The 127,599-nt window shown below is 34.7% G+C and overlaps 2 protein-coding genes across 3 annotated transcripts in view; one reads left to right on the top strand and one right to left on the bottom strand.

Annotated features, from left to right (window-relative positions):
• Positions 1 to 38,772: 38,772 nt before the first annotated feature.
• On the bottom strand, positions 38,773 to 87,594 carry LOC149065770 (GTP-binding protein Di-Ras2). Of its 2 annotated transcripts, none has more exons than XM_089253707.1 (4): positions 87,239 to 87,594; positions 42,874 to 43,056; positions 42,494 to 42,783; positions 38,773 to 40,186 (listed from the first exon to the last, which is right to left on the bottom strand). In XM_089253707.1, exons 2-4 carry the CDS (start codon positions 43,009 to 43,011, stop codon positions 40,012 to 40,014), a joined length of 603 nt encoding a protein of 200 aa, XP_089109833.1. In that variant the 5' UTR covers positions 43,012 to 43,056; positions 87,239 to 87,594; the 3' UTR covers positions 38,773 to 40,011. The 2 variants fall into 2 exon arrangements, with proteins under 2 accessions (XP_089109833.1, XP_089109834.1); XM_089253708.1 differs by lacking the exon at positions 87,239 to 87,594 and adding an exon at positions 49,627 to 49,790.
• A 23,704-nt stretch (positions 87,595 to 111,298) lies between these two features.
• LOC149065769 (uncharacterized) overlaps positions 111,299 to 127,599 on the top strand; it is an 18,487-nt gene continuing 2,186 nt past the window's right edge. The window contains exons 1-3 of the mRNA XM_089253857.1: positions 111,299 to 111,664; positions 114,812 to 114,933; positions 122,854 to 123,885. Coding sequence (XP_089109983.1) covers positions 111,499 to 111,664; positions 114,812 to 114,933; positions 122,854 to 123,861 — 1,296 coding nt within the window. The 5' untranslated portion in view covers positions 111,299 to 111,498 and the 3' untranslated portion in view covers positions 123,862 to 123,885. The remainder of the gene's footprint in view (positions 111,665 to 114,811; positions 114,934 to 122,853; positions 123,886 to 127,599) is intronic.

Raw genomic sequence — 127,599 nt, 5'->3', positions numbered from 1 at the left:
AGGCCTATTTTTCTTCAATGTATTCACTGAATTTTCTTTATTCAATGTATGGAAGTAGCGTATGGGTCTATAAAATTATATATAAGGGCCTATTTCAAATTATATCCGTCGAGGTGGATTTATTGAGAAGGACGTATTACCTGATGGTGTGGCAAAATTTATAAAACAGCTACAGGGTGATTACACATAATTCCCCTTGTTGCATTTTACTGGCGAACCGTTGATTTTAGAGCCATACTTCCAATTTGAAAAATTATCTAAATGACGTGAACTCAGATATGTGATTCATGCTGCAAGGGGTTGTATAGTTCATTAAAATTTAAAAAATATATAACTGTTTATACGAATACCCTTTCTTCAGAAACCCAATTACAATGTTGTTGCCCTGTCTCGCCACGAAAAAAAGGTCGGTCCTGTCTCTCAAAGAAAATTCCACTTTTCTAAATGCAATATTCACTTAGATATTTGAATTAACAATTGGAGAAAAGTTGGGAAAGGACAGCATATATAAGGGAAAGCTTCAGACCGGAGGTAACACTTCTACTTGGGAAAGAGAGCTGACGCTAACGCACCAGCCTCTCGATGAGCGATTTTTTCATAGAACTTCAGAAATTTCTGAAATATCTCTAAAACTTTTTGAGACATTCTAAGTTATGCCCTCAAAATTGGTTCATTTTCAGTACTTACGCCAGACATTTTACACTGAAAACCACACCATTTATTTGAATAGTTTGATACGGTATGCTGCTATGGATGTTATCTGTATAATGAACTAAAGGTTTTAAGATAAAGCAAAAGGTATAAAACATACTGAGAAATGGCATTTTCCATGAAACTATACATGAGAGAATTTTCAAAAAAAAATTCAATTTTTTTTATTCAAACAGCTGCAAAATATTAAATTCTAAACATATGATCAAGAATCTAGTTTGTTGCACAGCTAACGTTATCAGGAATACTATTAAGAAAATTTCATGAGAATATCTTGCATAGTTGTTGAGAAATTTGGTTTCGCGTGGAATAAAGTAACAAAAAAATGAATTTTCAAAAAACGCGTTTGAAAATTGTTTGTTGGCTTTGAAACCATTGTTGCAGATGATTTAAATCTGACATAACTTTGTTTTTAGTTATTGCATATACAAGAATAAAATAGTTTTGGATTCTCTGTAAAACATTCTTGCAAATAAATTTATCAAACAATTTTCGAAAAAATCGCCATTTGAACGAAGTCAGTTGCCTTAAAAGGTTGAGAGGAGTTCTCACTCCGCTAAAGATTAGTTTTTCAAGAAAGAATTTATGGGCCACACTGTCAAAAGCTTTTCAGATGTCAAGAAAAATAGCTATTGTTTTATAAGAATTATTAATATTTTTAAAAACTGTAGAAGGAGAATTACAAAAAGGCCGATTCTGTACTTTTGTTAGGAAGAAACCCATATTGATTATCTGAGGAAAAAGTTGGATTGATGAAGAAAAGAAGTCTATTTCTTGATTAATGTTTCAAAGATTTTAGAAACAGAGTTCAAACTGAAATAGGTCTATAATAATTGAAGTTATCAGGATCACCTGACGATAACTGTGACAGTTTTTAGGCTACCAGGGAAAACACCATCCAAAAAACAGGATTAACCAGTTGAGGCATTACTTGAATCGTTCTCAATGGGAATTTTTTTTAGAATTAATGAATTCCGGACGTCAGAAGGAGATGATGATGGTAAAGAATCGATAATTTTTTGAATTTCATTATTGCTTGAGGGAAAAAAAAATGAATTAACACTACTAACCGAGACAAATTGCCTAAAATCATAAGTTAAGGGAAAATATGAATGAGTAATATTAGTAAAAAAGTATAAAATAATTGACAAGTGATATCAAGTTAGTATTAGAGAGAAACTCTGATTGTTTATCATGAGTACCTGTTATTTTGTTAATAAACTATCAACGTTTGGACGGAGCAGTTTATTAAACTCGGATGAGTAGTAGTTATGCTTTGCAATCTTAATCCTGGATCTCATTACTGAAACAACATTTTTGTAAGAAGTTAATATAAAATTATCATATGGAAATCTTTTCGACTTGAGGCAGAGTTTTTGTTTTATTTTAGTGGGATTACGGAGTTCACAGCCAGTAAAAACCAAGGATTTCTTGGTTTTTTTTTCATAATCTGATAATTTTGAGTATGATTCTTCACTATTGTTTTGAGCTTAAAAATGAATTCATCAAACACAAGACCTGTAGTGTATGATGAAAAATTTTAATGTGTCAAGTATGAAAAGAAGGCATTGTAATCTACAATTCTAATATACTTTCGAGTGTTTAGTGTCTGTATGACTTTTGGTTTCGGCTTAGAAAACATCAGATGGCATAGAACTGGATAATGATCTGTTATATCGATAGAAAAGATGGCTGAATGAACATTTATAATATGTCTTGAACAGCGACTAAAAATATGATCTAAGCAAGATTGGGGAAAGAGGGTCTGGTAATATTAGTAATTAAGAGTTCAAGTTCATTACAAGCGAGCAAATCAATATAGTGTATATTAGCACTTGTTTCTGTTGATAAAATATCAATATTAATGTCTCCTATTAACACAAGATTTGGGGTTTTTATATTTCTTAGCACATGATCAGTAAATTGAACAACAGCGTATGCATGTGATCTATAAATTATTTTGATTAACAATGGTTTCTGCCGAATGCATAGCGATATAATCAAGTTTTGTGAATTGATGAATTTGTTTGTGTAGACAAATATACCTCCCGAATTATTATATCTCCAACTGGAAAACAGATCGAAACAAGGAATTTTATAATGGTCTACTTTTCATCATCATAAACCCAAACCTCAAATAAAACGATAACGTCAATCATGTTAATAGAAGAATTCAAATAGGTTAAACGGATATCGAAGTTTGATCGTACGCTACGGATATTAAAATGAGCAATGTTAATTTTCGTCGAATTCTGTATGTGGTCATGATAATTTGGAGTGCAAAAATGTATCAAAATCTCTACGGCAGAGGTTATCAAACTGTGCGCCTCCAAACTTTATCAGTGGCGCCACGGAGCGGTGACCCTGACAAAGTTTTTTTGAAAATATCCTTTGTTAAACAGCTTTGGGGAGTCGGCGGAGTTGGCGGATAAGTATTAAATAGGGAAAAGAGGCACCGCGAGTGGAAATAGTTTGAGAACCCCTGCTCTATATAGGGTGTTAAGAAAAAATTGGTTTATGTTAGTATTAGTAGGCATTGCTTGAGATTTTTATTTAACATTGAAAAATACACCCCAGAGGATAAAAACGGTCATTACTGGCTGTTTTAGATTGGTGGTTAAGTGTCTGTCTATCTCACAGCTTAAGCAATATGGGATATCGTTAGTGGTAAATATATCAAAATATATATACAGTATTAAGTTCGGAAAAACACATTGTGCGTGGATCAAAATAGAAGTAATAACAAATAAAATACACATATATTAAATAGTTGAAGCCATTGATATGAGTTATACTAATAATAGTGATGAATAATGCCCGAGTAACAATACTTATAGCGATTTTTATATGATCAGACTAAAATTCAAAGTATGCATGCGGTGTGACAGAAAATAAAGTGAGTCAAATTCAAAATATTTTATACTAGCTATAATACCCGGCACTACCGGGGTTTCCTACAATTACTGAGAGTATTGGAAAAGTGACAAACCATTATAAAGGAACAAACTATTTTATTCATAATACTGGCAGCATTAAAGAAGTGACAAACCATTGTAAAGGCATATGCACGTCCGAAATGCATTGCTAGGGAACCACAGTAATAAAAGTAAGCATTTCGAAAGTGGTTTTTGTGGCCCAGGAACCATTGTTGCCCGACAGTTTTCTGCCCATTTCAGGCATTTGAACATTTCTGACGAACTTTTAAAGTAATCTATCGTTCAAGTCTGGTCCCGTTTGGTATATATGCGAAATTTCGCGACGATAATCTAAAATTGTAGATTTGTATAGAGAACATATATATATACACACAGAGAGAGAAAATCAATTTTATATACATATAGATGAACCAAGAATCGAGAATGAGTATTAAATTCGGTTAGCACACACAAGACAGTTGATACTGAGAGAGGAGATAACTTAAGTATATAAATTATAAATTTTTTTTTACCAGGACACACAGATTTTTATTAGCTTTCAAATTAACTAGATAAATAATTTAGATTGTCTATATGTCTAATTCTGTGAACCCTGGAATCTTCGGATTTTCGTGAATATACTCGCCCCCTCTCGAGTCCAACAGAAATTAAAGTCATTCTTGGTCTTAAATTTTTTGCAATGAAAAAATAGGTGGAGAGTGAGATGTCCATTGAAGAATATATTACTCGACCGGAGGCGGGAATCTATATCTATCAAATTGAGTTTTGCTTTCCTCGCTTTAACTAGGAAGGTAAAATGGATTCATGCATGCCATGGTATCATAAGTGGCACGTGAAGACTTTCTTAATCCCCTTAATGGCATTGACGAGATATCTCGCCTGCTTAAAAGCCTTTTATTTTAGCAATGACAAGCTCAGATTTTTTGAAAGCTGATTTCTCAATGGAGAACACATTTTTCTATTCCTCCCCTTACTCTGCACCGGCTGAAAATAGAATGAGATATAGCATTTATTATAGCAACCGACGGATATAGCATTTTATAGGGAGTCTGGTGATTTCTGCTAAAACGTTAAAAGGCTAGAAAATACAATTGATTCTATTTAATTTTCTACCGAATGATTTCTCTCCAATTTTTGAACGATCCTTTTCTTATTAATAATAGTCTCGTAGGCTATCAAACCTACATTTGGTATGGTAGGCCTTGTTAACAATAACTAAGTAATAAAATTTTTTTAATGGACTCAGTGAGGTTCCGGCGCTTATGCACAATATACAATATATAACGTAATTAAGATGAATTTCAATCGATATGGTTTGCATTACGATGGCCAAGTTGACGATTCAAAACTACGTGTTATTATTATTATTAATAAATGGCAAAATAAGCATTGTTATGAAAGTGATTTGTATGTTATTTGATTTGCCGAATGTTATTTGATGAAAAAATACGATTCTGTCTTGCAAAAATGGTACATGATCTTGATGTTAAATTTAGAGAGTGGCACGATTTCAAAAAAGGTTGGCCACCCCTGGCCTATATAGTTGTGACTTTCTAGAAAAAAACAGATACACTTTGGCTTCCTTATACAGGGTGATTCTAAATTCAAGGGACAAACTTTAAGATGCGATATATGACGTCTGAACTAGCGTTTTTGGTCAAAGAATGTATGGTCGAATCGCAATTACACAGGCGGTAGGTGGGGGGGGGGGGTTAGAAAGTGCACAACGACACTTCACCAGAAGCAACTATCATATTTTTCCGTTGTGATATGTGCTATCAGCCATTCGTAGGTGTAGGGGGTTGTAATGTGGTATCTCTTCTAATGTGCAACCCGAGTAATGCAGAATCTACTACTTGTAACCCATCCTACAGCTTGTTGTCTGGCACAACATGACCTTGATGGTCCTCGCATCAATAAAAAACACACAGGCATAAAACATCCGACACCTTCGGATATATAGTATCCTGTATCTCAGCAGATCCGTCAGAAAAATATGATATTTGGTTTTAGTGAACTACTGCTACTCTCTTAAAACACCCTCTACCGTTTTTGTTATTGCGATTCGACCGTACATTATATGGCCAAAGATGCTTGTTTTGGTGTCTTATATTGCCTCTTAAAGTTTGTCCCATGAATTTAGAATCACCCTGCAGATTGATTTATTTCATTTAGTCTCACCATCACACATACATTTTCAATCATCTCAATAAATCCATTCAAAAGGATTTCATTTGTGTGTGTGTGATCGACTTATACACTTCTCAATGTATTTTCATTAAGGTACAGTTAAACTACAATTTCTTTATACATCAATAATATCCCTTTACAACATTATTAGTTGCATTATTGTATTTTATCGAAGCATTTACCCTTCATAGTTCGAGATTCTCCGATAAATTCTCTAAGGATTTCGATTCCGGTGAAATTAAATAAATGAAAGGAAAATCCGATTTATTCCCTCTGCGTATAATCTATTTTTAATCTCTATCTCAGTCTATTTTGTGATAATCCATTTGCTACGAGACAAAAAAAAAAGCTACCGTTTTTTCTTCTCTTTGTTATTTTGATCTCAATTCATCCAATTTCACGGTACTGTTGGAGATTATCCCATGGATTTTCCGTCTGTTCCCAAAATCCTGAAAATAGGCTGCCCTGTAACCTAACAGGAGAGTTATCATACGGAAAAGATTTACCAAATATTCTTTTTATGATTTTAACGAAGTTCGACTTATACCTATTATATTTTTAGAAATCAAATTATATTTATTATATGCACATAAAACGTTTGGACAGACGGTAACATACATTGGTTTCCATAAATTAAGAAAAATCGTAAACATGACGCTAACTAAACTTTTTGTTAAATATTGATTGAAGGTTTGAAATGTAATATATATATATATCCGGGTTCGAACCCCGCAGTGGTGGTCGGCTGAAGTTGGTTTTCTGCGGTTCCCAACTTCAAGGCGCAAATGCGAGCCGATCTCCCCGTTAAAAAGTCTCGCCACAGAGAGCAACAGTCCTACAACGATAAATCATTCAATCATAACACTTCACTCATAGTTAGAAAAACTGGTGGCAGATGGCAGCACTACACATAACAAGCATTACAGAGAAACAAAAAAAACTTCACGTCAGGTTTCAGTACACGCACATTCCCGCATGTACCGATTCGTTGGGGGTTCCGCGGGGGGGGGGGGTGTAGCAGTAGTAGGTAGGGCCTCCAAAAAAAATGGCTCGGGGGATCCATGATGTTCTTAAGTCAGCCACCTCGTTGGGCAATTTGCCTGTTGTGGCGTTGTATTTGTATATATAAACTGAAGAGCCAAAAAAACTGGTACAGGCATGCGTATGCAAATAAAGAGATATGGAACCAATCAGAGTACGGCGCTGAGGTCGGCAACGCCTATATGACACAACAAGTGTCTGGCATAGTTGTTAGATCGGTTACTGCTGCTACAATGGCAGGTTATTGAGATTTAAGTGAGTTTGAACGTGGTGTTATAGTCGGCGCACGAGAGATGAGACATAGCATCTCCGAGGTAGCGATGAAATTTGGATTTTCACGTACGACCATTTCACGAGTGTAACATGAATATCGGGAATCCGGTAAAAAATTAAATCTACGACATCGCTGCGGCCGGAAAAAGATCATGCAAGAACGGGACCAACGACGACTGACGAGAATCATTAAACGTGACAAAGACGTGCAACCCTTCCGCAAATTGCTGCAGATTTCAATGCTGGGCCATCAACAAGTGTCAGCGTGCGAACCATTCAACGAAACATCATCGATATGGGCTTTCGGAGCCGAAGGCCCACTCGTGTACCCTTGATGACTGCACGACAGAAAGCTTTACGCCTGGGCCCGACAACACCGACATTGGACTGTTGAGGACTGGAAACACGTTGCCTGGTCTGACGAGTCTCAGTTCCAATTGCTTCGAGCGGATGGACGGGTATGGGGACAACCTCATGAATCCATGGACCCTACATGTTAAAAGGGGACTGTTCAAGCTGGTGGAGGCTCTGTGATGGTATGGGGCGTGTGCAGTTGGCGTGATATGGGACCCCTGATACGTCTAGATACGACTCGGACAGGTGACAGGTACGTAAGCATCCTGTCTGATCACCTGCACCCATTCATGTCCATTGTGCATTCCGACGGACTTGGACAATTTCAGCAGGACAATGCGACACCCCACACGTCCAGAATTGCTACAAAGTGGCTCCAGGAACACTCTTCTGACTTTAGACACTTCCGCTGGCCACCTAAATCCCCAGACATGAACATTATTGAACATATCTGGGATGCCTTGCAACGTGCTGTTTAGAAGAGATCTCCACCCCCTCTTACTCCTACGGATTTATGGACAGCCCTGCAGAATTCATGGTGTCAATTACCTCCAGCATTACTTCAGACATTAGTCGAGTCCATGCCACGTCGTGTTGCGGCACTTCTGCGGGCTCGCGGGAGCCCTACACGATATTGGGCAGGTGAACCAGTTTTTTTGGCTCTTCAGTGTGTATATATATATATATATATAATATTCAAAAAAATAGAGAAAAATAAATACAGTGTATATATACACACAATATTCTACTCTAGGGATCACTTGATCCGTCCAGAGTATACAATATAATTTTTTTCCGGGGTAGCAAACAATTTCATTGTAAATATCAAGTAACATATATCATATATAACAAATATCATAGTAAAAACAAAATATATACTAATAAAGACAAATATTATAAAAAACTTGGTGTGACAACTCCTGCATACTGAGAAGTATTTTATTATTATAACAAAAGAATAGTTTTGAAAACTCTTAATTTATTTTCATATTTTATTTCATTTGGCAGGTTATTAAAATATAATGGAGCCAAATATATGACTTGCTTTTGGGCTATTTTTTTCAGGTTGTTCAATATTATATTGAAAACCTCGATGAAGATGCGCATTTTTTGGGCATTGCCTGATTACAAACCAAGTAGGATTTTTATTAATAAACACTAGAGTTTTTTTCGTGATATATATATATATATATATATACACATACGTAGGTTTTTGTTGTTTTTTTCAATATTAAATCTATATTCTGATTTATAATTATTTGCAGATTATGTAGAGTTATGAAAAGAAATAATATTTACAGTTTTTATCAAAGCACTTATTAAAACACATAATCACCTCCCCAAACACATATATCATAGTGAATAAGTGAGTAGAACCAAGCAAAATAAAGCGCATGAATAATTTGTGAAGATATAACATTTTTCAAGCAATATAAACGAACATTCGTGTATTTTCTTTTCTTACTAACTTCAGTGTTACATGAGAGTTCCATTTTAAATTTTTGATTACAAAGTGACTCCTAAATATTTAAACTCATCAGTTTCCGAAACAATCGGGCGAAAACATTGGCCATCAGAACATCCCAATTCATGGCACCGAATTATAAGTGTTTCAATATTTCTATTATATAATTGAAAATTTATATATTTAGTTTTGTTGAGATTTCAAAGTTAACTAATTATGCCTCAACCAAATGTTAACTCTTGTTAAATCTTCTTTCAGCATGGTATATGTTTGTACAAAGTAAAGTATGTTGTGTATAGTGAAGTTTACATGGCTTTAAAACAAGTTGACACATAAAATTGCTATAGTTGCAGAAAATTAGCACATTTTATGAAAATATAAAATTATAGATGTCAGTTTGGGGGGAATAGAAAACGTGTCTTCAATATGAGGAGTGAATACCTCAAGTAGCAGCAGTATATCACCTATAGCGATGTTCTATGTTGTTAATTACTGTGTCCACAAGCTTCATAGGGATTAATTGCATTAGAAAGCTGCTCCAAGCAAATTGAGGGGTCGAAGAGAGGGATTGAAGATAGCAGCACGTCTTCCCAGAACATTCCAGACGTGCTTAATGGGATTCAGGTTAGAAGATCACACACAACATGGCTATCCTATACGCTGAATTGTTTCCTGTCAAAGCTGGAATATTCTATTCTTCCACCGAACTGGTTCTGTGTAGTCGAGTCGAGCGTTGTCGTCTCGATGGGGGAAATTGTCACTCACTGCTTCTGCATAGAGAAGTACATATGCATCAAGGTTATTGTCTCTATACACTTGAGCTGTTACGGTTTTAATTGTAAAGACGTTTGTACGCTCATCTAAAGAGATTCCTCTTCCAACACACAGAAACTACCTCCGTCAAACAAATCTGTTTCACGGATGTTTGATTGATGATAGTGGGCTCAAGGTTCTCTCCAGATCAAATCAACGCCTACTGTTCTTCTGAAAACTATACCTAGACTCATCCGTGTAAAGAGAACAACAGTTCTCTATTGGTTTGAAATCCAATTAACATGAAGGCGTGCCCACTCTAAACACGTTCCTCCTGTGTGGACACCCATGAGACTGAAAAATTTTTCCGTCAATGAGAGATGCCCGTCAATAAATTAGGAAGTACAGGGAGTTCGGGCTAAAGGCATCCAAAAGTAATGGCTTATACTGAGAGAATCGCATATGTTTATTTATGAAAGTGCTGCAACGTCGACAGGGGATTAGTCCAAGTTTTCTACCAAAGTTGCGCATATGTATTGCAACCAGCTGTTGTGCTGACTGCCACCATGGGGACGCCGTGGTCGGCTGAAGTTGGTTTTCTGTGGTATTTCAACTTTACGGCACAAATGCGAGCGAATCTCTCTCATTTAACAAAAAATACCCTCACAGTGAGCACACACTTACAATCACGTCTACAACATTTGAAATTCCCGCATAGCACGTGATAAGGGAAAATAAACTGATGAGTTGTTTGCTTCCGAATTTGGAAGACAGATGGCAACACTTCTGGATCACGTGATAGGCATTCCTCAGAAACAAACTGAACGATGGTAAACGAACAGAGTGAAATTTAAAGCCACCCGCGTGATTTGAAACAAAGTATTTCTGCAGCAGTTGATTTAATAACACCTCAAATGCCACTTAGCAAGAGATCGAGGACCTTTTAGCGTTTAGACACCTGCAGAGCTACTAATGGTGATCACATTGAACTTCATTAATCTGCAAATAAAGTTGAGGTGTTGCCCTTTCCAATGAATTTCCTAAATTTATAGATAATCATAAGTGGTTCTTTGACTATATAAGTCGATACTTTCAGATTCCTTTAGCCTGGACACACAGTACATTGAAGCCTTATTCCACGGGATTTGAAAAATGTCCGCTAACGGAGAGTAGTCTGTTATGCTATGTTTCTCTGTAGCTGCTATCCTCGTTTGAACGGGCAACATTTTCCAAATAGTCGATCCATATAATCCTTCCAGTCACTGCAGCAAAGATGAGACCTCAGTTGCATTAATGTAGAGGCAATGCTCCCCCATGCACATGACTATAGATATCGATATTCTGTACTTGCCTTTGATCTTCTCTGCTGAACCTTCCGAGGCCAAATCTGTAGTTTGAAATAGCTGCCAAAGTCTGTGGAGTACGGAATACCTCACATTTGACCCTCTAGTCACCTAGTGCCGGCCTCCAGTTTTTTAATGCCTCTCCATTGTAATTCTTCTGCCAAAAATACCTCGACATCATCGTAAAAAATTGGATATCTCGGAGTTTTCATAACACACACACACACACGCGCGCGCGCGCATGCATGCATACGTATAAAAACTTCAATCTCTCTCACTCTATAAAAAATCATATGTTTCAAAACTACCTGCTCCTAACGTAAACCCTATAGCACCATCAATATTTTGCATTTATTATTACTTTATTTTTGCATAGTATTATTTTTATAAGACCTTCCTCAAGTTTCACAGCAATTTGTCTATTTTTTTAATGAGCGCTATAGCAATTCTTTTTAATTTCTTTCCTCGGTGTATACCAGACATCCTCTAAATCCTGATTCGGCTTTTATCTCATCAACCGTTCATCGTAGAGGTATGGTTCTAATTTAAAAATGCTCGAAATGTGTTCAGAAATCATTCTGTGCCAGTTTCGAGAGGAAAAATGACGTGCGTCATAAAATAAAAAATTAAAACTTTATACGGTCCCTATGTACTCTAACTTTCCATTAAAGAGTTGTTGCCGCATCTCTTCTGAGCAAGAATTTCACTCATCCAAGTGCAATATTCGCTGAGATATTTGAATTCAAAATGGAGAAAAGTTATGAAAGAACAGCAAAAACTAACGGACAACGTTCCTTTCCCTCATTTATGCTGTCCTTTTCCAACTTTTCTCCGATTTCGAATTCAAATATCTTGGCGAATATTGCACTCAGAAACACTTTTTTTTTTGAGCTCAGAAGAGATACGGAACAACTTTTTAATAGGAAATTAGAGGACATAGGACCATGTAATTTTTATTTTTATTTTATGACACACTGTATTTTTTATACTCTCGAAACTGGTACAGAATCATTTTCGAACACACATTTTGATCATTTTTTTAAAATTAGAACCATACCTCTACGACTAATGGTCGATGAGATAAAGGGCAAAATCAATAACTTACGGGACACCTTGTAGATATTAGTGTATTTTTTGGCAAAAAAACATTCTCTCGACGGAGGTCACACAATATGACGGATTATATTTTAAGGCCTTAAAATAAATTTAAAAAAGTCAAAAATAATTGATAAGCAATCACAAAAGATCGATCAGAAATTCAATTTGTTCTGATAAATCTATACCAAAAGTCTGTCCTCTCTGTTTCGCATCATGTTTCAAAAAAAAAAAAATCGTATTTTTTTACAAAGTTTCGTAAGTTTTTTTTACAATATTATTGAACTAAATTTTCGATCAAAAACCAAAAAGATCATTTACTTAGTCAAAAAAGCAAACCTTGAAGAGACTTCAGAGGATCTGTGAGCTTGGATGAGATACAATTAACTATTTGTTTTCACTCTGCTACATACAGAATGGAGAATATTTAGTGTAGGGGTCCGTGGACTCTTCATGTTACTGGCGCAAATTGTCTGTGGAACAAAAAAATAGGTTTGGTTTATTTATTGAATAATTTTACCATCAGAAGCACCCTGACAAATCTTAAAGATATTTATTTTATTGAATGAAATCTCAAGAAAACTGTATTGTGTTTTGATATAAATTTTTATATATGGCTCTCATGAAAGCTTGGCTGGAAGAATATATTTTTTTTATATATATTATATATACACAGGGTGCATAGGTAACAGAGAGTATGGTATTTCACTGGCGAACCGTGGATCCGAGAGGCATACTTCCAATTAAAAAAATTATCCAAATAACGTGTAGTACTCAGATATGTCATTCACTTTCAAGGGGTTGTATAGTTATTAAAACAAAAATGCTAACTTTTATACGGACACTCTGTGCTCAAAAATCCAATTAGAAAGTTGTCGCCCGGTCTTCCCCGATGCGAACAAAAAATCTTTCACGTTTCTAAGTGCAATATTTGCTGAGATACTCAAATTCAAAAAACAAAGGAAATTCTGGAAAAACGACGTTGATTACGGGTAAACCGTTCTACTCGCATGTAACGCTGTTTTTTTTCAACTTCACTTCGGTTTTTGAATTCGAATATCTCATCGAATAGTACTATTAGAAACGTGAAATTCTTTTGTTGGCCTCAAGGGAGACAGTACAACAATTATGTAACTGGGTTTTTGAGAAAAGGGTGTCCGTATAAAAAGTTGATTTTTTTTAAATTTTAATAACTATGCAAAAAAAACCATTACAACATGAATGACATATCTGAGTACTACACGTTATTTAGATACTTTCTAATTGGAAATATACCTCTAGAATCAACGGTTCGCCGGTAAAATATCATACGCCCTGTTACCTATGCACCCTGTATACAGGGTGGTAACTATCGACCTCTCAATAACTACACACGTGATTTCTCGTGAAAAACTAATATGGGGAAGTGTTTGCAAATTTTTAATTTGACCAATTAACTAATGAGTTATAACGCTTTAAAAATTTATGATGTCACTTCCAAATCGTGCCAGATTCACCAAACGTACAACTTGGCATTTTTGAAACTATATAACATTATTAGTATAACCCTAATGATAAATCGAGAAAAAACAAACCAGTTTTTTCCTCTTTTGTGTGTGTGTGTTCCTTTTCCAAATTTTTACCCGATCGTTTATACCCAAAAGTAAAAAAAAATTTTGCTTTAATAAACGTTGCGCTACATCTGTGTTCATTTGGTTTGTCTCGTTTAAATGAATAACATATACGTAGCTAACAATTTTGAGATCAGATTTTTTTTCAAGTTCTAAATTTGAAATTTCTGAAGATTTGCATATTGCCTCCATGGAGTGCGATCTTAACGCATGGGACCACCTAGGCACACCAGCACCTCCTAGAGATAGAAGGCCTCTGCACGCTGCTCGTGATGTCAGCAAGTAGTCCATTTTCCGTCAGAATATTCAGGAAAAATATTCCCTGCTCGTGCCAGTATCATCGTTGTGCGGAAAAGAAATGATCGGGCTCAGAATTGGCGGTTTCTATTCCCCACATCCAATCATTATACGTAGGGTATTTGTGAGCCAATCAGGAAGATTCTACGCCAAAATAAGATGAAACGAAATAGGATGCTGTGTTTCAGAATGCGGCAAACTTGCTAGGTAGTCTGAATGACGTTTATGGCAACCAGTGAGGAGGCCTTTTACCTCTAGGAGGTGCTGGGAACACCGAACACCGTCTATGGCAGAAAGCCTCGCGCGAAGCTCATGAAATCACTGAAGTCGTTCATTTCACCTATAGTCATTGATTACACTGCAAAAAAAGTAAAGATTTATCATAAGTCTGCCTACTATATCCAATGGCTGCAGGCGAAATGGACTACTTGAGTGACGTCAAAGCTTCGCGCGGAGACTTTCTGCTATAGAAGTTGTTGGCACGATCCAGGGAAGCCCGAAAAAGCGCCAATCGTCAAAAAAATAACTGATCTTGCCTTCTAACGGGACTGAATATTTCAATTCAGTTTCAAAAGGCCTGCGACCCTCTGCTGAGGAAGAATTTTACTTTCGTTGGTTTTGTTTGGTGCGTAATTGACCGTTACAAAAATGACACGTCACAAAAATTCAAAATGTTATAACTAATTAAATATTCGTCTGATCCCAAAACGGAAAACACATTTCCATATTAGTTTTCACAAGGAATCACGTGTGTAATTATTGGGAGGTCGATAGTGGACACCCTGTATATATGCTTAAAACTCAACGTTTCTAATTTAAAATTCAAATTTTAGTCGTAGAATTATGGATGCTTATCTTTTTATTGTTTAACACGTTAGCCGCTATGGTGGTCGAGTGGTCATAGTGACGGACTCGCATCGCGAGGACCCGACCGTCGCCATAGTTGTGGTCGGCTGAAGTTGGTTTTCTGTGGTTCCCAACTTCTAGGCGCAAATGCGAGACGATCTCCCCGTTAAAAAGTCTCGCCACAGAGAGCAACAGACCTACAAACAGCACAAATGCAATTCAATCATACCACATCACTCACTTCCCTTCTGAAATATAGATGGCAGCACTGAAAAATCAAAACAACATTACATTTGCACTCAGACTGCTAGATACACATACATTTACACCTCCGGTTTAGTTCACTAGGTAGTAAATCGCCCGTAAATGGTGATAGACTTGAGTTGCGCTCGGTTTGGAAGAAAGAATGTTTAACACGTTAGTGTGTACAAAGATTTTTTTATTATTATTATACATGACATATAGGACTCAGGATTGTATAAAAATTACAATTTTCTAACTTTTCAATTTACTATAACGGCTTCTAAAATGATGGGAGACAACATTTCAAACATTTTTGGGGAGTGTAAATTTCTTCTAAAAATAACGTTTAAGAAATAAGGAAACGTTGTAAATTATATATAATATGAAATATAGTTTCAGAATTTATCATCTAGCCGTTTCTCTGAAGTGGACGAGTTTATTTGCCCTGATTCGTCTAAATTGGTCGGCAAAAATCCATTAGGAAAGGGATTAACAATTGAATCTCATCATAGCCATGGTTTCTTTCAAATATGACATTAAAAATGTGATCGTCCTAATAGTTAAATTGCAGTGTAATATTATGCATGTACGAACTCGATTGTACGAAGGTTTCAACAGCTGGCTGATACGAAGATGAATTCGTGAGATATAATTCAACTGCCTCTGCTAGAAATCGAACCCACGACCTTCGTATGAATAGCGAAGAGTGACATCATCTTCGGATAAGGCTCCATCTAGTGGCAGTGTCAGCAATTGTGAGCTTTGGCCTGAATTAGGTCTGACTGTCCATGCACGGTCGCGTTCAGCGCACACGAGCTCTAAGGAAAGAGGTTCATGCCCTTTGTAGCGCAGTGGTCTAGCACACTCACCCAGCGAGTGACGTGGTTCAATTCCCGCAGAAGCAGTTGAATTTCTTTTCCTGAGTTCATCTTCGCATCAAAATCAGCTGTCAAAACCTTCGTATGAATAGCGGAGTGTGACATCTTCCGATGAACTCGTTTGTTACGATTTCTCGGATTTTAACTGTCAGTTTCGCTTTTGATTTGAAGGAAACGCAATCCCACCTTGGATATAACAATGCATATCAGCATTTTGTCCCCTCAATTTTGTGGTGTTTTCTTAAGTGTCCTCAAAATTTTGCTCAACACATTGATTAAATATTTTTTTGCTTTTTATATTGATAACTATGACGAGAGAAAAACAGGATCCGTGGTATGATTATCGAACATTGTTCAGTTTTCATGCATTGCATTCACGAATATTAGCAAAGATTTAAAAAGCCATTGAAATCTATTTATACGTTTTCCTTAATATTATGTAAACAGCGAAATTTCCCGGTCCATTGAATGTCTTTATAACCGAGTTCAATTTTAGGTACATGAATTTAGTTTTCCGTCATCTGTCTTTGGGCATTTACCGAATAAAAACCAATCGATCTGCGCCAAATTTTGCATACATACCAAACATAACCCGACATAAATACAGTTGAATGTTTTAATTCAAAAGTTTTTCAGGGCTCAACGAATGCTTGAAAGGATTGAAAACTTCCAGACAACAATAGTCTGTCGGCTGCAGCAATGACTTTCGGAAGGTTTTCTATATGATTACCATCGTTCTACTAATCAATGTGCTTTTCAACAATGGTTTTTGAGTTCAGTAAAGCTCCACAGCACCAGGCGTTTTGGCTAAATATCTAAAACTATGATAAATTGTTTTCTCATTTTGTGGTTTCTAAACATTCGTTTCTAGCAGAATTGAGTTTATTTCATACAAATAAAAAAACCCATAGACAAAAAATAATGGGCATACGTATAATGAGTTAGTTTATATGCTATATTGGGGGACGGAAATAACACAAAAATGAAAGTAGCAAAATCTACATTAACCCGAATTCGAAATACGATTCTATAATAAAGATGGCACGATCAATAACTTTGTTATATGAATGCGTAGTATGATGCTCCTTAGGATGTATAAAAAAAGCAAGATTCAATCTTTACATCATTATACTTATTTATGCTCGAGAGAGTCGCATGTTACGTAAGCTCTTCTATTCTTTTTCTAGAGCACAGCTTTTGCATTCCCATGTGTTTACTCATAATAATAATTCTTCTAATTCAACAACATAACTTGACAAGAGTCCAAGAAAACTCCATCAAATATATTTCCTCGCTTATAATGCAAGTTGCCCGGATTAAACCACCAATATGGTAAGAATATAGAATTCATATGCATGGCCTTATACGTATAAGCTAGGGTAAATATCAGGGAATAGAATGGTCTCTAAACATTTATTATTGGGTTTTGTTTTAACAAAATAACTTACTGATTCGAAAAAAAGTATTGTATTAAAATACATGCACTCTTGGTACTCACATTTCTTTAGTTTTATCAGTCTCCATGTGTATAAATCTTACGAAATTCATTTATTGTTATCTCTTTATTCATCTATTCTTGGATAAAAGTCATATTTTTATGTGAATTTTTCTTTCAGTTATTTCCACTTTAGTCACCTCGTTGGGCAGTTTACGTACTGGACCCTTTTCTTGAATAGTAGCTCCATAAAGACTGAATCTGAATATTGGATATTTCTTAATCAATCTTAATCCAGACACAGCCGGGATTGTTAACCCCTTATATGCCAAAACTCTCTATTATTTTACTTTTCAAAAAAAAATCACACAAAAATGATAACATGAGTGAAATATGAAAGGAAAACTACTCATGATTTAAATGAAAACAAGCGTCCCAAAAATGGGACAACGCTAAATTATCGATTAAACACGGCTTTCACATTAAGGTGCATTATAAACTCATTAACTATTTCTTGTTGTTAAATTTTACGATTGCAGGCTATTTCAGGATGGGTGGCGCCATTTTCAATGTAGTAAGTGGACTTTTTCTTAACCTTTCAAGCTGTTTAAAAAATTTTCCTAATCCGCATTGTAACTGCCACAATGGAAATCACTAAATCTTCTAGAAGTTGCCACCTATTTTCATGAATAAATTTTCCCGATTGCGTGAGCTGTTAAATTCTTTCCCTCAACACCGATAATAATGATAATAAAACCAAGGGAGAGGAAAACTATCGTTTTCTGTTATTTAAGCGGTGTGCATAATCTTAAACTGTCTCGAAGGGAAAGGAAAAACATCGTCTCTCTCTCTCCTTCTGTTATCATTTTGAACAAAAGCTGACTTCGCTCACTGGCTAGTCAAACCATATCAGATGGCATAACATCGACAGGTTGGGAAGGATTGAAAACATGTTTGACTGTGAAAGCAACTTCAACTCGGCATTGCCGAAATGAGAGGGTTTAAGGGGGCGAAATATTTCGGGATTGTGCCGAAATTGAAGGCATCAAGTTACGCAAGATATCTCGTCATTACCGCTGTAAGATTAACATTTCAATATTAACTCCCAATACTAACATTTATCTATAATTTCGAATTTTGTTTTTGAAAACTTAATCATGGCTAGTTGATAATTTTGTGTCCAAAAAGTATCTTCAATAATTCAAATTGCAACACATGCAAAATCTTCACCGATTTAACCTTATAAGGTTAAATCGGTGAAGTGGCAAAAGCTCCTGCTAAATCATGCGATGCATTCTGGACACTGTTAACTGTATTATGTCTAGGATAATTTAGTGCATCCGAAACATTAAGAAGTGCGAAATATCGTTCTCTGGTTCTGAAAGTAATAAAACTCTTATGAATCATTTTTTACATCATTTGACTGCCGATTGATTTTTTTTGTAAGCTGATTATTAAACAAATAATTAAACCGAAATCTTTCAATAAATACCTTTGAGTAGCATCCAAGTTCTTTATTTTGCTCGAAACTTTGTTAAATAGCATTTCTCATCTCAGAAAAATATTTAAAAAATCCCTATATGACCTCAATAATATTATTATTTGCCTTTACTGGCAAAGCTCTCTTTTTTTTACTCTGTTTAAGCCTAAATAAACTTTTGAATGTGTTTAATGAAATATATTTTCGTAGTAGTTATATCAAAAACCCGAAGGAAAACCAAAAAATCTCAGAAAGACACCCCACTTTTCGTACAGTCATTTAGACACAGCTCTGAAATATAGAATCTGGTCTTAGTACCCAGTTTCCGATCATAAACTGGCGAAAGATATCCTCGTAATAACTCCCAATTCAACATTCTTCAAAACATAACCTGGAACCTACTATAACTTCCTTAAAAAAATGAAAGAGTATGCCTTACACAGGGTGGACTAGTCATGTTCTGCCAAATGAGGGGTGATACACGAACCCAAGTGGAACAAGGAACACTCTACTAACCCCCTGTCCTATCTGGAATCGTTTTCGAATTATGGTAGGTAATCGATTATGGGAAAAAATGCGTCGAGTCGGAAAAAACCCGAATTTGTTAACTTACTGAAAGAACTAAACGCAAACTAAGCTTCATATTTGGAAACAAAAAACCCCTCCCAAGAACGAATAATATGTTAAAATTTGTGTGTCCCGTAAAATACGGAATGACTCAAAGAACTTACACAGTTCGCCCCTCTCAACACATCGTCTTGGATCCGCGCCTGGCCCTGATATTAATGTACACAAATACAAATACAACGCCACAACAGGCAAATTGCCCAACGAGGTGGCTGACTTAAGAACATCAATCTGACATAAAAAAACAATAAATTTTAATTTTTTCTCATGCTAGCTCACGGAACCCTCGAAAACTCTTTAAGGTCCCCTGATTTTAGACTGCATCGAAAAAAAATCTCTACATCTATATTCAGAAAAGTATTTTAAGAAATGAAACGCAACAAAATAGAAATTTTTTCTGTTGCTGATTATCACACATAGCAATATAAATTCCCACATCATCTTGTATTAAAAGATTTTTGTCAAAAGAAAAGAAAAACAGAGAGGAAGTTATATTTTGGTATAAATTTCCGTTGAGAGATGGCAGCAGTAACGAAGAGCTGAACGAATAAATGCATAAGTTTTCCAAATAGTAACTAGATGGCAGTAACGTACGGTGTTATTCTGAGGATAACCTCTCTCTGAAAATTCTAAATTATCCACAAAATATTATGGATAATGCATAACTTTACATTAGCCAATTCCAGTTGAACTGAATCTATGATACCGCCTACAAATGGTTTATTTGTATTCGAGTTATTGACCAACACAATTAAGACCAGTATAATTATCCATAGAAACAGGATCATATCTTTTTATAAAAGAAAACTTGATTAAATATAGACCAATTTTTTTTTATGTATATTTTCCATTCGAATAATATGGAAAATATCTCCTTTATTTTCTCGATTATTCCAATTTGAACCATGGCAGTAACTTGAAACCTGTATTACTATGAAATTTGGTTTCTTGTCTTTACATTAGACAAGTTTATAAATATTATATAACTAAGAAAAAGGCATTTAAAAAAATAATTTTCGTGGGCTAATATGGAACAGTGGGTTCAAAATAAAGAAAACGAATTCGAATATTGATCAAAAAAGGTTTAATGAGTCAATGACGATGAAAAATTAAAATTTCATACTTTGTTCTTGTTGTTGAAGATGCGGTGGTGTCTTAGTCTATTTACGAGGGTCGCAAATGCAATTTCTTATTCTGCCCCAAAACAGTCAAGTTGGGCCCACAGAGGACACACATTATTTCTAGACCTTTCCTCTTCTATCTTACTAAACTTTCCATATTGAAGATAATATACCACGACAAATACCATGTCGGGTAACATGGTATACCATATTACCCGACACATAATCTTTGATATGAAATTGCATCTCATCTACCCGGAAAGAATCACAGATGAACAATGAGCAGAGCACAATGAAATGCAATACTTTTGATGTACATTGTGCTTGGTTTCAAACTATTCGGCACATTTCCAATAATTAATAAACACTTTTGAAAACTTGCCCGAGTAAATTTCTTTAAGTGGAAAAACAACATTGCCGTCATGCTGGTGACAACCGAACGACACCGACTCTATGTCTATAGTATCACGAGGGCAGTTTGAAGTTGTTTATCACTGTTACACTTGGAGCCCATACCTGAAAGCAGAGAAAACCTGGTATTCCATATTACTTGACCATATAATCCGAATGTACTATATAATATAAAATATCTAAAGAATTTGTGTCTATAAATTATCTCTTTTTTTTTTTCTTCATTAGACTCATTTTCAAATCGTTGAGTTTCCATGGTCACATCAGAATTATATCAGGGCAAATAAAATTATTTGTTAGGGCTGGTCCGACTAATCGGTCAATTTTTAACCTCATTTAAAAAATTTTGTTGAGTTAATCGACTCGATCAATGTGATTAAAAGTTGATTAAGGAGGTCGATGCATGATCTGGACTTCCCATGCTTTTCTATGATAAAAATCACCTGTCTTTAAGGAGCATTCAAAAATTTGCTATCAACTTCAGAAAAATTTAGTGTATACTTTTATACACTTTTAACGAGAGTTTTTAGGATTTTAATTGTTGAGTTTTTTTCGAATATAACTTCAATAAATATCAATTTGAACAACATACGACTTCTCAAAAACCACCAAAAAATTCACCCATATTTTATTCCATAAAATTTCTTGAAATCATTTTAACAATAACTCCCCTCTCGTTAAAGCATGTAATGCCACAGTGCCAAGAGGCATAAAGTTTCAAGACATTTGAATGAGTAGTGTTTTAAATAAATAAATATATATATATATATATGTTCCTCATCTCATAAAAAGCATAGTTTTTAAAAGAGAGTATTTTAATAGAAAATCTTGGCATTGAATGGGCATTTTCTAGCATCTTATATTACAATATATTGAAAATACTTTGTGTGTGTGTGTGTGTGTGTGTGTGTGTGTGTGTGTGTGTGTGTGTGTGTGTGTGTGTGTGTGTGTGTGTGGTTAGGACATAAATTTGAACGTGGTTAGACTCAGAAAAGCTTAAAGTATTTAAAAATACGTGCTTCGGAAAATTTTCGTGCACAGACCCCCTTTATAAATTTGTTAATAAATCTAATTTATTTGAAGAAACCTATCAGAAATATCTTGAATTATGTTCAATTAAAGTTTTGTTAAGTGACAATGTTTAAAAATATTTGAAGCAATACTTTGATCAAACTTTCTGGCATGGATGCAAAGTCTATTCAACGAAAAACTTGTGATGGTTTCAGTTTTAAATTCAGTTCAATGGGAGTTTTAGAGGAGGACAAGACGAAAATTTATTGTCTCTACTGTTAACAGAAGTTTTGACGTGAATATGTCATTTAAATCATCTGACGATACTAGGTGCATTCGCAAAAAGTTGTGCAACGAAATTATTTAAACGCTCATAATCTCAAGAAATATTCAATACATAGCAGTGCTTTTATATAGTCTGCGGGTAGATCTCGTTAAGGCAAATACAATGATGCCGCCTCTATAATTTTGATATCTTTTCTGGTCTGGGCACCAGGCTTGCGTCTCGCTTTCGCAACGAAATTGTTTTATGCTATATCTCAACAGGTACGCAACGGGAATAAAAACCAATGGTGTCATCTGATGAGCATTTTTGAGACAAATCCAATGATAAAAATCCGGTTTTAATTTCTCTTTTGGTCTGGGCACCAGGCTTGCGGCCCGCTTTGGTAACGAAATTGTTTTAACGCTACATCTCGAGAGGTTCGCAACGCATATAGATGACATGATGACATTGGTATCGTCTGTTAGCTATTCGAAAGACAAATCTGATGATATCTATTTAATTATGTCATTGCCTACTACGCGGTTCAAGGCACAAAGAACGTATTCACGTCAAAACTTACGGTCGTGTCTATGACACAGCGCCTGCTCCAATTTTTATAATTCTGGAAGCACCTGGTACGCCCCCCCCCCCCAGTACCATTTAAGAGCAAAACCCACTCTTAGATATTTCCTACAGTTTCTAACGAGCACAAGCAACAGTATGAAGATCGTATACATAAGTAGCTTCTAAATCACAAAAACCTAAAAAAAATAACAGATTTTCTAAAAAAAACGACAAGATTCAAGTGAAGGAATACCAGAATTCGACAAAAATGTTCAGTATATTAAATTTCTTCAAGTAGGCAGCTTGAATTTCTTAATCTCTCTATTCCTATATATTTGTTTACATCTAGCTAATACATGAATGAAATGAATGAAATATATTTATTTTTATAGAACAATTATAATATTATACAGTTACCAATGCCACTTTTCTTATGAATAGTTCAAATTTTTTATCGATTCCCAGCCTTTCTATTTTTGTATTTTTGATATTCATCTGGAGAGTTTAATCACTGATAAATAATAATTTATGATGACTGCTCTAAAATCAAAACATTTTTATTTTAAATTTGTAAAAAATAACTTGATTTTTGACGTAATTTTTTTCCCCGAAAATTGTAAATAGAAACAATGAAACAAGATACACATCTAGTATCACAAGATACAACACATAAACTGAAACTGGGATTACGTCTGAAACTGGGGAACGTCACGTCAGCTGCAAGCAATGTCAAGCCGTCCAAAATTAGTCACAACTATTGCAAGAATGGGTGAACAATCCCAGTAGCAACATTGCAAAAATTTAGCAAGCTTTCTGTGGTATAAAATGCTGTGATGGGGATGTTAGCATATGTTTAGATACGTCGGCAATGTAAAAAAATCTGTAATTGTCATGAATGGGAAATGTCAAATAATGGGAGAAGAATCAAAGAATGAGAAATATCAAAAAAATGGGAAAAATCCATAATCAAATAATGGCATTAATGGGAAATATTGGGATAATTTTAATTGCAGCTAAAACAAATCAAACAGACATTTTTTCATGATGTCATGGCACAAAAAAAAAGAAATATATATGTTTCTCTATGATAATATACGTATTTATGTGTGTATATGAGTAGCTTTGTGAAACGGAAAGGTGTATTTATTACTTAGACTCATTATTTGTATTAGAAATATATCGTAATTCAACAATTTCAGATCTAATAATTCAAATTTTTGCAGTGCATAACTTTTTGAAATATTCATATCTTATTACGTGACATATTTATTAACATAACGCACGGTTCTTGGGAAATGGCGGCAAAATATAAAAATGTAATCGATAGGGCTGCCTGGAAGGACATTATGTGCTCATGTCTTCTCCTTTCTATGTGGTTCATGTTTTGTCTTTGAAATCTATCTTGTGCTTGTTTTTTCAAATAAAAAAAAAATAGTTTGAGTCAATAATAATCACAGATTAATTTCATAAATGTATTCCGGTGTGCAGCACGAAATAAAGAACGCAAACACGAAAACCTTGGAAAAATACTTGATAAATTTAAATTACATAAAAACACCTTACTTGGTAGCTCATTTTTTATGGACAGATTCGGAGATTCTACACCCAAAAATACATAATAATAAATGCATCACATGCCAGATACAAAGGCTATGACCAGTGTAATCTACGGTCAAAGGACTCACCCTCTATATTCGCGACCGCACTGGGCGTTGGTTTTGGATTCGGGCTCGGTGTTTTTAGTGTTATTTTCTGTGGAATTCTATATTTTTTTTCTACGCATTTGTGTGCAATACCGCGACATTTGAAGAAAACCCGGAAATTTTTAAATTATTTTAAAATTCACAGCTTCGTATCTTTTCGAGTTTTCAAGATACGGACTTCGAACTCAAAATAAGTTGTAAAAACAACATAAGTCTTCAAAACAACACTTAGTTCATTTGGATTGGGTAATTAGTCCCTGAGATATAGTCCCGTTTATATGGACACATGTCAAATCCAAACAGTTGAAAATCGTGGATTCACTTTGCGCGCAAGCAGTTCCTGAAGTCCTGCCACCACGGATGTCAAAAAGGTACTGCAAAAACTATCATTTTTCTTCTTTAAACGAGACCAAGATGGATTCGCCATGTCTATTTTTGCTCGAGTTATTGACGTTTGAAATTACTTCGATAGAAACTGTCGCTCATTTGAGCGTGATTGCCTCTGGACACACGACACCGATTTTAAACATGTTTTCAGGTGAAAACAGCATAAATGGAGGTCAAACGCGTTTTACCCACATGCACCCTGTATATACAAAAAACTGCATTCCGGAGACTTGACGTAAATTCAGGATTAGGGTTTGTACAATTTTTCTCAGCTTAACTATTATCTTCTGGAAAACTTTTAATCTGAATATAAAAAGATAGTGTATGTGTATGAGTGCATTTGTATACAGTGTGTACACTTTTATTGTAGTGCAGTAGCAAATTTCTGAACCGTTAGTGTAAGAAAAAAAATTTCAAATGTTGCCTGACATTTAAGTTGTCTGGACATCTTAAAAGCCGTTTGGGGAGGGGAAGGGGGGGAACGTATTTCTTGAAAATTTACGAAACTTAATTTTCTTTATTCCTCAGCAAAAATCCTCAGCGTGGTCCTATAAGTCAGTACTTGGCAAAAAAATATGCACTGACGTGTGTGTATTAAACAAAGAGAACATAAATTATTTCACGACCGAAGTTCACTGACTTATGTAATATTGAATTTTATGCATTTTAGGTAAATTCGTTATCAGAAAACGAATTGTAATCGCTTTAATTGGCCGTATAAAAATTTATATCTAATAAAACCAATATAATTTTCATGATATTTTATATGATGACGTAACATGAGAAGTTGTTAGGGTTCTCCTGATGAATAAATTAAATCAGTCAAAATTACTTTTGTCTGAAAATCAGATGTATGACACCGATTCCTCAGCAAAAATTATGCTTTAAATTTTATTTAATCAAATTTGATAGTAAAATAATAGACATTTTTTGTTTCAAGTGTCAATGCATGAAAAATATTTACCAGTTATTGGGCTCGGATCGTATAATAAATTAAATTTCGCAACATTTTAAGAAATATTTTTTGAATTAACACGTTTTAGGATAATGACTGACTGACAACAGGTGATCATTTTTTGTGATCGAAAATTTTGTTTAAGGTAAAATGTTAAATAATTAGCTATAGGGCAACAATGAGAGTGGTATATGCTAACAACTAATTTCGAACCAGTTTGGAATACTTTCAATAGTTTTTGGTGAAGAGTATACAGGGTGCACATAGCTAACTGCACCGCAATTTACTACTTCACCAAACACCAGCTCTGGCCATATCGCTATATTGCAATTTACTGCCATTAGTGAGATGGTTGGAAGTGAATGCGCTGTCTATCGGTGGTCGCCTCGAGTTCATTAGAGAAAATATCTTATTGATATCTTCCCTTGGGTCCCCACCCGGAACCCTGACAACAACCTTCACGATGGTAGACGAGCATCTTACCACCATGCCACTCGGGCACACCGCAATTTACTGGCAAACCGTTCATCCTAGAGTCATACCTCCGATTGGAAAAAGTATCCAAACAACGTGTGGACCTCAGACACGTCATTCATATTGCAAGGGGTTATATAATTATTAAAATTAAAAAAAATGACTTTTTATACGGACACCCTGTGCTCAAAAACCCAATAAAAAAGGTGTTGCTCTGTCTCTCCCGAGACCAGCAAAAAAAAAATGTCCCGTTTCTAAGTTCAATATTAACTGAGATATTTGAATTTAAAAAAAAAAACGGAGAAAAGTTGAGGTGAAAAAAAAAACAGCATAAACTAACGGAAAACTTTTTTCCAATCATTCATGTTGGCTTTTTTTTACAGATACAGATACAAGGCCACAACAGGCAAAATGCCCAACGAGGTGGCTGAGAAAAAGATGCCCATAACAAATATGGACAACTTTCTCATTGGGTTTTTGAGCACAGGGTGTCCGTATAAAAAGTTAATTTGTTTATTTCAATAACTATGTAACCCCTTGCAATAAGAATGACGTATCTAAGGTCCACACGTTGTTTGGATACATTTTCTAATTAGAGGTACACCTCTACAAAAGACGGTTCGCCAGTAATTTGCGTTGCAAGGTGTTAGCTATGTACCCTATATGTAGGAAGTACGGGGATTATGAAATATAATCGGGTTCACTCTGCCTTCAAGTATGGCCACCAGGTTGAACAGTAATGGACTATTTCAAAAAGCTCCCTCCCATGATGCTGTAGAGTCAGTTTCACTCGATTGTAACCATCCTTACATCTGCTTTAAGAGAGAAGATTTGTTTTTCAATTTCTACAAATTTATTCACAAGGAAAGGGTCTCAAGGTGACGTCTTCTTTTGAAAAAATTACCGCTTATTATTACTCATTTAAATATGCACAGAAAAATCCGGCGAAATTATTGTGTCACTCAAAAAAGTTGTAAATATTAACATTTTTAAAGCCAATAAAGGCCGCGAATGAATTAAAAATCTCGCAACCCTAGAGTGTTATAGTGACGTCATTCAAACAACACATGCTCAAGTGCAGCACAAACAAAGAAAGAGAAATAAAACTACAGTAGATTTTTGATAATCCGGCCTTGAGCTAGTTTGGCCCGTTTTTTTTAGGCGGGTTTTCTTTGATCATACAAAGAGGAAAACATGTCACATGATGTCTTTGTAGTGAAATTTATATTATTTAAATGTGCTTTTTGTATTGAATTCCAGTAATCCGGTGATCTCGGTAATCCAGCAAACCCTGGTGTGATATTTTCCGTATTAGCGAGAGTCTATTGTAGTTTCTAGAACAGAGAAGCTGGAGGAACAAAAAGTGAAAAAAAAACCATTTTTTGCAGATAAAAATCCGCCGAGAAGTGCGAGAGCGACGAATAGCTGACTGTTATAATTTTACATAATTTTTTGCGGCTTTAATAATTGCATTCCGCCGTTAATTTTTTGTGTCTACCTGTTTCTGGGTGAGATGAATGTACTTGAACTTTTATCATAATTTTTTGGGATGACACCTTTTGACCCTTTCCTTGTCAGCCAAGTGTTCAGTGTTCCAATTGTCAGCCATTATTGGAGAAATGGCTGACAATTGGAAACTAAGCATACAGTACGCACAACTTCTAACCGAACGATGGCGATATCTTGGGTTCTATTTATTGTGAAAAAAAAGAAAGGTGGCATTCTTTCTTCTTTTAAGAATTTTAATAAGTGTATTTTGTTCATTTTTTCTTAAGGAGTCATCTAGATGTTAAAACTAGACCCAACTTTTGAAAGTTCAATAATAACCCCATTTTTCTTCCATATTTGGATTTAGTATCTTAAGAAATGCCGAAATACCAAATTTCATCAATTTTTAACGAACAGTTAGTGAAATATAAATTATTCAAAAACGAGTGTCGTAATCTTCAACAGAAATATCTTGTTTTTCAGCATAATTGCTGAAATAATATAGATATCTCATATTAATTTTTATTTTAAATGATAGATTCTAACTGGCCAAACATGATTTTATTACTCATTTCGAATTTGACTTTTTTTTTAAATATGAGTTATGAATTATTAAAACATATTTTAAAACTTTATGTGAATAGAAGCATACATTAATTTTTACTTCATTCGAATCAGCATAGTCGAAAACCCATCAGAATCAAAATTTTCATTCCAATCTGACCTCTATTTCGCAAGATATGAGCGATTATATGAAAATGACCACTTTTAGGGACCATGTACTAGATATAAATTTGAAACTCGTTGAAAAATATCTCACGACAAATTATGCGAAAATGTTTAAATATGAAGCTCATAAAAAACTTTACTGAAATGGGCAATTATTGTTTAATTATACGGTGATACGATAAATAAGTCATCCATCCAGTTTTTCAAACATTTTTTTTAAATATTCGAGTAAGCAAATAAACAACGAAAAAAATTTTGCAATTTTTTCACTATTTCAGAAATTCGTTTCATTCCTTAGACAACACTCATGAGCTGAAATTGTAAATATAATAATGTGCACAGAATTCATAAATTAATGTCATACGATTAGATTGATGTTAATATTTATGGAGATAATAATCAATAAATAACGGTTTTCCCAATAGCGTGTATCATCTTAGTATGCGCAAGTTTAGGGTAGTGGCAATTGGTGGGGTCGTCTCTGCTAAAACCACGGCATTTCTTTTCATCCGTATTTTGTTTTAGCATTATTAAAAATTGGGAAATCGCAAAATGAAAAACAAAATTATAATATAAAATAGTGAAACGTTCGACGGAAAATTCTTACATATTTTTTTCTAAATTTATTAAATTGTCGTCACGAAAAATTGCTTTGTGACACATCGTTTGAAATAATTGTGGTATAAATATTCGTTCAATCACGGATATAAAATCACTAAAATGAAGAGTAATAAAAAAAGTTTGTTTTTCACCTCCATAAACTAAAAAAACTATTTTTTAACAACACTAAATCCAAACACTCGCGTAACATATGGAGTATTTATCGTTCGAAACTTGTTTGGTGTGTGTGTGTTTTTTTTGTAAATGGACTACTGAACCACACATGCACCTCGTCCATATTCCTCTGTGAACTTCTAACGAAACGGTGCATGTTGGAATGTGTGTGTGTGTGTGTGTAGTGAACCTGAGGTGATGTTTGTTTCGGTGTAATGCTTGTTGTGTGTAGTTGTTCCATCTGCCATGAATTTTTCTAACTATGAGTGAAGTGTAATGATTGAATAATTGTATTGTTGTAAGCCTGTTGCTACCTGTGGCGAAAGAGCAACAGGCAAAATTTGTAAATGAACTATGACACCATCACCTATTTAAAAAAAAAAAAGAAACTACGAAATTTTCATTTTTTGTTGTCATATAGACTCGTTAAATCTTGTTTTTGATCAATTTTATTCATTTCTCATCATTTTGAACCCCTATCCCATATTACCCGAATATTTTATATCACCCTCCTCTGATGTGAAACATTTTTAAATACATTTCTTCTCAGACATGGAATTAATTTTTAAAATAACATACATTTGTCAATGCAACGACAAGAATTAAATTTTATATAAATATACAGGTTTTGGGTTCCTATCATCTTTTAAATTGGGATAATTTAAAAATGAATTTGGTATTCCACAATCCCGCACTTCCTATACAAGATAAGTATCAGGAATTCGTCGTCGTATGCTATTACAGTAGAACTTGGTTAGTCCAAAGTCGCTGGAAAAAGTTCGAATTAACCAAGTTCTACCATATTTTCATGTTTTGTTTGAATTTTGTCTATAAAATTTCATTTGTCGTTACTAGCCATAATAATGGATCTAAACTGAAGCCCCGTGAAACTCCTACGTTATTTCTTTTATGGTATTTCGCCATGTTTTTATTCAATATATGTCAGCAAAATGAAGAGTCCATAAATATTTTCTTCATATACGTAGAAATGTTGAAATTAAATATTTTGTTATTCAATCGAATTCATTGTATGTTTTTGAAATGGGATGATACATGTCAAAAGATTGTACCTATTGTTTTGATTTATCTCATTTGTGAAACAGGAAAGTGTATCGATTGTATATATACGTATTCTTTTCCTAAATTTATATTGCTTCTCTTCGAGTAGATTCTAAAATCTCAAGATGATTGTTAAAATCTCAATATCTTCGCCACGACTTTGTCCAGTATCTTTTTCATACGGATAATAAGCGAATTGGTTTGTATCCACTCATATACCAAGTAAGAGTTTTCTTTTCAAAGGAAAATTACTTTTTGGTTTTGTTGGAAATTTTTAGAATTTTTATGATATGACTTATGCATTAGTTGAATATTCTTTCATACCGGTTCAAAAATATTCTCAGAATTCCTCTCTAAAATATGCGAGTACTCCGAATTTCTTTGTCAATCCCACATAGCAAAAGCAATTTCGGTTTGATTTGTTGGAATACATTCTTCTCTTTAGATTTTGTAGCTATATATTGAATATCTTGTATTGAGGGAAAATTGGTGTGTTCTTGTAGTTCTTAGTATATTTCTTTAATATTAGAGATCTCTTCACTATTTGATTTCTTCGACATTTTTTGTTGATTACTGGGTTTCTTTTTTTTTTCCAAAGAGTATGTTATCTACGTTAGGTATTCGGGTATTCTTTGCGTGCCACGATTGATTTTTTTATGTTAGGAAAAACAAGTTTGATAATACTTTTCTTCATTTAACTTTGCTGTTGGATTCGTTTTTTCCTGAAATTACACCTGTACTGATAATACATCACTCTGACTACTTGTCAGAACCTGTAGTTTATCATCCCTTCATGGTACACTCTATATGAATACCTCCTTTCTTTATTCTACTCTTCTCGCAGGATTAAATTATTTGTTTTGGAATTTCTGGATGAATAATTAAATATAAATTGATCAATTTTTTATTTCGGCAATTTTTTAAATTCATTTTAGGAGTTTTTCAAGGTCCCAAATTCAGAGATTTTTCAATTTGTTAATTTCGTTGCATTAAGTATAAGAATCTAGTGTTTTTGAAATAAAAAAAACTGGTACAGTATACGAAATCACCATGTAAGATGTCATCACGATAATCGTTTTTGCGACAGACAAGATCAGCTCCAAACCAACAATAGTCCGTGAAAGAGCGTTACTTATATGTTCAAGTTCAAATTCTGATGTGTAAGATGTGCAAGTTCAAAAAGGATGTGTTGTCCTCGGACAACGCTTTGAGAGCATTCAGTTTGATTCTTTCGCTGATGCAAATAGAATTGTGCAACTCAGTAATTAGTTATGTCTTTATTTTTCACTATTGAAGGGTCAACTTTACCGCACACCAACTCCGGTCATATATCGCCATACGGCAGTTTCCAACCAGTAGAGTTAGGTAGGAAATGAAGGTGCCATCAATCGGTGGTCACCTCAAGTTCGGTGGGTAAGGAACATGTTTCTAATTTTCTATGTTCGGATTTGAACCCGTGGACCTTGACGATAACCTTCATAGTGGAAGACAAGCATCTTACCACTCGGGCACTGACAGCGGGGCTGGAACCAGGAGTAAAGCGTAGAGGATCAATTCTCCCAGGTGGAAATTTTAATATGCCGGCTAATTTTAGGAGAAACAAAAGACCACTGTTGCGAAATCATTGGTTTTTGGAGTGGAGGAGGTGGCAGGATTTAGTTTGTCCTCGCCCCTGACAAAAATCCTGACTTCCAGTTACGGCTCTGGTCAACATATGGACATGTAACTTTACTGCAGCTATGAGTAAAAGGGAGCCCTAAGGCTGCGCTCATGGTGGAGCAAAGAGGTACGAGTTACACAAAAATTGCGAATGGAAAGAAAAAAATACATACGGGTGGGGGAAGAGATGTCCGCACATAGTAAAGGGGAAGTAAACTAGAGAAAATGACCGGAGAGAGAGAGGTTCTGAAATATAATGGTGTTTTGATGATGATGATCCCTCAGCACAAGAGGGAAAGAAAAAAATGGGAGAAACGGAACAATCAGCAGATTGAGGTAAAACAAATAGGTTTGTTCACGTCGCGCATCTCGTTGCGTGGCCTCTTTCTCTCCTTCGCCTCGCTTCTCAAATGTGTGTGATGTAGAACAAAACAATACAATTGTTTTCGTCACTAGTTTCTATTATCCACTCCCGTACCTCTTGGTCACCACATTATATGTGCGGCCTAAGTTCCTTTCAAAATTTTGTTCGCCTTGGCTCTATATATCTTATTTCTCTATCTTTGCTCTATTTTATTACTCTATCTGGCTTAGCAGTATCAGTTCTGTCTTATTGCTCTCGGCACTTCTAATACTGCATAAAGTTTTAAAAACAGGAACCAATAACCACATGCTTAAAAAACCGTGGGAGTAAGCCAATATATATTTGTGTATGTGTACATACATACAATGTATACAGGGTGTCCTGTAACTGCTAATACGGTTTTTATCTCATCAACCGTCAGTCGTAGAGGTATAGTTTCAGTTAAAAAATGATGAAAAGGCGTTCAAAAATTACCCTGTACCAGTTTTGAGAGTGAAAACGCAGTGTGTAACAAAATTAGAAATTTAAATTTTTATACTATATCTCTTGAGGCCAACTAAAAAATTCCAAGTTTGTAAGTGCAATATTCGTTTAGACATTCGAATTCAAATATCGAAGAAAAGTTGGGGAAAGGACAGCATAAATAAGGGAAAGGAGCGTTGTGTCCGTTAGTTTTGCTGTTCTTTCATAACTTTTCTCCAATTTTTGAATTCAAACATTTTAGCGAATATTGCACTTGGAAACATGGAATTTTTGTTGACCTCAAGTGATACAGGGCAACAACTTTCTAATTGAAACTTAGAGGACAAGGGAACCGTATAAAAATGTGGATTTTTCATTTTGAGCCACACTGTATTTCCGTCTTAAAACTGGTACAGAGTGATTTCTGAACAGATTTTGCGCATTTTTTAAATTGAAACCATACTTCTACGACGGACAGTTAATGAGATAAAGATCGCATTAGCACTTACAGGACACCTGTATATGAAGCGTTTCTCAACAACAAAATTTCAGAAAAAGCGTTTTTATTTCTCTAAAATTTCCAAGTTTTTTTCTTTAAAAAAATGAAAAACCACGCGTTGCCACGAGAAAATTCAAGTGTGATTTTCATGGATCTGCCCTGAATGGATATGGGTTTATTGGGAGATCAAACCATTGTATTCAGCTGTGTGTAGTCTATGTGTTGTGTTGCTTTTGTGTTATGCCTTTGTATTGCATTTATATGTATGAAAATGTGTGTGTGTGTGTGTGTGTGTGTGTGTGTGTGTGTGTGTGTGTGTGTGTGTGTGTGTGTGTGTGTGTGTGTGTGTGTGTGTGTGTGTGTGTGTGTGTGTGTGTGTGTGTGTGTGTGGCCGGTATTACACGATAAAAGTTTGATAAAAATTTTTTTATAAAACTTGAAAAATGTAACCAATAAGCATATCTGTTACATTCGAACTTAACTGATCCGCCTATTGGTTGCATTTTTCAGATTTTATAAACGAACATTTATCAAACTTTTATAGTGTAATGCCGGCCTAATTGCTCTACCTCGACTTTATCTGGGCCCTATTCCATGTTGATAGTGTTAACAATTACCATGTGTATTCAATTATCTATCCTCTCTTCACTTAATAAAATAAAAAAACACAGAAAAAGACAATTTATCAAAAGAGAAAAGAAAAAGCTTTAATATCCGGACAAAAACAAAAGTACAGAGTGCACAGTATCTCAGTGGCTCTCTTCAATCCAAAGAGAATTCAAAATGCCAAATTCAACAAACGAGGCTGATCATTGCGAGAATTTTTCAAGATAATATAATACTGAGTGAGATACATATATTCATAGAAGATAGCTCATGTATATATATATAATATATAAACATAAATAAAACATCAGCAAATTATTTTTATTATCCTTAGATTATTCACATTCCTTGAACTTGAAAAAGAAATTTACATACATTATTTTCCAATGAAGGGCCTCGTTCATATAGACACGTGTTACAGAACAACACAAGCACTTAGATAAAATATTTTTAAATATTTACAAATGAAACGTGCTAACGATAAGAATAAATGCGATACCAACTTTGATACAATCACAAGTAAAATAATACTGTCTAAAACTATACATATATGTATATAATATATGCACTTTTCTAAAATCTTTGCTTAAAAAAACTTCGAAGCATTTTATATATGTCGTGCACCCATCTATACGGATGATTTTTCGTATTGTAATGTCCTCAGGTGAAGCGTTTCTCAACAACAACAACAAAAAATTCCAGAAGAAGCATTTTTATTTCTCTAATTTCTAAGTTTTTCTTTAAAAAAATTAAAATGGATTCGATCTCATAGAGTAAGTGTTCGTTTGTAATTTCATATCAACCTCTCTTTCCATTGTCTGGTTTTGATCATTGATCGGATTCGAAATGATCGAAAAACCGCTGTGTTTAATTATAATATTATATATGAAATAATATTAGATAAAAAGACTCATATATAAGATCTCATAAAAACTTCATAACTACAATCGAATGAATCAAGAAAACGAATTAATCATAATCGGTCTCTCGTTGGATCAAGTCCACGTCATCGTTAATTTTTTGCAAGGATTTGTACATTTCTTTGTGTGTGTGGACATGTTTCCAATTATCAATTACTTTCGCATTCGTTGCGAGTATATTTCTTGTATATACATCTTTTATATGCATTATTTATTGATTAATATTTTTTGTCTTTAATGTCCTCCAATATCTACTGAAAAAATTGTTTTATTCCTCATTGACGCTTCAGATAATGTAAATCTTAAAATGACTATTTATTAGAGATGTTAATTACAGATATGAAAAGTCGATTATATTATTATACGGAGAAGTCTTTTGAATAGCTATATAATTTGTAATTTTTGTTTCTATTTTTGGTCCCAGATTGTAATTTGAGCTTTGAGAATATGAAATATACATATATTATCGGAATTGAATCTAAGAACAAAACGGAAAACAATCTAATGTTCTATGATACGAATTTTGATTATATGTTATTTCTATAGATAAAACCTTTCTACATAACAATTATTTTGTATTCAAAAGAAACGAAAATATGGTAGTTATTATGATACTGAAAGTTATATTTTCGTTCTGGGAAGCCGAAGTTTTTGTATAATATATACATGAGATACTGCGTTGGAGTTTGATTCGTATTTTGATAGTTGTTCTGCTATGGTGTATTTTGTAAAATAGTTATTTCGTTTTGTTGTTCGATTGTTTGTTGTAACAAGCATCGGTAGACTAAACGTGCTGCGAATTATCATAGTGCTATACCATCTTTTCGTTGTGTGCAATCGTCTTGTGAGTCTTACGAGTGATTTTTGGTACATGTACCATTTCGTGTGTAAAGTGTTCGATAACCCTCAATATGGAAAAACTTGTTCTTTTGTTTCGTGTATACTTACATTAAGATACTATTTTTTTTGCTCGAAAGGAAAAACGTGTTATAAATCCAAACTGCGCAATTATCGTGCCTCGAATTGCTTCAAAGTGCACAAATCATCGATTGCTTAACATGAAACCGTTCATAATAGACATCTCACTCGTGATATTTAACAATATTTTTTTTGATGACTAAAAAACATCAGTAAGTGTAACAATACATTCAGTAAACAAATATAATACTTATAATATAGATGTATATATATATGTATATATAATTATAAAAAGATGCTCTAATTGTGCGACTTTTTTTTTATCTTACAGAGAAACCGAAAAAATAAAAATCTGACAAGAATCTATAACCCAACGACAATAATTACAATATTATAGTAACAATACCCTATATAGGAGAATGCCCCAATATTTTTTTTCATTTATGCGTAAGTCGGATTGACTCTGGCAAAATATGTTAATAGTTTCAATGCAGTTGATGGACGGTGACGTGTAAAAGTACATATAGTAGTTTGCAAATAACTAAACATTTGGCTCAGTGCAAGATTCACTTTGTATATTTTGTTTTTCCCTCACGAAATAATAGAAAGTCACTTTGATCGATCATAGAATTTTTTTGGCAATCGATCAATTATCGTTGTAAACCGATCGCACAGTATAAGCTCTTTAGAATACTGCAATTCAGTTTTATATCGTTACTGTTCCCATGTTGCGAATCCGGTGTTAAATTGCAAAAAATGTGGTGAGGTCATTAGGGTCTTCAAAGGTCCTTTTTAGCGATATTTCTAAATCGCAAATTCTAGTGAATTATATTCGGATTACAAGCAAATTGATATGCCAGAGTCATGGATCATAATCTTTCTCGCCATCTTAATTTCCTTTGAGATGTTTAAACTTTTGTTAACCTCGACCGGGGGAGCAGTAGACATGAACATTGAAAGGTGCGTTTCGATCAACTCCTTATGTTATTCGTAAACGATAGCAATCAGGAAGATAGTATTGCCAGGTATATCAGGTAAAATCTCAACAAATTCAAATCAGCACCAATAAGTAACAATTAAGAAGCATAAATACATACCACATAATTTAGTTAATAAAAAACTAGATATATATTTCTTTTTTTCTCTCCCTTTACTTTCTCTCTCTCTCTTTCTCACTCTCACTTTCTCTTCGAGTGCGCAAATGAGCCTTTCATTTGTTTCAAAGCGAAGCAAAGTGTTTTCCACTTATATTAACGCAAAACGATGCCGTACTTAATACCACACACACTCAATGATAATAGAGATCTGCAGCATATTTTCTCATACATTTTATTTTACATCATTTCATTTTGCAGATTGTCAATGTGTCAATGTACCTGAGTAATAACTGTGCAACACATAAAGTACAGAAAGTTTGAGCGAAAAAATAATAATACTATCGAGCATCACTTAACAGTTGCACTTTAAAATTAATTCATTTAAAAAATTTGCTGAACTAATTAGTGGTTTTTGTCAATCAGACCTGTTAGTTATGAGTACATCTCTGTCTTATTGCCTTAAGGAGTGTCACGACCTCTATACAAAGTTGATTTTCCAGAAATGACTAAAAAAATTCCTCACTTTGAAGACGCAAACCAAATGCAAAAACTTCGTATTAATCCCTCAATTTTTTCTTCTAAATTCGAAGAGAAAGAATGAATAATAGTGAAAAAATTCATACAAGAAAAAACACTTTATACGCGATTTTCTCAGATTGTAGTTTTTTAGCTTGTCCGTAAAATAAAATAAAACTAATGCATAAAAATTGCTGAAATTTTGTATGGATATTAATTTACACTAAATGCGTCAGTAAAATGAACCTCAAATATCGTTAGAAATTTAGGAATTTTTAAGGTGAAGAAAATTTGAAAAAAATGAATAAATTTAAAAAATCTGAATTGAACAGTTTTTTTAACACTTCCCGTTAATCGATTGCCAAATCGGAAGTTTATTTTTTATCAACACATATCAAATAAACATTTCTGCAAAATTTCTGAATAATTTAGTGCACACACACAGTAATGTTTTTTTTAATCTTACGGATGAGCTGCAAAAACTTCAGAAAAACAACCTGAGAAAAACACGTCCAAAATTTGTTTCTTGAATATACTTTAATACTTCATTCATTACTTCCTTTTTTACTTTGAAAGAACCAATTGACCAATTGACATGGAACTCTTTAAGCAATTTATTTGCAATTAAATGAAGTCATTTTTGAGAAATCTACATTTTGAAGCATCAGAGGTCGTGCCACCCCTTAAACGACAATTTTGACGTAGCAGATCAGGCTATGCCACTTTAGTCAACGGTTATTCATGTCAATGGCATGGACCTTAGGTTTAAGCTCTGATTTGGTCACATCCGGGAATTTTCTTTCATGAAATAGCATTTCATACGATTTTAGAATGCTGTAAATTACACCTCAATCGAACCAGTTTGGTTTTTATAAGTTTCAAATAAATTAATATAGATATTTCACAGTAAATAAAAAGCAAGCATTGCATCTGTTTAGTCATTTGAAATGTTTAAGGTCTATCATTGGATCGTTACAAATCGGCCGCATAAAAAAAGGCTCAATTTTGATAAAAATACGTTTTTTGATGGTCTCAGCATCATAACTGAAACATGTTAGGCAAATGATTGGCAGTAACGGCATCTCACTGTACAGTAGGATTTGGATCAACACTTTGCTTTCGTTGAAACAAACGCATGCTCTTAGCAATAAATACGTATTTACAATATCAGGAAATAGATAATCACTTTTTTCTTTTTTTTTCTTTTTTTTTTGCTATTCTGCTAATTTTCTACACGTGATTTTTTTACATCATTGCTATAAACTATCCAGATACATGTTTTAAGTATATCTAAACGCTTACATTGATCAAACTTGAACATGCTATCATTTTGTGAAATTAAATAAAAATTTTTTTTTGGATATGTCAATCTTTTTATTCATTTTTTTTTTCGGTCATGTCCTTTGCATCGTTAACAGTTTTTTATTGAACATTTTTTTATTTTCTATAATAATATAGGCTTTTCGTATTCACTTCTATTCGTATTACAGTCGCCATACGATTTTCGTAAAATTTCTATTTTTTTCCTAGAGAACTCTACCAAAAACATTTCTCACTAGATGAAGTATTGCTTTCATTGGTAAGGACGCTTTAATTAAACTTTCTTCATTTTTTAGTAGTTCTCTTCCGTGAGCTGCACAATGAACTGCTGCAATACAATACAATCAATACAACACAAGCCGTGAATTCATCATTAAATTTGCAGTCAAGCTTCATCGAAAAATTTCAGTTCTTTTTCCATTTTTACAACAGGAACCAACCACTGCTTTCGATGACCGTTTTGTACTATTACAACGATGCATTAAGTAAGCCATAAGCCACCATTTTCTTCGGTGATTAATCCATTTGATAAATCTTTATACATAGATTTTTTTCGATTGTAAGAATTGTTTAATGAAATCAAATTTATGTCGAATCAGCCACAATATCGCCTGTTAATATTGGTTATTCACACGATGTGAATATAAATCTTCGCGAAGCAAATAAAAGCGATAACAGCCTTAATCAATCGATCTAACTAACGACGTTATCTAGAAAAACTTAACTTTTAAAAAATGATTAAAAGAATCTTTTTAGACTCAAACTGGAAGCCGCGTGTAAAATCTAAGGCAAAAATTTCTATATATATGTGTATTTATATATATAGTTTGGTTATATTGTTATATTATGGAACAAATCTGTACATATCTTTTTCAATATTATTTTCGTATACTTCAATTTTTTTTCTGTATGAATTGATAAAATTTTTTATCTGATAAGATTTTTATTATCAAATGAATCAAAATTTGGAGATTTATATATGTATAATATATGTGTGGGAATGTATATATATATACATACATATTATGTATGCATGCATATTTATGTATATATTTTTAATTCGCGCTGCTTATATATAATCTTGTTTTAATCTTTTCTCTTCCGGGTTCCTTTTTTTCCATCTGTTTCATTTTTACATAAGTGAGCATTTCCCTTTGAGTTTCTCTTTCCTGAGTTGCGACCTCTTCTTGCTGGTGTCCATGTTCAAGCTGACATTCCTTCTCTTTTCCATGTTTAGAAGCTCTTGAAACAGCTCCTTTACGTTCAAATTATTCTTGGCTGATGTTTCCATGAAACCACAGCTCCATCTGTCGAATTAAAAAAATTATAAAAACAAACGTTGATTAATTCATTTAATCTACCAACTTTTTTCAGCCTGTGAAACTTAGAAGTAATTTTTTAATTACCTTTAGAGCATTTTTAGAGAATAAAACTTTAAAAAAATTATTCTCTGAGGAATTTGATGGAAATTGGTGTTTATAATATAAGTGTGTGTGTGTGTGTGTGTAAAAGGTAAGCTATAATAAGTGTGAGTAAAGTATAATGGTGGTAAAAGTATAAGGATTAATTGAAACAAGAATAAAGATAAGATGATCAGAGATAAGATAATGAGATAAAGATAAGAGAACACTGATATGCGTGACATTTTATCTGACTGTATGAAGACCGAATTTACGGAATTACCTAAACTCCATATTAAGTAAAGAATGACAGCTTCATATAATCTCGAGCCAGTACACGCTTTTACTGAATCACAAACTACCATGACGCTCCTCAAGACAACATAGAAGCCATGTCATCTCTCTGAGAATTTCTGGCATACCAGCAGATTAGAACAAAATGTAACAAAGACAAAGTCCTAGCATTCCCCGAAATTTCTAACTGTTCAGCATTCTTTGTTGTGTTTGTCTATACTTCTAAGAAACAGACTTAATGATACAATGATATTAGCGATGAGATTATCACTTTAAACTTTGTGAAATGTGAAACATTCACAAAGTGAAGAATTCACATTATTTTCATTTGAGCAAAACTGCAGTAGGCTTAGCCAGGGTCTCACGAGGAGGATTAGCAGCAGAAGCACGTCGATTGAAGCGTCCCAAACATGCTCGAGGGGATTATAAATATCAAGAATAGTAGAGAAAGATATATTTTACAGACTCTAGTGACCATGGTTTCACGTAGAGAGTTATTGAGGTCCGTACATCCACCTAAGAAGATACTACCCCAAACACAAACACTCTGTCCTCGAAAGAAATCTCTTTCACTGAGGTTTGATGATTCCAGGTTTTCTTCAAATGAAACAACGCTGCTTTCACTCTGCAAGCTAAACTTAGACTATCCATGAAAAACAAACCCTCTTCACTTTGATCTGCATTTCAGTAGACACGTAGACGTGTCCATTGCAAAGTATCCCTTCTGTGAAGAGAGGTGACCAATACGCAAATAACTGGTCGTCTCGCATACGGAACACCTTTGAAGTCATCGTGGACATTAGCTGATGATATCACAATTTTGGGGCTGCAGCAAAGAAAGACCTAAGCTGGGCTGGGATCGAGATCCTATTACCCTGTGCACCTAACAGCAAATATATTGGGCGTTTGTTGTAGCTCTTGGTCTTGACCATCCTTGAATAAACCGACTGTATGTCGAGCGCATGGCCGGAAATTATTGTGAAAGTCGATGAACCGCAGAAGGACTCGCATTTAAGTATTTAGTAACCTTTGTCTGCTTTTGACGTTTTTTTGGCCTGCTTTGAATCGTGTCTGGTGACATGTGATAAGTAAAACTTCTACGATAAGTTTACCAAACCAATATTGTATCTATGTAGGTAGTTTCGTTATCCTGGTTGGCGTGAGTTTATTGTATTGCTTTGATAAAATCCACCTATATGGTGACCTGCATATTTAACGCACATTTTATTAGATTAGTTGAGTGAATAATTGTTTTGAGATATCGATCAAACATACTAACAAGATGTTACTGGCATATTTTTATCTATACAAGACCAACAGTAAAACATTTAAAAAAGTTGTACTCGATTTACGCTGGCTTTCAAAGGTTGAGCACGCGATGGTTTGTACAAGTATAACATAACACTACTTTAATTTTGCATCTCTAGATTGGACGGTTAGTGGAACACGAACACGTGGTACTCAGGCGTACACTTTCTTCATGTGGAGCCTTTGGCGCACAGTACCGGCATATATTGTCTTACCAAGTGGTGCTGCAACTATGAATGTAACAAATAGTTGTGGAGATCGCTCGTCGATTCCGCTTGGCTACTATAGCAATATACTTATGGAAACAATTTCAAGCAAGTCAAGCAGTTATGCAAAGACCTGTGCCCGATCGACTAAAGGTTACTACCCCCTCTGATGATCGGTATATTGCTATAGTAGCCAAGCGGATTGTAGCATCACTTGGTAAGACAATAGCTGCCAATACTGTGCGCCGAAAGCTCCACATGAAGGGACTGCTCTAGTACCATTTTTTCGGGTCCCACTACCCGTCCAATCTAGAGATTTAAAATTAAAGTAGTGTTATGTTATATAAACCGTCACGTGCTCAACTTTTGAAAGCGAATGTATTTTGAACGAATAATGAATGTTTACCTTTTTGCCTGATCTTCTCCGGTGCTAGGTTGTACTTCTCTAGATTCAGTTTCATCGCATTTGTTGCCAACGAGCATAATAGGTACACCCTCAATTTCACTTCCTTTTACCTCTCGGATTACTTCGAAAATTGGGCGTAGTTCTTCCAGAGATTGACTGCTGGTCACTGCATAAACGAGAATGAATGCATGGCCTTTTGAAATGTTCAGTCGCTGCATTGCCGGAAACTGGTGGCTGCCTGTCGTATCAGTTATTTGAAGAGTACAAACGTTCTTGTTGCAGCTGATTACCTGTAGAATATACATTAAAAATTAACGTAATCTGACAAGCACAACGGTTCTAAAAAGTTTCCAATACCAAGTAAGATATGCGAATAATACCTGTCGATATGTATCTTCAATTGTAGGAATGTAGCTTTCACGAAAAGTTCCTCTGACAAAGCGAAGAACGAGCGAACTCTTGCCGACACCTCCTGCTCCAAACACCACTACTCTATAATCATTGCTCTGTTCGGGCATTTCGGTGCAAAACTCTGCCGATTATTCCAGCTGAGTTCCAGACACCTGTGAATATGAGAAAGTTCCCTTTTAACTAATGACATATTTTCTCAGTAGAAGCGAATAATAACGTAAATAAGCGAAGAAAAGAAAATCGCATTATCGAGTTTCGGGAATGAATCCCCAAGGCAAACAATGATAAATGACCATTGTCTGCCAGCAGTACCAAATCATTTCCACTAATGGCTCATTCCATCAATTAGGCGAAAAAACAACACAAAAGAAAAACGATTCCAATCGTGTTTTTGTGTTTATCCGAATTTCTTCTTGCTTTCCTGTCTACCTCTCAAGACAAATAAATTGAACCAGAGACGATCATTCTTATAAATAGCATTCTTCTATTTTTACCCCTGTCAGGGCAGTATTTCCATAGTAATATAATGCATGGCTGTGCTCATAAAAATTATTGTATATATAGATAATGCGGAAGATAAAATATGCTAAATTATTAAGGACGCATTTACGAGATGATTAAAATTTTCTTCTGAGTCAATGATTCATCTTCAAAACTGCACTCCAAGATCTTATTTCATGGAGATATACGATGCTAGAATTTATCATCAATCATAGAAAATAGTAATTACAAAAGAGATGAGCAATATTTCGTAATTATAAAAACCTCTTAGATTACCACGTAAGAATGAGGATAGATAATGAAAAATTGATATTTTTTTCTCGGATTCATAAACAATACTCAATCGAATATAGTATTTCGTGGCCTAGAAATACATTAGCGGGGGCTGGTGATTTGTTATGTATTTCGCGACACGGAATTACGAAACCTCTCTTTCCTCGATTCATCAACTAATACGAAACAGAAACCTTACTGCTTCGTGAATTATTAAGTGATTAAAACTTGTCTGCGCGAAAGATCCGGTAACCTAATACCATGTTAAATTCCGGATACAGCGAAAGACCTAACTCGGAGAGGTATCGCCTTACTCATGCACGCCACGCACATGCATGATTTAGACGTGAATATTTTATGAGCGAACCAAAACACATCCTGGTATCATTAATAACTCAGGCATTATCGACGGTTTTCACGAAAAAGCTTCCATCATTTAAAGTATGGCATATTATACAGCATTATACTATATTAGTCGAGGGTAAACATGACTGTTTGCATGAGGAAAGTCTGGCGTTCCCGATAATATTTCATAATTATTCCAGTAATATTTCAGAATGTTATTTGATATCGTGTGTTGACGTATACGATATTATCGATTCCAAATAAAATCGAAGTACGTATTGCCAGAGGCATATTTACAGGGGGCTTAGCCGCCGACTACAGCCCAGGGCAGAAAATTTGGAAAATAAGTGGTCAAGAAAGTTAATAAAATGGAAGAAGGGTGGCAAAATTTATGAAACCCTAAATCCGCCTTTGCTTAGAGAACAAGGGACTAGGTCGTTGATTGACCAAACGAGTGACCTACAGGGTTTGCAAGCATGTGAGTTACCAAAAAAGTGACCTAGAGAGATTACAAGTATGTGAGTGACTAAAAAGTGACCTAGAGAGCAGCGGTTCTCAACCGGTGCTCTGCGGAGCAATTGGGGCTCCTTGTGCATTCTCCAAGAGCTCCGCGGCCACTCGAGGAAAATAAAAAAAACCGTAAATTTGAAAACAAATAATTATAAATATTTTTAAATATTATAAATAAATCAGTAAGTTTGATGAATAAATAAAATTAGGCCTTCGGGGCTCCGCCATAGAAATCTTTTTTACTAAAAAGGGCTCCACGAGTCAAAAAAGGTTGAGAACCACTGCTTAGATCAAAGGACTAGGTCAGTGTGTGAACAAAAGAGTGACCTAGAGAATTTGCAAGCATATAAATGACCAAAACAGAATGCAGGATTGTGAGTGACCAAAACAGAATGCAGGATTGTGAGTGACCAAAAAACAGACCTAGTCTAAAATAGACAAAAAAGTGATTTATGTAGTTAGTAAGCATGTAAGTAACCAAACCAAAAAAGGGGGACTTACAGAGTGTACAAACATTTGATTGACCTACAGAGTAGAGGACCGAGCCAGTGAGCGACAAAAAGAATGACAGAGAAAGACTGCGCAAGCATTCGAGTTACCAAAAGAGTGATAAGCCAAACAGAACATTGAATCTACGCACTGAAACAGAGATGTTCATTCACAGTGTGAGGGGAGAACCTAGCTAAAAATCCACCCAGATTGGCAAATTCGAAAAAAAGAATGGTCATGCAAATTAGACTATTCAAGGGCAGCCGGCCATCGAAACCATAAATTCGTCTCCGCGTATAAATTTTTTAAGTCGACATTGACATTGCACAAATAATTATTGAATATTTTTAATAACATTGCAATTAGTCATTGAAAAAAAAAAAAAAGAATCAGTCGAATAATTGCAATTATTTAATCGCGGATAAATGAAATAATAATGTCGTTTATTTTGAATAAAAAATTTATTCCGAATTGAGGGAAGGGGAGAAGACAATTTTATTAAGGAGAGAAAAAGGCGATTGGGATGTAAAAGTTTAATTCCATAGATTGCTCTCTTTTGCATAAGAAAAATCCCAACTGTCTTTCTCTCACGGAAATGTTCGGTTAAATCGGATTCACTTGATTAAGTCTTTATGTATTTAATTCTTTTTTTTCTCTTTTTCTTAAGAGAAAACCTAGAATCGGGAACGGAAAGAAACCTTTTCGTCTCGCCATTGTCTCAAATATAACACACACAAAAAAAAACCCACAAAAGAAGAAGAAACAAAGACGCTATTTTCTGTCGAGATCTTAAGAGGTAATTACAAAAATACACTTTAATTTAATGAAGATTTTTCAAAAAATATATGTATTTTTTTTTTCTCTTTTATTCTTTTCTCTCTCGGCCGCAAGTTTTCATAATTTTATCTTCAATTTTGAATGTTTTATAAATTTTATACTCACTCGTTGAGTTTACTAAAAGAATTCTTCACGCAAGATAATGGAGATATTCTTTTTATGAATTTTTATGAGTGTTCGAGATTTGGAATTAATGTTGTTTTTTTTTTGGGGGGGGAGGGGTTTTCGTGATCTTTCTCTGATTTGATTCGATGTTGATGTGTGGGGCACTTGATTGATTTGAAAACGTGTCGCGTTCCCTTCAATCAAGTGATCAGTAAATATGCCACGGGTCACTTAGCCGCTCTGTAAATGTGTCGCAGGTGGCGTGAGTGCTCTGAAATAGTACTGTGGGGATTTGTAAATATGCTGCGGGGTTATTCAAGTGATCTGGAACTGTGGTGAGGGTCGCTCAAGTGCTTTCTTCGTTTTGTTCTCTGTAGAATTTTGCCGTAGTGGAATTGGTCTGTGGGTCACTTAAATGATCTGGGAATGCGCTGTGGGATACGTCAGTGGTCTGGAATTGTGCTGTGGGTGACGTGAGCGATCTGGAAATGTGCCGCAGACCGCTTGCGTGATCTTTAAATGTGAAGTGGCCAACTTAAGTGATCTGGGAATATGTCGCTTAGTTTATCTTTACAAAATTAGGTTTGAGGTCGCGAGCCACATTTGGTCCGCGTGCCATCGGTTGAGCATGGGTGGTTTAATGAACAATGTGTGTAGTTGGATGAGCTACCTGGACGCTTTCGGTTTTTTACAGTGAACCTGGTTTCGAATTTCAGTTTTTGAGAGACTTGATTTCGCATTTTGGAAAATAATATCAAAGTGTGGGTCTGATCTAGTATATAATCTATCTACGTGTGCATGAAATGACCATAGTGATGCAAAACGATCAAATATTGTTTGATCTTTAAATCATTTGTTATGGTATCAAAGTTAATATAGTCGTAGACATAAATAGAATTTTTGCTGAATTTTCAATTCTTAGAATCACCACTGTGCTGTCATTTCACGAGTGATGGACCCACGACATTGTAAAACTGCATTCACTGACTATTGATTCAGGAAGTGGATGGCAGCACCTACTAGATGCATGTCCCCCATACATCCCTAGATTCAAGTACACTGATGGGCATCACTCAGTAGATATTCTGACATGACTCACTTTCTTCAGGTGTGTTGTTTCGAAACAACGATTGAACCTTATTAAACCTTAAATGCGTAAATTTTCATATGTGCAAAACATTTTTCAAACTTTTATTACTGCCGCAGGTATGAAGAATTAAGGTGAGAATCGTCTTTGCAGAAAAGGAAAGTCATACCTTTCCATTTTATATTTTGAATTTTTTGGTAGATAACAATTAACAACACAATTATCAACTCTTTGTTTGCTGTAATGCATATTTGACTGTGATTTCGCTACATTGTAATGTGCTTCGTTTGTATTTTATTCTTACTGTCGTTTCAAGCAAAAAAGTAGTTACACACTTCTATTTTATGGGTAATTTTTAAAATTTTGCACATCTGCAAAAGCACACGTGTGTGCATGAATTCATGCTGCTTGCAAAACACTGCTCTAGAGATCATCAGGCAAGGAAAAGTGTTCAATTGTAGCTGAAAACTATTAGCGTTCGAAGAAGATTCCTTATGCAAAAGAAATACTATATTTCCTTCGCTTTATCAATTTTCGAAAAAGAATTGGACTAAAGTCACAAATCAAAAAAGGGCAGATAAAGCCCGAATGCCTAGAATGATTATGGTGGATAAATTCGTCCTGGAGGGCGTTTCATCGTTGAATGCATAAGTACTGTACGTATAAACTGAATGTGTCGATTTTTTTTTTTTTTTTTTTTGCATTTTAAGAAAATTCAAAGTTTCTTATAATGGGAAAAAAAAATTATGAGTGTTTCCATCAATATATATCGTTGCAGATATGCAAAGACCTCAGTAAGACCCTATATACGCAGTACTATTCTGTACTAATTCAAAAAAACTTATTAGCTCTAATCAAAAATTTTATCATTAAAAGGTTAAAGGCTGAATCTATGTCTCAGTTGATTTCATTATACAGATGCCAATTTTCGATGTGATCTTAACTTTTTTATCTTGCTGACTTGTTGAAATGCATTATTTGTTTTTTACGGGGGGTGTTGCACGATCTTGTCTTCACATGATTTTTCCTATGTGTGTGTGTGAGAGAGAAATCTCCTTCCCTTAAGGAACACTTAAAAATTTTATATTTACTTCAGGAATTCAATTTTTTTTTCTCAAATATTATGGTATTTTTATAGAAGTATCAGGAGTATTTTTAGGATTTTAAAATTTTTGGTTATTTTTTTTCTCGCATTTTAACTTCAACAACATGCGCCTTTTTCAAAAATCACTAAAATTTACCCATATTTTGTACCATAAAAAATTTTTTAATAATTTTAATGAAAACATTCGTGTTAAAGTATGCATTACCTAGTGTTGAGAGACACACAAGTTTCAAGACATTTGAATAAGTGTTCGAAAAAATGCTCCTTACCTAACAAAAAACTTAGTTTTCAGAATAGAGCGTTTTAGTGGAAAACATTAGCATACATAATGCCGGCCAGGTAGTTCATAAAAAAATATTTTTAAAACATTTCTAATACAGGTGGAACACAAACTTGAACACAGACGCAGAAAATTTCATAGTATTTGAAAAGTAAAAAATTCACTAGTGTGTTTTTTGGAAAATTTGCGTGCACCAACTCCGTTAAAACTTAATAAAAAGACTTATATGAGAGAGAGATAGCATCACAATTTTCTATAAATCATCCAATGATTACGTGACAAACCGAAAGGCATCACAACTTAAATACCGAATATCAAAAGAGCTTTAAGAAATACTCACAAGTGGGATATTTTATAACATCACGCAAAATTTTTAATGAAGGTACTTATATTCTTTACATTACCAGTATTTCCAATGCGCTGATACTTCACACAAAGAGAGTGCGTGTGTGTATTTGTCATGGCCATTTTTCTCGTACGAAGAAGTCCATTAATAAAGCTTTTGTTTCGGCTCCTTTTCGCAGATCAATAACCCAAGCGTAAATCTCGATATAGCGTGCATAACTTATAGTAAAACGGATAATAACGCGTGATTTGAATGAAATGAAAAAATTTTTACTAATAACCTTTCCGATACCTATGTTTTTTCCCCCTTATTGATCAATTGCCATGCATTTTGTATATATCAAGCGAATCCCATATTTATTTATTTTTTAACAGAAAAAAATGGAAAATTCTTCATTTTCTCTCCATTTTTGAAGATATCGAGAGCTTTTGAGTATCGATTTTGATTCGAAGCTCAACCGCTGCTCCCTGGCTTTATGTCAAGGGCATCATGCCAAATGTTTTTCAAATACTCGTATTTACACAATACACGCATTAAAGTTTTTGGTGCATGATAAACATGCGACATGGAAAAGAATTTTTAGCTCGAATAAATTTTAATTATCGAAAATTTCTAGAAAATGCTACCAAGAATATGAAAGGATTCTCTCGGAGATTCGGAAAACGTTCAATAGGAAATGTTCATTCGAGCCGTTTCTGTATCAATATAAACGTTGCAATCTTGAAATGTATTCGTTAGTAGCAAACGTGAAAAAAGTTATTTCGATTTCGTTTCACCGATTCGAGAGTGAAATCGCATAGAAACGCTATTTGTTCGTAGTTATCGATAAAATTCTGAAACTTACCGAGAGAGAAGCAAGGTGATTTAAACAACAAATGTGGCCTCTCTAGCGCAACTCGAATATAAACCAGCCTATCATTTCACAAGTTATACTGTCTTCGAAAAAGTTTGATACGCTTGCCGAGACGAAAACTTTGAACTGACATCGTTGAACGACGATTATTGTTCGGCGGAAATTACACCGGAACTTTGATCGGTTGTTGTTTTCAAAGAAATCATATCTTTTCGACTCACGAAAGGAAACGATTATTAACCGCATCTAAATACCCGGGGCTGTCTGCAAAATGAGATCTTCTTCTGTCAAGGGGTTTTTACAGTAAACAAATAAAATTACTTTCAGAGCTGTACATCCGACATGGATATTGAACGAATGTGATGTAACTTTCGTCACCCCATTACAATTTCATTTTGTTTTTTTTTATACTATTTTGTGTGTATTTTATATGTTTATATTTGTCCTAAGAAAGATAGAAAATTTCATGTAGTATCTGAGACATTGACCTTCGAATAATTATGTGCTTTGATGGATAGTTACTGACTGATAAAACTGTAAGAACGTAACACAAGCGGAAATGCGAAAATATCCGCTGAAATTCATAGCAATAATATAACGAAACAACATGTTTCGATAGTCTATTATAACCATTTCCATACTAATAATACTTGTACAGTCGACGCCCATTATTACGACCGCACCATTATAGCGACGGATACGATAAGTCCCAAAATGTTTCCTAAGTATACCAGGTTGTTATTCATCCAATATAATGATCCAAAAACGAATATTCAATCCAATAAAATGTCCGATCTTTTCTCTGTTTCGCCTGTTTTTTGCAAGGAAATGTAAAGCTACGTGTATTTCGTTGGCCAAAATTGTATTTGGCCTCGACCATTAATATTAGAGAATTTGGCACTCAGCTGCATGCAGATAATAAATTATTATATACAATTTTATTTTCTAAGCTGGTGCATTTTCACCGCACAAATGCTTAAATTTTAACAAAATTAATACAGTAATATAATTCATTACTTCCAAACATGAATTTTCTTATGAGACTTTTTTTGAACGTTCGATATAACGACCTCCCAATATAACGTCCATTTCAAGTGGAATCAGGGGGATCGTAATAACGAACGTTGAGTCTATTTACCGTTTAAAAGTCAGAAATATCCGTGAATATGGTACTGAAAAGTAAAGTTTATTTGGAGCTGAATAACTTTGGGAATTTTCTCAAACAGTCAAAAATACAAAATACTCACAAAGAACTACAAAAAGACGAAATCATTAGTCATAAGCCTTCAGCAAAGCAAATCAAAAATGAAGCCTGGTGTACACATTATGTGATATGTACGTTTACATTGTTTTCTTTCGTGAAGCAAGTTGGTGTATGGATTCCTGAGGAGGATTGCAATTCGAATTACCTCATTCGAGACTGCTGAGAAGGGAGAAAGATCCGTCCACTATTGAGCGTAATTTCGAATAAATCATTTTATCATCTTGATCGACTGCTTAAAAATAAGTATGCGTTATAAGTGGTAAGTTTTCTTATTCCAGGCTATTTTCAGGCCTCATTAATTCGATTATAAATTAGGAATTTCGGTTTGGAAACTCAAAGGCGAATTCACATATTTTCCACGGTTTGCAAAATTCAAAAATAACAAACAGTGGGAGCTAGAAAAATTAGACTTTTGATTTTCGTCTTATAAATAACATGCAAATTTTCCGAGTGAAAACGCATTCATAGATAACGAAATCTGCTTGATACGTATACATCAAAACTGATATACATTAAAAAAATTTAAAGCGCAGAATATTCTTCATGAATTAACTCTGCTGCAATTAAGCTAATAATATTCTATTTTGTTTTTATCCTGAATTTTATAAATCGAAATTGAATGTTTCATAGAATTCGAGTTTAGGAAGATAAATATTGAAGCGCGTGTATTTCAAATAGTGAAATAAGTTAATTACGAAACGTATTTCATGGGAAGATTTGAACCAAAGGAGAACTGAACCATATTCTCCGTATTTGCCAAGTTTCAAAGCGATTTCGGGAGTTTGGGGAATTCAAGTAGAAACCTTTGAATATGTGATCGGCCAAGAAAAACCAATCTCACGGTTGACATCCCCCTTTAAAAGACTTTCGAAACAGGATTCCATGAAAAGCTCAATGTAATCGTATCAAGTGACTTCAGTCGAAAACAGCGAAACTAGACATCAAAGCATTTTCTATGCAGTGGCATGATAAACTTCCTGGTATTTTAGGAAACAGATAATGTATTTGAATTTATAAGAGGAGTGAGTCAAGAGGGAATTGACATTCAATATATCATTTCTATAATTACATATTATACTGTAGTAGCAGTGTCATAACTTAACAGCAAAACAAAAAAAACTTGAATGTCCATGCAATTAGTAAAATAATGAAAGCAACAATAGACCACACACAAAAGCAATACTGTCGAACGACGGGTGACTTGGGTACATGCTCTAATTTTTTTATTTTATATGACACCATAGCCGCTGTGAATGTAAAATTAAATATTATGCCCAAATCTCTCATAATTACCCCATCTTTTTTCCCCTCCTACTTTTATCATAACCTGTGTTTTAAGGTTTCGTGAAACCATTGCAAAACTTTGTTTTCACAGCTTCAGTCCTGACAGAAGTTTGCTTTGGTAGGTTTTCTTATTGCTTCAATTGTGTGCGCGCGTGTGTGTGTGGATGATAAATTATCTAACTATATAGAAAAACCTTTGTTTTGCGGTCACCGACAAAAAAAAATTAGTCCGTAAACAAAAGGTGACCGTTAATCAGGGGTTTGAAATGCACACTTTTGTTATACAAGGGAAAAATATATATTACTTAGCCGTAAAAGAGGGGTGATCACATATGAGGGGGGTGTCCATTAAGAGGGATTTTACTGTAAATCAATTTGTAAATTAATGGTTGTATGATTAATGAAATGTTTAAGAATTGCGAGGTGACTTGGGGATAGTATTTTATATTAGTATGTCCCGGAAAAAAATAACCATTGATGAAATTTATAGTCTGAACCAGCGTTCTCAACCTTTTTTGACTCGCAGAGGCCTTTTTGGTATATAATTTCTATGGCGGAGGCCCATAGGCTTATTTTTTACTTATTCATCAAAGTTACTGATTTATTTTTACTATTTAAAAATATTTATAATTATTTTTTAAATTTTACAGGTTTTTTTTTATTTTCTCTTGAGCGGCCGTGAAGCCCCTGGAGAGTGCACGAGCCCCAAGTGGTTCTCGGAGCACCGGTTGAGAACCGCTAGTCTAAACACTCTAAACCATAAGGAGGCTTCACATAACCAGTAGTACTAATTACAGTAGAACCAAAAATAAATAAATAAACCACATAAGAGACAAAAAAGTGCAAAAAAAAAACTGCCTTTTCATGCCAGAAGATTCTGAAATCGATTCTCCTGCACCACAAGAAAAGAAAGATGGAGTTACAACATGTAGAGTTCCAACTTCTACTACAGAACAGTTTGATGAATGATAAAGTCGACCCGACATCAGAGTTGGAGATTTTATTTCTGTCAAATATGAGGGAAGAATACGCTCAGGTCAGATTTCTGAGATTTTTGATAACGAATATCATGTAAATATAATGGAAAAAGTAATAAATATTGGAAGTCAGAGCTCAAAGATGAGATTAGGTATTCATCTAACTCTCTCTGTATTGACAAAGATAACCCCTCCAAAAAAACAAGCATGTGTGACTGGGCAGATTTACATTGTAGACATAAAAGAATAATTTTCCGTAATCTAAATATTTGTAATAAAAACAAAATTTATGTATTAATAATTTTTTTATTTGTTACGAGTTATTTCCAATGGATGAGATGGAAGCATACGCTTCGATAGGTGAAATATCAAGATAATGGAGCAGTGTACTTAAGTCGCCCCACCTGACGGGATGACTTGGATACGACTTTGTGAATAGAGAATTCATTTTTCTCTATTATAAAAAGTAGCAAAACACAAAACAAATACCTAAAAATTTCTTCTTTCTCTCTCTCTCTAGTGGTGCAATTTTTATTAAAAAATGTTAATTTATAAGAGAGATAATACAGAATATGTTCAAAATTTGTACCCAAGTCACCCATTTGACGGTATTGATAATCCTGTGGAGGAAGATAGTTCTTATTTAGCTGGAATAGAATGAAAAGAATATAAACTTTTTAGCAAAAATCTGTTATTTAATCGCCGTTTAAAAATGAAAAAATTAGTTTTTAGATATGACATTTAAGGGGGTCTCATACCTTTTAACATAGTCAAAAGCCTCAGAAACTTAGTTGTAGTAGAAACATCATTAAATATATTATTTAACTGCTGATTTATTTGAAATTCGGTACACATGTTTTCGATTGTATATGCTATGCTATGATAACACAATGTTTTCCCTGTCTCTGATACTTGTTGTTTTGCGTCTCTTCAACATTAATGAAAAAGATGTATTGTTAACACATTGCGCCGGTGATAAAATAGCATGCCATAGATGTAATTGAAGAAAATTTTATTCAAAATAAAGAAACTGTTTAGTTTATCATACGAGACTAACTATTTGAGATCCGTTCATAAATATTTGGTTTCTGGAAAAAAATATTTAAAATTTTTCAAAATTTGAATTTTGAATTTAATTTCAGATAAGACTGAGTCAATGAAGTTTCGATATTTTATTTCATTTTGATGAACGGTACAGTTTTCTGTATTTTCAATCAATTTTTATTCAATCATATTGATGTCATGCTACTTTACTATGCGCATAAGATGTTAGAAATAAATTTTTTTCGTAATGTTTGAAAATTTGCAAAAATATACGTATTTAAGATATGTGTGAAACTTTATTTTAGCATAACATAGCATATACTAAATAGTTAAATAATATTTTTATTGAAATATTTCTAATAGAGCATAGTTTTTGAGGCTTTTTGTCCATGTTAAAAGGTAAAAGACCCCAACCCAGAATATCCGTATTCAAATTCAATGCAAAATCTCTTCCAAGAATTCCTGTATTGAAAACTATATTTTGAATTTGAACGAAAAGTTTCATTCATCAATGATATTTTTCCATTATCGTAATAATGATGAAAACTACGATGTATGTGCTTTTTTTTTTCCGTGGACATTGAATCCAGTTTCTTCAAAAATATATTACCAGACTAAACTCGAGATTTATTGAGAAAGAATCAGTTGTTTGTATAGTGGCGCAATAGACTCCTCTCTCTCTTCTAGACGTTTTCTACATTGATGGTATTTATGGAGTTTAATGACGTCGAGTAATTTAAAAATAAACATTGCTGTTCATAGATAAAATTTGTAATTGCCTCTGGGAATGATAAGCGACTGACAATATGCTTTAATAGGCCTTGTGGGTAATAAATAACTGCTTCTGTCTCTCAAAACACTTGTTTGTGCTGCCAAGGGACATAGGAGAAAAGTTGAATTGACAGCTGGTGTCCGATACACTCTCATGCCATCGAAATTTATTTGGTTCAACATCACCTAAGTATTTCTCAAAGTTTTCTCAACAGTGAAATTTTTCGACGTTTGATTCGAATGTAGTGTAATTACATAGGGTATATGCGGCATATATATAGCTATATGAGTGAAAATACACTTTGATCACGGGTAAGACTTATACTGTCTCGAAAGTTTGTGTCGTTGAGACAAGTAAATCCTTTTTCAGACAGATGGAGGTGATTACTTCTTGGCAGAGATAATCCTGTTGGTGCCTTCGGAGATTACCTGAGATGGAGAATTATATGAGCGGGTGACACAAATTTGCTCTCAGTAGACAAACATTTTGTCTAAAACCCAATAAGTAAGATAAAGTTTCTGTACGAGAAGAGAGCGAGCATAGTCATCATCATCATGGGTGCTACCGAAACTTAATTGCGTAATTTACCGGAGAACAAGAATTTCTGCTCGGCTAGGCTCATCTAAAAAGAACCGAAATGCACAGGGAAAAGGGATGTGTAAAGATGAACACGTTAATATTTGAAACTGTTACGATCCTCTCGAAGATTTTGAAACTTTTAAACAAACTTACTAGATCATGATCTGACCTATGAGTCTTGCCTAATACGAGGGTCACTCTGAAAGTTGTTAGCAGTCCTCCATTAGATGGCAGTATAAAGAGTATTATGGTCACTCATTATATATGCATGGAGAAATATGTTTTGGTGAAATAACTCGCTAGAAACTTCCGTCTTTCCAAGTTCTATGGTGGGAGAAGGATGCAAATTTATCTGAAGCATGGAAAGAGCTAATTAAGCAAGAAAAAATGGATATTAGTTTGGCCAAAATCTTTATTTCCTTATAATTACAAGCCTAGTTTGCAAGTTATAAGTTACCAAAATTGATATGAAAAGCTTTTGATTAGATAGTACCTTTCAAAGCAACAGTTTAAAACTAGTGCCATGGATTTCAATATGAGTGGTTCAGTTCGGTTACATAAGTGGTTTAAGAGTTGCAAGAGCTTTTTCTCCTATAAGGGTTTTGGATTAATGTTAATGAATCACAGAAAAAAATACTTAGTTTTTCTTTGCTTTCTTTTGCTAATCCACGGCTTGTCTTATTTTTTATCATTGGTGAAAGCCTTTTTGAAGTTCCCAAATGCCAGATATTGTTTATGAGATTTCCTATAGTTCCTCGCCATCACAATAACTTGAACTACCAGACAGATACCCACGTTAATATTCCTTACGGAACCTCTAACGTAAAGGGTATCTGTTGGAAAAGTAGCAACACCTTCCCCAGCCCATCAGATCCATCCACCCTACCCGATCAAACATGAGAACACTTTTTCAAAGTACAAGGGGTGGGGGGGGGGGAATTAAAATATATATAGTAACCACAAAATAATGTGAAACTTAAACATTTGTGGAAGCACAATGCGCGTCACAGTCCAGGTGCATATGTATGAAAAGGGTGGGGGAAAGCATCACAATAACTGCAACACATTGGCGAATTCCAAATATTTTTACACACTTGAAAAAGACATTCTGAGTCTCACACGATCTCCATTTAATCAATTAGGCTGGTCGTCTACTGGAAGCTTAGAGAGAAGAACGTAAGAAGTGTTTATAATTTAGGTGTATGTGTCTCACTTCTTAGCTGGAACGTTTAACGTAGGGAAATCTAGCTCTTTCTGGCGGGACCGAGCAGCACCTCCTAGAAGGCTTCCGCACGCTGCTCGTGTCGTCATGTAAGTAGTCCGTCCTCACTCAAAATATTCAGAGAAAAAATTCCGCTGCACATGCTAGTATCATTGTTGTGCGGAAAAGAAACGAACGGGTACAGAGTTGGTGATTTCTATGCCTCACACTCAATCACCGTGCGGTATTTGTGAACCAACCCGGAAGATTCTAAGCCAAAATAAGAAGAAACGAAATAGGATGCTGGTTCAAAATATGGAAAACCTGCTAGGTAGTCTTACCGGACTACTCTCATGACGTTCAGATGAACGTAGCAACTCGTGTGGACGCCTTCTATCTCTAGGAGGTGCTGCATCGATCCGAGTTCTCTTGAAATTCAGTTTACAATAAAATGAAATAAACGAGTATTGCTACCAGGGGTGCTTCGAAGGACCCCCTGGTGAGTGTGAGTGAGTGTTTAACATTTAGATTGGATTTTGGTTTCGTTATACAGGGTGTTCTGTTAATGGACTGACAAACTTAGAAAGTTGTTAGTAGACATCAAGAGAAACAAAAATTGCAATGGAACATGGTGTCACAAACCACGTTGAGAGGGTGAAAATCGCGAAAAACGCATGCAAGTTTCGACGTCACGCTGGAACGACAAAAAGTACAATAAAAACTACAAAAGATTTATTTGATTAATTATTACCAGAGTTGCTGGAAATGGCGGCCGCTGACGTCATTGCACAGTCTACACCAACGTAAAAACGATTCCGCGGACGAACTCTAAGATACCAGGTATGCTTTTGATGTCTGCCGCAGCCACGACTATCCGCGCTATGAGAGTAAGCAGCGATCAACTGACATCCACCTTTCGTCTCCTCTGGACTCGGAGCCTGCATGCGTTTTTCGCGATTTTCACCCTCTCAACGCGGTTTGCGACACCATGTTCTATTGCAATTTTTGTTCCTCTTGATGCCTACTGACAGCCCTCTGAGTTTGTCGGTCCATTAACAGAATACCTTGTACTGTACATATTTTGTTGTTTGGTATTATTATATTTTGAGAGGCTCATGGGGGCTTTTTTAATTGATTTAAATGAGTTTTTGTTTTAATTGATATAACTTTGTCACTGCCAAATCGTATATTAATTGTGAGGCTGGTCAATTGTTTTATCCGGAATAATTGATTAAATTTAAATTGTGGTACACAAAGTAAATGTCTTGGATAATTTTTATGTAGTATATGTATGTAAGCTTATTGTAATTTAGGGGAAAGTGAGGGCTAATGAGACAAATTTTAGTGAAATAAACTAATTTAATTTTTTTTTATTTTATTGATAAACATGCACATTTATTTTTACATGAGCTCTTTTGTCCCATCAAGAAAAATAAACCTACAAAAACTAGATAACCAGCATGAAATATTATTTTAACATGTCTTTTCAGGCATTTTTATGCCTAAAGCTAAAGTATATTGAAATGGAAGCTTCCTAGTTGCAATTTTTTCTTTAAACCATGATAGCTTTGATGCCACTCCCGAACATTCAAACTCTTCTTCTTACTTGAAAGTAAACGCTTCGTTAGGCACAAATCTGTCCCATTAGACCCCAAGGGCTGGAATCTTATATTTTTGAAATCTGAACATATCACAAGAGAATTTACCTGAGATTTAATGAAAAGTGCAATATTTAAGGTATACCAATTAACAGTATCTTCACCAATGCAAAGAAATTTAATATTTCAAAATCGGTCAAACAAAACAAAATTAAACTTACTTTTCAGGGAAGATGGACCGGCACAGAGTGTGAAAAACTAATTTTCGTCTTTCCTTTTCTCTAATAATCAGGAATGATTTGCTTTTTGTGATTAATGACAGCATCTTAATTGTTGTCATTCAGATGTGAAAGAAATATTTAGGAGGGAAACAAACAAATACTGAAATATGGCCTTGTCCCATTAGTCCCACTTTGCCGTATGCAGCATGCCCAGGAAGTCTTTACCCAGGTTTTTTCTTCCCAACGCCAGTTATAGAAACATATTTTCAATTAGAAAAAGTATGTAGATAACGTGACCATTTAGATATGTCATTTATTTCACCAAAGGCAGTACCGAGATACAAATTTTCATTTTTGTACGATTCCTCTGTCCTCTACTTTCCAATTAAATGATCGTTGCCCTGTCTCTCCCGAGTCCAATAAAAAAAAATTCCGTATTTAATTGTGCCGTGTTAAAGTTCAATATTCACCGAAATGTTGTTGATTGAAAGAGTTAAGAGAGAGGACATCTCAGAAAGCAGAAAAGTTTGAATAGACTATAACTGCAAAAGAGTGTTTCGAACTTTTTTAGCGATTTTGTTTCTCAATATATGCTGTTCTTTTCCTCATTTTCAGCGATTTCTAAACTCAAATATCTCAGCGAATTTTGCAATTACAAGGAAAGGGTCCCAAGGTGACGTCTTCAAAAGGTTTTGAAAATAATTTGCACTCTCTGATTCCCAAACATTTAAACATACGCAGAAATACATGGAATTAGTATAGGTCACTCAGAAAAAATTGTAAATATTAATATTTTGAACGAAAAGAATGAATTCAAAAATCCAGCAACCGTAAGGTCTCTCTCTCTCTCTCTCTCTCTCTCTCTCTCTTAGAGTGACGTCATTCAAGCAACACATGGTCAGGTTAAGACGCCTTTATGTACAAGTTTTTCAAGTTTATACAAGTATACAAGATTTTTTTACGAGGTTTTAGATCAAGTACAGACCAGACAAACAGAGAGAAAGAAAGGAGAAATAGAATTAGTTTTAAGAACAAAAAAACAAAAGGAAAAGAAAGTGAAAAAAGCAGTTTTATTTGTATATATCGCCAAGAAGCAATGAGCAGACAGCTGTTATAATTTTTAACTGCATTCCGCCGCTAATTTTTTTGTTTTTATGTGTTTCTGGATGAGATGAATGTCTTAAATTTTTTCACACAATTTTTTGAGGCCAACATCTTGAGACCCTTTCCTTGTTAGACATAAGAATTTTTTTGTTAGTCTCAAAAGAAACAGAGCAACAACTTTCCAATCGGTAGTTAAAAAACAGGAGCGCCAGAACTCTACCACTGCACTTATCTCGTTACCGAAATCTCTTCCAGCCCATCTTCGTAGCAGATTCCGAAGTGGGAAGACAGAGCGATCGTATAAAAAATTAAATTCTGCATCTCAGCACATATACGGCCCTAGTAAAATGAATGACATATCGAAAATGGGCACGCTGTTTGGATACTTTCCTCTAATTGAGAGTTTGTTTCTATAACCAATGGTTGAAAAGAAAGGGAACTTTCTAGGCACGCGGTATATATATGTGTTAATGGTCCGCTATCACGACACAGGGACTTTTTTTTTTGAATTCATTGCAATTCAAATAATGAAATACTGTATTAGCATACAACTCAAATAATTCTTACCAGAGAAATTTACCTTTGATAATAATCTTTCCATATCTTTCACATCTTCACAAACGTTCCGGAGAAAATCCAAATACAAAACAAAAAGAAACAGAATAATGTCGGTACTAAATGTTGGACAGGAAAAGGAGGCCATGTTCCTTTTTATGCAAAGAATCGAATGCATTATGCATAAGAGACTGCGTTTGGGAACACTTTTTTGTGCGGAACTAATCTGAAAGCCTTCAAAAAAGAATCTCAATTTCGATTTTGGAATTGATGAAGATAAAAATGGAAGAGAGTGTACATTTTGCGACATTATAAGTATTGAGAAGTATAAAAAGGAAGGGTATTTTTGTCCTATAGAGTTTTGTCAAGATGGGCAGTGTGTCAAGGTCGAGATAGAAAGAGAGAGATTGGATTCTGATTACCGGTGATGCGCCGTAAAGCCTGCAAACTGAGACCCTCTTGGGTCAGATCGATGCGCACACATTAACACCCCGATCTAGTCTCCTATTTCTTATATTTCTTTGTTGATGCTGCTGCAAGTAAAATACAGTAGTGCTTCAGTTAACGAACACTTCGGCTAACGAATTTTTCTGCTAACAAAGATTTGTTTTCGTGATTTTTCTACCTTGGCTAACGAATACGGATTCGGCTAACGAACAGTTTTCGTTGATATGGACGCACATGCTAACCTAACACAGCCACATTGCTACCTGTTTTTGCACCAATCATTACCAGAATTACTTTCACTCGAGCTCGATTAATTCATGTCCCTATTGGAATTTTTTTTTTTTTTAGATGTACCTCCACTTCTCTTTCTGAAAGTTTTTGAACCATTTCACGTAAAATGAAAGAGATTCAGCTAAACATTAGCCTATGTTTTCAGTGCACGCTTTCTTTCAAAGCAAGACTCTTTTCAGCATCAAACTGAACAGTCTGGACGTTCTAGGAGCTTTTCCTCTGCATGTATCAGACACAGAAATGAGCTAACTAAATCACAAATGGATGAGGACACCTACAAACTTGACTGGGTTGTGTTAATACCAACTTTAATCAACTAAAGCTGATTGTGTATATTTTTAGTAGGACTGGGAATGATCGATTAAAATTTTTAACTGGTTAATCAATTTTTTAATCGATTAATTTAATTTTAATCGAATATTTTTTGTGATCATATAATATTAATAGATGATATAAAAATAGAATTTATTCATTTCGCTCACTTATTCGGTAGATGTAAACAAATATAAGAATAGGTTAAGAAGTAAAGGCTTAAGCTTCAAGCAATTTAATATACACTGAACATAATAATTACCAAAACTTGTAATTTCTTCACTTGGATCTTGTCATTTTTTTGAAATGGTTATTTTTGGTTATTATTCACAGATTTCGAAACTACTTTCGATTATAATGGTGCTTGTTTTCCTAGAAACTCCTCTCGAATGGTACTTGTGAGGAGATACGAGCTGATGCCTCCACACAAGAATACGAAAAATTACTGCTCATAGTGAAGACAATAAATTTTGGTCTTGTCTTCTGAAACTGCAATCATGAAGTTTCAAACTTTTTTTAACTTCAATGTGACTGAAATTGACCAAAGCCCGGACTTCAATGAAACTTCTTCAAACTTCAATGTGACTGAAATTGACAAGGCCCGGAGATTTCGGCAAAATGTCATAAATGCTTTTTTTTTTGCTTATTTTTTTGTGTGTGTGTGTTTTAACGCCTTTTTTTTTATTTTTCCATAAATGCGTATTTGAACATTGTTTTAGGTGTATTTGTGAATTTCTGAGGTCATAATTCTATGGAAATGGAATATTTGGAATATTGAGAACTTACAAAAAATAGTTATTTTTAAAATCTCAAACTCTTAGTTTTAATTATTATCAGAAAGCCCTCCCTCTTCTTCCCCATGCATAAACGCGAATAGGTGGAAGAGCCTGAGAGATATAAAATTTGATGTTTTCATGCTTTATCTTTGCTTTGGCGGGAGGGAGTTAGACATGAATGCAGCCTATGCATGAGAAAAGATGAGAAAATAAGTGGTAATATATAAACGAAAAAAAAAATGAAGAATTGAATTTTTTTTTACAATTGTAAAACAAGGTGTTTCAACTGTGATGATAAATATTCCAAATAATACAACAAAATAAACGAGCATTATTCGCAATTATAGAAGGTACCCTCTACACCAGTGGTTCTCAACCGGTGCTCCGCGGAGTACCAAGGGCTCCGTGTGCAACTCCCAGGGACTCCGCGGCGACTCGAGGAAAATAAAATGAATCAGTAAATTCGGTAGATAAGTAAATAAGAAAGGCCTACAAGGTTCTGCCATAAAAATTATGTACAAAAAGGGCTCCTCGAGTCAAACAGGGCTCCGACATAGAAATTATATACTGAAAAGGGCTCCGCGAGTCAAAAAAGGTTGAGAACCGCGGCTCTACATGATCATTTTCTCTAAGGCTCCGCGTCTGATAACAGTGGCAGCCCTAGAATCGACCTAATTCTCAAGCACCACACACATACGATTTTTGGCATGAAATCAATTTGAAATAACTGCATTATTATCCAAGTTGAAGTCATTGACACAAAAGACGGAGTAATCAATTTTTAACCGGTTTCCGGACACTTAATATCTTAGCTTTTAGTTATTTCTCTTTTTTTTTTCATCAACTCTTTAAGAGGTTTTAAAAAAAAATTTTATCCGCAATTTAACTGCCACAGAGGAAATCACTAAACATTCTAAACATCGCCACCACTTTGAAGAATTTTTTTTCCCCGTGAGCGGATAAATGCACCCCAACCAACACAAAATAATAATAATAAACAAGGAAGATAAAAAACTATCGCCTTCTGTTATATATGCTGTACGCATAATCGTATATTACCTCGAAAAAAAGGAAAAACATCCTTTCTCTCCCCTTCCGTTATCAGACTTTGAACAAAATCTTACTCCACTCACTGGCAGTTGATTTACAGAACAGGGGGGGGGGAAGAAAAACATGTTACCAAGCAAAGCCCTCTGAATTAGCTAGCTGGGCTCGTGATTGCCGAAATGAGGAGGTTTTAAGGAGACGAGATATCTCGAGAATGCCGCTGCAAGGATTAAAATACCGCATTTTCATCCAAGTTGAACTGTAATTGAAACAATAGACGGAGTAAGTGCGATCAATTTTTTTAACCGGTTTTCGAACCCTTACTATTTTAACTTTTAGTTATTTTTCCTTTCTTCCATTAACTATAAATTATAGTTAATATTATAGTAACTGGGCACATTTACAGATCCCTTAAGTGACCCGCGACAAAGTTCTAGAACACTTAAGCGGCCCGTTGCACATTCAGAGATCCTTGAGTAACATGTGACACAGTTTTAGAGCACTTAAGCGGCCCACAGTGTGGTTCTACATCACTCATGTCACCCGCGACGCATTTCCAAATTTCTTAAGTGATCCATGGAATGATTACGGATCACTTGGGTGAAGCGCAGCACAGTCCCTGAGCAGTGGAGCTACCGCGACACATTTCGAGATCACTTGAAGGATCCGCGAAACAAGAGATCACTAAAGTGGCTCTGTAGAGGACTTATCAATAGAGAGGATGTTAATTGGGGTGCCCACAAACTAGCGAAAAGTTTCTCTTATTTTTGGAACACCGAATAAGATGCCATCAAGAAAATTTAATATTTTTATAATGGGTGGTTGATGACGTAAGCATCTTTCATCACAAACCCCCTTCCATCAATGCGGACGTTTGAATGACCCCTTACAGCACACCCTGTATACAGTGGATAGTCATTTTAAACTGGTAAAAAATACATAAAATACAATACTTTCTTTCCATTTTTGTTATTTTGAAACTTTTTTGTTTCACTCCCGGCGGTTTAACCGTGTTTATCGATTATCCGTGTTCACCTTCCCCACCATTAACCCGGATAATCGAGGTTCTACTGTATAAAAAAAAAAAGACCGTACAGAATGAATATACATGTGTATACGCGATTCTTTTATCAATGCGACATTTCTTTTTTCTGTAGTTGTTTGCTATCGTTATATTTGTATTGTTGGACCGCTGCGAGGAATTCTCATTACCCGATGTCGCATCCCCGGGATGTCTTCTTAGATGTGTCTCTGTGTGTGTTTGACCTACTTCCTTACTTGTGTTAAAGATCCGGATGTGGTGATGGTGGAAATGCGGAAGACTGGCTGGCGGTTTTTCTGTCTTCAGAAGCCTTTGCCACCTTGACCTTGAAGCAACCCTACGTGGTGTTGCTGTTTCTTTGTCGTCGAATATAGACCGAGAAAACCAGCTTATTCTTTAGTTTCTTAAAAAGACTTGTTTGGAAAGATAGACCTTATTTCTAGCTTTACTGCGCTATGAAGACTAATAATGGCGTCGATTTTTATTATCTATAAAAATCTCTGTCGTAAAAAGTGTATATCTGTGGCGGTATTTTTTTTTTTCCCCCGTTTTTTTCCCAACTTCTTATATTGTAATTTATAAGCGTTTTCGCTTTGGTTTTGTTTACTAGAGTTTGTGTGAATAGATGTGCTGAGAATAAAACTTATACGTACTTTTCTGGATCGTTCCAAAGGATATTATGATATATTGCGTTTATTATCTGCCGATATATCATGAGAAATATTTGCTGAAGTATATTTACCTGTGACGATAGATGATGTGGCATGGAGCTTGTCTGGGAATAATGGAACCGAGAAGTTAAGTGAGGAATTTCTTGTTGACTGTATATACAGTTCAAATGATGGCTGTAAATTTTGCTGTTGTTTTTGAGAAAAGTAGGTAGTTGGTTGGGAAAAGTAGCAGAAAACTACTGACTGTGAAACTAATTGCAGTGAAATCCCGATGTGACGATACTTTGTAAATCAAGAAAAAATATCGTAACAAAGGGATTATTGGTTATATTGAGAGCATTATCATCACGAGCCGAAAATTTATGCTATTGTTGACATTTATTTTAAATCAGCGTTGTCGAATACCACAATAAAATGCACTTATAAGTATTTATTCGCCACAAAAAAATTATTTTTGAAAAGTTAACTAATAGGACGTGCTGTTTGTTACTGTTTCCCTGTCGAATATAGACCACGAAAACCAACTTATTCTTTAGTTCCTTAAAATACTTTTTTAAAAAATAGACCTTATTTTTAGCTTTACTGCGCCGTGAAGACTAATAATATGGCGACGATTTTTATTATCTATATAAAAATCTCTGTCGTAAAAGTCTTATAAAGTGTATATCTGTGGCGCTATTCTTTCCGTTTTTCTTCCAACTTCGTATGGTGTTTTATATAGTAATTTATATGCGTTTTCGAAATGGTTTTGTTTACTGGAATTTGTGTGAAAAGTGGATGCTCCGAGAATAAAAATTACGTGTGCTTTTCTGGATCGTTCCAAAAGCTTAAGAGGATATGATATATTGCGTTTATAATCTGGCGATATATCATCTGGAATATTTGCTGAAGTCTATTTACCTATGATGATATACAGGGTATGAAGATTGTCTGGGAATAACGGAATATCGAAGTCACGTGAAGAATCCCTTATTTGCTGTATTTACAGTTGAAATGATGGTTGTGTAAATTTTTTCTACCGTTGGTTTTTAGAAAGAGCAGCAGAAAACTACCGACTAATTACAGTGAAATTCCGATATAAAAAGTTACTTTTTTGAATCAAGAAAAAATATTGTTGCAAAAGGATTGTCGCGTCATATTGAGAGCATTATCATCTCGAGCCATAAAATTTATGCTGCACCGACCTTTATTCTAAATCAGCGTTGTGGAATACCACCAGGAAATGCGCTCATGAGTATTTATTCACCTCAAAAAATTGTAATTGATTAATAAGATTGAGTTTGATATTTAGCTCCTGTAAGTGGGTTTGTCGCATTACGTTTTTGTGTACTACATAGAAAAACTATCGCAATATAACAACTTCATAAAAACTTTCGGTGGTCAGATGGCGCAAAATACCGAAGTTATTATGCGCACTCGCGGAAGAACAAAAAGAGACGTATTAATATATTGAAGGCGATTTTTAGCGACGTATAAAAAATATTAATATAATCGCTGTAGTTTTTTCAAAATCTCTTAAAAAATATTATTTTTGAGTGATTTCTCGTAGTATCAAGAGGAGTTTGACACACTATACCACCAGCCACGGGTGCACAACCTTTTCAGTCCGCAGGCCAGATATATGGCATTTCTGTTGCTCGCGAGCCAGAAACTTGTTTATATAGGATGACCATATAACCAGTATTTTACTGGACAAATTTTTCCCGTAATTTTTTCCGTCTCAACTTTTTTTTATAAAATATCCTGGTTTTTTCTCAACATTTTCAACAAGGCTTAATTGAATTCTTGAAATTAAGAATAAAGACCATTTTCATGTCCTATAAACTATATTACGATAATTACAACTTTGTCATTTTTAATTATACAGTAGAATCTCTAGATAACAGACACGCATGGGACCAAAAATTTTGTTCGTTAGCGGGGAGTGTCCGCTAATGGGGAGGTATACGTACGATATACAGTGGAACCTCGTTTCGACTTTAACATTTGTACGACGTTTAGATTCGGGTGCAATTAGTTCCTATATATTTTATAGTTGAAAATGTACATGTTATTGTAAAAGTGATACACTGATGGGATTATGCATAATCACCAATCGTCTCGTTAAAGAAAGTTTGATTAAATTTTATTACATTTATATATATCACTTTTAGGAAAGGTTCCACTGTAGTCATATAAATGCTCACATAATTTGTCAAATATATACTTTTTTTTCTTTTGATGAATTACGTTTTCACCGATTGTATCTCGCAGCCATGTATTTCCCGCTATTGGCAATTTTTCAGTAGCTTTACTTTGCTTTTGATAATTTTTTTTTCACTTTAATTGACTTCACGTGCCTTTGATAATTTTTTGGCTGTAATTAACAACTTTACTTGCCTTTACAATTTTTTAGGTTAATTAATAGGTGACATCACCATATTGATCCCGACTTTCTGTATTTTTATGAAGGAAATATGGTCAACCTAGACATTTATCACGTTGCGGGGGGTTGATACTTTTCTACCGGAACACTTTTCACTGGCCGGATGGAACTCGTTGGCTGGCCACATTTGAGCACCCCTGCTATAGGCAATTTCAAATATGATTTTTAAAAATATCGATAAAATATGTGCTTACTAATTTTAACTTACTGGCTGAGGCCGAAAATCATAGATATCGACGTTTCGTATAAGTTGGTGTATATCATTCTCCAAGAATACCTTGGGCTGTGAAAGCAATCAATCCTTCACAGAGTGTTTTAAATTGGCGTCTGGAACTATCCTATGTTCTTTCATATTTTATTTAGGGTGGGGTGAAGGTCATACATAGAGTCTGGACTGTAGGGTGATTGTACCAGTTCTTCCCAATGAAATTCGGTGAGAATATTGGTAGTTTGCTGAGACATGTAGGTGGGTTGTTTTATTGCGCAAAACTCCACCAGCTGTCAAATTCTGGGGTGTTCTTTACGGCACGATGCAGGTGTTCCATTGTCTTACAATACTTACAATACGAAAGACTGCGGTGACTCCGTGTTCAAAAAGTTTAATCACCAGTGGTCCGCAGCCAAGCTGAAGCTGTGAGAGTTAACTAGACGACCAGCCTACCCATACCACTTCATAATGTCAGGCTAATTTAATTTTAATGTATGATCACTAGGGATACGTAAATTTCGTATTCACGAAAAAAAGGCGATAAATGCGAAATTTGCCAATTTTGAGGAATGAATGCGAAACTTTGAATTTGTACTACTTTTTTGAGAAATCTCGATAATTTATATTTTACCGTTAATTCCTCCGTTTTGCTTCCACGACATAATTGACACCTTAAAAGAATACGCAACTAAATACTCTCAAGAACTTAGTGTAAAACTCCGTGCGTCAAATGAGTACGTGCATCAAATTATTAAAAACACTTCTTGGTGACATCATTTTGCACTACCAATGCTGGGCGCATAAAGAGAATCTCGCGGGTGAAGCAATCATCAAATAGTTCGAAGAATTGAATTCCATTGTGGCCAAGACGAAGACAATTTTTTTTGCACTCAAGAAAAATGAGAAGTGATTATTTAAGTACCAAAAGAAAAAAGTATCACAACTGCCAGCAAAACTCTTCCCGACGCCTGTAGTAACCAATGGAATTCGTGCTTCAAAGCTGTCATTTATCTGAGAATATCATATTGCTGCTTTTATCTATAAATATGAAGACGATAACCCGAGCATAAATTTCTTAAAAATTAGTTTATCCAATGAAAATCTCACTCGTAAAATACGAGTTCAGCTGACTTTCGTTTCCTGTACAAAACTGTCCTGTACAAAAACTGTTAATCGACAATCTGTAAGCATCAAACTTTCCATTCGTGCATGTTTTGCGGAGTAACTTAGTACATTTGAAAACTCTTGAGCGCCAATTTCAAGGCGATTTTTACGAAAAAACAAAAAATTTTAACATGATAATTTTGGATTGGTGAAGGTATTATGCTGAAGACACAGCAGCAGAGAAAAGTTCAAATAAATTGACTTTACACAACATCCAACCAGTGCCGTCTTAGTGCATGTTAATGCATGGGCCCACCCGAGCACGGCCAGGAAACTTAAAGCATAGAAGGGCCTCCTGATCTGGTTCAGATTTTCGAGAGTACGCATTTCAATCGGTAGACAGTTATTTCTAGCAAAGGTAGAGGGCCCTCAGAAAAATCCTTTTAGACGGGAGCCCATGATATGCTATTTATTTGGAACATGTTTTATTGATTTATTTTCTTGTGAAAAAATTCGATTTTTGTTTTGTTTTTTTTTTTGTGGAGAAGGGCGAAATTTCTCACCTGAAATTTTTTTTGTGAATAAATACGAAATTTCGGACTTTTAAAATTTTTATGCGAAATTTCGTTTTTTTTTGGGGGGAAATTTGCGTATATCTCTAATAATCACCCACATCGCATGTTGCAATACACCATATTTGGCTTTTACAAAATGTACGATGAATTTTTTTCTGCACCCTCGTCACTTTTTTGTGCAATCATACCTGATATCACAGAATGTCGCAGATACTTTTTTTACAGAAAAGGAATACAAAATCAACTTACCTCTGTTATGATTTTCCATAATCATGCATCATCGAGTCGATCGCAAGTTTAGACTCGCATTTTACAATTTGTTGCGATAAAAGACGAAAGTTTTGTTCTCAAGCGCGGTGAAGTATTCATATAAATTGGGATATTATTGGATGTATCTAAATATTATTGGATTCTATCTGTATCATAACATTTTCTGGGATATAAAATATTTCAAATATCACCTATTTTTGTGGACTCGAAAATACATAGTACGGCCAGTCTGGTATCAAACTCATAAATTTATTCAAACTTATGACGCATCGTTCGACTTTTACCAACATCGCATGCTGTCTCAGATATAAGCACATTTAAAGTAAGAACAACTTACGTAACGGTTCTTTAATATTTTAAGCTTGCATCAGGGGATTCCAGATAACTCGATTTTTAAAGGCGTTTCACTTCAAAATTAGAATATTTCAATATTTTTCAATCGTCATTGAAATATTCTATGTTTTACATTCAAAAGTCGAGTGTTTAGCAAAAGCTGCCGGTTGTAAGGATCTATAGTTCAGTCATGCCTAGCTTTTCGAAATCGACTCTAAGCTGAAGGATCCGTTTTGCGTAAGCTGTTGAAGTGCTTGCAATAAATTTTATGTAACTGAAAAATAACTACTGTTATGCTGGACATAAGCCCTTGAAGATGGATGCAATCTTTAACATTTACTTCAAAAAATCAGACACCAGAAGCACTATCTCGGTAGGTTTAACTCTTACCTGTTTGGGGCTCTGATGATGACTAAAGCCGATAACAGAATAATTTTTTTATATACAGGGTGCATAAAACGCGTTTTACCCACATTTATCCTGGTTTCCTACCCCCACCCTCCCTCCCTCCACCTTTTTTTCGTTTTTTGAATTCAAATATCTCAGTGAATATTGAACTTGGACATGTGGAATTTTTTTTGCTGGCCTCGGGAGAGACTTATTGAGTTTTTGAGCACAGGGTGTCCGTATAAAAATTCGATTTTTTTTTTATTTTAATAACTATACAACGCCTTGTAATATAAATGTCTTATCTGATGTCCACACGTTATTTGTATACTTTTTCTATTTGAAAACATGCCTCTAGAATCAACGGTTCACCAGGAATTTGCTGTGCGTGCTATTAGCTATGCACCGTGTATAACTCAAAAATATACAGTATATCAATTTGATTAAACATTCAAAACTTAAAATGTTTTTGAAAGTTTTGGCTTCAATTGAAGGCAATCACATCTTTCCGCTAAATAATTCGCAAATCTGACGAAATCCTTAAACATCAAATATATCTCATTTCTTTACTAACAAAAAAACACGAATATGATTGCAGCAATCAATTCAATTCAAAAACCAAAGATATTTTTGGTTCGAGAAAGTTATTTTATTTTCAATTCTCTATAAATATACATGCGATGTATCGAAGCGTAATGATTACCAAAGAAAACCAATAGTAAAGAAACAAAACCCGTGACAGGTAATTTCGTTTACTATCCATCACGTCAAATTTAATTGCGGCGACTAACAATTTGACTTTTCACCGGACAACTGATACCGTGACATTATGTCATCCCAAAAGTGATTGATGAAGCTCATTTGCATAATATTTTCTTTGGTTCACGGAAAGGCACAGATATTCCTTTTTTTTTTTTTTTTTTTTTTTTTTTTTGGAGTCTTTTAGTTACAAGTCAGTAACTTTCGAGAAATCTAATATATTTTAGTATTATTGATCGTCAGTCGTGAAAATATAAAGTAACGAGGCAGTTTCACCATGAAAGAAAAGTAGTAACGTGATTCCATTATCTTCTTTTAACATAAAGAAAGCAAATGTTAAGACACGCGTTTGTCTCGAAAAGAAAATGGGGGATTTAATCTGTTGTTTGAATGTGAAAAGATGGTTCTGTTAAAACACATTAGCGAGATAAATCTTTTGTAGCAACAGTTTTGTGAAAACTCGTCGACGAAACTGAAGAATTCAAGGGATAGCAGCAGCAGCTAGTACGTGGCTGTGATTGCACGAATTCCCACAAGGTGTCTTTTCTCTCACGATTCTTCCTAATTAGAATTCTTCTTAGTGACGAATCTTGACATTAAGGAAAAAGGAAGAGGTCGGCACAATATGATTCATAGTTGAAAAGTTAATTCGCAAATTAAATGCGAGTTACTTTCAGTAAATTTCTAAAGCTTTTGAGAAATTTCACTTCCCCGTTGTAATGTGCAAGCTAAATTATATGCATTCCATTTGCATTATTTAGTTCGAATTAGTTCTTTTACTTGAAAACACTATTGTTCCTAAATCTACCAGGAGTATATCCGGGAATAAATGCTTCCTAGTTCCCGAATGATTATCATATGAACTTCTCGAGTTCAAATCCCGAATGGTCATGAATGTTTCAATGGAATCGGTTCCAGCTAGTATTTGCGTATGAATGTACATAAAATGATCATGATCAAACAAAGAAAATTTAAGCAGCACATATTGAAATGAATTCTAGTTTATTTTCAAAAATCTTATTTTAAAGGATTTATCTCGTCAACAGTCAAAGAGTTCGAACAATAGAGAACCAAAGAAAACATGTACATAGAAACACTATTTATTTAACAATATACAGTGGTACCTCGAGTTACGAGTGTCTCGGATTGTGAAAAATCAAAGTTACGAGTACATTATATTCCCTAAACGTGCTTCAGCTTGTGAGTAAATGTTTGACTTGAGCTTGAAACACGCGTGTAAGCGTCATCCAACGCATAAAAGCAAAGCAGCTTCGAACAAATTGAAGCTGATATGGAATTTCGGTCTGTACCGTATACTATATTTGTCTTGGAACCAAACCAACTTTTCAACCCTTTAATCGACATAGCGAAAATCACTAAACCACCTGTAAAAAAAATGCCATATCCTTTTTACATTTTCCTTTCTTCTGATTTTCAGCCGGTACAAAGTAAAGAGGTTGATGAAAAAAATTTATTTCACTAAGAAATTAGCTTTCCAAAACATCTGAGCTTGTCAGTACCAAAATAAAAGACTAAGGAAAGCGAGATATTTCGTCGAGATATTCTAGAGGGTTGAAGAAAAAGACTACTGGATATTACTCGGTGAATTTTGGAAAGAAAAAATGATTGTGTCCACCGGGAATTGAATCCGAGACCTCTTGTCGACCAGGAAAGCTCGCTGACCGTCATGCCAAAGAGACATGCCTTTTCTTCTCTTATAACACGCACAGTAGCATGGCGCGCTGAGAAACCTCTGATGTGGGTCGAAAAAAAAACATCCTTTTCTATTACCTAGGAGCAAATTGCTGGTATTAAGAGGGAATGCAATGTCTGTCTACTTAGTTCGTCACGCTACTGTGTGTGCTATAACCGAAGAAAAGGCATGTCTCTAGGGAATAATGGACAGTGCACTTGTTTGATTCGCAAGAGGTATGGGATTCGATTCCTAGCGACGAACTTTTCTTTCCGATGTTCGGCTCGACGTAATATCTAGAATAGTTTTTCTCAACCTTTTTCTGAAAAGAAGGACCAGTAAATGTTTGAAACAACTTGACGGACCACTTGTATCCCGTATTACGGGACATTCCTGTAATTTTCTTTGTTCCGTGTTTTTTTTCAATATCGTGATCCTCCCGTATTCCTAAGGGATCAGCATAATCCGTCCAAGGAATTTGTTACTGTTAGTAGACACCCATGCTTGAACAGGGATTTGAACCCAGACCTGCACAGTCAGAGGCTAGCTCCCTAACTACAGGGCTGCCAGGCGGCAAATGTCATTGCGGCAAATTTTTATACATTTGTCCCGTTTTTTTCAACGATGCTTATTTGAATTCGTAGTATAGACTAAAGTTACAAACACAGCATTTTCATAATATAAATTATATTATGGCAAAAATTATAAATATTCATCTCACATTTATTAGACGCCATACCTTTGTTTCGTTTGATTTGTCAGGTTTAATGGTTTGTCCTCAATTTTTTTGGAATTTTAACTACGATTGGTGATTGTGCCTACTTCTGACGATATTTTTTATGACAATTGGCGATGTCCCGTATTTTGCGGATTATTATTTAAGATCCCAGTTAACTGAATTTTATTTTTTCCTCAATGAGATATGGTCATGAGATCATTTGAATATTTTTTTCGAGAAATACATTTTTGTCTACTGCGATTTGTGGGAGCCCTCTATTCCACACCCTCAAGCAATTTTAACAAGAATTAGTGTTAGAGTCCGTTTGTTCTCACAATCAGACCGAATGCTTTGGGAGATAACCTTCATCATATCAATTTAAAACAATAAATAGCAATTTTTTGGCGAAATTCAGTAATAATCCCTTATTCAGGATCGCAATTTCCTGCGTTCCCGTCGATGATGTTTGGTGAACCTAAAAGTATGAAGGTATAATTTTATTTCAACCCATATGGATATTACAATCACAACGAGTGAATACTATTATCAAGTCTGCCTGCTGAACACCTATACCATCGTCGCGGGCCGCAGGTTGAGAAACGTTGATCTAGAAAGTCTCATTCTTTGATATGTTGTGGACCAAGTAAAAACATCTGTTTTAAAAGTAAAAACTTACTTTTATTTTGCACATGAATGAATGGACGCCAGGGGCTCTGCCACCGGACTTATCCCGTTGCCGAGATCTCTTCCAGCCCAGCTTCGTGGCAGAGTCTGGAACAAAGTGAGTGTACCTAACAGTCTGAGTGTGTAGCTAGTGTTGTGCTTGATATTTCAGTGCTGCCATCTATACTTCAAATTGTGAGCGAAGTGTAACGATTGAATATTTGTTACGTTGTAGGCCTGTTGCTCTCTGTGGCGATTTTATTTTGCACAGTGTATTCTGTACCAGGCTAATCATTTCTTATACTTGTATTAGAATTATGAGATGGTGAAACGAATTGAAAAGATCTTTGTCAAGGAATCTGATTACCTCTTTCTTGTCACTATTCTTTAACCACTTTATTATCAAGGACGTAATATTGCGTCCAAACACAGGTGGTTAAATTCAAAAAAATTCTCTCTGTTTTCTTTCCTCTCTGCTCATCATCGTTGTAACCCTATGAAACAAAGTTGTTCTCTCTTTTTGCCTCGATTTAATTCCATACTCCTATTAGTGATTTTTTTCCATATATGATGTATCCTTCTACTATATACATATAAGAGTGGAAGAAAACAGGTAGGGTGAGGGTGAAAAGAGAAATCTACTTCGTACCTACTCTCTTATCTACTTATATATTATACTGTTTTCCTTTCATTTGTTTTTTTTCCTTCCTTCTCCTTCTTATCCTTTTTCTAACGTGCGATTAGGTTAGAACAAAGTTACTATATTTATTACCGATTCTCAAAAAGAAATCATCCGAATCACTTGCTAATAGTTTGTAAGCGAAGGGGTTAAAATGGTACTGGAGTTGAACTTTAATAATATTGTTTGATATAAAGGTGTCCCAAAATGAGGAAAAAAATGGTAAATTTTGGACTACCTATGTTAATTTTTTAAGAAAAAATAATTTTTGTCACAAATTTTAAGCAAAATTCATGTAATGTTCGGAACACGATTGCAAAAAATTCTATGAATGGAATGTTTTATTTTCACAAAGCATTCAGCATGTAATGTTATGGGACAGGTTATGAACCAAAAGTTAAAGGATTGTGTGGTATGCTCATAAGTTATACTCAAATCTGTTAATACACATGTGAATTTTTTCAAATTTCACTCTACATATCCATTACAAAGCACTAATCAGAAAAATATATGTGATAGACCTTAGGCTTTGATTCATAACCTCGGCAATATATATCAAAATATCATATTAAAATTTCGTACTGATACATAATAATAAATAGATTTTTAGAAATCGTGTTTCAAAGTAAAATGTCAAAAATAGAATTTTTCGTTAAACGCGTTTATATACAGGGTGATTATAAAAAAACTATCCCGACATATGGGCCCCTAACTATCATACCATTCACAGAAACTGAATGAAATTTTGGCATAAGGTATTTTGATGTATGCGCTCAAGAATGATATGGAAAACAACAGTGTCACTCTAACAGTTACGGTTACAGTGAGAAAATTTCGAAAGTATCAAATGGCAACGCCAAGTTTTTTGTATTGGAATGTGATCTCCTTTGTAAAAACCCCTAAATAGCGTTTGAACGGCAACTGTAGCATGAAAATCACCGGCGGTAGATAGGCTAAAAGTGAGGACAACCAATAAGGACAGAGAAGCAGCATAAAATAAAGCATTTTATTGTGTTCCACAAATTTTCCACATGACCTTGTGGAGGACTAATCAGGCTGGGATCTCAGCCGAAGAAACGGTGTGACGAATGAAACGAACATTAATGCTCTGGTGCACGGCAAAGTCCTTTTTACTTTTTCCTTGCCTAGCTCCGGGGATTTTCGTGCTACAGGTGCCATTCCAACGCTATTTAGTGTTTTTCAGTATGGAGATCGCATTCCAATACAAAAAACTTGGTGTTGCCATTTGATATTTTCGAAATTTTCTCACTGTAACCGTAACTGTTAGAGTGACACTGTTGTTTTCCATAGCATTCTTGAGCGCATACCTCAAAATACCTTATGCCAAAATTTCATTCAGTTTCTGTGAATGGTATGATAGTTAGGGGCCCATATGTCGGGATAGTTTTTTTATAATCACCCCGTATATAAAGTTTATATTCACGTATTACTTGTATGTAAAAACGCAACACTAAAGTGAACGTAACTTCGGTTCTGAGCGTCATATAAACAAAACAAGGCCTTTTTAAGAATCACAATATTCACAATATATAGCGCTTTTATAAAAAAAAAAAACCTGATATTTTCTTCCCAAATGACGTTTTCAACATAGTCGGATACCTTGATCGAATGGTTTGTTTGGCGGTAAAAGCTTCTCATTGTACGAATAACTTTCAGGAACGAATAAAACTCGCACGCACGCACCCACACACACACACACAACTTGAGATACAACTGTATATAAAAGATGTGACTGATCTGACTCGATACATTTCGTTTTCATTAATATAAATAGATACCATTTCCACCTAGGTGATACGCCATCGTCAAGTTCGGGTTTTCATCAGAGCAACGTATGCGTGTTACTGGTCAGGGACAGGAAACAAATACTAACATCTCACATATATATCGGTTTTCTCCGATTCTTCCCGGCAAAATACAAAAGAAAAACTGCTCAAATTTTCCCGATAGATGACGAGGAACAGCAATCAGTAGACTCACGCCAAGCTTTATGAGTTCCGGGCAATGGTAATTTGCTCTGATGAGGGTTATCTCCCAAAGCATTCGGTCTGATTGTGAGAACAAACGGGCTCGCAACAAGAAAGAAACCTATTCGTGCAAAAGAGAATTCTTTTGTTGCGTGAATAGCGCAGTAAGGTAGAACTCACTCTCGTGTTGTCTTACAGTGAAGACAAATGCTCTTTTATTGTTGGTTTTCAAGACAATACGCTACCCCAATGGCTATTTTTCTCTCAGTTGAACGACGATTAAAGTTAAACGAGCATTTCTTATCCGATAATATCATATAAATTAGTATCTTCACGTACTTTTCGAATCTTAAAATTTTTGCTTCCGTGCCGCGATCACGCTTTTTCAAAAATTATAAGTACTGTATTTTCATGGTGTATTTCGAGGTGGATTTGTGGTTTCGACGGCTGTGGGCTACATGAATTTTGCCGGCCTTCTCCCATCCTGCTCAAATTTGTTTGACCATTCTTTTCTCAAATTTGCCACCCTGGGCAATAGCCAGCTTTCCCACCCTGTGAACGCGCATCCCTGTTTCGATGCGTAGATACGGTGTTCTGTTTGACGCATCAATCTTTTGACCGTAGCTCACTGGCTTGGTCCTTTATTCTGTAGGTCACTCAAATGTTTGCACACTCTGTAAGTCCCTTTTTTTTGTTACTTACATACTTGCAAACTTTCTAGGTCTCTCTTTTAATCACACACTGACCTGTTTCCTTGCTCTCTGGGTCACTCAAATGCTTCTAAATTCTCTAGGTCACTATTAAGCTCTCAAATGCTTCTAAATTCTCTAGATCACTATTGTGCTCACTAATGCTTCTAAATTCTCTAGGTCGCTATTGTGCTCACTCAAATGCTTCTACACAGTTTTGGTTTCTCACATGCTGGCAAACGCTGTTGGTCACTCCCGTGCTTACAAACTGTTGCTCACTCACATGCTTGGACACGGTTTTGGTCTCTCATGCTGGCAAACTCTGTTGGTCACCCATTGGGTTAACTACCGACCTAGTCTCTCGCTCTCTATCTAGGTAAAGGCGGATTTATGGTTTTATATGAATTTCACCGCCCTTCTCCCATTTCACTAACTTTCCTGACCACTTATTTCACAAATTTGCTACCCCCTTCAAATTTTCCGCCCAGGGTTGTAACCCACTCAGCCTCCCTGTAAATATGCCTCCGGATGTATTATATTCCTAGAACATAAAAAAAGTTGCAAACGCAATACTATAAGGTGTTATACGGAACGTTGCACAATCGGATTCACTCCGACAGAGATTTAGACATCTTTTTTCCCAGCCACAAATATACATACGCATTTTCTCTGCCTTTTGAATAGTGAATCATATGTACATATATTCTCTTTCCTAGGAATACGTTGGCTTCAGCCAGAAGCAAAAAATAGATAATCAGCATCTCTGCTGAATTGATCATCATTTGCGAAATCAATTCTACGTGAAAGGAGATGTTGGTAAGTCCCACAGAAGCGTAAAAACGTGACGAAAATACCACAGGATGCTGATCTCGTTTTTATGAAGGCATTCACTTTGTTTTACTGCTACAGAGTGTTTCGCTCTTAAAATATCTGGTGGCTTTCCCAGCGAGAAATAGGATTTTGTAGACGTTGGTAGTAAGCTACTTGATGCATTAAGAGGGAACCGAAATCATTAGAAGTCCCCAAGGGTTTCTTAGAGATGAGACCAAGTTCCTCTTGCGTGTACACAAGATAAAAATATATTAAATATATGAATACTTTATGTATATTCAAGTTCACTGGGTGAATTGCAAGAAGAAATGTTGCGCAATTTATCTCACATAAGCGTGTTTCATAAATAAAAATAATATTGTACTAGATCAGTGTGAGTTTCAGTGACTGTTATACAGGGTGGGCAAAAAGTCCGTAGAGACTTTAAAAATTCATAAATACCGGAAAAATAACCAAAATAACACACGGTTTGCAGGGTTAGCATCACTAGGTCACGGGAATTTTTTTAAAACAGGAAAGTAACTCAAAAAACAGCCCATAGGTGGCGCTGACGGACACAAGTCAAAGAAAAGATACGCAAATAACGAACAGAATGCCTCCAAATCGTTTATTACAGCAGCATGTGTTCCACATGACTACCACCACTGGGGATAACACATTACAGGCGAGTCACAAATACAGCAACGGCAGAGTGCAGCAGGTACACATACACGGTTTACAACTGTGAACTGCTGCTGGATTAGGAGCGCAAGTTATTATAACCGTCTCATTTGCAGTTTGAGTTTTTTTTCCCTGTCTTAAAAAAATTCCTTTGATCTAGCGATGCTAACCCTGCAAACCGTTTTTTGTTTCGGTTATTTTTTCGGTTTTTATTCATTTTTAAAGTTTCTACGGAGTTTTTGCCCACCCTGTACGTGTACTCTCCGGGTTAGAAGAATCCCTCTATAACCATATTTTTTACAAATCTTGTTTGGAATTGCCTATAGTCTAATGTTAAACTCCTCTCGATCCTTTACTACGATGAATCCCACAATAACGATATTTTTAGATTTTTAAAACCAATATAATATTTTTAATATTTTGCTGAAAACCGTTTTGAATTTAGTTTTAACTTCGTCACTTGTTTTCGTTCTTCTGAAGGTGACTAATAACATCAATATTTTGCACTAAAGGATCACCGAAAGCTATAGGTAGTTATTTGTATTGCCCCGTTCTGTGTAAGGCACAAAAATCCAATACTGTAAACTTCTTTACAGGGGGCCTTCTTTACAAAATTTCATTTTGGATATTATTCTAAAAATTATTCAAGATACATAGAATATTTTGACACAGTCTAATATTCAAATCTTGACTCTTGCTGTTAGTATCAACAATTTTGTCAACAAAATCATTGGAGGAGCATCATCGAAAAATAAGTGAAGCCTCGATATAACGATATTCTGTGGACCAAGAAAAATATAGAAGAGTTGATCAACTTTGCTCAAGAATATTGAGAAGACACCAACAAATAAGGCAAATACACAAAAAATAATAAAAGTCCTAATGCATTTCAACACCAATGGGTGCCGTCTTCAGAGGAAAAATTAAACCACTAGTCTCGCTGACCGAGTTTCCCACTTGGGTTGAATACCAAATCTTCACGCTCGGTTGCTCAGCGGAAGAAGTACGTCTGTTCACTTTAAACGTCGTGGTCAGAATGAAGCTGTGAGCCTGCGTGGGATACTAATGCAGCGTCCTGATTGGACATTTGCGGAATAGTGCTATCCGATTGGTCCATTCGAATTTTCTTGTAATTCCGCTCGAAATGAATTTAAGCCATGGTGTTGCGATCGAGGGTGTAGATTTATTATCGTTCACTAGTATATTTTTGAAGGCCTGAATATATGTGCCTTCGTAGAAATCTAGATCAACTGTGGACTTGACTTTGTGAAAAACTCTCGCTTCTTGAAATTCGAATTTATGGCCTTCTTGCCAACAGTGAGCGGCGATGGTCGATTTTTCACATTCCTGATTCTTAACACAGCGAGCGTGTTCATTTAATCTTGCTTTTATTGGTCTCCTTGTCTGTCCTATATAACCATTATTCGTTGGTGTCTTCTCAAAACAAGAAAAATATCTATTGAAGAGGGATTATATCGTTATATCTAGAGGAAGCAGTTTAACATTATAGTATAGACATTTCCAAAAAAGACTTGGAAGAAGTATCGTTATAGTGGGATTTATCATTACATCGAGTACCGTTGTAGCGAGGTATCATTGTAATATATAATGATTTTTCAAGGGGAATTACTATGATAATGTGAAGCTCTTTTACATGCACACAAGTGGACAAGTCTCAAATAATGAACGAGGCTTGTTTTCGAATCTTCTCATCAGAAGTAATTAGTTCGTGTTTTTCCAAACCATATATCTTGTATCTAATACTAAATCAGCCAATGATTGACAAACGGTATTTTTTGACAAGTAGATTTGACGTTTTTGTTCAACACCAATGGTGTGACATTACCAAGTGACGTCTTTGGCGTTATTTTTTTCTTTTCGTTAGGGAGTTTCTAATTATCTTTTAGGGACTGCTAATGAGTTGTTAATGGACACGACTATGTTTCCAATTAATGACAGAATCACCGAGTGCGCCGTCAATTTATTATCTTTACCGAATTTGAGAAAAATCGATTTTGCATTTAGTTCCCGTAACGGTTTCCAATTATGCGCTAAAACTTCTCGCATAACGAGTAATTTGAGAAGAATAATAAAAAGGCATCGATAATTTTGGAGCACGAAACTACATTATTGTTCTTCCCTAACTAAGTTTTTCTTTTGCTTTCTCCTACGAGTGACATTTTTGGAGAAGCCATCAAGGAAGCTCATAAAAATATTTTCCATCAGTAAAGTAAGTGTTATCATGTATGATATTATTTTAGCGTTAAAAAAATATCACCGGTTATGAAACTTTGACAAGCTTCGGTGATATACTAAACTGCAAAATAGCATTAACCCACTGATGAGTATCCATTTGTAGGGCGCGTTTATTAGTTTAATTCGGTTGCATGCAAGTCAAAACGCTCTAGTCTAGAAATTAACAACGCCAATCAACTTCATTTGATGACCTATTATTTTGCGAATATATTGCATTTACCGGTGATTATGTATAATCCCCAGCTCGTATTAGTAAACAGTATAAATCGTCAATGATTCATCCCTATAAAAACGTATAGAATATATATATTTTACAAATACGAATGTAACTGTGGGTGCTGTTAGCATATTTTTAATTGAAGCAATACATCAACACCGCAATTTGATTAACTAAAGTGGATGTTTCAATTAGCTAAAATAGTTGATTAAAGGCTGTTTGCCTTGGTTTTAATGTTATCTATGAACAGATAAAGTCTTGCTTAGGAAAGTTGAACAGTTGTTTCCTTGAATTTTATATCTGATTTCCTCGTTTGGTGCGGTTTTATAAATCTCTGAACATGAAAAATTTCAGTAGCTCTCAAGAATTTACATCGACAAAGAATCAACTTTTTCTAGATCAAAAAAAAGTATTGCGCTTATACAGCTGCATTTTTTACTGAAATGACAGTAAAAGAAGGTGTACTTTGTAAAATGCCGAAATATTGAGATATTGTTCAAATTTCTGTCTAGGATGATGGATTCGATTGGTGATGGTGATTATGCTGAAAAATGTTGATAAATGTGAAGGAAGTTCACATTACAATGCTGATAACAAAATTTATACGTTTTTAATTTAATTTTTATGGCAAAATATGTGTAGTGCACCCACACGTGCGGGAGAAACTGATAAGTGGTTGAATTTGAGTGATATATATAATAACCCGCGATTACGTATAGTTTTACCGATTTATCGCATTTACCGTAACATGTATATAATCACCTCGTTGGGCATTTTGCCTGTTGTGGCGTTGTATTTGTATTTGTATAATATGGCACGTGTAAGGTAACAGATTATAGGGCATGGAATCCAATAATTGCTTCTAATAAAATAATACATTCATTCTCCTTAACAAAACCCCGGAACTTTCTCTAACAACTTCTAACCTTATCTCATCTGTTATCAGCACAAAATCTGTTAATCACGAAAGTGCCTAATTGTCCGAAGAAATATATTGTCATAATTTTGTATGTTTGTAACTTTTTTTTTCTTGTAACTTAAAAATAAAGCGTTTCAACATTTGCCACGAAGCTGGGCTGGAAGAGATCACGGCATCAACCGGACTTATATCCCATAAGTCCGGCGGCTGAGTTCTGGCGTTCATTCATTCATTGCAAGTTGAAACGAACACGTGAAAAATGTTTATTACACCTCACCAAAAATTCATCATTTAATATCACCTGCTGATGCAAGCTAAAAATAGAAATAAAAACCAGGAAAACAAAGTCGTCGACAGTTATTTATTGTGTTTTCGATTTTCAGTGAGACCTCACTACAACGATACTCGATACAACAATAAATCTCTGTACAACGATATTTTTACAAATCGTATTTGGAATTGCCTATAGTCTAATGTTAAACACCTCTCGCTACAGCGTTATCCTTTACTACGATAAATCCCTATACAACGATAATTTTGAAGAGTATTTCAAAACCGCTGCAATGATATCTTTTGTATTTCGCTCAAAATCAACTTTAATACATTTTTAAATTCCTCGCCAGTATTTGTTCTATCGAGGGTGTCTAATAGCATCGGTATTTTGCAGTATCTACCCTTTAAAGTGTTAATGAAGTTGCCGTGAAGCTGTTTTTTGTGTAGTACACGAAAGTATTGTGGAGCAAGCTACTTTACAGGGGGAAACAACCAACTGAATTTTATTCATCAACTCATCGGTTTACAATTTTTTTTTGCTGTGAATAAACTCATGAACGCATTTCATGGTGATACTAACAACGTCAATTCAGAAGAGATGCCAACAACAGTGTAAATTCTGACAGCGTCTGATGATAACGGCCCGCGCGCGATTAGGGGCGGCGCCAGGCATGTGACGACGAGGCGGCAGTGTTCATGACAAATTTTTCATGAGAGGGTTTTTACTCTTGCCCATTTTAACACACGAGAATAAGCTCAGGTAAATACAATATACTGAGTGTTGAAAGTTTGTTCAACTCTCATAATTCATCTCAACACACCTCTTTTCTTTCACTTCCAAAAAGTGCCCCGGTCTCTACAGAAGCTGGTTTCTGACATTAGGTTCCTTCTTTCTTTGTTAAGGATCTTTTCACTTTTCATCAAGAGCAATTCTATTCAATTTTTTAATCGAAAAATTGCCCTCCAATTTTTGAACGATCTTTCTCTTATGAATGACAGTCTTGCAACCTGAATAAATTTTGAACACCAGAACTCTGCCGCCTAAATAAACACTCATAAAAAAATATATGGCGAGATCTCTTCCAGTCAAGCTCCGTGGCATATTCTAAAACGTAGTCTTGTAGGGTACCTATATTTGGTATGCTTTAACATTAATCAAGTGATAAATTTTGATTCAATGTGCTTTTTTTTTCACCTTGGAAACACGCAACCAGATACGCCGACGTGAGGAAAACATTTCGCGGATGGGGCCAGGGGTCTCTGCTGCATTACTATGAATCTTTGAGGGGATGAGATGGGAGGTATTTCTCAGCTCCATTAAAAAATTTTTGGGGAGCACAAGCATCTTGAGCCCCAACGTTCCGCCACCTATGCTAAACCATGTGCAGATAAGATTAATTTCAATCGATACACACACAATACTGGGGGGGGGGGGGCATATCCTGTAAAAACGGGACATATGATGGTATAAATATAAAACCTTAAAAGTGGTACGTGTATCGAAATGGCTAAATTGTGGGATGGTATGGAAAATATTTGGCCATCCCCTCCCCTAAATAATCAACATGACTCCCCGCCACCCACAGGGTATCACGACCTGCACTTTGGGAACCATAATATCTATGGTAATAGAGGCGAAGAAAGAAAACTCTGCTCAGATGGTCGTATCTTAAGGGTAGAAAAATATTATTCGCCTGAAGCGGCAAAATTTTTAGGACCATCCCTGCTCTCGATATGACGATAACCTCTCTACAACGATATTTTTTCTTGATACGCAGAATATCGCTATATCGAGGTTTCACTGTATTTGGAAAATTCGTTTGTGAATGACGTTCGTCGGCAACGGATGTCGGCGAACGGCGAGAAACCTGTCGAATAGGCAAGAGGAAAAAGGAACTGATAAATACCTTTCTGACACGTGATAAGAGTGCGATATGATAGTTGGCTTCTAAATGCTGACAAATACTTTCTTTTAAAGCCTCAAATCGATAACGTGTCTTTGGCAAAGCTTCAATCCCACGCAATCATCTCCATAATCAGCCTATTTTCGTCTAATTCGGAGCAGCTTATGTTGCATTCGTTTGACATTTATTTCCGAAAGGGTCAGATTTTGTCGATTCAAGAAGCGTCTGTGATTATTTTGAATGATAGTTCGAATCAAATCGTAGAATTATTTTTTTTATATATTTCTTTGTACAACTTGTCGTTTTCCAATAAGGAATTCATCGTTTCAAACATTTTCGTGTGTTGTTTTATTTTATGATTTCATCGTTAATTTCATCTATTACACTTTGTACTACAGTACCCTTCATGCGAATTGTTTTAACACGTCAGAACAAAAGGACAATAGCATTTCAATTCAACAGTTTAAATTATTAGATGACTTTGAGGAATTATTATCAATTCAAAATAGAGATGTCTTTATAAAAGAGTGCTTAACGCATTTAAGGGAGAAAAAGTGCTCCGGCTGAAAAAGGGGATTTATAACGGTAACTTTTTGTAGTCAAAACACACAGAAAGGGTTGAAAACAATACCCACCGAGGATAAAAAACTTGAAACTATTTCAATATTAGTATATATATTAGGGTAAATGATAAATACATCATGAACCGACCATTTTTGTACGTTTGATAAATTTTGTTCATGTATTGCGAATTTGTTACATTTTACCGATGGTTATTTATAATCTCCAGCTCGTATTGGTAAATGTGATAAATCTTAAATGAAATTACTCAAATTCACCGAAATTGTATGTAAACTTCTGTCTAGGATGATGAATGCGATCGGCAATGTTGGTTTTGTTTCCACATGTTAATAAATGTGAAGAAAGCTAGTATTTTACGACTGATAATAACTTTTAACTTTTTATAGCGTTATATTATTATATAATTTTTTATTTATAATCTTTTTTTACAGTTATTTTCATTTAATTTAATTTTTATGGCAAAATACGTCTGGTGTACGTATCACGTACGGGCCGGACTAATAAAATTATTAAATGAAGAGCAGAAAGGCGATAAAGTTTTGTCCGTGGTTAACAAGCTTACCTGTTTCATTTGGGACAATCACCGGTAAAAGTAATAAATGCAGTGAAATTTATAAAACTTACGAAGAGGATTAGTGATTATACATAATTCGATTTATCACATTTGACATAACTTATATAACCAAAATGAAACAATCGATATTAGTAATCGATAGGTTAGCCAAAATCTCATACTCGTTAAAAATGTTCGTAATTGACTGCTAATTACGAGAGACTACATATATATAACTAATTATTTCCTTTATATAAATTTTATTTGAAGAAGTTGTGAGCCAATTCTTCCTAAAGCATAAGATGAGTACACGTGTCATGTATAACTTTATTCAGTCGACTGGTCAGTCGCAACAAGTATAAGGAAACGAATGTGGTTGGACAGTTGATAGTCAACTGAGGTTTACCGTGTGGACATAAACTGAATAAAGTAGATATAACGTATCATTTATATATTATCTGCTGTTATATACTTACTTATAAAACAGTCCACAGCTATCATACAGAAAACTGTCAGCAATCGGCTTAGTAGTCGAAGACAAATAAGAGAAAGTTTTCAATTCCTTGGATTGTTAAATTTTAGAAATATATAGCAACCATATTTGTTATGGGCATCTTTTTCTCAGCCGCCTCGTTGGGCATTTTGCCTGTTGTGGCCTTGTATTTGTTTGTGTGAAAAAACTCAAATATAATTGAAAGTGATATAATTTAATATTCTTGTCTGAGAAAAAGCAAAATCATCACGATGAAATACACTGTTTTGATAAATACAGTAAAACCTCATCAAGTCGTGACTCACGTTATCGAGAAATTATGACAGTTTAAGCGGAGTGACAACTTAAACGAAATGCCATTAGTTTCAATGTGCAATATTGTGGAAATCGTGTAATTTTAAAGTTACGTATAATTTATTAAAGTATTAATTAAAATTACAAATATTAGCAAAATTTATATATTACAATAAAAAAACGAAATTTTTACCTTTTTTAAGCTTTTGGTATTTTACTTATTATATTAAAATACAATGGTACACTTATCAGAGAATCCTGATACACACGCAAATACAAGGTAAACTCGAACACGGGAAGTTTTGATTTGAGGAGGCAAAGCAGACACTAGAAGGCACTATACACTTGGGAAAAAATGTCTGGTTTTTTTAACAAAGATATTTCATTTAAATTAATTATAGGGCTTAATTTAGTGAGCCCTAAATTAGTGAGGGCATACAAAAATTACGTTCAGCTCGAACAGTCCCTAACGTTTTAAGAACTTTTGTTTTTTAGTCGGCAAATGAACTTCTTCAATGTAACTTTCGTCACTTGAGCTATTTCGTTTTGGTACATAAGGTTTTTATGGTCGCTTTTGAAGATAAAGTGTTTTGAAGGCAAAGCTGTTATCAAGCTCTTTCTTTAAAAGGAGCCAATCATCTGTTTCTCTCTCCCAAACTTTTCCATAGTGACGAGTTAACCGAAATTAGCTACGAATAAACAAGATTTAATAACATTGTTATCTATGAAAACTAGACGGGACCGAAAAAATAACGACTTAACCAGTGACGACTTACCGAGGTTTTACTGTAGTGTCGTAACATACTAACATATGAATATCTAGTTATGAATTAAGATAACAATGAATGAAATACAAAAATAGCATGCATTACGTTTGTCATGTAATTTTTTAAATATATATTTGTAGAGAAATATAAACTTTATATAATAAATAAAATTATTTACCTTCTGATTATTGTTGATAACAAGAAGTTGGATTTCGGATGTTTTCAGTAGGTTATAAGAACAAAAGAGAAGCTGATTTATATATATTTATCTAAAAGAACTGTTTCGATCAACAAAGAAACTTCGGGAACATAATTTTATAGAAGAGAAATATTTCGACTGGAATCAGTTTGTTTTGTTCAGTTTTAAAAAGTATAATTTTCAATAGCGGGAAAAGTTATCGCTTTTCATATATATCGTTTGGATAAGTTTTGAAAAGTTTAAAGTGACCAACAACGAAGAAGAGGATGTTGATTGTTGAGCATGTCGTCGTCGTCGTCGCAATATGTACAACTAGCTTCTTGCTTCTCGACTCTGAAACATCTCTTGACTGCTTTCCGATAACGTAGGGCGGCAATGCCCTGGTGCATGCGCTGTAAACGACCATTAAGGTTTACTAGAAATTCTTGTTTGGCGAGTCATTTTCTCGCCCGAAACTCTTTTCTTGTTGGTCAAAGCCAAGAAACTATTAAAACAATAACAATTTTGTTATCGGCATACAACACGGGGGCGGTTAATAAAATATTCATTCTCATTCTCTCTTCCTGATATGATCGGTGCGCAATAAATAATACTGCTTCATTCGTGTACGCCAATGTTTCTCAACCTTTCTGAAAACAAGGATCAGTAAAATGTCTGAAACAATTTGAAGGACCACTTGTGTCCCGTATTTACGGGACATTCCTGTACTTTTCATTATTCCGATATTTTTTATTCATTTGTCCCGTTTTTTCAATGATACTTATTTGAGTTTGTTATATTTACTAAAGTCGTGAATACACACAGCGTTTTCATAATATAAATTATATTATGCCAATAATTTTTTATGGGCAGTATGTATATTTATATTTTATCATAATTATTGTTTTTTTTATTGCTCCTATTGGATTGCTATAATTTTGATACAGTTTAGATATACATTCGACAACTATATTTTATGGGCATCTTTTTTCAATCACCTCGTAGGCATTCTGTCTGGTGTGGCATTTATATTTCTATAATTATGGCAAAAACTATAAATATTCATCTCACATTCATTAGACTACATACCTCTGTTTCGTTTTATTTGTCAGGTTTAACGTTTTGTCCTCAATTTTTTTTGGAATTTCACCTACGATTGGTGATTGTGTATACTTCTGACAATGCTTTTGATGACAATTGGCGATGTCTCGTATTTTGCAGATTCTTATTTGAGATTCCAGTTTACCGATTTTTATTTTTCTCAATGAGAAATTTGTCATCAGATGATTTGAATATTTGTCCTGAAATACATTTTTCTGTTTACTATGATTTTTAGGAGCTCTTTATTTCCACACCCTTCAGCAATTTCAGCAGTAATCAACAAATTGCATTTAAAGCAATAAGTTGCAATTTTTGGCAAAATTTAGTGATATCCCGTATTTAGGATCGTAATTTCCTGCATTCTTCTTGATGATGTATGGTGAAATTAAAGTATGAAGATATAATATTATTTAAACCCATCAATTACAACGGTTGAATAATTTTATCAAGTATCGTGCACCATACGTTGAGAAACGCTGATGAATGCCAACTCGCAAACTAATACTAATTACGCTCGACAACTGTCTCGTACCTCATTTAATTGTTTTTTTCTCAAAGGTTAAAGATCATTATAAATATATCTTACTGAATATTTTCCACGTCTATAATTACTTTTAAAAAAATTCATATTTCTAAAAATATTTGAAATTGGTGGAATTTTTTTTCCAAATTATTTATTACTTCTAAAAATATAGTATATTCTATGAAGAGAGAAAACACGTGTTGTGTGTAGAAGTGTGCCGTATTATGAAGAAATTCATTGTTAAAACACTTAAAAGACCGGCAACGGGATTTCTCGATTTTTAATTTCCTATATGAATTTGTTTTTCATTTCAAAACGAGAGAATCACCATTCTTAGATTAAGCCTACGAGAAATAATATGCGGTCATTTCAGTGTTAAGATCCGTGTTCAGGCCGGTGAAATCGAAATCACTTGGGCCGAAAAATGGACCCCGAGCACGGCCTGGGGAGAGTGGGCGCCTAAGATGATGAGATCTGGATAAGATTTTAGGGAGTAAGCACATAAATTGGTAAGCAAGTATTTTTATTCAGGTAGGGAGCCTCAGAAAAATCACTTTGCCTAATGGCAGGGCCGTAACTAGGATTTTTGCTGTCCGGGGCAAACATTATTTTGCCGCCCCAACAAATTTAAAATTCAATAATTCTATAACTGCGTCCTTTGTCCCCACTTAAAACTGCCGCTCCCTAAATTTTGCCGCCGTGGGCAGTTGCCTCCCCCCCTCTAGTTCTGGCCCTGCTGAGGGCCCATGATCTTAAGACTGCCCTGATACACATGGTCAATATTATATATACAGTATTACATAATTTTTTTCACTCTATATGCGGTTCCGTGTATATTTGAATGTACATGGTCAAAAAAAACCCATTGTACCGATTTCTTTTCTCAATTTTTTTGGTATTTTAGGAACTACATGTTTCAGTGTCATTTCAGTACAAAATACAGCTCCATAAGTACAAAATATTTTTTACTAGAAAGAGTTGATTCCTTGTTGATGTCATTCTTGAGAGCTGCTGAAATTTTACATATTCCCAAATCTATAAAATCACACCAAATTGAGGGAATCAGAAATGAAATTCAAGGAATCAACTATTCAACTTTGCTGAGCAAGATTTTATTTGATAAAAATTGTTTTTTCGGGTTCGAAGACCGTCGTCCGTTTGAGTTAGTTCTCAACGTTTCCCCAACACTAGTGGTTGGCATCATCAGGAGAATAGATAAACTGGATCAAAGTCCATTATTAAGATTTTATTTGTTTAAAAGATAACAGTAAAATAAGGGAAAACAGTATATTTTGCCCTTACTTAACCATTATAGCTGATTAACACTCTAACTAATTAAATTGTTGTGTTGATGTATTTTTCAATTAAAAATGTGCTAACAACACTAATTTACATCCATTTTTGGAACGAAAAAAAACTAATATATTTTTATGAGAGTGAACCATAGAGGGTTAACAATTTCACAGATACTTACCGTTGCTTTTTTAGCAATATTTTGTATGGTGCTAAGAAAACAACATTACAGCAACTCTCATATTTCAGCTGTTATACTTTTGCAACGAATCCGATTCAATTTCTAGCCATTTTGAAATTCAAAATTTCACGTATTTTTTAGAGAAATTAAAAAAAAAAAATTCGGAAAGGATTTTGTAGAAGAAGATTCTTTTGGTCGTGCCGTTACAAGAAAAAAAGTTTTAGTACTGATTACTAATACTTGATACATTTCGTATATTATTTCACTCGAATTAATTCTCGAATATTAGATATTACATAAATGACTTTTCCTTTCACAGATTATTTTTGACGTAAGATGCTTATCATATTGCTTGCAAGTAGTAACAGCTTGAAGCGCTCTCAAAATTCAAGGTCTCGTTAAGTAAAGTATAAACCCCTTACCATGTCAATGACAGCATTTAATTCCAGAGGAAACGTAATTAAAATTTTCATTCCTTCCAGGTGGTGATCAACATGACATAAAACCAATTAACGGACACGAATTCCAAAATGACATTTCCGATAAAATTCCATAGAAGATTTACAAAGTAAATGTGCGTTTATATGTAACCTTTTATTAATACGATCACCTCGCTTTAAATTTCACAAGAAACGTAATTTATGCAATCGAATCAAATTTTACGTTTGTAAAAACTAGTCTCACCGAAATAAATATATATTCAAATCTCGATAAGTTGAATGTGCAGCGGACGACAAAAACTTCGAGTTGCCGTTGGTTCGAATTATCGGAAATTTCGATTTCAGAGTGAGGGAGAAAAATTTATTAAAATAACAGCACTATTTACGATTACCGTATTAGTAAAACATGGAAAATTACTGGAGATGAAGAAATTCGAAACGATAAGCTTATTTCTATTTTAATCACATTTAATTATCGAATGATAAATATTTAGAAATAAACTACACGCACATACTGTATTATAGAAACGGACAATATATAAATTGCTTTTTTTTTTGTGAAAAAGTCATTCACGTTTTGCAAGCAGACAAATGAGTCTCCTATATGAATCCGTTAAATTCTATCTCTAAATGCTAAACTCTATTACTAAATGCTGTTTTTTACATTCCTGTCATTCCCAAAATTTCGGATTAAAAGAAGAAAAATTTGAGCTAAGGGAAAATTTTAACACTAAACTACGGAAAAGTTCTGTGCTGAAGGAAAACTTTGACTTAAAAGATACTCGAGCTATCGGAATTCGACTTCTTGGGCGAATCGACTGTAAAAGTATAACAAAAGAACTAATTATAATAAAAATTGGTCGATTATTTTCACAATCAATCTTACATTTTCGAAAGATCTTTCTAAAACTAATAAAATTGGGTTTTTTAATAGCCCTTTCCTATGAAAAAAAATGGAGTTTTCATTTTGATATGAGAGAGCAATGATGAGGAAAGAGAAAAAAGCGTGCTCGTTATCCTTAAAGTTCGTTAAACTTTGATTTCGTAAGGTCACTTTCTGTGAGAAATAATAATAATAATAATCAAGGTCTTTGATATCGAAAATGAGACACGCGTGCGTAAAAAAAAGGAAATATCGCAACTTGCTTGCCAAATAAAGAAACTAGGATTAATCATTAATTTAATTGTGCATCGTTTCTCGATTCGATATCGTTTTCGGACTTTAAAATACAAAATTTATTTCAACATGCGATCTACTAGGAAAAAACCGACAGATCTATTTTAACGCTCCTTAATTGCCCGGAGGTGATCCTTAATTACCAGTCGCATATGAAATTCATAATAAAATTGAATAAATGATAATCAGCTTGAAAAGATTAGGCACTTAGATTCTTCTATCGTTATTTTTTAAGGATAGTTTTGAAACAATTGGCTACGCTGGAAAAAAATTACGACAATTTATAATTAAAACTTGAATATTTCAGCAGCTGAAGCATTTTCAAGTCAAACGAGCTGATTTCTGTCTTGAACAATATCCAACTCTGTCCTCGCGAATTGTGCAACAACTCATTGTGCCACTTGATCATTGTTTGGCGCAGCATAACCTTGATGGTCCTTGCACCAATAAAAAAACAAACTCCAATCCGATATGCGCCCTCGAATGGCTGATGGCACACATCACAGTAAATCCGTTAAGAAATATTTTTTTTGGTGAAGAGCTGTTGAGCACTCTCTAAAAATGCTCTCGACCGCACATTCTATGGCCAAAAATACTTGTTTAGGAGTCTTATATGACCTCTTAAAATTTTTCCCATGAATTTAGAATCACCCTGTACAAAGTACTTTTTGTGTGTGTACTTTGATTTCTCTGACAATTATTCCTGATTAATTAGCTTTCATAAAGACATTCATAATTTAGTTTCAATAAGCATAAAATTGGTTTTACTCTCTGTAAGTTTGCGAGACTATTCGAAATATTTCTCGGGTACCATTTCTGAATGGAAAGTATTATAGAATGTTGACTTGTTAACTCTCAAAATATTAACCCGACTAACTTATGTTAATATTTCACCATTAATTAACTCGAAATTCTAAAAATCACCAATGTATGGCAAGTGTTTAACCAAATTTGTTTTGTCTCTCTTATGCTTCACTTCTATGTAAAAAAAAGATTAAAGGAACACAATTGGATAAAAATAATAACCATACCTTATACTATTGTTTGATCAACTTGCATCATTTATGTTTATTTATAATGTTGAGCATTGTGTTTCAATAATATGTGTTTGCCAACCTTGAAATTTTTTGTGTTTTGACCCTGGACAGATGTCTCATATATAGATCTCTTGGGTCACTATTAGGGATATTTACATTGATTTTCTTCCCCACCCCATCCCATTGTGTTTCTTTTCCCTGTTCATGTTTTACCTCCCCCCCCCCGTTTTGTATATTTCAATGTCACTAAAATTACCAAATTTAATTTTTTTTTAAAAAGCGTTTATCTACGTTCAAGGTTAATCAACTCTCAGTACGGTATACATACTGTATATCTTTCGAGTTTATTAATACTTTTTCAAAGAGTTAAATCATGCACTGCATTTCATGTGTGAATTTAACGATATACCGTAAATTTAAAATTAATTTCAACAATTTAGAAGCTATGCAAAATAACTAGAAAACATTTCAGTCAGAAACAACAATGATTAAAAATTATGATAATGGCAATAACAATTAAAATAAAATTGAAAACTTCTACAAAATCATTCACCACTCATTTCTTCATTAAAGATAAAATTTGAAACATTTGAGTAGAAAATGAAGAAAATATATTTTCAACGAAAGAGTGAAATTACTAGCGCCATCTGTTGGCTAAAAAAGAAGTTGCACATACATAAAAATCTGCAACTTCACATAATATCTATAAATTTAATTGTTAAATATATTCATAACAATAATATTATAATTCGATTCCTAATTCGTATAAAAAGATATTTTTTTAATTAAAAATAAAAACAACAAATAAGTGTAAAAAAGTTAAGTTTGATAACATTAATTATTTCAAAATTGTTAATCATCATCGATATTGACGTCATCAGTTTTTTTACCTTGGTTTATTATTTCTTCAGAATCATTTTTTTTTTCAGAATGTTTCTCATTGAATCGTTAACAATCGAAAAGCATCAATATCAGACATGCATCCGATATCTGGTTTCCTCATAGTATTTTCCTTTTAAAAATAAATAATAAATATAAAACTTTTATATCTATGAAAGAACAATTTCCGAAATGTGAAAAATTGAAAGAAAAAAACGTTTGTCTTGTATTCCATAAATTTAACCTTTACTAAGAAAACTCTTACACAGTCCGTGAGGTAAGAAGTTTTATTCTTTCGACTCGCTGTGTTGTCTCTGCTGTCACTAACATTGTTAGCCTCGAGGACACCTTTAATTCAATATCCTTAGACAGACAGCTCAAAGAAGATTTTGAGTTCGGACTTTGAAAGATTTTTCTTTTGTGTTATATTTCAAGAACGCTGCGAGTAAATTGAATTTGTCTGATAGCGTATCTTCTTTTGCCTCTTATGGCTCTTGAGGTGAACTCACCATCTCTAAAATACTTAAATAAAAATAAATATATTCTTCGATAACACCAATATTACTGAAAGTCTGGCGAGGGAACAAGTTTTAAGGGTCTCATAAAATGGAAGAGGAACGTAATTTCCCGGTTGTACAACTTTGAGAATTCCAAATGTTCGTATTATAAGATTTTTGTTTTTCTTCGAACTGGTCAAGGATTTGTGAATGCCAATATTGTGGCTCCGCAGAAAAGCACGTACTATACCCGTACATCAAACATCTTCAGATAGTTGACGTTTACTTCGAAATAAAACGGTCCCAGTTATAGACGTGTAATGTTTATATAAGATTATCTCGTCTTTCTATTATTAATAATTTATTATCAGACTACATGAGATGGTCTCGAAAATTCTTATAAATTCACTCCAACTATAAAAATATTACTACTAGGTAAATACATTTAAGAATTTGTAGATTGATATAAGCCTTAAAATTACCTCAGTAAAACTTCACGGATCTTTTTGTTATGATGATTGATGCGGTAATTTTCTCAGTGTAGGATTTTGGCACGTTGTCAGAGTCTTTATTTGAAATGGTCCACAAAAAATTGGATATTAAAGTGGATTTATTTGATGTTTTGATATTTACTTTGCATGATTAATGTGAGACATGATTCATTTAAAGCTTTCATTAAACACGAGATTATACGCATTTCTAACGCCAAGACATTGAAAATTTTTATCTCGCCCACTCATAAATTTTAGATCCAACTTGAGCGAAGTCTTATTTGTTTGTTTTTATTCTGGCTCAAATTCACTCACGGAACCTACATGCTAGAAAGCTTAGATTTCAGAAAGTTGTTATTTCTCAGTATATTACGAGATAATAAAATTTTTCTAATTATAAATTTTAAAAGGGGGGATTACAGGCGTTAAAATCTTTTGACAAACATGTTTACGTTTATGCGAAAACCGCAGAATTATCTTTATCATGTATAGATGGAAAAAGTTGCGGGAGTTATAATGTTATTTGCTACTCATTCATTTCCTAGAGGTTTAATTCCCGTGCAAAACGAACGCGTAAATCTCTTCATTCATCCATTCGTTCATTCATTGATCGATCGCTTTGAGTGAGCCAGCAGGTTGACGTTTATCCGCTGCTCAACCGAACAAAAACTACAGCCAGCGGTGATTTTGTTGGCGATTATTTTGGCTCGCTTGGCATCAAGCGACAAAATAATCGAGAACGAAACATTTTTACGCCTGCGGTTGTTTCTCCCGATATCAAACACACACACACACACACATATATATACACAAACTAACCCCACAACAGCCTGTCGTCGGTGACGTCAGCGTTACCATAGAGACACGTTCATCGATCTCTTGGCTCATTCAAGTGAAGGCTGTGGGTGCGCGCGCAGCATGTTGGTTGACCAATCGTCGGCCATTTTTGTGTAGGTGTGCGTTAACTGAGCTAATATGGTGATGATATAGGTGGCGTGTGACTCTTTCTGCCATGCCTTTCCTCTTATTTTATCACAAGTCTATCTCTCTCTCAAAGTAAACACCACACACACAACACCCAAAAAAAAGGTACAAAAGACCTATTATCCGTAGATTTTTGTTGCTGTTAGAAACTTCCTCTCGTGAGAATCCAACGATGCTTCCTTCCGCAATCATGTCAACCCAAAAACATCATTTTTTTCCTTTTTTGGGAGGAATCAAGAATACTGAAATGATTATTACAGTCTTTGAATCTTCAATTAGCTAATCGATTTCTCCTTAAATTCGGTCTTTTGACTTTTTTTTCAACATTATTACTTTTTGTTCGACGAAAAAACGTTTTCACTCGCACGAATCGAAGTCAAACAATTCAACATTTTCGTCGTATGAAATTACCCAAAAAATCTTCCCCCATTATTAAATCACACCATCCCTAATCTTTCCTTCTTTTTTTTTCGTTTCATACACCAGTATGTACATTATAATTTAATTCCGTTGATCAATTTATATAATTAGTTCCTTCCTCTAATCTAATGTCCCTGGAGAACTAGAAAATGAAGAAGATAATAGTATTCTCTCAAATGGTGCTCTGAATAATGTTTTGCGATTGGGGTAGGAGCAATTTTCTCTTTCTATTCAAAAGCTAGATCCAAACCAAAATGTTATTGTAAATCATCTTCTTTTACGATCACGGGGTGGATTTCATTCATGTTCTTGGTGTATTTCATTCGTGGTATGCCATTGCGTTACGCTTCTTTCCAGCCGAGTGGTTGGTTACCTTGCAAACATCCAGCAGTATGGGTCTGGGTGAGTCTTAGTTTATGCATGGATGTATATGCACAAAATAATTTCGAATTAACTCTAACTATTCTATGTACGTAATCCATCAGATTACTGTAATCACTTTACGATCAAGGACGTAATATTGCGTCCGAACGCCAGTGGAATAATTTCAAACAAGTCTCTGATTTTTTCCTCTCTCATCATCACCACAAAACTTTGTTGCAACTCTATAAAAAAAAGTAGTTAGTTTCATCTCCGTGATGAGAAGGAAAAACTTCTATTCTAAGGTTAAATAGGTTGTACACTATATACATGTACATAAGAGGGGGAAAGAAAACAGGTAGGTGAGGGTGAAAAGAGAAATATACTTCTTTTTTTTTTTTCTTATAATAATTATACAATACTTTATTAGTCAGAAATGAGGAATACAGAAAAAAAGAGGAAAAAAAATTACCAAGGAGCCAAATGGCCCTTACTGGCAATCACAATTTACAATTTGATATGAAACTTATAAACATAAAAATAAATAAATAAAAAATAATTGACAGAACATGAGTGAACAGAAAGTAAAAAGAAAACAAAACAAAAAAAAACTAAGCACAATATAACATGATAAGGTCATGGTGGCCGCAGGCATGTGGTGATAATATTTTGATTGCAAAGGAAAAGAAAAATAAGTAAGGGGGAAGAAGTTAATTTGAAAAAAAGGAATGTAAAACAATGTAAATGTAATAAGGGGAAAAAATTTTTTCCATTTTTTCCTTCCATTTAAGGGAAAGATGTTATAGGTGGGAAATTCACCCTAAAAAACTCTTCAATATTATTTATTGAAAACAGGTAGCATTTTAATTTTTTTTTAAAAACTAATAATGAAGTATTATTGTTAAGGAGTTGATCAGGCAAAGAGTTATAGAATTTAGGGATAAGATATGAAAAATGTTTCTTACCAATCGTTTTATAGATTCTAGGGAGTAAATAGGTGGAGTTGATTCTTGCAGAAGAACGAAAGGTGTTCAAAGGTAAAGAATGTTGTTTTTTATATAAAATAATTAATGATTTGAAGAAATAGAGATGTCGAACTTTATACCTACTATCTCTTATCTGCAAGTATTACATATAAGAGAGAGTATAGTAATATACTGTTTTCTCCTTTCATCTGTTTTTTTACTTACATTTCTACTTTTTTTCCCCTTCCTTTTTCTAACATGCCATTACGTTAATACAAGGTTATCAAAACTTGTATCGTATTTACCGCCGATTCGTCAAGCAGAGATCAGCCAAATTTCTCGCCAATCGCTTGTGAGCGAAGTGGTTAAATTACCTTGTTACAAGGACATGAAAAGAATATAACTCTGTGAATGTCTATCCCCTGTATTATAAGAAAAAAAATGCCAAGTGCAAGACTTCTCGTGCGAATTTTTTGCTGAACGAATATTTATTTCACATATATTGGAGTATTTGAATGCTCTTTTAGTTTCGATCAGCCCGAATAACACACAAATGTAATTCATGTATTTGATCAACAGGTTTAGTGGCTCAGTATATATATATAACGCCAGAAACTTATTAAATAATGATAACAGGGTTTCGACGATGTCGACATCAAAACATCTAATTATCTGTATCCCTTTTCATATAGTTAATTACACAATGAGCTTTTGCATAATCAACAGGTCTGGCTCCGAGGCATAATTATACATGTCTGTATTACAGTACGTAGAAATACAATCGATGATAATGAAATTATATGATCTGAAGGGCAACCGGCCAATCATAGGGATAGAATGGAAGTGAATAATTCATTACCGGTGCCATCAAATTCAGAGAGAGTAGAAGCTCCTCCAATTGACTGAATAATAACGTAATTAGCATGCTGCGAAAATCCCACGCGATATCGCCTACAATTCAAAAAACTTGATGCTTAGGTATTGCTTCACACAATAATGACATTATAAAAAAATTGCTAAGAAAAATTATACACTAAGTTTTTAGACCGTGAATAGCAAGCCGATTTTCATATCAAAATCACAACTAAAGACATTAATGTGTTCTCTTGTTATATTTACGTACGAATATGGCAAGTTCTTGTCCGATGAAAAAGACATTTAAAGCACTGAATAATATTCTGATAAATATTCTGTTGATCTCTACTATGTATTAAACCCATTATACTTAACTAATTTTTCCCCTTATTAACAAGGTATGAAAGCCAGATAACTTGAAAGAAAATAAAAAGAATTCCGGCCAAATAATTTCATGACTAAAAAGATCCATCAATCCCGCTACAACAGAGGCAGTAAAACTTCCTCAGACATTTCCATTAAGAAAATAGCAATATACTATTCAAATAGTTCCCTTATTTTAAGAAACACGTTGTCACGTTGAGTACTCGTTGTCAGTTTTTATAAGTATACATGGGCGGAGATACGGGCTGCTTGGGGGGCCCCCAGCGTCAAAAGTGGAGTGGGCAGATCTAATGTATATGTGTATATATGAATTGACATCATCATCGTGCCCCCTTCCCCAGACTTCCAAGTTTATTACCACCTATGTAAGTAAATTGAACTGATTCTGAAAACCAAGTATATTTCTCATTGATGTAACTTCCATGAGCACTAACGTTTTTACTCCGTTTCTTCCTCGAAGCATTTATTCAAGCTATTCCTTTTTTTGTTTTTTGTCATATTCTTTATTAAATGGAGAGAATGTGTTGTGATGAAAAAATGGTGTTTTGATCGAGATCGCTTGCGTGTATGTTCGATAATATTATGTGCTTCAAAAATATCATTCATTTTGGCCAGCAATTACTACCTTATGTGCAGTTCACAGACCATATGTTAGCGTTTTTTTGGGCATGTTGTCGACATTTTTTTCGAGAATTTTTTTTATTTCATAAAAGTATTCCTGAACATATATGTATAAAATATGCTAGAGAACATTGATAAAGTAAGAAAGAATCTTCAATTGCTGTTGCAAGTTTTGTTGATACAAAAAAAAATTATACGTTTGAAACATAGAAACTTGAAATCTGTTATGTGAGTTTTACTGGAATAGTTCCGATTTCTTTATGATACTTTCATCTCCCCATTTAGTTTTACGTTCATCTTCGTGATAAAATAACAAGAATGAAAAGATATAAAATTTTCTGTTCGGGAAAAAAAAAAAAAAAACTGAGCCATCAGCACGCACACATGTCTACAAGCGTGATCCCTTTACTTGGTGCTTTTGTCACGTGAAAATACACAGTTGAAAAATGTGGCTCTAGTGGCTGGAAGCCAGCCTTCTTTTATTAACTGGCCATCGTGACTTCATCTCGGTGGATGGAAAGATATGGCTGTGGTACTCTTGAAAGAAAACAGCCACATCTATATATTTGCTCCAATATTCTTCTCTGCAAGACCGAATCACGAAGCACAAAATTCGATGGAAAATCATTTATCACTACAAGGTGAAAACTACCATGAAAAATATTGAATTACTTTTAACACGTAATAAATGAGCACGAAACAGAAACTCTTTCGTTGCGGTTGTTCCCACAGAAAAGACTAATCTGATAGTTGTTAATATTGTTAATAACTAATTATTTTTCCCACCAAAAAAAATAATTTAAATAATAATTGAAGTATTTTCCCCCATTACATGAAACTCTCCAATTCACTCATTTTTCTTGAGGGGGAAAAAATAAAACTCTTGTACTCGGGTCATTAAAGAGAATGTGAACAAAAGAGGGTGGTTGCTTTTTTACCTTAGATAGGTAAAGACGCAACGCACAGGACGTTGTTAATTAAAAAATAATTGCGGTTGTTTCAAGAGCCACTTTAAAAATACAAAAGTAACGTAAGATAATGACCTTTTGTAAATATTTGACGAAAAGAGCAAATCTTCACATAAAGCTATTGAACTCTCTTTAAATATTAATCTTACTTTAAAATAAATGTTTTGAGGGAAAAAAAAAAGACTCTTTCTCGTATGATATTTTTTTTTACATCAATGTTTTAAAACAAAATTTTATTTGAATAGCAAATAGCTATTGAAGTTCGAAAAATAACTCTTTGCAAACCTTAAAGTCACTTTTTTTATCTCGAAATATTTCCCTTCACTTGACTTTTATCCTCAAGGAATAATATTCTTAGTATTTCTGAAATCGTTAATATTTGATTATTTGACTGTCGATTGGAGATTTGTTCCTGAATATTTAATTTCGTACGTTGATGAGTTTTGAATGGGAAGCAAACTGTCTAAAGGGCACTTTCGAATAATTTATTATCGATATGCGGGTATTTTCGTTATCATGTTAAACTTAGTTATTTCTTTTCAGGTATTTGAAATATCATCGTTGGGAAGTTTAAATCGAGCTTCTTTGATGTATCATTATTTTAGAGTAATTCAATTTGGTGCCATACGACGATCTATCTGAGAAATAACAACGTAGTTCTTAAATTCGGTCTAAGGATAATATATTGAAAACAGTGAAGATTCAATTCTTGCATATGAAATGACTATGTTTTAGTATCATGGACGAAACTGACTTTTATGAAGAAGTAGAGTAAAACTATATTTTACGAAATGTTAATATGCAACTTAAAAAAAAATAATGTTAATTTTTTTTTCACTTATGCTAATTCGTTCTTTCTTCAAGCTTTTTCTTGTATTACACTAATATCAAAGGCCCGAGTATGAATTATTAATTTAGCATATATTGACTATTCAACATTAAATTGAAACACCAAGAAAAAACTTTGTAGAATTATGAGAATCACAGAATCGATAGATATGTAAATGATCAAATCTTCAAGCACGTAAGCTGCAATCTGTGGAGGGGGGGGGGGGGGGGACTTCAACGGCATAGAAGCCTGATCAAAAGCAAATTTTTAAGGCCGTATGAAACTTGAAAATTGCGATAGTCTGGTGGCAAATTTGAGCAATGCCTCATCTTCATCGACGTCTCGGTTATTACCACTTGTCACTGAGAGAAGCAGGGGTAGTACTATCTACCCATGCTTATCAGGAATCCGATCCGTATCCACCCTGATTATGACAACATAAGGATGAAAGAGAAATTTTGGTACTATCGGCATTCCCCCTCCGAAAACAAGCATCGTTTTTCTCCGAATAATCGGAGCGAGATACGGATTGGAGAGACCCAATCCATCATCGGATGATAGCATTTTCTACTCGCGATGGCACTGGTTTAGTGAAAATTTTATTTTTTATACTTGAAAATTTTTCACGATGACTTAAGTAGTGTTATTACTGGAAAGAAAACGATGCATTTTCGTCAGACTTTTGCAATTGATTGTACTTAATTCAAAATCTACTCATTTTGCCAAGTGTAGTATACAGTGAAACGTCGCTACAACGATACTCAATATAACGACAAATCCCTCTACGACTATATTTTTGAAAGTCTTGTTTGAAAATACTCATACTCTAACTGCTGCTTCTCGACATAACGATAATCCCTCTACAACTATATTTTTATCTTGGTCCACAGAATATCATTATGTCAAGATTTCACTGTGTATTACTTGATAATATAATAATAATAATTTATTCGTTTGTTAACATATGAGAATTTGTACAAATAATTACAATACAGATAAGTACATAGTTTTAAGGCAACATCCAAAGAGTGAGAGAAAAATTACAAAGGTGAATGCAAAGAGAAAAAAGAATAATTAAACCAAGTGTTGCAAAGGATATGGGGGGGGGGAGTATTTTGTACAATAAAGACTGACTGTAAGCCAATTAAAAAAAAAAGTGTTACATGCAATAATATGACAAATATGTATTTTAAAAAACACCCAGAAGTTATAAAAAAATTACATATATATAACAGGGTGAATCCGACCTAATCTGCCAAACGAAAGGGAGTGATAGACGAGCCCAAGTGGGTCATGTGAAACAAACTATCAACCCTGTCCTATGACGAACCGTTTTCGAGTTATAGTGGATAATCGATTACGGAAAAAAAATGCGTGAAGTCTGAAAAACCCCGGATTTGTCAAGTTTCGGAGAGACCTACGCGCTCAAACTAAGCACATATTGGAAAAATCGCAGAAAAAAATCCTATAATATCACACCAATTTCGTTGAAATATCTGGATTTAATGGTAAGCTACAGGCGCTGAAAGATTAGCGAAGCTCAAAATCGAGTTGTCACCAAAATTTTTGATTGTCAATTCCACCACTTTATTTGACACCCTTCTAGCTACAACCGGTTAAATTTTCCAAAATCTGGTCCATTGCACCAGCTTTCGAAAAAGCCTAGAATAAACCAAATCGGTTATCTAGTTCAGAAGAAATTTAGTCGTTTGTTTGCAATAGTAAATTCAACCCATATTTTTAAATATCTGGTTACTACTTTTTTTCCAAAGTTTTACTTGAATTCTGAATAATTTTCGCTATATTAGAAATTTACTACACGCCAGACTGAATTTGAAATTTGATCTGCAACTTTAATCGCTTTAGAAATTCCTGTGATGTGGTGATGGTGTTGTTGTGGTTTGTTTTTCTTTTTTTTTTTTTTTGCTGCAAACTGCAAATACGTAGTATATCCGATTTTTTGCATATTTCCTGCGCTTGTGAATCATTACAGGGAAATTCATCACTGAAATCTGCGTTCGTCGAAGTAATTTTAGTAGGTTTTGGCGACAATTCGATTTTTCACTTCACTCAGCGCTTGTAGCTCGCCATTAAATACGGATATCCTGTAGATAGAGGCGGTGTCACCTTATATGATTTTTTATGCAAAATTAAATTGTTGCCGAAATCCGTAACTGCCAATTCCGAATTTTCGTCGAATATCTACTTTGACAAACGCTGATTTCAGTGATGTATTTTGTATTGCAAACAAGACTATAAATTTCTCTTGAACCAGAAAACGATATGGTTTATTGTAAGCTCTCTCTCTCTCGGAAGCTGGTAGAATGAACAAGTTTTTGAAAAATTTGACCGATTGTAGCTACAAGGGTGTTTGCAGAATTGGCGATTAAAAATTTTGGAGGCAATTTGATTTTGAACTCTTCGCCAATATTTCAGCGCTTGTAGCTCGTCATTAAACCCAGATATTTCGATGAAATTGGTGTCACCTTATAGTAATTTTTTTGCTATTTTTAAATGTGTGCTTAGTTTTGTATATAGGTTTTTCAGGAACTTTACAAATTCTGGTTTTTCAGATTTGGCGCATTTTTTTTCTATAATCGATTATCCACCATAACTCGAAAACTGTTTGAGATAGGACAGAGTTGGTGAGGTGTTTATGATCCACTTGAGCTCGTCTATCACTCCCTTTTCATTTGGCTCATTTGGCAGAATAAGTTGGATTCATCCTGTGTATATATATATTTATTTATTTATCAACATTTAAAATAGTCAGATTGCCAAATTGAGCATCGCGAAATTTTCTAAACGTTTAATCATTTTTTGCAGGCCGACCATAGAATCTGAGATCATTACTATATCATCTGCGTAAGCAAGTATTTTGATGTCCACGTCTAAGATCGAAACACCTGCCACATCTGAATTACAAATATTGGTGATTATACAACGTAGAATTATAGAGCCAAAGTTTATAAATAAATTAAATAGTACGGGACTTTAAATGCAATAAATGCAACCCTGTTTTTCACCATTATCAATTGGAAATTGAGGAGAGAGACCCGAGTCACTAATAACATTGCCGCACACGATATGGTACACAGATGGTAAGGCATTGACGAATTTATAGCACCGACTATAAGGAGTCTTTTCCATAACAACTCCCGATTAATCGTACCAAAAGCGGATTTGTAATCGACGAAAAACACAAATAATTTTCATCTTTTTTGTTTCAAGACTTTGTTAATCACTGTATCTAGACATGGGCGGAGATACGGGGGCATGGCCCCGCCCCCCGCCCAGCGTCAAAGGTGAAGTCGACTGATCTAATTTATATGTGTATATATGAATTGACATCATCATCATCATCATCGTGTCCGTCCGTCCCCCCAGACTTTCAAGTCTATATCCGCCTATGTATCTAGCATGAAAATGTTTGTCAAGTGAAATGTTGTCAAGTTGCGATTTGAATGTTTAGGAGTGTATGTCGAGCTTCTAATAATAACTTTGGTTCTATAATTCTACGTTGTATTATTTAACTCAGTGTTTCCCAAAGTGGGCGATGGAATGGTCCAAGGGGGCGATAGAACCAACTGATTTAACATAGGATCCTATGGGTTTATTTGAGTTGGGGGCGATGAGAAAAAAAAAATTTTGAAGAAGGGGGCGATGGAACAAAACGTTTGGGAGACTATGGTTTAACTGGTCGGTTCTTCCAAGTTTTGATAACATCTCCTCATTGAAATGAATCAATCTCTGCTTATTTTTTCCCACTCACTGTCGAGCAGTTCGACAATCCTTATCTTCGTCATTATATATACTGTATATACGGGGTGATTATAAAAAAAGTATCCCGACATATGGGCCCCTAACTATCATACCATTCACAGAAACTGAATGAAATTTTGGCATAAGGTATTTTGAGGTATGTGCTCAAGAATGATATGGAAAACAACAGTGTCACTCTAACAGTTACGGTTACAGTGAGAAAATTTCGAAAATATCAAATGGCAACACCAAGTTTTTTGTATTGGAATGCGATCTCTATACTGAAAAACACTAAATAGCGTTGGAATGGCACCTGTAGCACGAAAATCCCCGGAGCTAGGCAAGGAAAAAGTAAAAAGGACTTTGCCGTGCACCAGAGCATTAATGTTCGTTTCATTCGTCACACCGTTTCTTCGGCTGAGATCCCAGCCTGATTAGTCCTCCACAAGGTCATGTGGAAAATTTGTCAAACACAATAAAATGTTTTATTTTATGCTGCTTCTCTGTCCTTATTGGTTGTCCTCACTTTTAGCCTATCTACCGCCGGTGATTTTCATGCTACAGTTGCCGTTCAAACGCTATTTAGGGGTTTTCACAAAGGAGATCACATTCCAATACAAAAAACTTGGTGTTGCCATTTGATATTTTCGAAATTTTCTCACTGTAACCGTAACTGTTAGAGTGACACTGTTGTTTTCCATATCATTCTTGAGCGCATACATCAAAATACCTTATGCCAAAATTTCATTCAGTTTCTGTGAATGGTATGATAGTTAGGGGCCCATATGTCGGGATAGTTTTTTTATAATCACCCTGTATATAAACGCGTTTAGCGAAAAATTCTACTTTTGACATTTTACTTTGAAACACGATTTCTAAAAATCTATTTATTATTATGTATCAGTACGAAATTTTAATATGATATTTTGATATATATTGCCGAGGTTATGAATCAAAGCCTAAGGTCTATCACATATATTTTTCTGATTAGTGCTTTGTAAAGGATATGTAGAGTGAAATTTGAAAAAAATTCACATGTGTATTAACAAATTTGAGTATAACTTATGAGCATACCACACAATCCTTTAACTTTTGGTTCATAACCTGTCCCATAACATTACATGCTGAATGCTTTGTGAAAATAAAACATTCCATTCATAGAATTTTTTGCAATCGTGTTCCGAACATTACATGAATTTTGCTTAAAATTTGTGACAAAAATTATTTTTTCTTAAAAAATTAACATAGGTAGTCCAAAATTTACCATTTTTTTCATCATTTTGGGACACCTTTATATCAAACAATATTATTAAAGTTCAACTCCAGTACCATTTTAACCCCTTCGCTTACAAACTATTAGCAAGTGATTCGGATGATTTCTTTTTGAGAATCGGTAATAAATATAGTAACTTTGACCTAACCTAATCGCACGTTAGAAAAAGGATAAGAAGGAGAAGGAAGGAAAAAAACAAATGAAAGGAAGACAGTATAATAGATAAGTAGATAAGAGAGTAGGTACGAAGTAGATTTCTCTTTTCACCCTTGTCGGGATAGTTTTTTTATAATCACCCTGTATATATATAGTGCTATATACAGTCTCTCTTCATTTTATATTCACTCAATCTCCAAGAATGGTAACAAACAATACAAAGAAATAAAATGAAAAAAAAAAATAACTGTTCTCTTAAAACTGGAATTGAAATAAAGCTAACATGGGAATCTTTGTTTTTTATAAATTATCTGTACTTCTCCAGCCATCCAATTGAAGTTTGATGCAAAATTTTATACAAATAACATATAAACCTGTGTATCTACCCACTATTTTATTTATGCATGTAGGCATTCTCCTTTATTATGCTTGAACAGCCATCAGCTGAAAATTCTGATTACATTGCATGTTCCAATTCACTACTGAAACATATTTTAGGATGTCAGCTGTTATATAATAATTTATAGCTCTGAAATTTTTCAATTTACCGCACACATATTTACTTTCTTTTGAAACAAGTTAATTTTTTTTATATATATTTAAAATATTCACCAGGTCTCTGAGAAAATAAATCGATAAAGTTGAGTCAAAGAAAAGCTGACTACAAAAATCCGAGTATTCATGCATACGACATTTTCATCAATTTTACCAGAGAGCCGACTAAAATGAGTATATACGAAGAACTTTTGAACGATTTATCATTTTAAAAATCTGCGCGTCGTCATTAATTGACAAATAAATCATCGAATTACTCCACAACACTACTGCGAAGTTCAAATAGGAAGATATTAAGATATATGTTATGATTAGAATAATTAAAGTTCTAAACTACCTGAAATTTTTGATTAATGCCCAACCATTTACATATTAACTATATCCGCAAAAATAGAAAGAAACGATATTTCATATGCTTAATTTTTATTTTTTACAGGGCGTTCTGTTAATGGACCGACAAACTCAAAGTGTTGTTAGTAGACATCAAGAGGAACAAAAATTGCAATGGAACATGGTGTTGTAAACCACGTTGAGAGTGTGAAAATCGCGAAAAACGCATGCAAGCTCTAAGTCCAGAGGAGACGAAAGGTGGGTGTCAGTTGATCGCTGAATGCGTTCGTGGGTTCCTATGGGTCCCCTTAAATCAATCGTTTATGCGACGCCTGTGGACACACCAGCGTCGCATACTCAGCGGCCACCACTTTCAACAACTCTTGTAATAATTAATCAAACAAATCTTTTCGTAGTTATTATTGCACTTTTTGTCGTTCCAGCGTGACGTCGAAACCTGCACGCGTTTTTTGCGATTTTCACCCTCTCAACGTGGTTTGCGACACTATGTTTCATTGCAATTTTTTGTCCCTCTTCATGTTGTTCCTCTTTAACAATCCTCTGAGTTTATCGATCCATTAACAGAACACACTGTATATAGCATTGTTAAATAATGTTATAAAACTGTGATCAGTGAGAATTTACTGGTTTTCACCCTTTGACATTACTTTGATGCGTTTTCTTTTACATTTTCATTGCACTATGAAAATAATACGTCTATATGATCGTGGTTTCTTCTCCAGGCCTGAGAAACTAATTGAAGTATTTTTTTTATTCAAAAACAGACAAATCGATACCTTCAACTTCAAAAAATAATTTCAAAATAGCTGGTACCCATCATGAAAAAGAGAAATTGATTCATTTCTACATTTTTCCAATCTAGATCATAGGTTTTTAACTGGTGTTCCGCGGAACCCTTGAGTTCCAGAAGAGCTTTCTTGGGGCTTCATGGAATCCGACGCCATGGAACACGGAGAGCTTTCGGAGAGAAATAAAAACTTTCTTGTTGCTGATACTCGTAAAGCTGTTCTTTATTTTGAATTTCGATGAAATTGTATCGTTTAAAAAATTTTCAGACCATTTGGATTACTGAGAAACAGTATTTTTCCAATACTTTTCCTCTTCCGACCAACATTTTCCAGGGACTGCGGACATTTGAATCACGGAAGGAATTCAAGGAAAGCATTGCACACTGCAATTTTTTTCCCTTCTAATTATTGTTTTGTTTAATGTTAAAATCAAAGCATATGGAAGATTTCCCATGAGTGACATTCACTATAATTAGAGATATATAAGTAAGCTCACTGAAAATTTTGACTCCGCCCCCCCCCCCCTGGATAATACACAGGAGTGCATTCTTTCACCTCAGATAAACACACGGATGCTTTCTTTTAGTATCAAAACAGCACCACTCGTCGTCACGTTCAAGATTTGTAACATCACGTGGTAAACAAGAAATATTTCGCTGCTTACAGAAAATTATGTGCTCTCTAACTTAAAATCGACCGTCTTTGTTTACACTGTGTCACTTCACGTTTTCCTGATTTGAGTAATTGGTTGGAATGCTTTTACACTGAATTTTCAAACCCGAAGCTGGTTCCAACTCGGCGTACCGGATAAGATTTTCCGTTTAATCTGGAAATTATCAGTCGTTAGAAAGATTTTTTTTAATTTTATTTTCATTTTTTGGAAACTTTTTATCCTCTAAGAGTGACGATTCTTAAACAACAGAACTTGAGTGAACTTTACGGGACATCTAGGGTCATCATTATGCATGGGCCCATCCGGACACGTAGGAGCCTTCACGATAATGAATTATAACACTATGATTTATGATAATAACTATGTAAATTAGGAGATCATATATCCGAGCCTATCATTTTCCACCCGGGGGCGGGGAAGTCATGGTGTTGTTGAGGTGGCTATAGGGACATCCTGTATACTAGAGAAGAATTTAAAATTTCCTTCAGTTCCGTGAAGGGTTTTTTTTAATTTCGTTGGAAGCCCTTGATCTAGATCTGTTTCTTCCATGAATTAAGTACTGGACCGTCTTAAGAGCATCATGGGCCCCCGGGCCTAGTGCCGTCTTAACGCATGGGCCCACCTGGGAGAAAGGGGGCCTCACCCGGGGGCCTCAAGAGAAGAGGGACCTCACAAAATGAGATCCGGTTGAAATTTCCTAGAATTTACCAGGTAGGACCTCAGAAAAACCACTTGGCCCGGGGCCCATGATGCTTTTAAGACAACCCTGCTGATGATATCAACACGGATTCTTAAGACTTAGGATTTTTCTGAGGCCCTACCTGGTAAATTCTCGGTAATTTCAACGAGATCTCATTTTTGTGAAGCCCCTCTCTTCTCTTGAGACCCCCGGACATGGCCCCCACATGGGGGGGGGGCTGACAGGGCTCTAGCCCTGGGGCCCGGGACGGTTATCATCTTTTTCTGCTTTTTCAAGCTATAAATTAACTACAGAAGGGGCCCGTTGTAAGTTTGACCGAGGGGCCCGCTAAGGATCCCAGCCTAGGCGCCCCGCTACAGGATGTGGGGGCCATGCCCGAGTAAGCCCATGCGTTAAGACAGCACTGCTTGAGTAATTATATGAGCCGTATTACCCAGAAAATTTCCGTATTTTCACATAATTTTGGCCATCCCGTTCAAAAATTTCCCACATTTTCAATAAATCTTACTTGAATTTTTATTCTAAACTTAGATCATGGAGAAAAATTATAAAATTAATCTCCCAACATGTAAATTAGATAATGATAATTATAACCATAAATATGAATATTCGTCTCGCATATTTGTCCATCTTTTGTGATGTTGAACTTTTTTTTTCTTTTTTTTCGTAGAAATCATTTAAATCTACTGTAGTTTACAGTGGAACTTCATTTCCCATCATTAGTAATTTTTACGTGTTTTCACATTAATCTTTTAAACGGCACAGCAGAAAACATTAAACTCTCTTCAAAATGTCATATTTATTTTAATGAAGTAGCCTTTCTTTCGATTTTCAGCAGGAATAAACTGAGGTATATAGGGAAAACCGCTCTGTGTTGGTAAATGAACTTTACAAAATATCTTGGCTTTGTCAGACCCGTAACTAGGCAGGGGCAAGCGGGGCACTGCCCAGAGACCCCAAGCCAAATGAGGCGTCCCCGTAAAAATCTATTTTGCATGACGATAACCCTTTCAAGGGTCCGCAAAATAAAAGTCTGTCCCGGTGCCCCGAGAGGGCACACCACGGCCCTGGGGCTTGTCAATGCTAAATAAGTGGCTTTACGAATGCGATGCATCCCGTCAATGTCGCTTAATGTGTTAACCCTTAACCAAAAAAATATTTTTCTTACATGAAAGCAGGTGATTCCCCCCCCCCTGAATGGATGAGATCTCAAACTTAATTCACAAAACAAAAATTTCATTCGTTTCAGCACTTTTATGCCATATAAATTTAATTTTTTTAAATCACCTATTTTTAAGGAAGAATAATTTTTTTTTCATGAATTTTATAGTTGATATCTCTAAACTAAAGGAGCAGGACAGGAAATAACGGGAAAAAATTTGAAAAATCAAATCTTAATTCGGCCGTTAATGAGCAACTTTGCTTTTGGCATCATTTTTGGCGACAATGGACGTATTTTCTCGTATATCAGATCCGACTTTCCCGTATTTCTCTCGAGGAAATATGGTCAACTTATCCATAAAAGTCCGAGAAAGTCGCCAATGTTGGGCACCTTGGATAGGGTTGGAATATCCCTCAAACCCTTCCCGGAAGAAAAAAAAATATCATGTCATCCAAAAATCCTATTTCGTCAGTTTCACCCTTACGAGGTCCAAAACCAATTTTTTTTAAGCATTTTTTGTGTAAATACAAATAAGCATCTCAGTTTGCACAAAATTTTTTCTCAAACAATAAATAATCTTCAAAAAAATATTGCTTGTTTGTCTCAGACAAATGACGTCACGTCTAGGTTCAATCGATTATTTATCTATTTTTATATTTTCAATCCCTGGGAAATGCGGCTCATGTTAGACATCAGCCGCATCCCTCTCATTTGCAATAGTTTTCACCCAGTAGTTTGGCATCATAACATTGTTGCTTCCTTTGGTTAGCGGGTAGTTTCGCTTTGGCTGTTCGAGCACCACTTTTTACCATTTGGAAATAATTGATAATTCAAGATGAGTAGCGTTAGGGAGGAGAAAGGACCAATGAATGTCGAATCTGATGAAGAAGCTACTCATAGCGAATGCAATTCCGAAGATGAATTCATGTCCGAGAGCGAGTTCGAATGGAACACGCGCGCTGAACTGGCGTTACTGTATTGCTTGTCAACGAAGCCTGTTGGTAAGAATGGTTTCGCAATCATATTGAAATTTCGTAACGTTTCCATTTTATCGCTTGTTTGTGTTATTCTTGGGAATAATTATTGTTTTAAAAGTAATAAACGTTAAACACACGCTCATAGCAGTGTGGAGGACTTGCACACTGATACCATATGAAACTAGATTTCATGGACTTTTCCGACATCGATAGAATCAATTCATGCAAAAAATATATATAATTGTCGTATTAGGAAAGGCAGTAGCAGGATATTTATTCCGGAGGTTGACAACTGGTGTTTCGAAGGGGGATCAAAGTGTTAAATGTAGCCACAGATTTAACCATATTGTTTTGTACATTTCAGCCATTTTCTCAGGTTCCGGAGAAAAGCGGGACCTCCCCCCCCCCCCTTCCCCACCTTTGTCCAATCTTCTCCCTACAGCCTTGTGTTGTATTCATATTCAATGATTGCCAGTGATAGGATTCATGGAATCAAACTAAATATGTGTAGTCTATAATTACAACAGTTATGATTATGGGATTCAAGATCAGGGCTGTAACTAGAATTTTTGTCACCCTGGACAAACATTATTTTGCCGCCGCCACAACTTTAAAATTTGATAATTTTGTAATAGTGTTCTTTGTTCTCACCTGAAACTGCTGCCTCTTAAATTCTGCCACCTGGAACAGTTGCCCCTCCCCCCCTTCTAGTTATGGCCCTGTTCAAGATATGGAAATAATTCAAATATATTCATGAGCTGAGAGGGTATATGCAAGGGCAATGACTACTCTTTGGAATCATACTGAAATGACATAAACTGTTTTACCGCATCTTTATGATATTCTTAAAAAGAATTGTTGTTTTAAATGTTAAACACACATTAATAGCAATGCGGAGGACTTGCGCACTGATAGCATATAAAACTAGATGTCATGGACTTTTCTGATGTCGATAGAATCGATTCATCCAAAAATATATATAATTGTTGTATTAGAAAGGGCAGTAGCCAGAAATTTATTGCAGAGGTTGACAACTGGTACTTCGAAGGGGGAATCAAAGTGATAGAACTATAACCACAGATTTAACCATATTGTTTCATACGTTTCAGCCACTTTCTTAGGTTTTGATGGAAAGCCAGACCTCCCTCCCTTTTGTCCCACCCTCTCCCTACAACGTTGTGTTGTATTTATATTCAGTGATTCTCAGTGATCCAATTCATAGAATCAAATTAGATATGTATCTATTCCTAGTCTATAATTGCAACAGTTATCATTATGGGGTTAAAGATATAGAAGTAATTTAAAAAGATTACTCATATTGGGCTGAGGGAGTCTACGCAAGAGCAGTGACTAGACCTACCTGTCGAAACCATAGGCTGAGATACACCTGTCTGGGGGCAAGATGATGATTACATCAATTCATATATATGTTTATACATTAGAACCGTCGGCTCGGTCATTATCCCTGTGCCACAGTGCCTCTTCCCCATTGGAAACTATATTGAAATTTCATAATGTTTCATCTGAATTCTCTGTTATTCTGAAAAACAATTATTATTTTGGAAGTACTACATGTTGAAAAGACATAAAATAGCAGCGTTAAGGACTCGCACACTGATACCATATGAACCATGTGAAACTACAGATTTCATGGACTTTTTTGGCATTGTATTGTACAATTAATTAATTTAAAAAAACTAAATTATTGTAGGAGTGCTATTGCCAGAAATTTATTTCAGAGGGAACAACTTGTTTTATGGGGAAGACACCAAACTGATGGAACAATAGGCATAACCATATTGTTCCATGCAGCCATTGCTGTATTTCCTGATTCACTAAAACGTGCCATTATTACATTTTATTTCATTATTAGTCTGTCAGTAAGGATGTTTTCAATTAACGAAAGTGAGAACATTTATATTAGAGGGAATTTGATGCCACAATTTGACAAAATATTTGCTGTACATGCAATGAAAGTGTATAACGTTACTGGTCATGGTCTTCCCCAAAGCAGAATGTTTAGTACTGTTCTGCGACGAGCCCTTGGCTGACTGGAAATGTTCTGCGGTAAAAATCCCCATACATGTAATAGTGTTTTTTGCACTTTTTCTTAAAATTCTTCCAAATTGTTCTGCAGTAGCGGTAATTGTTCTGCGACGTACGTCGCAGATTTTGGCACATTCTGCTTTGGGGATGGTCTTTTAAAATTATTACGAAAAATATCTTGGCTGATTTTTTTTTTTTTAATTGATGGTAGTTGAACAGCATAATGTTTATGTATTTTTAGGTCCTTCTGATGTTCAGAAGGATCAGATTCACAGAAAATTCAGATCACAGTTTATCATTTTTCTCAACGAAATATGGTATCTTAGTCATGATGAACACTTTTTGCATGAAATATATTTGTGTTTACTGTGATTTGCTAGTCCTTTATTTCTCAATTCTTCAGCAATTTTAGCAATAATTAGCAAATTGTTTGTTAATTACACTTGGCTACAATTAAGGATATCCTGTATTTTTGTCAATGATATATGGTTACCCTAAGTATGAAGTTCTAATTTTTATTTGAACCCTTATAAAAGTATTACTAATTTAAATTGCAGAATAGAATAATTTTTCATGCAGTTAGAATTAAAATGATCAAATCTGCATGTGGACCACAGGTTGAGAAACACTGTTCTAGGGAACCCTTTCAATTTAAAGTCACTTTAGACCAGGGCTTGTTAAATCCCAAGTCGCCATGGCCACTAGAAAATCAGTGTTAGTACCTAAAATTTTATATTTGTGCTTGCTAAATTGGGGTCTAAGGACAAGACACAAAATTTTCTGATGTCATAACAGTGTGTCTTCAACATACACATAGAAGGGGTCGTCAAGTTTTGAAATAGTTCAAAAACTATTATTTAGGACTTTTCCTTGAAAAAAAACGTATATCCTTGACTCCCAAGAAATTTTTGGTTCGCACCTAAATTTTTTTTTTTAAGCCATGCCTTAGCAGTAGTAAATTGTTTTAATATTATTCTACTCACATTTATATCCCTTGTAAAAAAATTTCAGTTAAAAAATCATTGTCAGATGAATTTTTTTTTTCTATTCTTGTCTTAAAAGAGTCGTCAACAAATGTATATCTTCATGAGCCTTTTGTAATAGATTGTATTATTTTACTGTTAGGAATAAGTCGTCACTTTGTAATGGCATACATACATCACAAGTTCACTACAACAATGAAAGTACGGCTATCTTCACAAGTCATTTGGAATCATTTGGAGACTTTGTGGGACATGAAGACATTGGTATGACAATACTTCCTTTCAGAAATTTTTTATTTTTTAAATGCTGTAGGTTATTAATGAGAAAAACATCAAGAATTAATTCATTTTATGATAAAAAATTTTCTTGTTTTGTAACTGAATATATTCTTGATCCTCATTTTGTGAGCAGTATTCTCATTTGAACTTGTATTTTGAGTACAGTAGAGTCTTTTGATAATATGAGGTGAGGAGGTGGCTAGACCTCTGAGTATCTCTAAAACAATAGCAAATAATAGAAATGAATTACCTTTCAGGTTTGGTAATACGATTGAATAATCAACATTTGCGTGTACCCAAAATTCCAAAACGAACACGGCTATACGCGTTTCGGAACTAAACTGAAAAGCCAAAAAAACTGGTACAGGCATGCGTATGCAAATAAAGAGATATGGAACCAATCAGAGTACGGCGCTGCGGTCAGCAACGCCTATATAACACAACAAGTGTCTGGCGAGTGTCAACGACTGACGAGAACCATTAAACGTGACAGAAGTGCAACCCTTCCGCAAATTGCTTCTGATTTCAATGGTGGGCCATCAACAAGTGTCAGCATATGAACCATTCAACTAAACATCATCGATATGGGCTTTCGGATCCGAAGGCCTACTCGCGTACCCTTGATGCCTGCACGACACAAAGCTTTACGCCTCGCCTGGGCCCCCTCATGACCACTTTAGGAGCCGAATTTTGAAAAACCCCTTCTTAGTGAGTCTTTACATCATGAAATAAAACTACTAACCAAATATTATATTTATAGCTTCTGCCGTTTCGGCTCGGTGATGATGAATCAGTCAGTCAATGAAAATTAGTCAGGACATGTTATATGTATATAGATTTTGTTCGAGTATTTCAATGGTCGTGGTCATTGGATAGTTGATTTGGGATAGCTGAAATGAGATATATAAACTGAAGAGCCAAAAAAACTGGTACAGGCATGCGTATGCAAATAAAGAGATATTGAACCAATCAGAGTACGGCGCTGCGGTCGGCAACGCCTATATAACACAACAAGTGTCTAGCATAGTTGTTAGATCAGTTACTGCTGCTACAATGGCAGGTTATCGAGATTTAAGTGAGTTTGAACATGGTGTTATAGTCGGCGCACGAGAGATGGGACATAGCATCTCCAAGGTAGTGATGAAATTTGGATTTTCACGTACGACCATTTCACGAGTGTACCGTGAATATCGGGAATCCGGTAAAAAATGAAATCTACGACATCGCTGCTGCCGGAAAAAGATCATGCAAGAACTGGACCAACGACGACTGACGAGAATCATTGAACGTGACAGACGTGCAACCCTTCCGCAAATTGCTGCAGATTTCAATGCTGGGCCATCAACAAGTGTCAGCGTGCGAACCATTCAACTAAACATCATCGATATGGGCTTTCGGATCCGAAGGCCCACACGCGTACCCTTGATGCCTGCACGACACAAAGCTTTACGCCTCGCCTGGGCCCGACAACACCGACATTGGACTGTTGAGGACTGGAAACACGTTGCCTGGTCTGACGAGTCTCGGTTCCAATTGCTTCGAGCTGATGGACCTTTACCTTAAATGCACCACGGATCACGGAAGTGAACTGTAAATGTGTCCCAGGTCATTGATGTGATCCGAGAATGTGTCCTTTAGTTCACCCTTACAAACCCCAAAGCAGAGTATGTCGAAATCTGTGATGTACATCTTAGAACAATCAGTGCTACTGCAGAACGATCTGGAAAATTTTAAGGGAAATGTAGAAAACATTATTACATGGGAATTTTTACTGTAGAACATTTCCATTCAGCGGAGGGCTCGTTGCAAAACATTCAGCTTTGGGGCTTAAATTAGGTTTGAGATCACGGGCCACATCAGATGACTCTGAGCCTCACATTTGGTCCGCACATCATGAGTTAAACATGTGTAGTCTAGTTGATCGTGGGTGGGAATAAATAACTATTTAGGGGTTGTTGGTACACTGCCATGGTCCATGTTGGTTTTTCTTTCCAATTCGTTTCTATTGTGTTCTATCTCAGTCCTGCAACCCTAAACTTTGATGCCGAAATAGCACTGTAGATCAATTTACAGGGCCGTAACTAGATACTGGTCAGCAAGGCAAGAAGAGGTTCTGCCCCCCCCCCCAGTAATGTTGAAAGAGTGTTTTAAGGGTGAAATTTGTGCCCCCCTGTCATCTGGCAGGCAGGCCACCACACCAGACCCGCCTGATCCCCCTCTAGTAGCAGCCCTGTCGATTAATCAATTTTTATAATATCACAGTATCAATATAATCATACATTCTAATATAATCAATTATATAATTATTGTAATCAATTACAGAATGGATTATCATTTTAAATGTTACATAGATCACAAATTTTAGTTGTTTTTTTTTTCAGAAATACAACGTTCATTCCCAATAACTGCCACATTTTTGCAGTCCCATTAGTGCCCATTATTGGGAGGTTTTACTGTATATTGAATATTGCTGAAAATATACAGTAGCCACCACTTATAAGAATCAAATTGGCAAAACAAAAACCAAACACTGTCTTAATGTAGGAAAATCATCCGGTTATAAGAATCAGATTTCCACTTATAAGAATAAAAAAAAATTCTCTGAAACTGCCACCGTTCATTTCGGTGGTAGGAACTTGTAAAATAAGAGTATTTTTTATTATTCACAAGATTATTTGGAGAACTATTATTTCAGGGCTGCCACTATGATTTTTGACTCCCACAGAACTTTAAAATTGAATAATTTTCTAACTGTGTTCTTTGTTGTCGCTCCCTAAATTTTGCCGCCTGGGGCAGTTGCCCCCCTCTAGTCATGGCCCTGACTTGTCACTTTTTTTACCTCTGTAATAACTTTAACCAACCCATACTGCTTTTGCTTCCACCCCCTCAAACAATGAGGATTACAACTTTGTAATAAAGTGAGCTTCCATGAATGACAGAACTTATCGGCAAGAGATTTATAGGTAAAAAAATGGTCAGAAACCAGTTTAGTCTTTTTTCAAAGAAGTCACCGATAAGAGAATCTATGTAAAGCAGAGTTCTACCGCCTCCTTCCCCAAAACTCAATTAAGTGATTCTGTAGGGTCCCATGTTACACCCATACTTCCTATCGCCCCGTGGATCATTATTGCCCACTTTGGTAAATATTGATATAAAGTTATGCGCTCTGAAAATAGAGTATGGTAGTAGTACTGTTACTGTGCAACAGTTTTTAGTCAGTCTATATTGACAACGATTGATGTTTAAGGATAATGATATGCTATGGGTGTTTAAACTAATTTAAAATTTAAAGAATTAAACTTTTATATATAATAAATTACTAAGGGTTTTTTGTTTTATTTTTATTTCAAAAACATCATAATCTTGGCTTAAGCTTTATCCCCACCCCTCGCGTACTCCAGTTGTAACTGTATGGGAGCAACAGAAAAAATCTCCGCATATATGAATCAAAATGGCTGAACCAAACATGATTCTTATAAGTGGCTGTTACTGTATATTTATATATATTTTTTATGCATTGACCAAAGACAACCTAATTGTACTATTTCTGAAACAAATTTTCTCATAAAATAATGAAAATCCAATTATTCATTCCATGCTTCCAAAATATATTATTTTTTGCATTTCATGCTAGTAATTCTAATATCTTTTTGTCCAAGTCAAAGCAATCTTTGTCAAATCTTTTTTCCTTTGCTTGTAACTTGTTTTAATCACAAGTCAAGGTGTACTCCAATAAATACATAATAGGCCTATGTAATATTGCTAGACTTTTAAATATCTTACACTTCAGAAATTCTGTTTTATCAAAGAGGCGTGTGTAAACAAAGTCATTTAACCAGATACAGTGATATATGGAGCAAAGCTTCATGGATCCAAAAAAAAAGTAGGCAGCCGCTAAATTACTAAACCCATTTTTAACCCACTTGTTTAAAAAGAAATGAGTAAAAAGTTATTTTTGTATGAAACAAACATTTCTGGAAATTAAAATTGTAAATGAGAGTGCCATAATATTTTTTAAAGAAATTCAATTTTTTTATGCCAGTTTTTTTGAAATTCCATCATGATTTTTGATCTGGAATTTTTATTTGTCCCCCACGACAATGAACAGAAATAAATTTTTTAAAAATGGAAAAAAAAAAGTTTTTTCACAAATTTTTGTTTTGTCACACATTACATTAGGTTCCCAAAATCATAATTATGAATTGTTTTAATTAAATTTATATTTTAAAATTATTAAATTTAATTACAAAGAAAAACATGCTAAATTAATGTCCAATTTTTCATATTGAAACTTCTTAAATGCAGGGTGATTCTAAATTCTTGGGACAAACTGAGAGATGATATAAGACACCCAAACAAGTATTTTTGATCGTAGAATGTGTGATCGAATTGCAATAGTGTAGGCGGTAGAGGGTGTTTTTAGCAAGTGCTCAACAGCACTTCACCAAAAGCAAATACAGTAAAACCTCCCAACAATGGCCCCTAATGGGACTGTGGAAATGTGGCCATTAATGGGAATACCAGTTTTATTTCTGAGAAAAAAGACTAACATTCTCAATCTATATAACATCGAGGCTCAAATGCGAGCCGGTCTTCCCTTTAAAAAGTCTCACCACAGAGAGCAACAGACCTACAAATGATACAAATTTAATTCAATCATTACACTTCACTCATTTCACATTGCCCACTTTGGAAAACACTGAACTAGACCATTCATGCTCAACTCATGATATGTGGGCTAAATGTATTCTTCAGGAGTCATCTGATGTGGCCTACAATCTCACGCCCAATTTTGTACGAATGAACTAAGTGACACATTCTCAGATCATTTCAATGACTGGCAGCACATTTACAGATCATTAATTGACCTGGGGCACTGTGCCAGATCACTCAAGTGACCCACTGCACATTCCCACTTCAGTGAAGTGGTTCACAGCACATTTTCAGATCATTTAGGTGATCATTAAATGCCACTAAGGTGACTTGTGGGACAAATATAGATTGCTTGAGTGACCCTTTTCCCCCCTTACACTGCCTCCAATATACCCATCTAGCATTTGTACCTTGGAAAAGAAAGCATGCTTCTTTGAAAATCAATTTAAAAGCTATTTTTCTCATAGTGATATGTGTATCTTTTTTCCGATTCCATGTCCAAAGTAACCATTGTTCGGAATTTATCTGTATTGTTGTCTATGGAACGCATTCAGTTCCAACAAAATCTGGCCGTTATTCTGAGATTACTGTTGTTTGGAGATGGGCGTTAGAGGAGGTTTTATTGTATCATATTTTGCTGACAGATTTGCTGCGATACGTGCTATCAACCATTGGAGTTTGTTTTTTATCATGCAAGGACCATCAAGGTTATGCTGCGCCAAACAATGACCAAGTAGTATTATGACTTGTAGAATTTGTTACCCAGGTTGCACCATGAGAAAGCTCACCACATTACATTACCCTCATGGCCCCCACATGTTAATGCCAATCCAGATAAATATTTTTCGGTCCAACCCAGAAGTTTTGCAGGGAGATATATGTTCTCAAGATAGTACAGTGCCTTAAAAAAGACTGATGCGGAATGTAGCCTCTTTTTTCAGAAGCAAGGAAAAGAAGGTAGGGTTGACAGAGCTCTAGTCCTGAGGCCTGGACCATTCGCATCATTTTTTGTTTTTCCACACTATGGATTCACAGTAGAGAGGGGAGCTATTCCAGGATGGGAGGTGTCATGTGTTTTATTGGCACCAACAGGCATTTCACTGTGGACATCTGTTCATGAAAATTTTCATTTCATTCAGACATTATGGCCTTCTCTTCTACGCATTGAAACAGCAGGGGTCACATTATAGCCCTGAGGTCACTCACCCCCAATGATGGTGTAGGAAAAATACTGTGGTTGTCAGTAGCCTTTGTTGAACGATAATCACAATGTCTCTTTTCTTCCTTTCTCGGAGAAGGACTCTAAGAGCGGTGCCTTGTAAATTGTTCTTTTCTTTGTTCATTTTTTTTGGTTACCTATACATGTGTATTGTTTAAAAAGAATAGAAATACTTCGTTCAAGATATCTGCTGATATGCATACAAATTGATATGACTGGTTTAAATGTCCTGTTTTCTGTCCTATGGGACATATCTGAAAGCGAAAAAAAATAAAAAAGGTCATCCAAACATCCCACGGGCCCCTTGACTCCAGGGCTGGGGCCCTGTCAGCCCCCCTCCCCAAGTGGAGCCATGATTACCTTACACCCTAGAATGTTTGGTTGCACTTATTACAGCAAATCTATCAGAAAAATATGGTATTTACTTTTGGTAAAGTGCTGCTGTCACTATAAAAACACGCTCAACCACCTTTGATATTGCAATTTGACCACATATGCTATGACTAAAAATGCTTGTTTAGGAGTCTTATATTTATTGCCTCTGAATTTTAGAATCGCCCCTTGTATAAGTAACCAGTCATCATTGTGCCCTCATGGTACAGTGGTAAGATGCTAATCTACCCCCCCCCCATGAAGGTTGCCATCAGGTCTGCATTTCCTATCCTGTGGAAGAACACAAATAACAAGTTCTTTTTGCTAATGAGCCTGAGGTGATAACGGATGGATGGATGGCGCCTTCATTTAACCAGCTCGTTCGGTAAGAAAATTGCTGTATGGCGATATGGCGAAAGTTGTTGTGTGGTGTAGAAGTAGTTATCATGCGTAAAAAATTTTTGTAATTTGGTCACGAATCAGAAGAACGGTTAAAAATGGGTTGTCGTGGCAATCTGTGCCTCTTGGGATTTGTCACACCCTGACAGCAAGCAGAAAAAAAACTTGCTAGCTATGAAATGAAGTATGAACATTTTTATTCAATTTAAAAAATCCCTGGGAATATTAAAGTTTAGGAATATAATCCTAGTACGAGTTGGCCATTTTCAACAAAACATCTTATGAACAAATAGAATACAGGTGAGGGATCCCTTACAGTCATCTAATCAAAAAACTACAAAGGTGATTGATCCACTTAGGTGGCTTGTGCATCAATGGCATATCCCCTAAGTTGAATACAAGGAAGTGCCTTGGCCACTTCAAAATTCACTTTACTTGTGATGAATTTATTCCACCAGGGAATGAATCAACGTTTTATGTGATTCCTGATTATCAATGAAAGGTGTGAGTCAATTAAGAATATTTTGTACTTGTTGAATCAGTGGCCATAGTCTGTAGTTTAAGATTAGGTGGTACAGACATACAGTAAAATCCCTCTTAACAGACACCCCTGAGATGTAGTCACCTTTCTTTTATGACGAAATTATATTAATTTGACAAAAATGGCTACTGATTGCGGGGATCGATATTTTCCCATCAGAAACTGACCCGAGTATAACCCCCTCCCCCCACCAACTTAGCTTATACACGAGTATATACGGTACATAAAAGTATTTTTTAGAGCTAAGGCATTTTTTATTTGTTCCAATCCTTTCATGCTTCAAGTACCTAGAGGAAATATGTGACTTTCATATTCTTTTTGGTATTGGTAACCATTTGTAAAAGAAAAAAAAACAAGTTTAACTCAGAAAAAAGGAAGTGAAAAATTCAATATGTGCATGTTCATATTTCAGAGCTTTGCACACATATTTTCTTTTGAAACTTCCCCTTCCCTATAAATTCTTTTCTTTGCATGTATGTTTTCACTGAAAACTTGTATGCAAACATGTTTTTGAGTAAGCCGAATGTATAAAAATAATTTTAAAAAAGAGAATAATTATTCTGATAAGAAAGTTTTTGTGATTCCATTTTGTTTAATACTGATCTTGGTTACAAATAAAAGTTCCTTTGTATGAAGTATGTTTATTATGTAGTGGGGGTGTCTTCCCCCCCCCCCCCCACATTTTTTTTTTAATTGCTGTTCTATTTTTCAATGTTTTAAGGAAGAAATGCATAGAAGAGAAATGCAGGCTTCTCAAGTTCTTGAGAAAGTGATTGATTTTGAGCTACCATTTGATGAATATGGTGATCTGATGGCTAACAAAGTAGGAGTGAGAAAATCCCTTCTCTTCAGGAGATTAAGTTATCAAGCATGCCAGGCAATTCTCGAACAATGTAAATATCGAGCTATGGTATTGTGCCACAACATCAGGCCAGTATTTGTAAAACTGGAAAAAATACCTGAAGATATCCTGGCTCAGTATACAAACAGCCAATGTCAGGGTCCTGCTGCTAAGAGGAAGAAGTCATCTCCAGGAACAGATTTTGAGAAGCTGAATGCTATAGGTGGAACTTCAAGTAAGACTTGTGGAGATTATCACAGTCTACCTGCAAGCCACTCTAGCATTGCAGACAAATGTGTAGCTTCATCAGCACATTTGGAGAAAAAGTTTATTGAGAAGTATGCCAAAAATGAGTGTTCGTTTTCACCATGTGTGGTGCTTGAAAAAGATTTGTGTTCCCTTTTGGAGGGAACAGATATATGTTTGTCTAGCCATGATGCTAAAATATTGAATTTTGATGAGCATAAGCATTATACTGAGGTTATGGAGTGCAATGAAACTGATGTTTTTTCCGAAACACAAAATTTAATTTCACAGATTCAGAAAAACCAAGCATCAGGCTTGCCTAATGTATTATTGGAAAGGAATCTGTCTTCAGAAATAAAGAAAGCAAAAGTTCAAGTTTCATCTGATATAAAAGCTTTATTGAACATCAAAAATTTTGAAAGTGGTATGGGAAATAAAGCTGCCATGTGTGGTGCTGCTGCCACAAATCCACCTTGTAGCAAAGAAGAAAATGTGGATAATGCTGAAAATGATCCCATCACCATCTTCAACGATAAATGTGAAGATGAAGTTTGCTATCAAGAAGAGTCTCTTGATAAAGAACCACTCGATGCAGAAGTTGATGTTGATGAAGAAATGGATCAGTCTGCTATTCCAGCATGAAATAAGCTTGCAGAAACCCATTAAGTAAGTGCTTAACCATGTTTTTATTCATGATGTCCATATTTACCAGTGAACTTCTACCACACATAATGCATGTGTGATCAATTTTATAAAATAAGAGAGGCCTTTTAAATCTTTAAAAGTATTCTACATTAAAAAAAAATTTCAATGCTTTGAAAAATCACGAAAACAATTAAAATAGCCCAGCGACACCCACTAACACTTGGTTCCTATTTCATTTTAAAAAAAGTTAATTTCTTTCTTCCTGGTATGAGGAACAACTACATTAATTTGGCATGTATCAGGTCAGGGTGTGCTGGATTATCGAAATTGCCGGATTACTGGAAGTCAATTGAAAAGCTCATTTACATAATCTAAACTTCTATGCGCACGGCCAGATTATCAAGAGTCTACTGTATTTTAAAGCAACCAGCAGCCATTCAATTACTCAAATTTGACCTGTAATTCTTTCTGACATGTAAATTAAATAACTGATTAGAGGTTTAATTTAATTGATATTCTATTCACATAGGCATTAGGAGAGGGCTTGGGATACTTGAAACTCCCTTCCCTCCAATAAAGTGAAAGTTATTTGATTATGCAGATGGGCAGTGTATCTTCAAATAAGGCTATAGCTGGTGGGTATCTGCTCCCCTTCTAAAATGTGAGAAAATTACTAACCTACTGTTTTTTGAGCATTTTGTGATACAGTTTATCAGTTGTACTATCTGTTAGATGTTTCTTGTTTGTCTGCACCATTACTATCAGTTTGGTTCCCCTCAAAGAAGTTTCTGATTATAGTTCTGTCTTCAAATAATATAAAAACAAATTTCTTCAGCTTATCAGAATCGTATTTCGCTGGTGTGAGTGTTAATGTAACGTTGATTGAAAATGGTAGACTTTCACAATCTGCGTCTAATGGAAAAATAAGTGCTTATACCAGTTTGACAGTGGTCTTCTGTTAAATTCTAACTTTTCATCTATAGTTGTAGTGGGCATCTTCCTAACTGAAGGTTACTGCCAGGGTTGGGTTTTTGACATGGCAAGCATCAAAACTGGTTTAAACTGTCAAAAACTGTCAAAAACCTAAATGAATGCCTTTTGATAATGTTTTGAAAACAATAGGTGTACAATATGATGAAAAACTTTACTTTTTGGCATATTACAAAATGTTTTATTTCTAAACATTAATTTATTACAATAATTAAAACAAAGTATTAATTATAATTTGCAATTTTGAATTTTTCAACATAAGAGTCTAGAACACATAAAATATAATTTTATGGTTTATTTATCTAAGCTACTCATTACCTGTGTTCAATTTGCTAAGTGGAATAGAGCTGCTTATTCAAAATATGTATAATAGGGCATCAGGGTTAGGTTTTCGACCCCAGAAACTAACTCGGTATTAAAACTATCAAAATCTTAGTGTCAATTATGTCAAATAGTTTTTGTTAACTTGATAGATATGTTAAGTAACAAAACACTTACTTTTATTTAGATTAAAGGGTTTTATATTCAGAATTATAATTACTTAGGAAAAATACCAATTTTGGTATTTTAAATTTTGTGATCTGCCCAAAATTTTATTCCATATAAAAATTCTCATGCAGCATCTATTAATGCACTAATTAAACTCATCTATTTTCACCTAAAAATGTCTTAAATCAGGGTGTATAAATTCACAGAGCTTTAAAGAGTATTTTCAACCAAAGTAGAGCTGACAAGACTTGATACCCAAAGCATTTGTTTTGCATGTTTGAATACAGCTTCAATTGGAAAACCATTGCATTATAAATGCTAGTAAATGTACCATATCCTAGTGCGAAAGTAAGCATAAACCAAGTTTGACATATACAAGCTAGCATTGCCAAATTAAATGACATTTTAGTCCTACAATTTAGTGTTTTGATCGCTAGATATATTTCAATGTTATGCACAACAAAAGTATCGTTTTAAGTATCAGTGGTTATCTAGATAATTTAATAACAGAAATCACCATACATATGTGATGTAATAAACCTTTTTTTAAACTCTTATCTGCTGTAAAACGAGTACAGCAGATGGTTTATATCAATGCACACATATATAAGCAGTTGAAGAAATTTTGGAAGGTCAAGAATCATTTTGAATCAGAGAATGTCAAATCATTCCATAGTTTTCCCTTTCGTGTTTCTGCTATGCTTTATTCAAATTGTATATTGTATAAGAAAAAAAAAATATATATATATATATATATTGTGCAAAATAATTTTGTAGAGAGTAAACAATTATTTTAGAATCATATTAAATATTTATTCTTAGTATTAAATTATTTATTATTAAAGTGACATAGTCACTTTAATAATAAATAATAGGATATAGAGATAAATATAAGATAGAGATATATAAGATAAGATAGATATAAAGATAGAGATAGATATAGAGATAAATATCTATATCTTAATATTATCTCTTAATTAAGGCTCTCTATATTTTCTACATGTAAATTTTATGTAAATAGTGACATAGTATATGTGACATAGTCACTTTAAACATTACATGCAATTAACGTGTGTATTTCCAATGGGAATTTTTATATCGAAAAGCAATATTTGAGGTTTTTGACAGTTTTTCACGAAGGTTTTCGATGGGGGGGGGGGAGTTTGACATGACAGTTTAAACCGTCAAAAACCTGCCAACCCTGGTTACTGCCAATGAGGGTTAAATAAAAGAACCTAGATTCTATTTCAAAATTTTTCCCTGGCAACGTATCTAGGATATAGGGCTTCTTAATGGCAGGTGAAGCTGTTTTTTCTTTCTGGTGTCTTTTCTTTTTTAAATTCTAACTATGCCTTTCAACTTTGTAATTTACTTTTTTTTATATATCTTGCTTTATTACCAAGTTAGTTTCTCAAATTTTCTTATTTCACTACCAGGAGATCTACAATTGTTTTCAATAAATTAGACTTTGTTAGACAACGTTAGACCATATTATTATAAATTTTTTTTTTAACTCCTTCCAGGTTTAATTTATTCCCAGTTTGAGGGTCAAAAGTTGAATTTTTAGTACTTATTTTTATTAACAGAAATTTTCTAAACATAATACAAAAGTAGCATAATATTTATAATGGTACTTCACTAAGAATGGCTAATGTGCAACACTACCATCTGTTAAATTTCTTGATTTCCAAGCTACATTTTGAAAGCCAGAATGGTAGATCTGGAGCTGGGGTGGGGCTGTGTAAATTTTTCTATCAAATTTCACAATTAAGGCTCTCTATATTTTCTACATGTAAATTTTATGTAAGCTGTAGATAATAATTATGGCTCGGGGATCCATGATGTTCTTAAGTCAGCCACCTCGTTGGGCAATTTGCCTGTTGTGGCGTTGTATTTGTATATTTGTATTTAAAAATTGCTATTTTTGCTACTCACATCTATAAAATCATTAAAAAATTATTATTTTTAAATATTTATCTATTCTAACCTCTTAAAAGAGAAAAAGACTAGATAATATGCAGCAGGAGTATATACAGTCAACCCTCAGTTTACAAATAACAAAAAAATGTTTCATTTATTATCTTTTGTCTTGATTTATATAATCCTGCAAGCCAAAAATTGAAAAGTCTGTAGCCACATGGCGATTTAAAAAAAAATTTCCCCCAAATACAATTGAAGACCAGAAATGGTAAACACAGTAAGTACCACAAAAAAAAATTCTGCATCAACAGTAAATATCATAGTTGTTGACCTGTG

The sequence above is a fragment of the Pholcus phalangioides genome, unplaced genomic scaffold (genome assembly GCF_987345545.1).
Source record: "Pholcus phalangioides strain wild (caught in Gottingen) unplaced genomic scaffold, Ppha-v1.0 ptg000039l_1, whole genome shotgun sequence".
Classification (NCBI taxonomy): Eukaryota; Metazoa; Arthropoda; class Arachnida; order Araneae; family Pholcidae; genus Pholcus; species Pholcus phalangioides.
The sequence above is the reverse complement of the archived record's forward strand: the minus strand, read 5'-3'. Positions and strand labels throughout refer to the sequence as shown.

Coding starts and splice junctions, on each gene's coding strand:
- LOC149065770 (XM_089253707.1), bottom strand. CDS start 43,011: ATGCCCGAACAGAGCAATGATTATAGAGTAGTGGTGTTTGGAGCAGGA. Junction 42,784..42,873: donor TTGAAGATACATATCGACAG/GTATTATTCGCA, acceptor TATATTCTACAG/GTAATCAGCTGCAACAAGAA. Junction 40,187..42,493: donor GGAGAAGATCAGGCAAAAAG/GTAAACATTCAT, acceptor TTAATTCGACAG/ATGGAGCTGTGGTTTCATGG.